This window comes from Melanotaenia boesemani, chromosome 10 (genome assembly GCF_017639745.1).
Source record: "Melanotaenia boesemani isolate fMelBoe1 chromosome 10, fMelBoe1.pri, whole genome shotgun sequence".
In the NCBI taxonomy this organism is placed as follows: domain Eukaryota; kingdom Metazoa; phylum Chordata; class Actinopteri; order Atheriniformes; family Melanotaeniidae; genus Melanotaenia; species Melanotaenia boesemani.
The window spans coordinates 25,717,179-25,841,903 of NC_055691.1; the positions used below are offsets into that span (position 1 = coordinate 25,717,179).

Here is a 124,725-nt window from a genome sequence, read left to right on the forward strand (position 1 = left end):
TAATGGAAAATATAAAAGTAAATGTTAGTTAAGCTGTGAAATGACTGGAAATGCAAATTTCCTTCTGAAATGTAGTGCAATGGAAATACAAAACAGTATATTCTAAAAAATGTACTTGATGATGTTCCACCACTTAGAGTGGGTATGCAAAGAACAGTTTTACACAACCCTAACTCACTGTACAACACGGAATGAGTTTTCATGTGTAAGATAGCTGAGTTTAAACTCATGAAAAGGTCATTTCGTCTTTAGAAAATGGCTTCAAACATAATTTATTCCACTTCCACAATCCTGTGGGTCTCAATATGTTATTTTCGCCACTGCTGTCTGCATTCAGATGTTGATCTCTAAAACAAAACTGTACGTACACTGGAAGTAAGCAAACATTATTTCTGCCAACCATAATTCAAAAAGAAACACTTTAGAGTTGAATACTGCCACCTATGGGTGAAAAGATTGACAACATGCGCTCATCATTGTTTAATCTGATAGAAGAAACATTTTTTAAATTTACTAAAAAGGTTTTGCTTTGAGGTCACTTTCATTTGTTAAACTGTTTTTTTAAATGTGAACATTTTCATTAAACCGCTGTAATAATAAAACCAGCTTTTTTATTCCGTTCATGGCAGATCCGTTCAGAGGCATGTTGTGGGCATGTTGACCTGGAAGTTCAAAATATGAAACATCTATCCTCTTTTTTTCTTCTTCTTCTTCTTTAATTTGGTTAGTATAAATTACATAGTGCAGTCACGTGTCTCTTTTTCTAGACTTAAAGAGCAGATTGGGTCGATTACCCACACTGCATTGTTTCAGTAATGCTGCCCCAGATCCAATCTCCCTGCGCAAGACTAATGGTCTGAACTCACGTGCACAGACGACCTGACAACACCCGTGTCTAGCCACAGCTGGCATGGATCGCCTGGAAAAAACGGAAGTTGTTATGAATGATAGGAAGAGCTGCATCAACAAAAAGGGTATTTTTTTCATAAACTAAACTACAGTGTGCAGTAATAAGTTTGCCAATAGACAACATATGATATGCTGGAAAACTGCAAAAAATAAAACAAAAAACAATGCATGGGAGGACAGAAATGAGCGACCTCATAAATTATGATTAGGTTCTTTTCATTTGATTGCATCGAATTAAGCAGCACCAGATTTAACAGGTTACATTATCAACCTGAACAAGAATCTCATTGCTTTCTGTTTTAATGTGTGAAAATTGATTGATGTCTGAGGTTTTTTTTGTTTTTGTTTTTTTTTTTTTTTTTTTTTTTGTCCAGGCCACAGTATGTGGGCAAAACTACAAAGACTAATCATTACTGGACAAGCACAGATGAGAGCCTTTTGTTAAAAGCACTCAAAGGCGAGTTGGAGAGAAAAAAGGGAGCAAAGATCCAAGTTCCAGGTGCAAACGGGCAGAGGGAATAATAAATAGGGCCTCATTTTCTCTAGCTACTCTCTCACTATTAAATTGGCCTTCGTTTGAGTGTGAAATGATAAGAGGGTTAGCTGGAATCATAGCTAATAGGATGGTGCTTTATCCTGCTGTAGTTATTTTTATGTAATGTACAACAGAATAAGGCAGATGTGTGTGTGTCACTTCCCAACAGCTAACGACCCATTAAATACATAGGTCAGAGGTATATTGTGCAGCACTCTAGCTATAAAAAGGTCTAATTGGTACATATAGTGAATAAAGGGCAGAAATTGCAGTAGTTTGACTGCACAGCCTTTAAACATCTTCCTCAACCTGTAAAGTGTCAGTTAAACTTTCTCTACTGAAATTTTCACATGCAGTTTCTCACCATGGGACTTATTTTTAATGCTGTAATTAAAAGAAAAACATTCATAGCCATGCAGTCTTCACAAATATTATATATTTACTCACTGCAACCAAACAAATTTGCCAGAAGCAGATTACAACCCACTCAAATGAGATTAGTTACTCTGTTATTAAACCCAAAGACTGAACTGGGTCCACATGCTTAAAACAACTAAATCCAACAGAAAAATCTGGTCTTCTCTATAATTTGCAGGATGTTAGAATAACAAGATTCTGAGAAAGATCAGTGTGCTCAGAACATTCTGCAACTTTCCATGAGACTTTCACACACTTTAATCTCATTTCTACAAAGCAAGGAATGGACTCATTATGTTATTTTGAGCTGCAAGCCATTCATTCACCCTCTACAGAGATAATAGTCTCATCTGTCAGAGAACAGAGCACCTTTAATTAAGAGACCTGCGAACTGAAAATATCACCCACTCAATTATTAGAGGAGCAGGTTATACAAATGATGAAGTTGCCGTGGCAATCCATAAGTGCTTCTCACTGGGAAAGTATTCTGTTTTCCAAACAACACTTGGATTGAAACACAGACAATAACTGTCAGTCTTTGTCTTTATTATTACCAAATGACTGCATTGCTTCAAAAAGAGTCTGCTGAAATGTCTTGATATTGCAGTGATAATATTCTAGTCTCTAAGGGAACACTAAGTACACTCACCACCGATTCAGGAAGGAGCACTCTCTGCAGTTCAATATAGTGCAATTGATTTTGCTTTCTCCAATAGGTTATCCACAGCCCTTTTAGGAGAAAGACCAATGTTCAAAGAGCACCACCACCTTTCTGTGTGGGTTTTACTCTTTATAAAACCAGGTTCCTTCTCTTTCACAGAGCTAATACCATGTGGTCAGTTGTAGGTCCACAGGAAACTGACATGTATGGCATGTGAAAAATGTCATAGTAGAAAATCTGGTTCATATCCAAGTTGATGCTAAGCAGGCCATTTTAGGATAAATGCTTTTCAGTGCCTACTCATTGCAGAAATTATGATGGTCATAAAAGAGCTAACTGGTCTGAGATGTAATTGATGCATTAATGTTATCTGTTCCACAACAGAGTTTTAAAGTAAATGATTAAATTCAGAGATATTCTACTTGTCATTTTACTCTTTACCAACGTGGCTGAGTCTCAGTGAGCCAACTTCACAACTCCGTTCCTGGCACAAGTTCTGTTTCTTTATGGGTGTGTACCATCGGTTACATAGACACTACTTATGTGAGCAAAGCATTATCAAGGCCAGAACCACCCCCATGGTGCAAGTTATAATTATCGCCACTTAAACTTGTTGCAGAGAAGCATAACTAGTCCTTTTGAGACTTTTGATCTTTTTGATCCTTATGATCTTTCCATCAGATGCAAATGTAAAAACACATAAAAAGGACAAACAAGAAGTATTTTAGTTACATGCCTCTGGTGATTTGGGGATTCTGGGAGAATCGTTTTCTTTTTCTCTGGAGAATCTCTTTGATTCTGGACCATCTTCCAAAACATGTATACCAAGATAATTATAACTGTGGGAGTATTTAGATATTTAGTGTACCGCAACACCTTAAACAATCGCTTCACCCATTCTTTATCTATAGAAGTTTGAAATTGCCTCTTATGATGAGCAGCATGTGCAAAAGGAATGTGTTCATATCCATCAATAAAGACCTATATGCAAAAAAAATGAATAAATAAAAAAATCCATCTTTTGTTGTTCTTTTGCTGCAAAAACACAATTGTGATGAAAAGGTAAATCTGTCAAATGACACTAGTCATCCTCAATACCCTAATGAGCAGCACCTGTCAGCTTCCTCAGGTCTAATTTTGCAGCTATCAGTGATGCACAGAAGATGAAGAACAGAGGGGAGTGAGACCACTGACATAGAAACGTCACTCAGCAACATCTCAACAGCACAAAGCACCAACCTCCTCCCCCAACCGCCCACCTCCATTAAGACTTATTTCCAAGAATAGGGGTCAGACTGTGCTCTTGTACGTATGAATAATGGAAGCAGCCTCCAGGAGCTCATTTCCAGAGAGTGATCATCACAGTAAAGTAAGCCCTAATGATCACACAGATAAAGTGAGATGCTGGCATGCATGATTAATGTTCTTAAGTCTACCTCCAGAGCTACACAGCCTCTGCTGTCAGCTCTTCTGACCACTCTGAATGCAAAGCAACAGCTGAATCAAGAAAAATATGATGCAGCATGAATCATTCAGCAGATGCTAAAGTTTGTCATCGCTTACTAAGTTGTAAATTTAGACATATGATAAAACTAAACTGGCTTTAAACTAAATTCATAGGACTAATGAAGCTGTTTGTTATAAAAAATAATAAGCACTGCATTATGAATGTAAAGTCTTATAATATTTACAAGCTACAAACATAAATCATGAATTCTTTGGATGCTTTGTGAATCATCTACAGTATTTGCAGGGTGGATTGTTTTACTGTTGCTGCATTAACATGTTAAATTGTAATATATTTGCATTTTTAACATGAGTTTCGATCCTTTTATGTTTCTGTTTAGTTTATTTGTTTAATTATTTTTGTTACAAGGAATAACTTAATGTTGTCAGTTTGTTTGTAATGATGGTCACTAGGTGGCACTATTGTAAAAGGAACAAAGTACCCTATCACTAGCAAGATGCTTTATGACCATTTTAAAATTCTCTCTTTGGTGGTGGTCCTCCTCACATCACCAAATGAGCTGTGACCTGTCATGACATGGAAAAACAACATCTGAGAGTGTATCCATACTGGGTGCTGTTGCCATGTGGGGTATGTGACTGGTCAGTAAAAATATGTGTTTTTGGAAAGTAACATCCATGTGAGTGACATAATACAGGTTTTCCCAGCAGAACATTGCATTGCAAAAGATGATAAGTCACTTAATCTGTCTGTGGTTTTAATGTATCGGCAGAGTGGTGTAGCCTCTATTGCAATTAATAATACATGCATGCAATTATCTCAACATCTCGAAGAGATGAGTGTAATAATCCACTGCTGCAGATCTAGCACCACCTGTTCAAGAACAAAAAGAAAACGATCACAGGTTATAAGAAGAGTGTGCTAATATCTGCCTTCTTTTTAGAGTTGTATATTATTAATTCAATCATCACCAGCAAGTTATTTACAGTTGATCATACTTCCAAATACATCTTGTAGGATAGTTTGGAGTTACATAGAAGTAGCATAGAGACTCTGTCAGCACATTTTATTTGTCTGAGTGAACAAACCAACGCGTCCCATCATCCCAACATAAGTCTGCTGGAATCCAACGATCCCACAGAGCTGATCCCACCATACCAGCTGGGACTCCTGTTACATGAGATGCTTCGGCCCTAACTGTAACGTCTGACTGTAGGGCATGTTATCTCACTCTACCAATGACAAAGCTACAAAGGAATCAGCTCATATATCAGTGAGACATTGCTGAAATATTTACACTCACCAGTCTGATCCATCAGGCCAGACACAGACTAGTGATCCAAGCATGGACTAAATGTTTTTTCTTTTTTTTTTTGTCACTACATAGCACTGAGAGCAGAAATAATATGTGCTACATCATTACTGTCAGTACAGTGAAGACTCACTGTTGTCCAATATACACACTGATAGTGGGAAGTTCATGTCCTTCATTCCAGTTAAACTGGGAACCATTTAAAATGAGACTGTTTGATTATTATGAAAAGCCATCACCTGAATTTAAAGTTAGAGAGTGAGATTAAACTTGATCCAATCCCTACCCGGCTCTATTACAAATGCCCATTATTGGATAAATGCCTGTCTGACTCTGTTTTATTTATTTACTGAAAAGGTGAAGATTATATCATAAAATTCTGTGTTACATGTTTATCTGTGTTAAACTAAACCAATGGTTTATTTTATTTTTTTTTCTGTTGTTTGTATTTACAATTCATTATAATACTCTTGAAAATGCTCAACAGTGGGAAAAATCTAAGTAAACTGTAAATGACCAAATAATTACAGTAATGCAAAATGAATAGCAGTTTAAAAATATAAAGTTACATATATTACTACTATGATTACCTCATATAATATTACTATTACTTTTGCCAATTATAATCATAATAGATACATCTGTCAATGAACTGTAACCAGATGGTTTTAATTATTATAAACAATGTAATTTTTGTTGTTTATGTGCTAACTAAGGTTTTTGAAAAAGTGCGATCCCCCCTTTTGCCACAATGATGCGGTCCACTGTTAATCACTAAAGCCCACACACATTTGTCTCTTAAGCTGTCTTCAAACAAGCTGACATTTTCCAGACGCTAGCATGTGAAAACTTGAAATTTGCAGCATTTGTTCAGGACTTCTTGCTAAAGTTTTCCATCTAGCCACCTACAAAGTATCTCTATAAGGGAAGCTGAATCGTGCAGTAAGTTCTGCACGTGATTTACAGCAAATGTGTTTGCAGATAAGATTTTCTTTCTCACAGCCTTTTGAACATGCCGGTTTCCACTTGTTTATTGATATTGCAGATAAGTCCAAATACTTGTGATACTAAAATCAACACATAGAAAAGTGTCATTATCGACCTCTAGGGTGCCTCATCAGCCTTCCTCCTGTGTGCTGTATGAATGCCACTCAGTAGAATAAATAGGCTGCTAATTCAGACTGACCCACTTGTTGATTATGACACTTTTTACCATTTGTGTGAACTGGTCTACATCGTGCAACTGCCAGCATGTATTTGGTTCAGGGCAAATGATCCCTCCAATCTCTTTCAGCCCAACGAGCTCAAACAGTATTATTGTTGGTAGAAAAAAAAGGTAGCTGGGAGGAAAAAAAAGTCAGCACAGATGCACAACCACAGTTCATGATGTTCTGAGAGCCACAAGTATACATGCTTTAGGGACATTATCTTCCAGCATCAATTTGTTGAAGTGACGTATATTCTACCAGCTTATGAGAGGAAGCTGTTCACATTCTTGAGTGTGTGCAAACACACACAAAGAGTTCCCGTCAACAACAATGCGATAATAATTTCTCATGTCAGAAAGGCAGAGGTTTGAGTTGCATATTCATGATCATTTTTGGGGAGTTACTTTATTAATATTGACAGAGGAATCATATTTTAAATGACTGTAAAAGAAAGAAAGAAAATAATGGTAATGACTCCTAGAAATTCTATTACTTTGTGACAAAATCTTTTTTACATTAAGAGCAAACAACAGATTAGTCATGTTCATTAATTTATTAAACAAATTCTCAATTTACAGAAAAATATTTGTTTAAAACAGTGAATGCTCCAGTTTGAGCCATAATGAAAGTAAAAGAGAACCTAAAGACATTTTTATCTGAACTACAGCATGTCTATTTACACCTTAAATACATCACAGTTTGAGGAGCTTTAACCACTTCTTTAAAAGTTCAACTGAAAGTTTAGTTTCACAAGTGTATTTTTTAAGGTTTATACACCATCTCTATGTGCATATAAGATGAAAACTGATTATTGCATGAAAGTAATTTATAGTTATTAAAAATCTTATATTGCCTACAATAAACAGGCAGGCTTCCGGCAATAAGGAATAGGATTATTGTAAATACTGTGTTTGCAAAAAAAAAAAAATTGCTCTTTGTTAAGTAGAACAACACGTAAACACAAGATCACCTTGCATCTTGCCAATTTGCATTCATATACTCTTTAAACTGTCAGTATTTATTCCTTTGGACAATAAAAACTGTGTAAAGCCGGCAAAATAAGAAAGTCTGACTGCGTCAGCACTTGAATACCAAACGGCAGCTGAGGGTCTTTTAAGACTGTAATTATGAGAGGAAGCTGTCTACTTTCTTCTGCATGAGTGAACACATACAGCAAATTCCTGTCCACAACAAACTAGTTATATCTTCTTGTGTCAGAAAACTGAGGCAGAGTTCAGCAGTGCCAGAACACTATCTAACATATAGCAGTTAACATCATGACTTCATGGCGGGGGAAACAAGACAGAACCAAAAAAAGAATAGAAAAAGAAAACGTAGCTGCTTGACCTAAAATGCCACCTTTACAGCTGTTGCTTAATTATATATAGTAGCTGATATTTAAAGTAAGCAGCTAACTGCAAAATGTGACTTTAAAAGCTGCAGCGTCACTGATTGCGCCCGGAACACAGTCAACCACCAGTTTAACATTTCTCTCAGGAAGTGCTGCTTCTCTTTCTGGTCCTAGGTCGCCTCTTCATAATTTCCTCCTCTTGGTCACTTTCACAGTCCCTCTGCAAAAGAAAAAGACAAAGAAAATATAAGCCTGCAGCTAGAAACAACTTACAAAATGAAAGGATTATTTTTTATAAGACATGCCCAAAAATGAATGTATGCACCAAGCAATTCCAGTTCATTGCAACAAACTTTGACATTTTTTACTGTATTTATGCCAGTCACAAATACTCCAGAGGTCAGCATCTGTCAAAACTGCCCCAGGCAATCATAATAAAATTATTTGACATATACAAATACTGTGCTATTAGAGAAAACGAGTATATGCATATATACTTAATTACTTTGTACAGTTAAATTATACAATAAATATATGGCCACAATCAGTAGCCATTCTTCTTGGGATAAATACTAAAAGCAGAATGAATCAGTAATGACTAGCTCAGTCTAAAGGTAATAAAATTCAACTTGCTGGTCCAATGACTCTCAGGGTGTTGAAAGGAGGTTAGATTACTTGAGACAACAGGACATTAAACCTTTCATGGACTGCAAAGCCAGAATATGTTCTTTTTTAACCCCTTTTTTTGTTGATTTAATTATTGCAATTTATAATTGCAGGTAGACTGATCAATAAATATTAGTACGAATAAATAAAATTGGTCACCTTTGAGTGGTGACAAACTGAGTCACTGTTGTCCGTCATTATGTAAAGCTAAATTCACTTGCTGTTAGCTGCATAGTTACCACACTGAAATTAAAGCAGCTTCTTAAATTTTAGAAGGAAAATCCAGATACTAATTACCAAAAGAGTTATCAATGCTGAACCACTGGCACTAGCTTCATAACAACGTGTTCCTACCCCATCTTGTTCAGGCAGCTTCTGGCCCTTTTTCATGATCCTCGTTAAGTGGTTGCATAGAGCCACAATTCTGAATGACAGCTGAAGAAGACACACAGACACATACACACCTGTTAGAAAACCATCAAAGTGGAACTTTTTCATATAAAAAGTTCCTGCTGTAAGGACATAATCTAAGCCAAATTCTGATCCTGTACTTTTTACCTTCCACCGGCGTCTGGCATACTGTCTCCTAAAGTTCTCCAAGTTGACCACTGATAGCCTCTTCACCATGGCCTGTCTGGGATTTAGAGGCTGTAGACACAAAATAAGAGATGACATGGTAGAGGAAATACTTTTCAGGTCAATGTCACATGTTCACTTGTGTGAAATACACTATTCAAATGTACTTGTCTAATTTTGACGGAGTTTATATGACAGATACAACAAAAAAAAGTACACCTAAATGACCAAAAACAGGTCTTTGAAAGTTAGACACATAATAAATTAATAACATTTTTTTTAAGTTGACAATAGGGAAGCGCACATGAAAGCTGTTGCAAAAACAAATGTACTGCAGTGCTGCAAACCAAAAAGTAATAAGGAAGTAAGATGTTTTTGTGCAAATAAGATCTTATCATAGGTGTGGTTTGTATCATCAGCTCTTTTAATATCCACAGTAAAGAGTTTAAACAAATAAATAAATTCAACCTTTTAAAACACATACACAGAAATCTATTAAATAAAAAAAAGTTTTTAAGAACATGTCCACCATTCAAATGGCTAACCAACATTAAACAAAAAAGAGCAATTACAAAATGTCCAGAAAACAGGGGGAAAAGGAAATTGCCTAAACATACCATTAAAATGAATTTAACAAAATTAGTGAAGTGAAAAAATAAATAATTAAATAAAGTCACAGAATATTCACTTTTTTATGCTTTCAAATAACAAAAGAAAGGAGAACTAAAACGAAAAGTGCTTAATTTTGTGTCTTCTGGTAAAAAACAGTAGTAAAATCCTTCATTATTGAGATTTGTCCTCAATGTAGAAATGTCCTTAATGTAGAAATAAAAAGCTAACTTCTCCAAGTCAAAAAGAGGAAAATATAAATAAATCAAGTTTAACCATCTTCATGATAAGAAAAATTCCTAACATTATGTCCCAGTTAAAATAATTTGATAAGAAGTTTGAGCCATAGCCTAAAGAAATTAGCTTAGCTTAGCTTAGCTTAGCTTAGCTTAGCTTAGCTTAGCTTAGCTTAACTTTGCTTAGATTAGTTAGCTTGGCTACAGAATGTGAGCAAGAACAAACAACTACCTTGATGATGCTACAATTTCCATTCAGTTGCTACAATAATTTTGAGGACCATGAGAAGATATGAAGAAGGATAATTTAATATAATAGTAGAGGAGACAGTTGGTGGACCATCAATATTATGATTACTATTATTATTATTTACCTTTTGATAGAGCAAAGGTAGCTTCTTTTGTCCTTGTTTCCAATCTTTTTGCTATGCTAACTTTCTTGCCTAGTTCTTGATGTTACCTCCGTTAACTCAAAAAAAGTAAATAAGCATTTTTCATTAAATTCCCGAGTGTATTCAGATTGTTTAGCTAAAAAGCATTTTCCACATTATTATTTAGACTATTTTGTTTACACAGAAAATAAGACAACACAGTCACACATTTAAAGTTTGTGTTGCAACAAAGAAATTACCATGTTAAATTCAAATAAAAGCTATCCTTTTAAATGAAAGACACAGACAGTTTTTAATTGAAAGTGTGCCTTCACTTTTCTATATTATCCAGATTCTGTGAGAGGCTGTTTGACCTCAAGGCACAGTTCAACTCTGCAGGGCTAATGCATCACCTCCTTCAGAACTTGCTTAATGTCTTTACTTAGACTGCTGCTTTGGATGCTGCTGTTAGCTCCTTCAGAATGCAGAGTGCTTATCATTTCCTGCAGCCACTGCAGCTCGGAGATTAGCTCCTGCCTCAGAGCATCCAGCTGACTCTGCCTGTGGTTGTACTTCCCTTTGATGCTCTCCAGGCTGGCATCTATAGCTTTAGTGTCCTCCTGCAGCAGCTTCCTTGTGGCCTCTATTTTACGAAACTCATAGTAGGCCTGAGAGAGCTGCTTCCTTGCAGTCTCGCTCTCGTCCTTATACTGGGCCTCCTTGTCATTGTAGATAGAAAGTAATGCTTTTATGTCACATTGCAGGGTGTGGTGTGCTCCTGCCACCTCTGACAACTCTGCCTCCATCAAGCTGATGTCTTCCACTATATGGGCAAAACGCTCAAAGTTAGCATATGTGTTGTTCTGGGGCATGGTAGAGTGCAACTGGATAGTGTACTCCTTCAAACGTTTTGTCTTCATCTGCTCCGTTTTCTTCTCAGCCTCAGACGTAACAGCATCATCTTCCATGTGGCCACAGGACTTCAGACAGAAGGGTGGAGGGGACACTGAGTGAGAGGCTGTCTCATTGTTGCATCTTGAAAACACATACAGCTGTGAAAATCCCAGCAGATGAGCCACTGTAGGGATTAGTGTATGACCCTATAGCAGAAGCCGTAGCTGGTAAAGGCGCCAAAAACACAAACATCCTTGATGAGTGTGTAATGTTTCCTGGCTTCATGCTTGGATCCAAACAGGATGAAGACTCCACAGCAAAACACCTTTCACATGCATTTCAGCAGCCACTGTGAGAGTAGACTTCCTCAACATCACACACTGTTACATTTCCATGCCATTAAGAAGGTTATTAGTGAGGTCTTGCTTTAGTACATTCACATTTAGACAAAGACTTTTTCAGAAGGTCTGAGGGTGTGTAAGATGGATTGGTTCTATAGGGTGGAACAAATATTCCCTGAGGGAGTGCTGACCAGAAACATATAAAGCTAATGGGTGTGAACTGTGGGATTTCAAAACTATGGTCGAATTTCTTTGCACATTTGAAGATGGATTTCAATCTCTTATAAGAAATAAATAATGTTGTCATTTATATGATACTATTAACATTTTTTTCTTTTGTTTTTAACAGGACATGAAGAGGATAATACAAAGCATGCTCTAGTACAGCATACATTAAATGCATACCTTAATCCATGGGTGATTCAGGGCATCTTCTATAGTCATTCGTTTTCTAAAACAATGAAAGAATGCAGCTGAGTAAATAAACCCCAAAACTCTGTCAGGCACAGAGCATGATGATCTGTCACACATAAGAATGTGAATCTCTAAGGAATTCATTCACATCTAACATTCACAGGAATATTAAGTTTCCTGGTGGTGCATTTAAATGGAAACACATGTTGGGAAACAAGAGGTCACATGGTACAAATAAAGAAAAGGATTACTTTGTCCCTAATAATTAGTTTATGGTATGAAGTCTGTTTATTTAGCTTATTTTGTTTAGTGAATAACCAATGATAATATCCAAATGTTTGATCTAGATTCACAGCTCAGACTTACTTGTTTGACAGCACAGATTAATTTTATTAGAACAAATTCTGGGTTACGGATCAAATCATTAGGCCAGACCTTCTTCTTTTACTGTTTTCATTCTTTTACCTTGTGTCCTTTTCCAGCAGCTGCCTGATGAAACTCTTGGCTAATTCGCTGGTATTGCTGAAAAACTCTTCATCAAACTCGTAGTTCACCGCTGAGATATTTCCCAGCGTTTCCTGCTTTGTGTCACCAAGGAAAGGAGACGCGCCACTCAAACTAAAACAACAGTACAAACATTTACATGTTGACCAAGAAACTAAGAAACTCTCCCAATTATCTTCTTTGATACATGAAAATGTCTTCTCATAATCATGAATCATACCAACTTACAGTATATAAGTGATGACTCCAATGCTCCTGTGAAAAACAGCCACAAGGTTAATTCAAACTTATTCACTGCTGCCTGTTGTGTAGAAATCACCAGTGAGAGGTAATTAAAGGCTCTTACCACATGTCTGCCTCCAATCCTAGAGGTTCATAGTTGACTATCTCTGGGGCTGGAAAGAGTCAGTACACACTTAACAACACCACCAAACATGCAACTAAAAATTCTGATTACATACAGAACAGAACAAAATTAAAAGAAAAACAAAAACGCTTACCAACAAATTCAGGCGTTCCAAAAATATTTTTGAAATCCGCCCCAGCTTCTATTTTGTGGGCCAGTCCAAAGTCTATGAGTTTAATGCGGGGTAGAGGAACATTCCTGTCCAGCAGCATTATATTTTCAGGCTGCAGAGCAAAAAGAACGGAGCACAGCATTTGTCAGCTAGTTTCTAGTACTAAGATTAGATAATACATGAACAACTAGTTAAATCAAGTTACCTGAAAAATGCTGCCTTTTGTGTATGCATTAAAGAAAAACAGGCATGCTTGTTAGCTTATAATAAAAAATAAGAAATGCAGACACAATTGCTTTAAAAAAAACCTTGTCTGTAGACCTGTATGCTATGTAGAGCACTTCTGATAGCTTACCACAGGTGAGCACAATGCCTGGAAATAGTGGGGCACAACTTGGTAATAATGTAGTGTTGTACTTATAAAAAGAATGCTGGAAGTCAAAATAATATTCTGAATTTCCACCTTGATTAACAAACACCTGAGCATGTTTTACTTGTCTCTCATTAAAATTGTTCTCTTTGTTGAAGTCATGAAGTCCAGTGATATTTTCTGATAAATCAAGTGTTGAGCTGACAAAGAAGGTAGACACAAAGTCAAATTGACATATGTAGTAGTTAACTATACTTTTAGATGGACAGAAGTTCAGGATTGACAGTGCTGCTCTACATTCCTATAAATAATTTGAATGGTCACATGCTACATAACAACCGTCATCAATGGATTTAAAGTTGCACCATTTGTCCACTGACCTCCTGATTTCAGAGAAAATATTAATCGCTTATTAGATCTGTCCTTGTGAACTGAATTTCAATGCGGGTCTAAAATTAACCCTTTTCTCTGTGTTTTTTTCTTTTTTTTTTTCATTAATTACTAAATAAAAATTGTTCATCAAGAGTGAAGAGGACGGCCACTTTCAGAAAACAGCATGGGGGACACTTCTCTCTGAGACAGAAGAGATAACCTTGTGGTGTCGGTATTCGAGTCTGGATGTTTGCCACAAAAAAAAAAAAAAAAAAAACAGGAAGGATGTGTGAATCAGAATAGTGAAAGCCTACCCCCACAAATGTCAGACATCTGCTGAATATGTTTCATATAAATTTTTTTTTACTTATTTTTTTAACCTCACATGCACCTGCTAGCTCCAGTAGAAGTAACAGATTTAATCTAAAGATAGATATAGTTTCACATGCATAGACAGAGCATACCTTCAGATCAAAATGTGTAATCCTCTTGGAGTGAAGGTGCTGGACCCCATCTAGGATCTGTTTGATAAACTGAGTGGCCTCTTCCTCACTGAGAGACTCTTTCTGAGCCAAGAAGTCAAATAACTCACCTCCGGAGACCCTGCAAACTCACACAAACACACACACACACACACACACAGTCAGTGACTGCGGCCCCAGATAATCTGGAGCAAAGCCCCTCGATGCCTTTATCTAAAGTGTATTCTCAGGAGCTGGATGCACAAACCCTAAATACCTTAGATATGTTTGTTTTGGAGACAACTTGGGTCTGTTTTGAATCAGGATAGACTCGTGAAAAAGTAGCATAAAGCCCATTAAACTAGCAGCACAGGTACAATGTCATTTTGCACAAGCAGAAAGAATTGTTGGTGATGAGTCATCTCACAGTTAAGACAGTTTAGCCTGTCAGTCAGTTCACCACTGCGTTAATTAGACTGAGTTTTCATCAGTCCTAATTAGAGCCTTCAGTTTTCCCAAGCCCTGACAGAGGAGGCCCTCTGAGGCACAAGAATTATTTGCTTTGTGAGAAACTTTTAGTTGCATCTGACACACAGGGTCCATCCCAACAGAGAGTTTTAGCAAACACAGCTTCAACAAAAAGTTCATGTACACAGAAACAAGGTCATAGATATGAGCACCAACGTTCAAGGTCTGTGGGTTTTGCATTTCATCAAGACAGATTTTGACTTTAGATCAAAGAAACAAAAACACCACATTGTGACTGCATGAAGGCTCTAATGACTTTTCCTCTATATGAAATAGAGAAATACTTTGGTATGCTTGTGTAACTTAGCGAACATGTTCAAAATTTTGATTTTTGGAGTTTTGTGATGAATTGAAAAAAATCTCTTTGTGACTCACAATTCGAGGATAAGCACCACATCTGTGCGGTTCTCATAGACGTCGTGCAGCGCAACAATATTGGGATGCTGGAGCTCCTGCAGGATGTTTACCTCCCTCTCAATCTCCTCTCTTCTCACACCCCGTCTGCTGGCCCGACTCTGCCTCTTTTTGATAAACTTGGCTGCATATTCAGTGCCCGTGCTCTTCTCTTTACACCGCTTGACAACTGCAAACTGCCCACTGCAGACACAAATAATAAAAAAACACTGACATGAATTATTAATGACACTAATAATCAGATTTTAAAGCAATCAATACTTTAAATCTTTCTCATTTTGTTGTCTCTGTCATGTCAAGGGTATTGCGGGGACTTTTTTGTAATAACAGGATATTGTCAGACAGAAAGAGATCAGAGAGGAAGCCATGTGTCAAGAATGGCTGAAATATTGTGGTAAAGTCCATCACTTCCTGTTTCCCGGCGAGACACAGAACAATCAGACAGGCCGGTGGTGTGGACAGAGCCTCTGTCCTCCCACTCCATTTAACTTCCTGCCAATTTTCTAGCCATCCTCAAGTGTTCAGTCCACTGAAAGAATCCCAAAAACTCTGAATATTTCACAAGAGAGGTGCAGCTCTCAGACCAGCTATAACTGGGTCTTTGTCTTCTTGTTTTGTTTATGGATGCTTGCTGATGACATCTAATGGAAGCTGGAATATTGACTGTTCTGTTGGTCTCAGTTAAATATCTTTCTTTTCTTGTCTTTGTCACTTGAAATACTAGAGTCATTATGTTTTAACTGACGGAATGAAGCACAAAAACATTTCCTGGCATCAACACCCAGCTGACGATAATATAGGTATTTTGTAATTGGAGTATCGCTTGTATTCTCAGATTTAACTAAGCCTGCTGCCACTCCTGCTGCTGTGGCCTGACCTCGCAGCTCCATACATCCAGACTGGAAAAACAACCCTCTGTGAAACTCAATCTACATTATCAGGCCAAGCAGGAAAATGAGAGGGTTGTAAATATACTGCATTAAGAGTGTTGACAAAGTGTTTATGTCCCTCAAAGTTTCTCAGACTTATCACAAAGTAAATTTGCTTAATTTTGAATTGAATGATGCTGCCTTACTTGTTCTTTTTCTTATTATTATTCTATACATGCATCAGAAAAACACTCTCACGCTTCTGAAAAAATAAGGGAAAATTTCAAAACATTTCAAAACATTTAAAAAAAAAGCTGACATCCAGAAAAATTAGACAATAACTGGGAGGAATTTATTCCATTTTGGATATAATTGTCCACACAGAGATTCCAGTGTGGTTAACCAGCCTGTTTCTGGCAGGCTAAGAATAACCACACTCACTGGCTGTCTCCACACGCCACCTCTCTGCTGGTGTAGGAGAGAGGGAAAGGTCTTACTGGGAGAGAGGAGTGGAGAGGAGTTGGGCTACGAGTAACTGCTGCTGCCAGACTTACACCTGTACTTTCAAAGAGGGCTTAACTCAAAGATCATACCAGTGCATCACAATACAAATCATTTCAAAGCGATCACCATTCTGGTTTAATGCTACCGCTGACTGTTAAAGCCTTCTTTAATCACATTAGTGTATGAGGGTTAAGCCAGTTTGTTGTTTTAAGAACACACCCTGTCCTGACTGCTTACTCAGTTCTGCAAAGGTATCAACGCATCCTAACGGAAGCTCCTGAATCCAGCCCTGTGAAAAAGGAAGAAGACTTCTTTCACTTCTGATCTTTTACATCTCAGGACATAATTAAAAAAAATAATCTGGTATCAGTTCCTAAAAAAAGTTAAATACAATTACAGGTACGCAACAATGTGTGGAGTAGTAGACCGCATTATTGTTAATTTAATAGGGAAAAATGCAGAAGCAGTGTGTGAGAAACTGCTCACTGTTGGTGTCATATATAGAATAAAAAGTGAGCAGCACACACATTTTATCTGTTTGCTGTCTGGAGCATTCAGATGTGTGTGTGCTAACATAGTGTCTAAGAGGAACTATACTAGCAATGATCTTAGAGAATCAATTGTTTCTGTCCTTTAATGTGGAGGACACTATAAAGCCATCATTTTACAGTGAGAGGGATTATTCACAAGTGGAAAGCATTTAAGACAGTTGCCAGGTTTTCCCAGGAGTGGATCTTCCAGCAAGCTCAGGCCAAGGTCAGAAACCAGAAAAAAAATCCAAAAGTTACATCTCAGAGTCTACAGGCCCCATTTAGCATGTTGAAGAATGGCTTCTCTCTACGAACAAATGAGCCCAAAGTGTTGATGTTTGGTCACATCAGGTGACAACCAAACAGAACATATCAACACAAACACTTCTCTCCACAAAAGATTTATATTACTGATAACATCATACAGCTAAAGGTGGTTTTAGAAACTACTGAATCACAGGGTTACTTAGTTGTTTCACACATCCATATGACATGTGTTACCCTTCATCTGAGGTTGTATTTACTTCATTTTTACACCTGATAAGAACTAAGGATTCTTCTTTTTAATGTCCTGATATGTTAAATCTTAGAATTGAAAGAAAATGTACTTTTTTTTAGTTCAAAACATTGTAATTAGCAATAAATTGTTCATTAAAATCTCTTTAACATACAAGCACAAATGAGGTGGGGGGGGGGGGTGCCACAACATAGCTTCAGGAAAGGTGTCTACTCAACTTTAAATTAATATAATGTAATCCATGTGTGACCATGTCCCAGAAGAGAGTCCAGGAAGAACAGAAAAAGTGTGAAGCACATTGTAATTATGTCTCATAAAGAGTCACATCCACATACTGCAAATAAAGGCTGAGTGGGTGGGGTGATAAAGCCGTATGAAATCTAAAATGCAGCCTCTGTGACCCCCTGAGGCCTGCCTGAAACACTGACCATGTTAGAGATGACTACGATAATGTCTGAACTGTGGAGGAGGGTATGCTACTTGGTGATTTACACTTACAAAAACAGGCATCACATACCTCCAAGGGGATAAACAGTCACATGGCAGGAGCAGCAATAGTGCCCTTGATTCCCCTGTTCAGCAATATGTAACAGAATAACAACCTGGGAGGATGGCTGTAGCCCAAATACAAGCGTTGAAGGCCAGTGTCCGTGTACAGGCTTTAGTTTAGTGTTAAAACATCATGTAGAGTAACAGAGGAGAGAGTGATGCTGGGTGTGGTATTCCACAACGGGCCAGGCGTGCCGTCTGTCTTAGCTCTTAAGCCGGCCAGGGAGGCTGAAAGTACCATCTCTCTGTAGAGTTTCCATTTCCAACAGCTGAAGGTCATTATCCACAGCCAAGGTTGGAGCAATGCTCGGACAAGTGGCGCCAACCCAGTATTTTAAACACATTTCTCAACTGAGCAATCTCTGGGGCAGCATGATAGAGACAGCCAGATTCATAATTGACCAAACATCTCCATACTATGCACATACACTGTGACGGGTGGGGAAGACAGCACAGACATCTAAGATATGACTCATTGTAGAAGATACAATATCTGTTGTACTTGAAGTCATAAAAAACGCAGCTTGTCCACCACTTTATCTGATGCAACATTGTGTACTGACAGTAATAGGACAACCTCTGTCAAATAGGAACTTTAGGAATGCCCAAAAGGTCAACATGGATATCCCTTCCCTTCCAGCAGGAACGTATGTTTCCCAGAGCTGACTCCACACATTCTTCTCCTGTTTCTTATAGGTACATACTTACTGTCTGAGCTAAAGATACACTGGGAACAGTAAATCCCTTTGAAGAAATTCTAAGACTTTACTACAGTGTTCATCAGCAACACCTGTCTGCCTGCAGATTGTCAGTTTTTTCCACTTCAATGCATCTACTACTAGAATACTGTTAGAATACTGCAGCCTAAAACGTGTGACATCTCTCTGTGCATCTTTTCTCACTTCTGCAAACTCAAAACATTTCTCTAACTGGTTTCCTTCTGCGTGACTTTGAATTAAAGCACAGAAAAATCTGTTGGAGAAACACTCTGCATATCACCTCAAATGAAATGTGACCTTAACCCATGTTGCTGCATTCTGCTGAAAGTAGACCTTAAAGTATTTCAATTAAACATGTTTGATCTTGCTGATATGTAGCCAAAACCATAAGTGTCCCTAAATAAAGTTATGCAGAGCTGTTGCCACCATTTTTTTAGGTGTTCTTATCCAGGCTGACAATGTGCTTATCTGTGAACAAGGCCAGGCAAGGCACATTTCATTTACAAGACAATTAAAAGTGCTTTATACAAAACATTAAAAGCATTACAGTGTGGTGCAGGAGTAGCATTACAAAGTACTTGAAATAATATAAAGAGAGAAAATATATTAAGACTTAATAAAAAAAGATGTGCAAAAATCCTATTAAAATCATCTTAAAATCATCTAAAATAGCTAAATTAAATTAAAATCATTAAAGGCAAACAATACTCTAAATATTTAAAAGTTACCGTGCAGATCTTTTTTATGCAAAGGTACAAGAGAAAGAAATGTTTTTAACCTACATTTAAAATGGTCAACATTTGGTGAAAGTTTAATCTCCACTGCTTCTCCGTGTTTTGTCTGGAACAGTAAGCCATGAGGGGTCACTGAAAGGCTTAATGAAGTAGGAAATTATATTATTTATTTGCCAGTGCTCTCACAGTCACCAGATCTCAACCCAGTTAAACAGCTTTTGGAGATTTTTGGGGCTGATGTATTGATTTTGCTTTTCACTGCCATGACAAAAGAAGACCAAGTGTTTCAACCCTGAAGCTACCTTCCAGAGAGTTAAAATTTTTGTCCAGCTGTGTTCTGACACCAGGTGGTGGGTCGAAACTTTACCACATTTGGCTTTATGATCCCCTAATGTTGTCTGAAGTCCTAATTTCAGCCTGGATCAAGTGTGTAACCTTCAATAAAAGAGACTTACTTGCAATGCTCACAGCATATACAAACTCATTTAACCAATGTGAAAGGGAGTTGTCATAGTACGATTATTACATCCACACTGACATAAATTCAGATTTCAAAACTCGAGTCTTTAATTTATATTCAGGCACGCAAAGTGCGACACTTCCCTTTGCATGCCCATGGCTTGTGAAGTTTATGTTATTTCATCACACCGTTACAGAGGCATAGTCATGTTGTGTTTTAAACAAACGTGGACAAAAAATGTCTGCACACAAGTCTTGTTTCCCATTCTTGCCTTGATGTTGATGTGTATAACAACACACCAATCTCACACGAAGGCTAGTGGCAGCTGTGGGCTCAAACCGCCACACTTCCTTCTGTATGTCACAGTGTCGTCACTCACATGGCAGAAGAGGTACAGTTGTCAGTAAATGTCTCAAATCTCAAGCTAAGGGTAACTTTACAGATAGATTTACCCCTAACTATGCGTAATTAGTGGAAAGAATCGTTGTGTACACCATCATGGGACATTGTGACATTAAAATCTGTCAACAAGAGGGCAGAATGATAAATCAACTTCCCTCTAAGAAATGGCTCAACAGTTCCACAGAGCACAGAACATCTAAAACACTCACACATTCATTTTAGCCTCTCTTGATCAAATTTCCCCACCCTCTTGAGAGGACTGTTGAGTAACAGTTCCAGTGTGTGTAGTGGAAGGGACTGAACCAATAGCTGTGGGCGGAGTGAGGAGCATCTTCTGAGGTTCATCAGAGAACTGTCAAAGCAAGATTGCGCAACTTCAAGCAAAACCTACCGCTTTGGATTTTAGCAACATCTTCCGTTGCTAAAATCTTTCTTAATATGTGACTTGTCATGTCATTTATTTTTCTAATATACCATCTACTAAAGATGATATTTATATCATTACTCAACTGTCAGTATACGCTTATTTTTATACTTTTTCTTCATAGATGCAATGTTATATTTTCTGGCTCAAATATGCAGAATCTCAGTATAAAATTAATGATTTTGTTAGAAAAACTCTCTTTCAGGAGCACAGGGTAGTTCAGCTGTTTAAGTAGAAGCCACATGTACATTTACAGAGTCAAGCTCGTCATCTTGCAATGCACAATGCAACTGGAGCAGACAAATAAACAACCACTGGAACTGTGTATAGTGAGATTAACAGTGAAAGGGTTAGAGGTTGGATGCTTTTGTTTTTCACCTTCTCTATCTGCTGCTGAAAAATGGATTTGCAGCTTCCTCCATCCATATTGTTCTTTGCAAACTTCCTTATATATATTTCCCCAGGAGACATGGTGTCCTTAATGTTTGTGTGAGCTTCATGAACTTTACTGAACCTGGATACACAGACCTGCTACCAAAAAATAAGCAAGTAGGGAATGAAATTACTGGTCATTTTTATCCTAACCACATCCTAATTGTTTGGAGTGTCTTTACATTTTGAAAGGTTATCTCTTCCTGTAAACCCCTAACGACTTTAATGCAGCAACACTCCCCGGTTCAAGCTTTAACAAGCCAGCTGTTTGCATACCTCATTACCCAACAGGACAGCTGCATCAAGCAGCTTTCAGAAAGCTGAATCACACACTGACTCACAAGCCTACTAAATATTTTCCTCTGAACACACGTCATTAAAATAGCTATGATGGCTTCTCACCTTCCAAGCTCTACTCCAAATTCATAGAAATCGTCCACATTCTGTTGCTTGAATACCGCCATGCTTGGTGTCCTCATTGATGTAGCTGTCTCTTTGACATGCACTACTGAAGCCTGCTGGTCCGTCTCTCCAGGGGTTGTCTTTTAATCTCCACAGGTCCAGCCCTGTTGATACAAAAAAAAATGTTCCTGTTGGTGTCTGACGGAAGGTATGAAAATTTTTACCACATGTCCCAGCTTGTTGGATAGCATATCCATCACTGAACTGCACCTACTTTCACCTGATTGAGAAACCTCAGCATTTCACTTCTTACCAATGATCAACTCATTTAACTCAGTGGAACAGAGTTCTTGTGATTATAGCGGGATTAGAGATAAAAAGAAAAGAGCATTTCTGGGTATGTAGGGCAGTGTTCTGTTGTGAAACTTTTTTCTCCTCATAAAGACCCTCAGTCTGGTCACAACACAGGCACTATGAATATTAGAACATGACCTTTATTGCCACTATGAATTAGAATTCAAAGACACAGGGGAAAATAGCTGTGCAGTAAGGGTTTGAGCATGTCTGTGCATGTAAATACAGACGCAAAAAGAATGGGGGGGAAGCCTGTCCACAAACTGAAATACCACAAACTTCCTTTCTTACTCTTTTTCAGAGTTTCACATGATAGGCCACATAAGCTTACCTTCTGTCAGATGATGGAGATCAGATGATAAACTTGCATTAGTTCCCACGTCTCCTACAGCTGGTTTGGTCTCCTCATACCTGCTGCAGTTGAGGAAAGCAATCTGCTCCTTTAGCGTCACTGTTGTTTTCTGTCACCAACCCGGAGGAACCATCAGGCTTTTGTGTTTGCAGAAGTCCCTCCCCCTGATGGCTCTGTTATGAAAGTGCACTGTGCAGCACTGAGGCATAGATTAGCAACGATTACAGATGTGTGTGCTGTGTAGTGTAAGTGAGAGTTTGAGGAACAGTGAAGTTACTAAAGCATGGAGTTTTTTTTTTATTTTTTAATTTTATAAAACTGCTTCTTACCTACAAATGAGGCACAGCAGATACAGTCATTCATTTTTTATTGAAGTTTAACTGGTTTTACAAAAACAGAGTGGTGTATACTTTAAGATACAAGCCTTTAATCTTTAATTACTAAATGAAGCTGATACACAAAAAAACATAAGACAGATTAACATACAAAAAAGTGAAGTGCCCTATAATATTCTAGATTCATGTTGCCTCATTTGTGCAATACACTGCTGGGAAAAGCATGAGGAAAAAGAAAAAAGATCATTTTCAACATAGCTTATTCATTGAGACAAGCAAACCGATTATAAAAAATTTAAATTCATACAAACAAATCTTAGATTGAAAAGCTGTGCATTGAGTAAACCTTGTAATCTACAGCTTGTGCCATTTGGCATCCAGGGTGGACATGAGGAAATGTTTAGAGAACCATGAGAGACCTGCTCTCATGAATAAAGTTAGCAAATTTCTACCTGTACACATCTGTTTCATTTTAAATTCACAGGTTCAGACAATAAAAGAATAAGGTGGAAAAGAGAAAAAAGGGGGGTTGATTTAGTAATCTCTGTAAACAGCCCAACACGAATGGAAAAAAGAAAGCTGTAAACAATACTTCAGTACATAAAAGGAGGGTCTTAGTGAGAAAAACTTGCTCGACAATCTCATGTACAACCTCATTAATCCAAGTTTTCACAGGACGCTAACTAAAACCTCAGCACACTCATTTCTAAACTGCTGTGTTGGGTTATCAACTTACCCATACTGGTTAGGAATTAAAATAAGGTTCTGTAAGTATCTGAGTGTGCACCAAAAGGTCCGATTTAACTGAGTGTGGTTCATTTTTGTGAAACACTTCCCACATCATAATAAAATTTTGTTGAATGACTATATAGCCATTTCTGATCAGCTACCGTCACACTATGTGCAGGGTACCTCTAAATGCCTCACCACTGCTATACTGCCACCATGAGGACAAAAGATGCAAATACATCAGCAGTTTTCGTTTGGACGATCCCAGCTTTTAACAATCCATGTGAGCATTCAGAAATCCCAATAAAGTAACACAATTAAAACCGCTGCTCCAATACAGGGCAGTTCAAGCCCAATGCAAAGACATCATAAGATCATAGAAGATTCACGCTTAATCAATCAATTTATAGGAAGGCGTTCACTGATATGCTGGTTTCAAGTTTAAGGTGGTACATGATCTGAGTCTGAATATAAATGCAAAACAGCAAGAATCTTTGGAAAAATCTAAATGATTAAATGGTTCTTCAAATTATTTGTATCAATCACAAAACCAATAAGGCAACACTGGCTCACAGAATTAGCCTGATTATTAAATCTTGGTTTGATAATGAGAATTAAATACTGAGAATTTCAAATAAAAAAATTCATGTAAAAATGCAGATTTTTCTTGCTGTTCATCCAATTCAGAACACATGGTAAGATGTAGTTTTTGATCCATCCTCTATAATTAGTAATATTCATGTTTGAAGGCAGGGAGTTGAAGAAATATTTCAATTTCAGCATCAACGATTCAAGTGCATCTGATGTTGACTGGACATTTGAAAAAGATAAGAAATGAAGTAAGAAAAGAATAAAAAAATGTAGGATGTATTTTAAAAAAACTGAAATCTGGAAACAAATAAACAAAACATTTCCTTCATCAGGTACTAAAATCACAAACTATGAAAAGGTCACAGCCACATGTTTGAAAATACTGATTGGGGCAGCAAGTGTGAAGCTTTGCATTGAAGAGAAGTGACATAAACATAAGACATACAGCAAAAATAACAAACAAACAAAAAAAAAAAACAAAAGTAGAAAAAATGGCAGGAATGCTGATGCAATGTTTTGGTCCTTTGCTTTGATTTGACTCAGTTTATTGTTCCAAGAAGCAGAGACCAACTTCAGCATCTGAATGAGGACCTGAAAATATCCCTTGCTCCAGGTTAGTTGTCCTCCTCATCATCACTGAGGAAGCTCCGTCTATCCTGAGTCGTCTCCCTCTCCCTGAGGAAGGTCTGTCTGATGGCCTCCAGCTCTGTCAGCTCCAGACGGACTTTCTCCAGGTGAAAGGAGCGCCGGTTCTGGATCTGTCTCATGGGGAATGGGTTCATGTCCACAAAAGCGATGTTCATCAACTTCCTGGAAAGCAAAAAAAACAAACAAAAAACATACAAGAAGATCTATTATATTCTTGTTTCTGTACAAACTCAGTTAACTGGATTTAGTTTCTTATTAATATATTGGTCTGAAGGTAAGGGTTTGGGCTGAGCCATGAGTAGGATGTTATGAAATGTATCAACAGTTAAAGGACTTCCACCCACCTGTTCAACAACATTTTACAGGCTGGTGTTTTTCACATCATACAGTACCCTGACGAAGAATCCTCTTAGAGAAAATTAATGATCTATTTGAATGTTTAACTATTACTGCATCACCATCGGATGAAAAGGTAAATGCTCGCTATTCTTGATGTTGAGATGAGATACTGTAATACATTCTTGAATAGTGACTGATAAAGTACTTGCAAAACTACTGATAGACACATCAGTTTACTATTCGCCTTTAGTTTTTCTTAAAATACAACACATTTTAGGGTAAAGGTGTAGCTGTACTTAAAATCAGTCTAAAACAAGGTGCTGCATTTTGTGTAATTATTGAAAATGGTGGCTGAGTTAAGTTGTCCTTGAACTCATCGTTATATTTCATAACACTCCAGATGGCTTGTTATCTTTTTTTTTTTTTATTCGTTGGCCACACAAAGAGGAGATCTTTTTGGGTATTTCAGGATTATCGATTCTTCCCTAGTGATTCGGACACACTGTTTTTGGAACATTAATTTAAACGTGGCTGCAAAGACCAACACAGTACATGCAGTGTGTACCTTGAATCCAGGATGGTCCGTGTGAAGTATCTAAGATATTTGAAGATGGCTGTGGAGTCCTGCAACTTCAAAAACTCGTCTTCTTTGTACTTGAAGAGGGCGAGAGCAAACCGAAATATGATCTGTGGAAAAGAAATAATCAGAGCTGTAAAATCCACCTTATGATGCTCCCCGTCTGACAGAAACCGTGATATTCTTCTGAGCTTATTTAGTTTATAAGCATGTTTTGCAAAGTCTGGTCCCCATTTACTTGTGTTGAGGCAAAAACTGTTTACTGAGCTTATTTAAAAAAAGGTCCCTCACAGTGTAGAAGCCACACAGAACTATCATATCTATTTATATCCTACAGAGGTTCAGTCTTCTAAGTCACTTTTTTAATTCTCTGGCCCCTAAAGTTACTGTTGTGGGGATTGCCAGTAGTCATTTCCTGTTGTTCTCATAACAACACAGCTAAACATCAGTTACTGCAACTTTAATGTTGTTTACCCTTTGGCTAATGCTGAACCAGTTATTCCTCATTTGCACTGTGTTGTATTGGGAGAAAATCTCAGAGAATGTAGAGGCTTATAAAGTGAACGAGTGCAAATGGGATTCTTACTGCTGCTGAAACAGGGTCTATAATAATGGCTGAGCAAGATCTTCAGGCTCAAGTTTAAGTAAAACTACAGAACAAATTGGAAAAAGCCCCTCATATCACCTTAAAACCCGGAATTAACTAAAATCATTTAGGTCTTTAGCTGGTTCACACACTGACCACACACAGAAACACAAATTTAAATCTAATCTCAATACACGACTTGATTGTTTCAATGGCTTAAGCTATGTTTGACAAGTAATCCATGACTTTAAAATAGAAATTTGTGAGTCTGCAGCCCATAAATTCACATTTATGAGGAAAAAAAAAAAAATCGCTTAGCAGTGGGACACTAAAAGTAAGTGACTAAAGTTTTTTTAGTAGGAATAACTACTTAAAATTCACTGTTAATAACACAATTTTCTATAAAGGGGGAATAAGTGGAAATTCATCATTTCTAGGAAGGAATTAAAAAAATGGCTGAAGAGCTAGAGGTGTAATTTCATCTGGAGTATAGCAAGTGGATAACACTGCGAGTATCTTTTAACTCAACTTGCTTTTAATCATTTCAATTTAATCTATGATTTATTGTTATTTTTGCTTTTTGTTGCTGCCTTTTACTGCATTTTAATGCCTTCTTTGCACCATCAGTAATGCTCTTAATGTTTTATGTAAAGCACTTCGAACTTCTACATGAAATGAGCTATACAAATAAATCTGCCTCTTCTCCTGGACAGTAAGTAACAACAGAATAGTTATAAGTTACTTTGACATGTTCCACAAATTGATATTGTTTTGCTCATTGTGTTTTGCAGTTTGCAAATTCCTCGTCAGACGAGGCAGGTTGGAGGACGGGGAAAGAGGTAGAAGAAGGTGTGGAGCATGACGCACTGGTTTGGTCTACAGGCAGTGCACAACAGCAAACCTTGCGGTGAAACGATTTAGCTTTTTTCCTCTTTAATTCAGGAGTTTTAATTTGTGCGTTCCAGCCTCGCTTCAGAGTTGTAATGTTCACGAATATTTTCAGTGTTACTAGGTGTAGAAATCAAGCTTTGTGGCCCTGTAAAATTTATTGGTATAAAAATCTGAAGTTTGCTTTGGTGTAAAAAAATTTAAATTTTGTGGAAGAAACTGAAGTAACACAAAGATAAAAAGCAGAAGTGTCACTGTCAACATCTGTCACAGTTATCACACCGAGTGTTACACCACGAACCTGGTTTAAAAGTGGCAACCTAATAAGTCACACTGTCCAATCAGGAAGCAGATGGCTCTGTCGTCTGCATCTCCAGTGATAAAGATTTTTTAAGTCTTTGTGGAAATTAACAATCCATTTATTTCCTTTGCAAATTCAATAAACAAGACTAAAAGTCTACGTGGCTCAAATCTGAATCCATAAAATTATCTTTATGCCATTTCTCCAAAGCTTTCTGGATCTATCCAAGCTAACTACAGCTTTAAATTCTGAGTTTCTTACCTTTGGTCCCTCAAACAGGAAGGCATCCCAAATCTTAAAGAGGATGTCGCTCACCACACTGTCCACAAACACCACCAAGAACCAGTTAAATGTGATGAGAGAGAAATCGACCTTGTGCTGCTCAAAGTGGGCATGAAGGCGTGGCAGCTTCTCGCTCATCAGGTCCCTGAAAACACGCTGGTCAACCTGCAGAGCAAGCAATAAAATATTGACATTTTTATGGGAACTGAGTCTGCTATTCTAACAGCAGGTCAAATCCAGAAGTGATAAAGAGAGAAAACAGTGCAGATCATTGGGTTGCATTCCTGTGGCTGTAGGTCATGAGCTGCAGCCTTTGTCATATGAATGTGACATCACTGACAGCAGAGAGCAGGCAGCTTTCCCCTTTGTCTCTTTATGTTATTTACCTGAGAGCCAAGCAGAGTCTTGGTATAATAGTCTCTTGGCATGAAGACCTCCACTATGGCTGTTAGTGCCCAAAAGGCATCCTCTTGTTCTAAATAGAGCAAGGCGATCGCTGCTAGTCTGAAAAATTGACATACAATAAATAGTCATAGTTACAAGGCACAAAAGAGAGAATATGGGAAACTACAACTCCTCCAGTACCTGTTTAGTCCCTGGCAGTAGCCAATATCTGGATTCCTCCAGGAAAAAGCCAGTAGGACGTTCCTGAGTTTCTGCACACCTCCAGCACCGGGGGAGGCGTAGTGCTTGTTGTTGGGTAAAGTACGCAGCAGGTCCAGCTCAATCTGCTTCGAAGCCGGGTTGGGCTTTTCCAGAGCCACATTAAGTAAGGTCTCATAATAATCTGGTGCCAAGTGGTCCCGAAACTTTTTAACATGGAAGGAAATGCATGAGTGCCACACCTTGGAGCGGTGCTCGTGGGGAACACCACAGCGAATCAGAGCCTTGAGCTCAGGGCAACGAACCAGGTCTCTGTTCATAGTGCTGGCCAGAAAGTTCTCCCACTTGACCCCGATGGACACCTCCTGGTCTGTCATGGAAAGGGACTTTAGCTCCAACGCTCTCACCTTTGCAATCAGCCTCTCCTCCTCTTCTTCCTCCTCAGGCACCGTCTTGAAGCCATAGATATCATACTCGCTAAGAAAAAAACATCAGGAGAAATCCTTTTCAATCAGCAACAGTAACTTGATCCAAGGATGTGCTGAAAGCTGGTGACGTATTTTTATTCTTTCAAAGTTACTTTGAACTTTACCAAATATCTAATAATATATCTGAGCTGAGACGAGTCTGAACTTGCTCAACAGTTAAAGCAAATAGTGACAGAAAGACCAAGTAGCAGACCAAGTTTTTCCAGTCAAAAGCAACCGCAAGCAGTTATTAACGTAGAACAGGTCTTGTAATGTCATTGTATTTGAATCTGTCACGACTATTACTGCAACAAAGTCTCTTATCACGAACTGAATCTTCCTTCTTTTTTTATTGAATATCTTTAAATAAGCAGTGAATAAAATGTTTTGTGTTCTAAACTTTTCGGGGTTTTTTTATTATTCTGTTCCATCATCACGGCTTATTTTTTACACACCTGACGATATTTGGTTTGAAGATTTGGTGTTCGTGCTGGTCGGGGCTCTCTGCCTGTAGTGCATCCTCCAGTAGTCTGGAAATGACGTCGTGGGCAGGATTCTGGTCTGAAGAAGAACACACAGGGGTCTTCACCTCCTGAAGAAGCACTAAATACTTACTCTCCACCTGGCACAGCTTGGCCTCTAGAGCCGTACACTGAAACAAGGAAGACAGGGCGAAAGCATAGGCTGGTTTTCAGTTTTCATACTTTTAGGTTTGTGAAGCATCAGTTAAGATTAATACTAGACTTCCTCAAAAACAGACTTCCTGTTTCTATTATTAGTTTAAAAAAACTGGTAACAACTAAAGACAAAGTCATACCTTTGCTTCTAAAGCCTTTTCTCTACTCTCTGCATTTCTGCGCAACAGTGTCAGCTCCAGGATCTCTTTGTTCAGAAACATGTTTTGGGACTTGTAACCCTGAAGACTGTCCTGTAAATGACAAAAAATATTCACATCATTAATATGCTGCTTTGTCATCTTTTAAAGCTACAGACTTGCCTGAAGTGTTCGTTTTAGTACCTTGAGGATGTCCAGCTCGTGCTGCTCTTTGTGGGGTGGTGGTGAACCGGCCTCAGTCTGAGTCCCGCTCTGTTCTAAGCTCTCCTGCGACAGCTTCATGATAACTTCATCCTTAGCCTGGATGGTCTCCATCAGCATTCCCAGCTGGTCGTTCATTTCCCCCACTTTGATTTTCAGTCCCTTCAGCTCTTGCTGCAGGCTCTCCTTCTCCAGGGAGAGACGCTCCATGTGGCCACTCAAGGACTGAATCTGTTCATCCCTTTCCTGAAGCAGTGCCTCCAGCTGACTGACTTCTTCCCGGGTTAGGACTGACGTTTGAGTCAGCTCTGAAGATGCAGAGGAATCTGGAGCTGGATGGTGCACTGTGGGTCTGTCACACTGGGAGGTTCTTAGAGTCTGCTGGAGTAGTCGCACCAGCTCCTGAAGGATAAAGAACATTTTTCATCAGCACACTATTGTGCAGGGTGAAATTCATGGCTTTAAAAGTATTTGCACAGTTCCCAGGATTTCATTAACATCTCTTGGATTACAAGTATGACACTCACTCATCACTCAACCTTAATAAAGAATAGTTTTGCACCTTAATACACAGAGTTCTGTAAAAGTTTGCACCTTGCATACTTATCATAAGCAATTAAATGAGCAAGAGACATCAAAACTGACCTTTTATCAGATTACAAACAGGCTTATTTCTGCTGTGAAGCTCAACATTTGAACAGTGTATATAAAATGGTTATATTTACATGGAAAGCAAAACTCTGATATTAACCACATTTAAGACAATATTCTGAATAAAACAACAGTCAAGTAAACTGCCACGTTCTTATTGCCTAAACCCCAACAAGGAGGAAGCTACAACAGGATTAGGCCATGCGGAGAATTTGCAGCTTTTTTTTTTATAGTTGCTGCCTGCTTGACAACATATTAATCATACTATGTGCTATAACATGAATTACTGAAACATTATCCATGTACATGACTCGTTTTTTTGGATAAAGTCCTTTGTAGCCATTTAATGAAGCGCTCTGGCAATTTCCAGCATATGTAACCTTACAAGAGGGTAGTCACATTTCTTCAGTTGCAATATATGTTGATTTATATATTTATGTTAAAAAAAAGGTAAATATTACATTAGATAAAACATTAATTTGCAGCCGTTGATCACATGCAGCAGCATAGTAAATATGTGGAATTTTGTTGAAAAGACTGATGAGTCAGAAACAAAGACAGTCGCTGGGACAGACTTTGTTTAATGCATTTGGGGAACTGATAAATTACCCATTTATTGAAGCTTCACGTTGGGCATCATTAATAATATATTATAGCAGAAACATGTGGTCAGTGTACAAACAGATGGTTCATGCATTTGTATTGATGTACATGTGACTAACTTTTTGGCTAACATGTTTATAAGTTCTTGGTCATACCATCTGAAGAAAAAAAAGTTTAGTACAACCCCCCCAAAAGAAGTTGGAACACTGTTTAAAATGCCGATCTTTAGATATAAGTAGCTCTGCCCCTCTGTAATACTGATAGTAACCTCTCGCCATTTACTTTAATTAGTTGTTAAATGCTGCTCCAGTTGTTTTTTTATTTGTGCCAATTACTTTTCCAGCCTTCTGTTTCTCAGATTTCAACAAAATGAGCTAATACTGTATTTTCCATGAAATGGTAAAATGTCTCACTTTCAGCATCTGACATTTTGATGACCTATTGGAAAAATCTGGTTTAATGAAATTTGCAAATCATTGCATTCTGTTGTTAATTACAAACAGTTGTTTCTGAAAAGTTCAAAGCAAAACCTTTTATCTCTTACCCTTTAGTGAATCAAAAAAACATGAAATTAAAACCCATTTGTGAGGTTCAACTTTTAGCTTTTGTTGCATATTATTATGTTTATCAATTTATCTTGTAAAAGAAAATAACTTATTTGCTCGAAAATGACAATTCAACCCCCACAATGCTCAAAAGGTAAAACTACCCAGTGCTCTAGATCTGAGAGAGAAACACACACATGTTTCATCAGGTGGGACCAAGTCAAACTGAATGACTGCAACTCTATTAGCTGCTGTGCCCAATCAGTTTGTCTAAAAAAGGCAAAAACAGAGAACAGAGTATTATAGGAAGAACAACCACAGCTGTGACTGTTCTCAGCAGTGCTGTTCCCTCATTTCTGGCTTAGGCAAGAATAATCATTGGCTGCCTTCCTGTGTAAGTGAGCGCATCACAAAAGACTCTGTCAGTCACTCCAAGATCACAACCTGATGCTTGAGTTTAATTTGCTAAAACGAAAATACCCAGTTTTAGGAGCATTTGGTTAGATTTTCATAACAAAACATGATCCCTTCTGCAGACCACTCTTTCCCAGAGTATCATGCTTTCATGTGTTCCATAACATGAGCCACTACACCTTAAATAAAACCAAAAAAATAAAAAAAATAAGATGCAGAACTGTACCTTCTGACTGGTCAGCTCTTCTCTGAGTTGGACTTGTTCCTGTCGCATCTGGCTCAGCTCTTCCTGCTGGCTCTGAAGGCGGAGCTGCATGTCCAGAGATTTGCTGCCGTTACATTCCACCGACGGATTCTCAGAGCTGCGTGTCTCTGCGTTGCGTCCAAACCTCCCTGATCCCATCATGCCTCGGGGCACAGGTCTCCTAGGCCGCGAGGCATTGCGCCCAAAATCAAAGGTGAATGCTGACCCAAAGGAATCTGTAAGAGAAGAAAAGCTCACATGTGATCCTCAGGAGGAATGCAAGTGGTCTATTAAACTCTGACCAGAGAGGCAACGCAGAGAGGACTTACGTCTGTGTGTATATGGATGATTTTTCTGTTCAGGGAAGTCCTTGGTAGGAGCATCAACCATCTCCCAGTCCTCCGAGTTGCTGTTGTTGTTGTGGGTGTAAAACACACTGCGTCTGTTCTCACCTCCTCTGCCCTGCCGCAGATAAGACATGGAGTTCCTGAAAAGGACATGAAATCCACTCAAAACCACAAATATGACAACACTAACCCTCTGCAATTCAATAAACCATGATTGATACTGCACCTGAAGGAAAATAAAAACAATTGTAGCACAACAATCCATGAATTAATGATCCCATTTCCAAATATACATAAAAACACAGCAAATCATTTAATATTAGAAACTATATCAGGCTACTAGAGCGTCAAACAACTTACAAGATCATGAGAGAACCATGTATTATATCAGGGTTTTCATCACTGTGACTCAATAAAGTAACAACAGTAATGTGATAACTTTCTTTGAGTGATTTTCTGATGAACAGGAAGGGAGGAGCATGTTCTTTTAAGTCCTGTTAACAAAGCACAAAACCAAGAACCAGGGATGGTGAAATAATCTAAGCGGCGTCACCTCATCATCTCATCATGTGTGTCTGACAATCTACACCTGTGTAAGAGGATGGTGGTATATACAATGCTTAATACAGAAAGTCTGAAGACATCTCAGTGAAGTTTTGACTCTCCTGAATCCTGATTATTAGCTGGTCTGCAGTTTCTCAGTTTCTTCACTGAAGTGTTGGGATTTCTTTTGGAAAGATAAATTTGACAAATCAGAAAAGATTGTATGTGACACTGATTCAGCTGTGTGCTTTCCTTCTTCGCTGCCACCACATTTCTCTTATAATGATTTCCTATGTAAAACGGCACATCACCATGAGTCATCTCATTGAGACCAGACGCACAGGGGGAACTTCTAGACGGCTGCGTAGTGGACCAACTTCTGATCTATGAATGTATCCACTTCCTCTCACTGCAGTCAGTTTTCAGGAAGAACCAAAGGTATTTTCTTCCCTCAATGCAGCTCAATAATGGCACCAAGCAGACAAACTACTTGTACTTGTTTGGCAGGTTCAAACCAGCTTCAGAAAGCTTTCAATGTGGCTGTGGTCTTACCTGAGCTCTGTACCAAAGTTTTTAAGGGAGAAGTTCAGGGGGCTCGTGGACCCAGCAGAATGCCCCTTGGCAGACTGGATCCCCACCAGTCCTTCAACACCTGTGTGTTTTTCCACGGCTAAGTCGCTGCGGACCTTCTCCATGCTTTCACTTGGCTTCTCAAACAGGAAGGTATCTGAGAGACAACAAAGAGTGCATTAAAATCAGTAACTATAATAAAAACAAATAACAAAACTTCTTCGACAACAACTGTTTGGCAAAAAGAGCTCGCCTCTATTTGGTATTTGAAAGGAAATAGTCATTGCGACTGAATGAATTCCTGTGTAAAGTGAAGCAATTGTTGGGGTGACTAAGAATGCCAGCAACAGCAGAGTGGATCTCTCTGCTTCACAAAACAGCTTTCTAAATGCCTTATGGCATTTCTGAAACTAAATTATTATTTTCCAGCCTAATATAGATAGCTCAGAGAGTGAAACATTTCATAAAAAGGCCAACCTGATCTAAATTCAGGCTGCCATGTCAGATGAGAAGCCAGATGATCAGACCTTTAAACTAAAAGAAAAGCTAAATTGTTTTACTGAGCTACATTTAACTCATGTAGCACACTTTTTAAAGGCAGAATAAATCTTAATTACCTAACAGTTGCATTTCTTTTTAGGGTTTTCCCAGTCTAATGTCAGATAAGCCTTAACTACAAGGAAAGCTTACACATGCTAATCTTTGACTAAAAAGGAGAAACATAAAAACAGAGCCACAGGAAGAATTCAAGTAAAGCAGACAGCACTGAAAGTCTGGCTGATTTCACAGCTCTCACACATTTCACCACCGCTTACGAAGGTCAAGGTTTTGTAAAGAGTGAGAAAACACAGGAAACTACCAAAACAAGCGCACAGTGAACAAATAAAACCTCTTCTGTTTCCACTCTGTAGGTGGTTAAAGGTGCACGGCTAAGCAGCGAGATAAATGCATATCTAATGACAGTTTCAGAAGATTGTTGGTAAAGCTTTAAACTGGGAAATAATAGTGAAATTAGTAAAGAAAAAGATTATATAGAGACGTTTGTGTTACTAAAAAATGTGTTAGAATGAGGCACTTTTTATGCTTATATGGTGACAGCTGGAGGAACATGACAACATCAGATAAGCTGCAACTGTTGCTGTTTCATGTAGAAATTACTACAAAGTACTTTTGGTACTGTCTTCACCTTTCAGCTGCTCACACAAAAAGAGCTCAACATAACACCAAGAGCTATTTTCTCAATCTTTAAATACACTGAAGTGTGAAGCTAAAGAAAGGTGAAGAAGACAGGAAGACCTTGCATACGCATAAACACCTTATGAGTTATTTAAATTGGTAAACTTTCATGTAAAACTCATTAAGGTCTTTTGTTATAAACAGTTCCACAAGATAAAATGATCCAGCAGAGAGAAATTACTGTTATCCCATGTGCTTTCTATACTGCTTATAAGTGGGATAAAGTCAGCATCTTTTTTTTTTTCTACGTGATTATTTTAAAAGCCTCATAATGTTCTGGGTCTGGTTGGTGGCTCAGCTGAAGACAACTGGCGGCAGAGCAGCTATGTTTCATAAGATCAGCCATTCAAAAAGGTCGTTCTTGCATTAGGCTCACTATTCAAGAGTTAGACTAAACACCCCTATACCACCGCTGAGCAGCAGTGATAAGACAGGTATTTTTTGTCTTTTGAAGACAGATGTGCACAAAGAACATTTTAGACAAGAACACTATGTCAGCCGTTAGTGTGTGTGTGTGTGTATGTGTCAGGAATGGGAAGCAGGATTCACAGTTCATGTCTCTGAGCTGCAGAACAAAACAAGCAGAAGTGTCACATATGAAAAAAAAAACTAAACAAAACAACAAATAACCGTCAGCCTGAGTCTCAGCCTCTCACCAGCTGTTTGACAAAAAAAAAACAATACAAAAACCTGCATTTGAATTTAAGTTAGATTTAATCTATGTGGAACATTTTTTATACTATACTATATACATTGTTTACTTGAACTCTGAAAGTCTAACGTAAGAGAGCTTACTACAAAACAGGAATCCACATAAAAACCTGTGAAGTTTGTACTGCAGTGTGACAACACACACAGACCTAAAATGACCTTTACTCAGCAATGATAACACCCAGAATGGGAATGGTTTACAAATGCATGATATTTAAAACCAGACAATGTAGAGCCTCTTTGCATCCAGGAGAAAAGGGGAAATCCAAGGATTAGTGTGCAGATGCTGTTTGGATCTTGATAACACATAAGTCGCTCTGCTTTACAATCAATCAACCGAGGTGCTTCTACGGTGAATTATGCCTTAACAGTTTACATTCAGAATAAAGTCCAAGATTTCTGGTGTTGATAGATTCCTTCTGGCTGGGACGATTGGGAACACATGACAGATGAGAAGGCATTGTGCATGACATTAGCATCAGTTTGTTCCCTTTCTCAGTAACCAATGACAGTCATTATGTACCATCAAATGAAAGTAAATCTAATCAAAATATTTAACTGAAAGCAAGATTGTTGCATGTCTCCGCTGAGATTTTGCTAAAATCTCCTAGTCTTTGAGTTCCCCGTACTCACTGTGGTCTTTAGTTCCCTTTACAGATTCTCACAGAGATGGGGCCTGCCTGCACCGCTCTGATGTGCTGATACTGTTTTCCTCTATAACCATAGTACTTTTTTCAAAAGATACAGTTAACTTGGAAAGGTTTTCTGGCCCACTCCCTGACAAGCACCTCAAAATGATGAAAGGAAGCAAAAAATCTAAACAATCTCATTTTTGTTTAATCTGATGAGACAGAATCGTGCATGGCAGAGACCAGCTTGTAGACCAGGAGAGCTTGGATTTTATCATAGTAGCCTTTTAAATCTTCTCTGCTTCTCCAGGTACCATTCATACCAGCACAAGGGTCACGCTGGGCTTCCAACAATGCTCTCTGAGGTATTTCAAAATGCTTCTACAGATAAAAAATAATCAATGTTTACATTTCTTGTGAGCAGCCATTCACAATACTGGGTTATTTTTTTTATTTACAACCAGAAGAAACTTACTAGTCATATATAAAATCCCAATAACCTTGGAGTGCTTATGAGCCTTGAAAACATACCTAGATTTGGCCTCTGAATGTTTTAAAGCAAAAGAAAGCCCTGCACTCTCCTCTTTCTTTCTCCTTGTGTTGATTCCCTGTTTATCAGACACCATGACTCCTACATACTTTTTCCAGAGGATCATGGGAAATCTGCAACAAATTGAGTCTGACTCATTTGTTTGTAGCACTTGTGTAATGAGTTTACATTGAGTTGGTGCATGGGAATGATGAGACAGAGCAATGAAGATGAGAGTCCAACATGAATATTAGATGAGTGTGTATGTTTGAGTGTATCTGCCTACCAGTATCTTTGCCAACGAGGCCGGTGGGAGGATACAGCACCATCGGGGAGCTCCAGCTATCTCGCTGCCCGGTACCTCGTGTGTTACTGTAATCCCACCGTTTCTGCTGCAACTGCTGCAGCCAGTAATGCATCACTTGCTTACTAGGGGCCTAAAACACACAAATGCACACACAAAGTTATGCACCTGGATGGAACAAAATAAGAACGTCGTCTTTCAAAAGGTTCAGTTCTTAGGAATTTATCCAACAGCTCTATAAAAAGCAGGTTACTATTCAGATCAGTCATGTGAAGAAGCACAGACGCTTGGTTTCAGTCTCAGTTTCAGCCTCTGGCCATACAAGCTGTTTGGCTTTAACCAGTCACACCATCTGCTGAAAAGCATGTAGACTTCAGTAAAAGCCAAGCCACCTGTTTCAGTTAGTCATGTGACAGCAGAGAAGAGCAGGAGAGCATCACATGAGATGCTGTGACCCACGGACATAAACAATGGACTGACAGCAGCCTTAGTTGCAATCAGCTGGATAACACACTGATTAGGCTAATGTTTAACAAACACACCATACTGATTTTTTATTTTAATTTAATTTAAATAAACAACCAAATTCCTGTCTTCAGAAATGGCTGGGTGGCTGCACAAAAGCAAAAGTGAAGGAGAAAAAAGGGTGTGTCTGCTGCCTTTACAGAATAAGAAAGGAAGTAGCAATTGACAGCAAAAAATATAGGATCGGCTGGGTTTCAGTGCTGTCATACACATGCTGAAAAGTTTCTACCTTTAAGAGGAACTCCTTCCCGGTTGTGCGGATCTCAAAGTGCCCCTCTTCCCCCTCCACGTCGTAGCTGAAACACGCATCGCCTATTTCAATGTATCCGAGTGGCAATGCATCTTGAGGAGTCTTAAAATAATACAAGTAACATTTCCTGGGATCGTACACGAACCACCTCAGCTTGTAGCCCCTGAGAGGCCCCTTGCCGGAGAGTTTGTTTAAGTATCCGCACAGCTTGGAGGCCTGCTCCTTCGCTTCCTCGACCTCAGCCACGTCCACAGACTTGAAGGCCACAAGCCGCGGGGCTGTGCATGAGTTTGCTTCGCTGCCATCCTCCTCTTCGTGCATCTTTCTTCGAACTTTCTTCTTCCTACAGCGCAACGGATGCCAACTCCTGTTTCCATCCGCATGACTGCCTACCTCCTGGACAGAGGCATGATGGGAGATGTAGTCAGATGTGACGTGTTTTTTTTTTTTTTGTTTTTTTTTTATCGAGGTGTGACCAAGTTGTGCCGCTGGGTGGCGGTGTTAGAAAAGATGAGGAACATAAGCTAGATTATCAAGAGGGACGAGAAGTAATAGTCTTGCAACAATTGTTTGCTTTGTTTTAAGCACCAAACTATGCTGGAGAAAAATAAATACAGATGAAAGACAGTTTAAGCAGAACGGATAATATCTTACACCTAAAATTTGGCTGGGTAAATCCATTTGAGGGCCCATGGGGCTCCTGACTGTCACCCACACTAACAATGACCATCAAAATGTTGCCCCTGTTATTTCACCACGAGTTTGTTGATGACCATTTGGAAACCTTGACCTTTGCCATTTTTGTTTTAGAAGAGCTGTTTCAGGATCTCAATTCAAAACCATTTCTTTTTCTAAACTTATTTTAAAGTTTGTTTGTTTTTTTTTTTTTTTTGTTTTTTTTTGCATTTTGTTGATCGTTTCTCTCCTTTCATAATAAAAACTGGTAATGTGTCATTGGAAAGCCAGATTAGTCACATTTACAACAACATATAACTTGTAAAATTGTGCTTCTGTGTAATGAGCAGCACAGCTAAAGATGTGGTTAGTGCCCCAATAACCCTGCAAAAACCCCCTGCAAGATTCTCTTTTTGTTATTCACTCTTGTTTTGAGATTTAAGTGCTGGCAGGTACAGTCATAGCTGTATGACTAGCACGTGACTGCCACCTAATTGATAAATAAATTGGAATGACATTCAGGAGCCAGCGGCGATCCCAAAAATCCAGAATCTGGGACCTAACTTGCTATTGCATTTTAGCTAACATTGTCTCTTCAAAATCTACACATTGCTCAAATAAATACACAGCACACACAGTTCACTATGTGTATGACAAGCAGAAGCTAAAAGAAATAAAGTATAGTGTAAATTTGTATAACAAGCATTGAGCATATCTGCTAACTGTAGCAAACTAATGGTTACCAACTGTCATACTGATCAGCAAAATAATAATCTCCCTTGAAAAAACAAAGTTGAGAAAAAAAGTTAATGAACTGTGCTAAAATTACTTTTAAAGCACATTAACAGTGAAATCATTAATAGAATTTACATTAGAAAGGAAAAAAGAAGATTCAACATTAGAATACTTTGAAGACCAGTTTTAAAAAAAGAAGCCATGATCAATATTAACTATACACTATTTAAATGTTTTAAACAAATCAAAGCAAAACTATTTAAATATTCACAAATGAAAGAGGTGGTTTGAGGTTGAACTTGATCAAATTTTCCTTACTGAGTAAAATGAGCCTGAAGTAAGTGCATGATTACAGCTGCCTAAATCCTGTTTAGTATTTTACTTTGGTAACTCTGTCATTGTGATTGTAAGTCTTTCTTTTGTCAGGATAGTAGATCTGTTATTGCAAATGATTGTTAAGGTGACTTTGTTAGAAATAGACTCTTTGAGACCATTCCACCCTCTTGTTTAAGCTACAGTCTAGTCTATAAACACAGTTATGAACACAACTCAAAGTCATTCATGAAAATGCCTTCTTATCTGTTTCCTCCAAACAGCTGGTCACTCCCACATGAAATTAAAGAAATGGAAAATTAACTGGAAAATACTAAATTGTTCTCAATAAGAATATCCAAGGGTAAATTGTAGTGTGTAAATTATAGCCTGGTATTTAACTCAGTCTTCTTCTAAACATATTTCTGTTGTAGGCTTAATTTCCACTTAAGTTTTTTGTTTTTCTTTTTTTTTTTTGGGTGGTGTCAAAATAAAGTTTCAGAAATTAATTTGATTAACTACATTACCATGATCATTATGTGAGAAATTCATGGTTTGTCAATAGTCTAATGGAATTTGTTGAACTTGTGCATGGGCTTGACTTTTCAGAATCGGTGACAACATCCCTCTTTAATTCAGTGTATGGTTGTATTTCTATCTATTTGTTTATTTATTTATTTGTTTATTATTTGTTTTCATTAAATCCAAAAACAGACTTTAGGTGTTTGTTTAAGTATATTAAAAAATGGAAGAGAGAAAACTATACTTTAAGCATCAAAAGTTGGGAGAAGAATGAATCATTTCCAGATCACGTCATTGTCATACTGATCAATGCATTCACATTTATTATTAACTTCAGATGGATTATAAGAGCTTGAATCTAACTTTTTTAAATTCATATATATATATATATATATATATATATATATATATATATTATGATTTATATATATAAAATGTGCTCACGTTATGTGCATATTTGGTTGTATTAAGTGCTAGTAGTTATATCTGTAACTGCATTTTTGAAAATTGTTTAGAAATATACATAAAGTGAGGCCAGTGTTAACTTACAACAAGGGTCATTATGACATTTTCATTTTAGTCAAAACTGCTCATTATGGCTTCTCGAAGCCCAAAAACTCAGGACAACCATCTGCTTTGCTTAAGTTGTAACCAAACTGTCACACCCTCACCTGGTCCAGCCAGGCACCACAGCCTCCACATCCCCTGAACATCCACACCTGTTCCTCATCATCTCAGCCTGCCACATTCACTTCAGTCCTGCCCTTTAGCCAATCACTCCTCAGATCCCTAACCAGTCACACTTGTTTCCCATTTGCTCACCAGCCCTTATATACCCCAGCACCACATTCACTCCCTGTCAGACCTTGATGTTTATCCCTGCATGGACCAAGCTCCTCTCCTTTTGTTGCCCTGTGGCTCTTCAGCCAGCCTTCCTGCTGCCTGCGTTCGTAAGATGACCCTCATTCTCCTTGTAAATAAAGTTCTGTTAACTTACCTTTGTCTCCGAGGGATCTATCCGTTTCTTCAGGATATTCTTCAGGATAGAAAAATCTCTAAAATTCACCAGTGCTAAAATGGCTAGTGTTCATTTTAAACATAAGCCTTTATTATTTTGTATTTAAGGTAACAGTACTGGTATGTAGGGTTATGCTTACTGGAAAGCTGGAAAACCAAAAATGCTGTTGAAAGGAATGCCATTTCCTATAATGAATGGTGCAAGGAAATGATTATTACTGAACAGATCACCTTTAAGATGTTCAATTAAACAAGAGTCCTTTTGGAAAAATATTTTATATTGGAAAATAATGTTGGGGTTTCTTTAGTAAATATGTTGCTATGAACTTTGAGATAAATTTTTTAAAACTTTCCTTTTTTTCTGTGGGAAAACACCTGTGAAACAGAACTAAGATTGTAAACATAATACAGTTACTAATGTATTTGACATGTGTTCCTGTTACTTTTTTTTTTTTTTTTTTCCCTTCTTTGGATTTTTTTATTTTTGTATATTTCTCACTGGGTGTTTACTGAAAATGTATTAAAAGATTCTTTTAAAAAAAAAAACTGAAAGTATGAGTAGATGTTCTGATATAATGGTTTAGATGTTTGCATAAAACCACAACATGCACGCTTTAAATCTGCTTGGGTACATTTTCTGTATGTCATACTCACCTACTATATGTCCCACACTTCTACGAGGCACCTGCACTGTCATCCTACCCACTAGGAAAGGAAGAATGGAAGAAGGAAGGAAATGCTAAATACAAGTATTACACCTAAGAAATGATTTACAATATGTATTATATGTATATAAAGTTTGTCAAACTTGTGATACACTGTCCAATAAAGCATCTTTAAACCGGAATAATCATATTCTGCATGGGTTTCGTGCTTTTGGTTCATAGTGTGACTCATTCAGTAAAACTGAGACAGGAGAACAAAAGTCACCAGAGTTTACCTGATAAAAATGTTCCTACTGAGCTTGAATCTCCCTCTGGAGGATTAATGGTTGCAGATCTGCTGTGTGTGGGCTCCATACAGTGAATAAACAGTATATGACTAGTTAAATGCCGGGAAGCACTCCTCCAGATTATTTTCCCTGTTGAAACTAGAGCCACAGTCATAGTTACAGTATTTCTAAGTCATGTGAACTAAAACCACCCAGGACTGAAGCAGCACACATTCCCACAAACCCAAAAAATAAGTTATTTTGTAGAGAAGTAGTGTTACTGACATTTAATTTTTGAAAATGATAAATTGTCCAGTCATTGTTTGCCAAATTTTGTTTTTCTTTTTCTTTTAATTTTTCTTTTATGTGAAACTTCTCAGTTTTGCTATTATTTAATGATGTTATTACCCCCAACCGGCTTATTTTGAATATGGCACACTCTAATACTGGATCCACACAATTCACATCAATCTCATTAGTAGAACAATATTGCAAGAATGTTGTTCTTACGGTTATTTGTATTTTTCCTCTCGTTATTATAATACATTATATACTGTATGTGGAATGTTGGTACTGAATTTATCATCTCAATATCTACATTTATATGTCTCAGTAGTAATTCTTCTCTTTTTCCTTCCCCTGGAGAGGAAGGGTCAACCCCTGATTCAATAACAAACACAATTGTCAACATCATAATCATACATTAGTGGAACATTAGTTTGTTTGGGAGGATGTTTTTTTTTTTTACCCAGAGGTTATGAAAGTGTGCATAGAGGCGGTGTGTGTCTGTTGTAATGACATTTTACAGGCGTTAACTGACTTGTGACCTTTTAAAGATTCACACTCTCTGTGGTGCGTCGAAGAGGACAGAAAAACATATCGGCTAAAAGAATCTTTAGTCTGGGAACTTTCTGTACTGATTTACCTCTAAAATATATTTCAGCTGTTCATGTATTATTCGCTGTATATGCAAATGACAACTTTTGCTTCTGATTTAAAATTGAAACGTTTCTTGATGAACTATAACAGTTGAAAAACCTCATTACTCCCACAGAGGAGCACATAATGACTCACAAAGACCTATAGATCAGATAAGGAACACTGTTAAGAGTGTGTTGAAATGTTAGGTTGCGCTACAGTAGCAATACTTAATCATATATGGAACATAACACTGCAGTTATCAGCCTGATGCTTACTCATAACCCCCTACACCTCTGATTTCTATTAGATAAGATTAATAAGATCAATAATTCCAAGCTGATGTTCACATTTTGGGAGATCAGTTTCTTTCAAACTGTAGCTATGTGGTGTGAATGCAATATTGGAACAATGTTAACACTGGATAGGGTTGAAATCTGGTCCCATCCTGTCCAGCATGACCTATTCTTTCTAGTTAGTGTCTCTCTCCTACAGGCAGTAACTGTTCCCCACAGAGCTAAAACTAATGGAGGTGATTCATGACAACAGTGATGGGGGGAAAGAGTTAGCCATTTTTTGTAAGAACCTCAAAAACAAACATTGGAAATGTCCTCTCAGAGCTTTGTTCAAGTCCTTGTAAAAACATAATTCCTATATATTTCCACTCTTCCACCCATTTGGTCCTGTCTTACCCACTCTGAAGTGAATTTATTACCCACCCATGTCAGAAAACACAAAATATCAATTGCTGACGCAACTTGTCTCCCATTGCTTTGGTAATCAGACACGCTGTGGGTAACAGCATCTCCTCCAGCTAACCAGTGCACACGTACACACACAAACCACGCTTTCTTGTACAGTTTTCTTTCCGTTTCTCTTCAGGAAGTTCTCGCTTAGTTCAACTGCCTTCAGCTGTCTTTGTTATGCAAATAAGCTGTATGAAGTCTGCCATGTCGTTGCTAAGTACGTCTGCTTTCCAGACCAGTGGAAAAATGTGTGTAATTGTAAATGTCATCTGTCTATATCTCCCATGCAGCGTCTCACACATAGAACATTTTCAGTTGGAGATTACAGACAGCTAACAAGCTGAGAGAAGGATTTTAATGTTTGCTGAAATGACACCAGGTTCAAACCACACACTGGTAATCTCAAGGATAGGTACGTACTCTCTCTCTCTCTCTGTTAAAAAATACAGTAAACAATATCAGTTTTAAAATTAATGTTCATTATTTTATTTTTTTTCAGGGACTGGAAGGAACTGCTGCATACTGTACAGACAACAAGTCAGATCTGACAATATCTGCTACTTCTCAAAGTCAAAAACAAAGGAAGAAAACTCTACTAAAGCACCCTGCTTTAGAACCCGGCTGAAGTTTTGCTTCATGGTGAGAATGAAATCCACATCTCACTAGCACCACTGATTGCTTAAATGACTTACCTATTAACCACATACCTTTATGCAAAGTTTATTTTACATTAGTATAACATGACAGCAGCAAAGATCAAGAAAGCTTATTTAAGTGACATGAAATGTTCAGCATTTTGAATTCTTCTGGGTTATTGTGGATCTTTAAAGCTATCATGAAACAGGGCACAAATTATGTACAATAAGCTATGATTTTACTGTACATCATTTGTAATATGTACAGTAAAATAAAAATAAAATAAGCTGGAATTTTTCCTGCAGTACCAGCTTTTTACAATGCAAACACTGAGCTCCTTTCAGGCTCTGGTCAACGCCTCCTGGAAAATAAGCAAATGAGACAGTAAAGCACTGCCTCACTGCACGCGTTGGGATTCTAATGCTGGTTGTCCTCACTGGATGCTTGTGTTGTTTTAATCAGAAACGGGAAAAGATGGAGCAAAGGGAACCAACAAGTGATCCTGCTGCTGAAGGGACTGAGGGGAGACTCAGGGATTTGGCATCGAAGTGGTTCATAGACACACAAGTGCCATTTATTGTCAACAACGGCCTCTTCCCCACATGGTTCCTGGGCTTTATCACCAGAAAGTAAGTTTACCTTCAAAACACAACTTGAAATGTTAAACAGCTCAACAGGTTTTGTGTTTAGTACAAATATTACTTTTGATGTATTTTGAGTCATTTGCAAAACCTACTATGGTCACAAATTACCTACTTTTTTCCCACAGGTAAGCTTTTTTTTTTTTGTCAAAACATAAAAGAAAAAAGCATAATATTATGACAAAAAATATTTAGTTAGTTAGTTAGTTAGTTATAAAGGAAAATCTGTTGTGCCCAAGCAGCAACCTCCACCTGTAAAATGTGAAGCCTATGCAGAAGTGCAAAAATTGCAGTTTACCACTAATCCACTAGGGTCTGGCTCCAGAGCAAACAGAGCAAATCCCCATAGACTGCCATGTTAAAAAGACCAACTTCACAGCATTAATAAACATGTTTAAAGCCTAGTACAAAAATCTATTTTAAGATTAATGGGTCAAGTTTACCTTCATTACAACTGTTAAGGGAAGTGAATTTTTTCTAACTCATCCATTTGGATGTTATTTAATCTTGAAATTCAGCATAATTAGGGGTGTTTTTTTTATTGACATGTATCAAATATCCGCAGAAAGAAGGAAAGAGTGCAGCACAAACGCGGCTTTTAGCCGGCTAACAGCGTGCCTTAGCTTTAGCCCGCCTACTCCTTTAGCTGGTTAGCTACCGTTGCTTGGGGTTAGCTCGGTTATCGCTTAGCTACAGCCAGCTGGGAGTTTGATGGTTGTCAATCATCCACCCCTCAGCTCGACCTCTTTGCCCATTTTTGGATTTTTCGAGACTAACGACACGCGTGACGCTACCAAGATGGCAATGGTGGAAACACCCAACAAGCTTCACTTTTGCTCTTCAGAAGCCTACGGGTGACGTCACGGAGACTCCGTCCATCTTTTACAGTCTATGGTTGTGCCCCTGGCACACCGTTTTGTCCGATGGAAATCATACACTCTGCAGCAAACCCACTCACACCTATACTGTCCTCCTCTGGCAGATCAAAACGCCTACATGAAGAGAGGGAGAGAGTTCAGTGACAGGTTCATGGAAAGGGCTTGTAACAAAATGGTTTTCCTAAACTATGCCTCATATTTCCCAAAATTTGTGCCTGTTCATCAAATAGGCTTACGACAGTTTTCTTTTTTTTTTTAATTAAGTTTGGATATTAAATTTTCACTTCATCTGTCTGCAGGGATGCTGAGGAAATACTCAGAGAAAAGGAGCTGGGCTGTTTCTTGGTCCGTCTCAGTGATAAGGCCATTGGATACATACTGTCCTATAAGTGAGTACTGATTTTCTAAAAACTAGCTATTGTTGCCCAAAATTTATATAACACACACACACACACACATATATATAAATATATACATGTATGCCGTAAAGATTGGTAAAAAGGAACGCCTTTCTAGTGCTTTAAAGTGTTTTTGTCCTATTGCAGAGGCAGGGATCGGTGTCGACACTTTGTGATAAGCCAAAGTGAGACGGGGCAGTTTGTGGTGTATGGAGACACAGAGGGACACAACACACTCCATGAACTCATAGAGTATTACAAGACAAGGCCCATAGAGCCATTTAGAGAGTATCTGACTTCATCATGTTTTGAGGTGAGAAAGAACTTCCTTTATTTATTTTTTTTAAATAAAACCAGTTGGTAATGATGATTAACCAGTGTTTTTATTTTGGCAGGCCCTCGATGGAGAGCTGTATGACATGATCCAGGTCAGTCCCAAGGAAACACCTATCGCTGCTCTAAGACCTGCAAAGAAGAACATACGAAGACAGCAAGTTAACACGACCACACAGCAGCAACCAACACGGGCACCCAAGAACAGAACTCAAGAGGTGAGTGTGTCCATTAGTTGCACTGATACTAATCTAACTAAGATCTTCTCAAATTTACTTAGTTTATATTTCCTTTCTGACTTTAAGTAATCGCATTGTTTTTTTTTTTAAACAGGAAGTACCACCTTTGCCTCAGAGGAGCAGGCACCTGGACAGCAGTACTTTAAACGACCAGGATAAGATCTTTTATGCTCAACTCAGGAAGCAAACACCCAGGGAGGGTCCAAGAATCCAACATTTCTCACAGGACTACTTACCTGGAGCTAAACCAGGAAAAGCAGAGAGGTTGACTCCCAAAGATCAGAATAACGGCAGATATAGTCCTCCATCAGAACCAGAATCTGTTTACTCTGAGCTCAGCCTGCTTGAGAGCAAGAGCAGGTCTCTGCCGCTGCTGGACAGCAGCTCTGATACGGAGCAGTCTTACAGATTGAGTGCACCTCCTAACACTCCACCAAGACTTTCTCCAAAGCCAGTCCGACAAGCTGCCAGGTGTACTCCACAGTCAAAAGAGACAGACTTATGGAGTAGAGCAAACAACAGCAACAGCCTGGACTGCATAAGTGACACCGCAATTTATCACCTGGCTAGCAGGTCTGGCAGACAAAGCCCAACACCCTATGACAACAGAACACTAAGCGCAGAGCAGCACAGTGATTCTGTGTATGCTGAAGTTGCCAGTGAAGCCCTTACTTTCGCCCATGACAGTACGTATGAGATACTTCCTGATCACATGGAGACGGCAAAGTCAAAACCCAACAGCAGCACTTATGAACCTGTGGAGGACATCAGACGCAACCCTATCTGCTCATCCGGGTGCTTAAAGGTTTGTAAAATACTCTTATTACTATTACTAATATTATTATTATTATTATTATTATAGTTATTAAATCATTCACTCTTTGTTGTGTCTAACCTTCTGCCATTTATTTAAATAATTTTATCTACTTTCCACAGAATAACAAATGGAAATGGCTCTTCCCCGAAACCAAGAGGAAATGATGACGAGGCTGCCTCACCAGCTCACAAAGAAAATGTTTAGTTAATATCATCTTACACTACTGTTACTCACTAACACACACACTGACAATTTTTCAGCATCAAAAGAAAACGTTTGTATATTTGTTTCTTAATGTATTTATTGAAAATTGATGAAGCAAATTACATTAATACTTTCTCTGTAAGCTTTGTACTACTGAAATACTGTTTCATTAAACACTTTACAGTAAAGAAAGTATTATTTTCTGGGCAATAATTACAGTGGGGGTAGAAATTTATTTTAATGAGGGCAAGTTTCATATGCAGCAAAGAAAATGGAGGAAAAATGTGTTCAGTCTGTAGCATGTGATTCATAGTGAATCATGGTTTATATTTGTAAAAGTCAAATTTATGTGTATTATTATGCTTTGCTGTGAGAATGTCTATTGCATTTTATCAGAAAAAGTTATTACAGTTTCTCTGATTAATTTACGTAACTTTACTGATAAAAAAAAAAAAAAAAGAAGAAAAATGTAGAGCTTTGAAAGCAGCATTTCCATGGGAGGATTGAATGTTTGCCGTCAAAATTCCTGCTGTGTGAAGCATGTTTTGGTAGTATGGTGCTCGCTCACTGTGATTTTCTCTCAAAAACCTGAAGAATGTTTGTTTTAAACGTAAAATTAAATAGACAAAATGCAGCAAATTGGAATATGCTCACAGCAAATTCATTAAAAACTTTGCCCTTAGAAATGTTTCTCCACCCATCAGAGCTGCACTTTATTCACAGGAAACTTAATTTGCATATAGATTTCTAAAGGCAGCAATGGGGAAGTCTATCGAAGGTGCTGAAATGCCATTTATTATCTTTTATCAACTGCAGCTCTTTAACATTTCTGATTATAGCTTCAGTTTGGCAGTAAAGTATTACAGCTCATTGCCCTGTGTCTACTTAATACATTCATAGATTTTCCTTCATGCAGTTAAATAAAAATACAGCTATTGCACTGTTTTGTGATGGGCTTGAGTGACAGAAATGAGGAAGTAAGGTGTTTCCCCTGCCGGTCACATAGGACAAACCAGGATATGATAAACTACTAAAATGTCAGCTGCTGCTGTGAAAGCACAAACTACTTTGTAACCGACTCTTTCACAGCCAAATGTTAAAGGGTTACTGGAAAACTGACAACAATGTGTGTAACAGCAACAACTGAGCAAGAGCGGAGGCATCTGAGTAAAGATCGAATATTGAAAATCTTTATGAAATATATAGAATATGCACAGAACATGTTGTCATGCAAACATCTCAATGAAATCTAAAACTACACACCTCTGTCCTCTTGCCTCTTCTCTTATTTACCAGAGCCCTTATTTAGCATATAAGCAGTATATAAACACAAGTTCATGTTTATAATGAAGTGAAAATGGTTTTAAAAGTGCCACATGTAACAAAAACAAAGATCAATAACAGAAAAATGTAATATATCATTAAAAACTGTGCTTACATCGTTATCGATTCACTTAACAAAAACAACTGTTGTGCTTTCACTCTCAGACTGAGCCATTTAACAGTCTAACGTAACAGTGTAAGGTAACACTGTAATGGGGACTATGTGGTATTTTTGAACAGATGTGCCAATTTGTTAAAAAAGTACAGCAGCATTAGAGGTGATACAGTCACACTGGACCTAAGGGGGAGGTAATGGTGCCACAGAAATGACAGCCAGGGGGTAAAAACAGTTTTTAAGTCTATTGATTCTGGTAGACATATGACTGGCTTTCTTTTGAAGTTGGCTAGTGTAAATGTCTGGTAATGGTGAGCCAAATATGAGCTGGAAACTCCGGCTCAACTAATGAAAAAGAAGATGAGCTGTTTTCCTTCTAATTTTATTCAAGTACCATCTTAAATCAGATAAAATTAAAACAGACATCATCTCGTGGACTGAAACCAGTGTTAGTTCCACACGTTTTTTTTTTTTTTAACCCTCTCTCAACCTTAGAAACAATAAATCGTGATGGCTGCTTTACAGCCTCAGTATCACATTGCACCAGAAGCTTCTCTGCAGGAATCTCAATTAACAGATGTTCCCAGTGAGACCAGTAATTAATGAGGCTACACAATCAGCAGTCTATTGGCCTGAATATTTGATACTGCCCTCATAAAAACAATGTGAGCTAATGGAGAGCAGTATTTACTGGCTGCTCTAATGACTGCACACTGCTTAACTCACTTACCCGAACCTTCCTTCTTCAGTTGGAACAATCCACTGCTCTGCATTTACTAATTTAATTCTATTTTATCCAACAATATCTTTATTTAACTCTTGCATGTATGGCTTTAGATTTGTAGAGGTGCACCTAATGTCTACAAGTTCTGTATGACACATTGAAAGAGTCTAAAATCAATATGAATCATTAAAAAAAATGTATATCATGCATATTTGCAGTCTAAAGATCACCTTTTAATCATCAGCCAACGTGGCCAAGACTATTTCCTGCAGCTTTTGATAAGATTAGCTGTGTGTGCAGGATGTAATCATATTTATAAGCGTATAAGCAGCTCGCCTCAAATGGTTACATCCTTTTTTTTTTTTTTTACATGTGGCATATATGATGGATTATACAGAGACAGTCATTTCCTCATCTTGACTGTACATAGTCTTTGATCATACCAAGTGGGTGGGTTAGGTTATAACATTAAAGCAGCAGGTCAGGTCACTTCAAACGACATATTCCCAATTAACAAAACTTTTGTTCTTTTTTTTTTTTTTACTTACAGCAACAAAACTCACGAAAGAAGACACACAAAGCAATTTGATCAGAGAACACAGAAACAAAATTTATCAAAACAAATTTCTGATTTCACATGAAATATAAAATACAAATCCAAAAGATGGCTGTAACTAACATCTCATGACACTGACTGAGGCAGACGATGAAAGCTACTTAAATTAATTCAGATGACAGAGCCCTTTATATAATATTCAATAACAGATATGATTGTCATCATCTTCTAGTTTTAAAAGCAAGTCACAAACTAAGTAGTAAATATAAAAATGTTGCATAGTTCATAAAGAATAAACAGTATGCATGCCCTTGAAGCCAAAGCTCTGATTTCATATACCTCAAGCTTTGTCCGTAGTCTTATAAAAACTGCAAACCCAGTGTGTCAGTGTAGCTTGCAGGAAGCACTGCAGATAGATGAGTGTTGTTTTTCATTTGCACAACAGGCACAAATCTAACCTTAAAATATAAAAAAGACTATCTTTTTTTCTAATTTAATTCAAGCCCTTTTTTATTTGGTAAAAGAAGAAACACATGTCTCTAAAGTAATATAATGTGTGGTTCTGAGGTAAGGACACCTTGAGTCAAGTCTGGAAAGGATTGCTGTGCATCTTTTTCTGGGTAAGATGCTGACACTGTGTTGGAGCCAGAACATGGTTCCGGTTGAGTCTTGGGGTTCAGCACCCTGCTGACCACAGAAACTATCCATCCAACACTCTCAGATGCGGATATGAAATGTACTGTAGGAGCAAAAGAAACAACATAAGGGCCCAGCAGTGATGCAGTATAGGAAGTTGTGACTTGTTTAGGTGAATCAGCATAATAGTGCCTTAAGAATAAAATGACATCAGTGCAATGCTGAAAACAATTATTACAAAGAAAGTTTTTGTTACCTTAAAAAATCTGGAGCCCGGGAAATCATATTTTCAAAGTCAGCATAAGAGAGTTTGTTGTCTCCATCCAAATCTGCCTCCTCTATGGTTTTCTCACACACCAGCTCCACCTCCTCAGGAGTCAGCTCCTCTTTTGTCAGCTTATTTAGAGTCTTCTCAAGGTCCTCTTTGCACAGGTAATTATCCACGTTGAAATCTAAGAGCAACACGAATCATAGTAAATAATAACCGAATTTGAATCAGCTTTGGGAAATGTAACATTTATGTACTTGTGAGTACATCTGAGTGTTATTACCATATATCTTGAAGGCATATATCGCCTTCAGTTCTCTAGGAGCCGTTTCACTGAGGACTGAAAACATGTCCACAAATTCATTGAAGCTGAGGTTCCCCATCCCATCCTCCGAGAAGGACTCCACAATCCTGTTGCGGAATGGGTTTTCCTGCACAAAAAAAAAAAACTGTATTGTTCCTGTATCCTAAAAGAGTCATGATAGTTTCACAGATATGTGGCTTCATATGCTTGACTTTGTGCAGACGGCTAAACCATCAAGCAGATTCTGCTGATCACAGAGTTCAACTGAAAAAGCTGACTCAGCCATGCAAATATGTTAAAGCCAATCATTTCTTCTCCACTGATCAAGCTTAACCCATAACTAAGGTTTTAAATTCCTGATAATTAGCTGGTTTGTCACAAGTTATGATTAATTATGTCAGGAAGAAGTCAACGTTACACACAAATTCATAGAGAAGCTTTAATGCCAACAAAGACTTAAAGAGAAATTCTCCATGCCCTAGTTGCCTGCTTTGACCACTAAGAGCTATAAATGCTGAAAGGCATTAATTTAATTCCTTTTCATACAATTTACTATCAATCTTAAATACCTCAAATCAAGAAAGGCTAAGAAATAAGACGATACAAATGACTTTAGCTTCTGTATGCAGTTCTTCTGCTCTCCTGTGTCCCCATGACGATGGACACATACATAAAGAGCTTCTTGAATTTATTAGTTAGACTTCAGCAGAACCTGAGCCAGTCACATCATCTTCCCCAGCTAATTATTCTCAGTGAGAAAGCCATATTTATGATTATTATGTTGTAAAGGGCTCTAGGTGACTGTGCATTGTCCATGCCTCATATATCCTGCTTCCAGTGGTCTTCATCTTTCTCATACTGCCAATGGAAACCTGCAATCGTGTGACAGCTTTATAGGTAAAAGCTCACTTGCGCCAAGAAATGGTTCACATTTTGAGTCCTTTTTCTATTTTTTATTTTTAAACCTTTTGTGAATAAGGACTCCATATTTATGTGTTTTGTGTAGGACGAAAGTGATGAGAAGTGGTTGTTCTTTTCACATTGCAGATGCTTGGAAACTGAAGGAGAATGAATTAGGACAGAAGTGAAGCATTTCTTGGAACATTAACTTTGATAAACGCACAGTAAGGACATCCAATCAGATCAGCTATGATGATGCTTAAGTCAATTATGTCCTCTGCTGGAGAGTTTATGGATTTTATGTTGATTTACTTTGGGAGTGATAACATTTGTGTCCTTGTTGCACAATTATCCAAAAAAAATGCAACATGGTGCGAACCTAATGAATTACTGTTGGAAGATTTTTTTTTACCTTTAACTCTGGCATGTTGACAATTAATGCTAAGGGCAGTTTACAGTCAGGTTCATTGGTGTAGTCCATTGGTACAAGATGTGGAGCCAACTCGTGATATCTGCCATGTAACCTACAACAGAACATTAAAACAGATGTTAAAAAAATTGGGTCCAATTTTGTGCTGCACTTTAGCTCTGAAGACCAGAAGGCCTGCTGCATACTTCCTAACCACTACACCTGACTGGAAATGTTGCTGTATATAAATAACTGACTATTACCTTTACAGTAAAAGGATGACGCCATAGAAAGAAAAAATGTCCGTGTGGAGGCTGTTTGAGTGTTCATCATGGGATGTATGGAAAGTCAGTATCTATTTACAGCATTCAATTCATCCTGTTCTTTGATTTGTCAGTGCAGATGAGTCGAGCCATTTGTCAGCAGGAACATTGTTGCAGGAAATGGAATAATTTAATTAGATAAAATCAACAAGTTTCATTGGTGCACTGTTGCAAATGAACACTTTCAAGGTTTTAATGTACCATCACATTTGAAAGTGTTTGAACCCTCAAATGACTTATGGATTGGATTCAATAGTTATGTTAAAGAGTTACTTTATATTTTCAAAACTGCAGTTTATTTGAATACACACGATATCTTTCTTTGCTTTATGTAACTTGTAGTGGTGGATGGGAACCAGTGTCCTACAAATGTAACAAAGTACAGGATCCTTTAATAATCTCTGTTTCTGCAACATTACCAAATTACCATTTAATTTCTTTAAGTAGCTTTTTGTTTCCAATTTGTAGAACAAATGACAACAGATCCTGAAACATGAGGATCGCTGGTTAATCTCATTAAAAACATGTTAGCCATTTCTGCATCTCAGCAAGCAGATGAGTGACAGGCAGAGAGGGGTCATGCTGCCCACTGAATTATTATTATATATTTATGGACAGAATAATATTTATTTTTAGAGCATGTCGAAAGACTTGGAAATGTGACACTTTGGGGTTGGGTGCCACAGAAAACACACCTTGACTTTTAAAGGTTTAGGTGACTCAATGAGACGCTGAAACCCAATAGAAATGTCAAGATCTTCATCTGTACTTGCCAGCAAACGTTTGTCTGTGACCATATTGACATAATAAACTGTAGGTTCATTCACAGGTTCATAGCTGCAGCTCACTACAGAAATTATAATTATATAAGGGCAACATTTCAGCATTTTTAGTTTTTTATTTTATATTTGCATATATGACATGGATGTCATTTCATTTAAAATAACTGATGGAAACTCTTCTAAGTTTAAACAAATAATTTGATATTACTATGGATTTAAGTAAAAAAAAATCTGGCATATCAATGACATTGTGCCAATTGACCATAATTCAGTTCAACCCCATTTTATATTTCTTGCTGTGCAACCGTTTCTAATGGAATTGTAACAATTTACTCCAGTTATGCTAAAGTAACATTGATAATCAAATTTAAAAGCATTTACAACCCTTATTTTAGCTGCAAATGAAATTAGCCTAAGGCGAAAAGATTTTACTGATTCAGCTCAGTATAGGAACAAAATGCAGCCTGAAGAGGTGATTTTTTCTGCAAACTAGTGCAGTGCAAGAATAGCTTGTGATTTAATATGTAGTACTACTAGTCATGTCCACAGCTACCTAAAGCATACCTTAGCTACGCATGGAAATACATGGCATACTCTATGTAGAACATGAAGCTTACTATTATTTTCTTGGGGTCAAAGGAGGAAATTAAATGCTTGTTTTTTACATGACCAAAAGCACATTTGCCTGCAATAAGAACCCCAAGATGTACCTTAGTGAAACTCTTACCGCAGAATTTCCTTGCGAGTGAAAAATGTACAGTCCTGCAATGAGAATTAAAAAAATTCAAAACACAAATATGAGAAATACTTAGCTTTGATAAAGTCTGCATTAAACACTCTCAGTGACAGCTCCTCTGGATAACAATAAAAAGCTTTTCCAGGTGTCTGGATTCTTTTAAAACGAGGATGTGTGTGAGTACAGGCAGCAACATGAGCCATTGTTGTCTAACATGCATGTGTTGGCACGCACATTATCCAACAGCCCAACGGGAGGCACCTCAGTTTACATTTGCCTTTTGTATCCAGCTGCCTAGGCTCTGCTCCTGGGTGTAAGAACCAGGGTGCAGTCATCTGTACAGCTCTAGAAGCAAATAACAAAAAGGGCTGCTTTTGACAAACATGTTTATTTAAGACTTATCATTAAGAACATTGAGTTTGAGTATTTTAAGCTAAATCTGAGCAGCCATCAAAACCTATAAGTTTCCTTCCAAACAACTTGGACATTATTCTAAGAGGAGCTTTTTAAGAGCTGCTGCAGTAACCAGAGAGGCTCTTGAGAACCAAACTGAGTCCTGAGAGTAGAGTTTCACAGCATATCACTGGCTTAGCATCAATTATTAAGTCCACATCTAATCACATTATAAACCTGTGCACACGGAGATGTATATTTTCATGGGAAAACCTGGATTGTCTGAGCAACAAAAGGGAAGATCTTCTCAGGCAATAACTCAATGCAGACAGTCCAGTTTATGATGTAATGAAATCTAAACCCTCTACTATCGTCACCAAACAAGTATTTAAACAATGGAGTTATAACTTGTAATACATTAGGATAAAAAACCTTAGCCATCATCCATCATTAACTGAAGTGATTAGAAATCAGAAATAGCACTGAAAGTAAAAATACTCATTAAGAGGGAGCATCGGACTTTACTTTTATTCATGTTTATACTACATTTAATTTCTAACCACAGAGCATAAATAATAATAGTGAATAAAAGTAAGTTATTTTATATTTATTTTTATCATTCAAGCAACTAAACACAGATATGCCAGCTTACCTGATAGGCATCAAGCTGCTCATCAGTGAAGATTGTTTGCTTATTTCCCATCTTTATCAAGTAATCTGTTGCTTGTACACATTCACAAAAATGAATGTCCAAAGCCTTTTTTCAATGAAAGGCATTTATGAGCTCTGCGGAGTCAACGTCTCCACACAGGTTGAGTTGAGATTGTTGCAAACACTTAAAAAAGGTTGTTGATCTCTGTCCAAGAGATGTCTGCCATAGCTGCAAAAAGTAGATGAAAATAAAAAAGAGAAAAACAAAAGAGAAGGAGGTAATAGAATCCAGTTATGATGGAGCCAGAGCTGCGGATGTGTACTGTGCAGCCTGAGGAGAGCAAACTGATCTGCCTCACCTTAAGAACCTAGATAGTGTGTCTGCTGGAGTCCAGGCAAACCAATGACACATCAGGCAAATAAATAAATAAATATGGACCAGACAATGCTGGTAATGAGGGTTATTTAACTGCAATGTGGGGCACTCAGATAAAAACTTTGTCTCCTTTGATCAATAATGTTAAGTTATAATCACAAAAAATATCATACAATATATGTCATTTGAATACTCTGCAGCTACTTTATAGTCATTTAAATATGGGCTTTTTTACAGTAAATATTGTTTATATACACTGACCCACCTCTAGCATTATGCATAAATGCAAATTTTAAACCACATGTTGAAAATGTGAGATTGAAAGTTTTATTGCTCCATTCGTGTCTTTAAAAAGTGTTCATTTATATATTCCCTTTTGTGTTTGTTTTTGGCAACAATGAGGAATATTTTTAATAATTGAATTCAAAGTTATGTTTTCCCAGATTAGCTTTTTCTTATTTGGATACTAATTAAAAAAAAAAAAAAAAAAGTAATAACTATTCAGTAAGTGATCACTTTTCAAAGATGATAAAATTGAGACTGAAGCATCCAGATCCTTAACTTTAGTAAAATTATGCTGCTCGTTATTTAACTTATGCTGGCTAGTATATAAGATTTAATGTTGCTGCAGGATCTTTATGAATAACATAATAATAATAATAATAATAATAATAATAATAATAATAATAATAATAATAATGATGATGATGATGAATCAGAAGAAAAAGAATCTATTTATTCCTCTTCTTAGCTGTTGAAGAACATTTCAAAACTGTATATAAATACAAAAAATAAAAAAATAAATTCTTTGTGCTTGTGTGCAAAACTTTACATTTAAACTAATAACCTGTTGCACCTAGAGCAACATCTCACAGACTGGTGGTTTTTACAGACGCATCCTCATTTGATGTTACTCCAACTTTGCTTTTTCTCTGCTGTGCTGCAGAGACTGATGTCCGTCTGTAATCCACCTGCCTGCTTTCACAGTTCAGCAGTACAGTAAGCGTGTCCTTACTGCACCTCAGGACAGATGACAATTTCACGCATCACGCAAATAACCACGGTTTTGCTTTTCTTCAGCTGAACAGTTACTCTTTGTTGCGTTTGGGAGCTTTGTAATAGACAAAGTTGCCCAGGATGGACTCCAAGCGAGAAAAAGACCAAGGTAAGTTGTGATGGAGAGCTTGTTGCTACGTTGCTATGCTACTAGCCTTTAGCGGCTTATGCTACTGTAGCTAGCTGTGCCCAAAAATGAGATGAGGCAAACAATCTATTGTATGTTGCACCACGTCTTACGTGTGTCATCACAAAAGAAAAAAGGAAACTGCTACCCTTTTGATATAATAACCCACCCACTTTCATCCGGCTGAATCATCCCTCATGAATTCACGCAGCCGTCCCACAGGAACGACGCTCATAGCTAACAAAGAGGTAGCTAACTGTACTGAACGCTGCTGGTAGCTTAACGCTAAATTTAATGTTGCCGCCTGTATTTTTGCAAGTGCAATACAAAACTGACGTTTGGTGCCCCGTCTTTTCCCACCTAGTAACACATTCATATTTTGTGCTGATGCTGCGCCATACCACTTTATTTTATTTTTTTTTATTGAAGTTAACTAAATAAAACCAATGTTTATATAATGTTCACAATTTAAAATTATGATACAGAGAATAGCAGGCGGCCGCATTATTATCTCTGGTTAAGAGAAATGATGCTCACAGAGGAGAATTCATGTCTAGCACTGCCACTGCCTCAAGGAAACTGAAGCCAATGTCACTCCCTCAGCTGTTACTCATGCATGCTACAGGCAATATATTACACAACAGTGCACACATCTGCCCGCTTGTGACCCTTTCCTCTGGAGATGGCAGGGATGCTCTATGTGCTCTCAGGTATAAAATTCCTACACGCTTGAACTCATATTTTCTCTTAAAAGAAGACGACATGGGCTGTCTGCTTTTCCCACTGTTAACAGAACAAACAACGCTTCCAGCAATTTCTGTTGCCTTGCTGACTCAGATATTAGGAATCTGTGGTTATACTGCATTTCTAAAGAGAAAAAGGGTCCAGTTTTTTCCTCATTCACAGTCTTGCCTCTGATTCTTTCAGATGCAGACTGTGAGAAGGTAACTGCTGTTCTTCTCAAGGCTCGCACAGGAGAATTTGACTTGGAGTCAATACTGTTCCTCAAACTGAGGGGTCTAGGTAAGATTTAATGAATGCATTAGTGTTTAAAGCTGCTAAAATCCATTATTGTTTAAATGTATATTTTTTTCACTTGTATGTCTTTAGGTATACATGATCTTGGATGTATTGGGGAGTGTATGAACTTGGAGAGACTAGACCTATCTGGAAATAACATCACTAATTTGGCTCCTTTAGCATCTCTTCGACTTCTTGCTGTGTTAAATCTGTCAGCTAACCGGATCTCCAACTTGGGTATGATCACAGACATTAAACAATTTTTATTTTTATGGTGTATACATTTACTTAACAAAGAATATAATATCATGTTAATTCAGGTATTTTACTTTTTCCGTTTTTTCCAGACCCCCTGCACAGCTGTGAAAGTTTACAGAACTTAAATTTGGCTGGTAATATTATATCCAGGTAATATAATTTACAAATATATAACTAGCACAAGTGGAATAAAAATCTGAATGTATTAAAGTTTTTTTTTAATGGGATAGTGAACAAATTAGGCCAATTTCAGTTTTCACTGGCAAAATTCTCTGTAATGTTAACATTTCAACTCACTGCATAAATTAAAATGTTCTGACTACTGTATGAAAAATTTTGTTACTAGTTATTGCATTTTTAAAAGCAGTATTCAGAATTTCTCTTCTAAAATTGCCTCAAATCTTTCCTGTTTTTCTGACAGTGTTGAAAACCTACATTGCCTTGTTTCTCTGAGAAAACTTGAAAACATACGTCTAAAAGATAATACGTACAATTACACTAATCCAGGTGAGTTTTTGTGATTATTATTATTTTTATATCAGTATAACAGCCTTATTATCTTGACAAGTTATTTTCAGTTCTGTTCAATGTAGACTCACTGATATATGAATGTTAGGATAGATGGACAAGTTGATAAAGGGATTTGGCAAACATGATTCTATTTCACTGAAAAAAAATAAAAGATTAATATAACAATGACTTATTTATGTCAGTTTGCAGGAATACATCCTATAGATCTGTAGTGCTTGAGATGTTCCCAAACATCAAGGTTCTGGATGGTAAGATATTGCTTTTTCCAGTTTCTCTTTAACAAAACACTTAAATGTCAGTGTTTAAATTTTAATTGTGTATACAGATATTAATTTGTGTGTTATTTCACATTTTAAACCGCAGGTGAAAGAGTTGTCGGACGAGGGAGTGACTTGTACCAGTTATGCAAAGACATTGATGACACCATTAAAGGTATTTCTTTTTATTTTATTTAGGTGTATGCTTTTGTGCCATGACTAGTAACGTATCAGAATCTGTTCTCTTTGTTATATTTATCTGAAAAACAACATCTCATTGTATCACTGACATCTGAGACGCAGCTGTGGTTACCCCTTGATTAAATAAAACATTTTTATTTAAATATTATGAATGTTTTTGTCTTCCTCTAAAATTAGCTGGCTCATACAAAAATGGACAGCTTCTTGAACAACCAGACTGCAAGCCATGGGTGGAAGATAGCTACTGGGAAATAAAGAGATCCAACAATGCCATAATTGACGAAGCCTACAAACAGTTTAACGGTAAAAGGTTTTCTGTGGTTTTCCTCACTGAAAGTGTTTGCTCCGTTGATCTTACCAGCAGTCAACTGTGCTAAATTTGCAGCATGCTATCTGTCCCATGACATCCTTGTCTTTTATTTTTCCACAGATGTTCTACATGAATGCAGACTCCTCAACAACAGAGCCACTCATGTTATTTCACAAACCGAAAGATCCATGAGTTTAAAGAAACAACCAAAGCAATACGCCATCTGAGTTGGGCTATTTTCTACACATTTGTGTGTCGAAAATATTTAGCAACTTTTTTGTTGTGTGAATTACCATGGCTAATGTACTGTAGCTTTTTCAAATAACCGTGCTATATCCAAATGCTTGATACTTGCTTAAAACACATGCTCTGTGTTGCAATGTGTGGCATTTGCTGTAACTGTATGCATCCTATGCATAGGTTATCAGAAGAAACATATTGGTGGTTAAAAAACCTTTACCCATGCTGATGCCCCTCAGTCTGGTTCAAAGATGTCTTAACTTGCACAATGTGCATTTTGTACCATGCTTTAGCCTGTATTTGTGCTGAGAGCTTATAAAATTTTCTATAGTTCATTAGTTATTTAAAGCTTTTTACCTTTTTTTCCCTTTAGCATTGCTGGTTTGGGGAGTTAATGTGTCCCATGTTGTATCCATTCTTTGTTAGTTGCATTTTTGCAAAAAGTTATTGTTTCAGCTGTTTCTACTTGTTTTATACCATAAAGTTTATTATGCTTACAAACAATGTGTGCAAAATACAGCAGTGTTTATAAACCTATGAAGGTGCACTTCTTTCATTATTCTTTTGATTTGTCTAATTTAAGATAACTGGCACATCAATGTGTTGCACAGTTGCTACATCCAAAGCCAAAAAATGTTAATAACTAATTAAAATTGGGTAAAAATCCTGTTCAAATCAGTTATTGAGGAATTGGTGGAAGCAGTCCACTGGCGCCACCTGCTGGCGAGAGTTGTCCTATGAATTTATAAGCGATTTTTTTCTCGGTATCAAAACTGTTCTTACATATGCATATACCTATAAGTGATCGCATTCTTGTTTATCAAAATATACCAAATTGTCAGAAAAACCCAGTTTCATTAGTTTTACGTCTTGTCAGGGTGGATTAAACGTAAACTGGGGTTTCCATCCCCTATAACCTCCAGATACTCCTGAAGAGGAGAAGCTAAAAGATTGCATTTATTTTTATAAACGTACTTTTTTTTTTTTTTTTTTAGATTAGCTCTTGTTTTATTAAGACGCTTATGTGGTAAAATACATTTATGTGAAGAAGTATTGAATTCTCAGCTACAAGTGTTTTAAAGATAATATTTTGAAGGACGGAAGTTCCGTTAGTATTGTCATTAACTTGACAAGTGCAACTACTGCTGCATCGACCTTGGCTAGCTCAGGATGGCAGGGAAGGCGTGGAGGTCAGCGGTAAGTATATAAAATACTCATACGTCTGTCTTAAGTAAGGCATAAAATGCTTGGATATTGGTGTTAACTTATCCGACGTTAGATTGTAATAGTCATTCACAGAGATAAAGAATATAGGCACAAAGACAGGCAGTGTTACAGTACTTAGCTAGCTGTTAGCATTTAGGCTATGTGCTAATAGTTACTATAGCAACCTCACTCTTGAACGCTATATAATTAGCCAGGGTTCGTGGCATAAAACATCATAGGAACAGACTGTAGCTATCTGCTCAAGTTGAATATGATCTTTTAAAGCTGAGCTATGGCAACAAATGTCTATCGTCTACAGATTGTTAATCTACTAAGAAAGTTGGGTTTATCCATCAATGGCAAGGACAAAATCAAACCAGAGGAAGTAAGTTAAGCATACGTAATATTTTAAACATTGACTGTCGTTGCTGCGTTAGAAATTAGAAAGTAAAGTAAACAAAATATTTGGTGGGGATCTTTTTTTGTAGTTATCACAACATCCACTCTGCCATCTTTGCCTTTGTCGGAGGCCTAAGGGTTCTGAACAGCTCAGGCTAATTTCCTGATCATAGCAAATAAACAAGCCACATAAACGCCATGTCAGCATAATTGATATGCTGTTGACAATAGATTTCTCTGAAGGACCATTTTTGAAAAAACTTTTTTTTTTCGTTAGAAATATTCGTTAAGACAAACTAAAGGATAAATCATCATTAAAATGTCTTAGCAGAGTGTATTTAAAGTTTCTAGCACAATGCCACCCACTTATAAAAGGTGCATATAGAGGAGGACTTTTGAAGCTACAGTGGTTGGTGTTATAACAAATGTGTTTTGTCTTGCTGCCCTTGCCAAGGTCACAATTAAATATTCAACAATCAAGATATTAACTAAGTATGAAACTGAGGAATTGCTAACAAACTAGGTATTCAGAGACAAATTAATTAATTTGGTACTGGAAGAGGTGGCTTGGGCATAAAAATGTGGCCTGAAGAAAGCTGTCCCAAAACTGGCATCACTCTTTATTGGAGTATTGAGCTCTTTTGGGTCACCAGAGCACCTCCAAGAAAATGTCATGTTTTCTGCAAGACTGTGAAAGTCTTCCAGTGGAATTAAACACTATTCTTCCAAATAAATATTCCATCATTTGGTGTATTGATGATACTGGTAAAGGGTCTTTCTGTGTGATGAAGGCCATGATGCATATTATTTTCATGTAAATGGTAGTTTTCATCCAGAAAGTGACCATGGGATTGAAGTGTTTCAATAAGGGGACTACTCCGAAAAACCTTTGATTTGCAGTGACCTTTCCTCCTACATAGATAAATATAGTCAAAACTCCCCATTAAATAATTTCCCAATGGGCCATAGGTTTTATTTCTTAAAAATGTCCACTATGGTGTGTCTATCGCTTTTGGATATTCACAAATAAATACTGTGTTTCTTGTGATTGCACACACTGATATCTTCAGACTGGTTTATTAAAAGGACCAGGAGCATAGTTCCTCACATTTCTGATAAAAACAAATAATATAAATTAGAAATCAGTATAGTACAAAGCTCTGGGTTGTTTTAATGTGTTCACTGCAACATATACTGAAATTCACTTTCCAGTATAGCTCCGTTATTAAGACCATTGCCATTTGCCATAAATATATACTAGAACAGTATTTATGTCAGTATTTGTAATTCCCAAGTGAGATAGCTTGTACTGATCAAACAGTTGTGATATCTGGTGTGTTTTGGACTTTTCTAATTGGCAGGTGTCACAGGTAGTTGGTGCTTTGAGGAATGGATCTCCACAGTCCAGGAACTACACCCATGGGGTATATATCTGTTCTTCCAACACTATTGTTGTTTTAATGATTTTTTTTAGAATAACTTTCTGTTTAAGGGTATAACTATTCTTTTGTTCTTGAATATTCTGTGTTTTTCATTTGCTTTACAGATGAAAACTGTAACTCTAATCCCTGGTGATGGAATTGGTCCAGAGATCTCCACTGCTGTCATGAAGATATTTGAAGCAGCTAAAGTTAGTACTAGATGAGCAAAAGAGAGTGAGAGGAAAAAGATCATAACGAGAGACATACATTTTTTTTTAATGAGTTATTAAATGCAGGCACGAATCACAATTCAAATTTCTAGCTAAAGTTAATGAATTATGTCTTTTATAATAATAATTAATTCATATGTATTTAATTTAGGCACCGATTCAGTGGGAAGAGAGAAATGTTACTGCCATTCAGGGACCCGGTGGCAAGTGGATGATTCCTCCAGATGCCAAAGAATCAATGGACAGGAACAAAATTGGTTTGAAAGGTAATCTGAGTTGTATTTATTGGATTTTATATAAATGGGTGTAAGAAATTTTTTACAGTGACAATAAATATATATGCCCATATATTTATTTTCCCTCTAAAAAATGGATGCTGCACCCTGTTTTCTAAATAAAATAATTTTTACAATACTCCTGGAAAGTGGTTTTTTTTTCCTTTTTTTATTAATACATACATGACAGTTCATTGAGTTGATAAATATTCTTTTCATAGTTTTATTCTAAAACGGTGTATTTAGGCAGTTCTAAATTATTGAACCTACAGGTCCTTTAAAGACACCAATAGCAGCTGGCCATCCCTCCATGAACCTGCTGCTGAGGAAAACCTTTGACCTCTATGCTAATGTGCGTCCCTGTGTGTCCATCGAGGGCTACAAAACCCCATACACTGATGTTGACCTGGTTACCATCAGGGAGAATACTGAGGGAGAATATAGCGGGATTGAACATGTGGTAAGACCCCTGAATCATTCCATTTATTTAGTATTAAATCATTGCAGGTTTCTATTGTATTAATTTCCCTTTGTTTACTATTAAAACATAAGTTTTAGTCAGACTGTTCCATACTTGTCATTTCAGATTGTGGATGGAGTTGTGCAGAGTATTAAGCTCATTACAGAACAAGCCAGTCAACGCATTGCAGAGTATGCTTTTGAATATGCAAGAAACAATCAGAGGGCCAGTGTTACTGCTGTTCATAAGGCAAATATAATGTATGTTGTATTCAGTACAAACCACTTTAAGTAATTTGCCATTCTAAAGCCTTTTACTGATATTAGGTGGTTGTTCACTGTTGACAATCTTTTGCAGGCGGATGTCAGATGGACTTTTTCTACGAAAATGCAGAGAGGCTGCCGAAAAGCACAAAGATGTGAAATTCACTGAGATGTACTTGGATACTGTGTGCCTTAATGTAAGCCCCAAAAGCTTGTCTTAGAAATTAGATTAATGTGGGTTCAAGTTTTAAATGAACCAAATTCAGTGTTTTGGTGCATTCTTACAACTGTAAGTAACAACATAATCTATTCATGCTTACAGATGGTGCAGGATCCAACACAGTTTGATGTTCTGGTAATGCCAAATCTGTATGGAGACATCTTGAGGTAAGTAATCCTCATCAGGAAATAGTTTACATTGTTCATCTTAAAAATATCACAATCTTAAGACCAAGAAACCAGGGTGACGTCCGTGGATTATGGTAGAAATATTTTGCTAAGCAAGAACACAAGCTTAATGTTAGCCATAGTCATTTATGCTCATCTGAACTGTAAAAATTTGACAGGACAAAGAAATTAAAAGGTATATGAAATTACTCAGCAAGGTACACCACAAATAAATGTAGAAGTAACTTGATGTGTTTACTGTTACAGTGATCTCTGTGCCGGATTAATTGGAGGTCTGGGAGTGACTCCTAGTGGAAACATTGGCGCAAATGGTGTTGCCATATTTGAGTCGGTACGTTGCTTTAGTCTCAATTGTCAAATTCCTTTTTCATCACAGATTTCAAGTAATAACAATCAAAATACAAGTTGCTCAGAAGAAATGATGGATGGTGATTCTTTTTGTCCTGCCAGGTTCATGGAACCGCACCGGATATAGCAGGAAAAGACATGGCCAACCCCACCGCCTTGCTGCTCAGTGCTGTAATGATGCTGCGGCACATGGGCCTGCATGCCTATGCTAAGAACATCGAAACTGCTTGTTTTGATGCTATCCGAGGCAAAAAGGTAAAGTATTTTTTTAAAAAATACAGTCTTTGATAAAATTACATTGTAATAAATTAACATTTTATTCTTGTTTTTCAAGGTTCTTACCAAAGACCTGGGAGGAAACTCCAAGTGCTCAGAATTTACAGAAGCAATATGTCAAAGAGTGCGAGACATGGAGTGAAAAGAGTTAGTGAGGCCAGAAGGTACTTGATGGGGTTTGAGTTGGTCAAAATTGTACTGCGTCGTCACATTTTTACCAAAACATGTATTCAGAACTCAGGACTTTAAGATCCTGAATGTTTTCATTCATTTTCTGCACATTCCAAGCTGTCTTAAAACATTTAACTTTCTTCATATGTGATGTACACACAGTTTTTGACTTCCTTAAAATCTTTGGCCTATGGGGAAATTTGTCTGTTTGATCTAATGTGTTTGGCACTGTTATATTTGGACACAGTCCAGATGATTGCTTGGGAAATAGTCATTTGATATCATGGCAAAAGTCTTCATTTGTGTCACTGAATATGCTTTACGTTTATGAGCTTAAAGAATATTGCTTTAAACATGATCAGGCTTCCATAACACAAGACCTGATATTTTGCCCTTAAGTCTTCTTTTTTTGCAAATATCATGAATGTGGAAAAGAATGCCATCAGAAATGCCAGAATTTGAATTGTTTTTATTTACATCATTATGCAAGACATTTGTTAGTATGCCAGAGTGTCTCAGCTGCTGTTATTTACTGCTGGTGAAATTTAAATCCATAGTTAAATGTGTTTTATCCTAAATTATTTTGAACACATACTGAGTGTCACCAATTGTGTACACAAAATATCAAATAATATATCAGCAATTTCTTTTAAAATTCAAGAATCTAGTTCGGGCAACAGACAACTATGTGTTAAATACAATGACTTCAGAATTTGGAAAAAAATACACTGGAATGGTCAGAGTCCCTGCTATCCAAAACAGAACAAAATATTACGTATTAAAATATTAAATAAAACGCTTTGAAAAAATAAATATGTTCTGTTATATTATGCACTGCAAAAGGATGAGCATGTAATTAAATTCACATTGAAGAGTGATGTGATGTGTGATTTCAAACAGTTACAGAATAATTTCCTCAGGAACATGATGCTTCTTTGTAAAGGCTCTCTATAATCTCGTGGTACATCTTCAAGACAACAGGACGGCGAAGCTTCATTGTGGGACCTGAAAAATTGCATTAGACAAGTCAAGTTTATTTTATGTAACCATCTTATATTCTGTAAATGCTATAATTAAGCCATTAAGTCGTGCTTTACTTGCCCAGTTCCCCTCCTGAAACTGAAAAGTCCTTCCCCAAAATAGCCCACTTTTGTATACGTTGGGCATTAGAGATGGCTACAGAGTTGACTCTGTCTATTCCCTCTTGAATTGCGTCGTACACCTCTTTGTCTCTTCTTCCAGTTATGTCAGACACTTTGCATGCTTGGCTGCCTTGCTGTCTGCAAAACTCCACGGCCTCCATGCTCAGCTCCTCTGTTGGCTCCATGGTTTCTGCATTGCTACAACACTGAAATGCAGAATTTCATCCCCAACATCACATCATTCCACAGAAAATCACAACTGCAGGAGAATTAAAACGTATGTTTCTCTCAAATACTTTATACTTAGCAATTTGGAACACGACGAAAGTTTAAACAAAATAGCACTCCACTGAAATCAGTACACCTGTGACAAACTAATGACAGTTTACCTTTAAAGTTAATAGCATGGACAAGAACTTCCTCTTATCACCAATCAGCATGGCATTGCTGATGATAGGAAGCTCCTTTTTTATAGCTTCCTCTATTGGAACAGGAGCAACGTTCTCCCCTCCAGCTGTGATGATCAACTCTAAGTGGAAAGAGAGGGCCTGCTGACATTTCAACTGTTTATGAAACAAAACAAGGACAGAGGAAGGAATATCTTGTTCCCTGAACATGAACTCAGATATGGAAAAGGACTTTACACAACGTGAACTCACACAGTTTGCTGCAAGTGACCGTTTGTACTCAGATTGTGTTACCTTTTATCCTTCCTGTTATGTATAAGAAGCCCTCTTCATCGATTTTCCCCAAGTCACCAGAATGCAGCCATCCATCTTCATCCAAAGCTTCCCTTGTTTTGTCCTCCATGTTGAGGAAACCCATGAAAATGTTGCGTCCCCAAAAGCAAATTTCACCAATCCCTTCAGAGTCCACATTGGCAAGTTTGTATTGACAGCCAGGCACCACTTTACCACAGCTATGCGAAAAAGAATGTTGTCTCTTATTTGGCACTCAAAACATTAAAATTCAAAATATAAGCATACAAACATGGCAGATTTTACAATCCCTGTGGTTTTACCTTGGTAGTTTGTAAGCGTTAGGGCCTGACATGAAGTGGGGTCCTGTGCACTCGCTCATGCCGTAGGCTTCATACAAGCGAATGTTTAGGCTGAGGAAAAACTGCACAGTTTCACTTCCGATTGGTGCTGCTCCGGAGAAAAACTTTTCACAATAAGACAGGCCCAGCTCTGCACGAAGCTTCTGCAGCACCAGAATGTCAGCCAGGAAGAAGAGGAAGGGTTTTTCATCATCCCTTTGAAAAATAAGAGAATTTAAAAAACTAATCAAACTATTTGTTGGCATACATTTTGGACCCATAAAAAACATAAATACCATGGCTGTTATTGCCCTCAAATTATATAAAAGTTGCAACACATTTCAGATGAATTCAGAAAATTCAAACCTATTTTGCACCTACTTCAGCATACACCTTTGACTGGCTTCCAGGCTGACTGACATTGCCCACGACACCAGTTTTCTTTTAACATATCCACACTGACTAATTCCCAACTTTATCTTCTCCATCATTTTCTCCCATACCCGTGGAACACCCATGTGGGATGTGGGACAAACTTCTCGTAAAGTAGTTACCAGGCTTCCCTGTTTTAAAGAGAATGATTTAAAAAAAAATCACTAAAAACAATTTAGCAGCGTTTAAATGCATAAAATTATGATCTGTATTGTTCAGATTTTTTCTTCACAGAACTAATGTTTTTAATTAAATATGTGTATTTTTTTAACAATTTAACACACTTACTAAAGGCTCGCACCCAAGCCTGTTAAAGTTTAAGCTGAGTATGAGCTCAGTTGAAGTATTTTTATTTCTACCTTTAAGGCATCTGGCTGTGCAAAGTACACCAGCTCCCCCCACTGGATGCCTGTCCACAGATCATAGATCTGAGCAGCAATGTGGCTTAGAGGCAGATAGCTCACAAGTGACTCCTGTTTAGTATCTGCTGGATGCATGTCTCCAACCCTACTGGCACATTTGGCAGTCCAAGTGATCTGTATAGTTATCACAAACCAACATGGAACATTATTTCTTTAACATATAATATATTTACATATAACAATATCTTACTGAGTTTAGATGATTATGAATAAGTATGACACTTACATTATCATGACTAAGCATGACCCCTTTTGGCATGCCTGTAGTGCCAGATGTGTAGATGAGGACGCAACACTGGTTTGCTTTCTGACTGCTGATGATATCATCCAGGTGTTTGTCAGAAATATCCTGACCCAGCTCCAGGAACTCCTCCCACTATCCAAAAACAACAGTATGACAATTTAAACACAACACGGACTGCCACTTTGGTGTGAACTGTTTTGTCTGGCATTAGAAATACTTACAGAGTGGAGATTTGAGATCTGTTGTAGCTGTCCACTGTACTGCACTATGGCTTTCAAATGGGGTAGTCTATCCCTTACCTATAATAGCAAGATGGGGGTCATTTTTAAATGAATGGATACTTGTCTATAGTTGGCCTATATTTAAATCAATTTAGTCTTACCTGCAATATCTTATCCAGTTGCTTTTGGTTCTCTACCACAATAATGTTAGCTTTGGAATCACTGGCAACATAGTGACAAGCTTCTGGTGAGTTTGTTGCATAAATTCCTGTCATTATTCCTCTGTAATGAAGAACAAATGGTAATAATAATCATGGGATAAAAAAAAGAAATCTGTGAATGTGTGATGAATAAGATTAGAGAGTGCTAACAGCTAAACAATGTACAGTGTGAACAGTTATTAAAATACTCAGATTAGTGATTGATCTGTTGTTGGTATGTGTAATTCTCACCCTGCCAAGATGGCACCAACTGCAGAGAAGAACCATTCAGCCGAATTGAATCCCAGTATTGCCACTCCGTGGAATCGCTCTAAACCAAGCTGCACAAGCAACACATTTTTTTCTTTGCTTTTGGAAAACTGGCCATTGACAGTGTCACTTAGCATTCACTGAAAAGGTGAAGTCTTTTTTTTTTTGGCGGGGCGGGGGGGTTACCTTTATAAAACTCTTGGCTGCTTTCCTGCAGAATTGATAATACTCCGAGAAAGTTATCTTTTCCCATTTGTTGTTCTTCTTGCTGGCAAGTGCATGCAGGTTTCCATATTTTTCAGCCGATGCTTTGAACATCTGGTGGACTGTGACAGGTTCCTCTGGACATCCCTCGTCAATCCTCAGCTTCACAGATTTTCTAGCATCAGTGGTCCAAAGAGACTGAGCAGGAGCAAGACAAGTGCTGGCAAACTCTTCAGTAGCCTTCTCTCCTACAAAGATAGAAATCTTAAATCTGTGAATCAAACATGGTCTTTCAGCTGTGGAAGACAATCAGTTTTGTTTTCTGTTTAGATCTCTCTTTCAGTAGCCTAATCTGATCTCATAACTCACCAACAGCGGTAAGTACTTCACTGCTTGTCAGCAACTGTGCCATAGACTCCTGAGATGAGGACACCACACTGAAACAAACAGCAAAAACAGCTCGTGTAAACTCTGGCTCAAATTCTGGCAAAGGATTGGCTTGCTGTTTTCATTTTATCACATGGTTCTAATTTTCAGCTGCATTGTTTAGACAGCACAATGTCAGGCTTTTGGTGCAGCTAAACCCCCTTTGCTTTGTCCATAGGAGTATTTTCAATGACAGCAAAATGACAGTTCACTCCAACTCATTACAAAATACAATAAACTCGTTGAATTGCACTGACTTTTAAGCATCCATTCCTTGTCTATATTCACAATGAGGTAGTAAAGAGCTACTTAACAGCAGATGGGCAAGTATGTTTATTCAACACTTTGGCAAAACTGGTGATAGACTGCAGAATACAGAGAAGTTACGGTCAACAACAAGTTAATTTTAGATAGCTTACCTGTCCTCAAGTATGTCGATGAGCTTCTTTTTTTCTGGAAAGGTTCTAATGACAGAAGAAGATCACCTGTTACAAGTTCAATGTGCCTCATGAAGTGTTCAGTGACTGTGAAGCCTGGAAGACTGTGGGTACCACTGCAATGAACTGGTCTGCTCACACTGGGCTGTCATGAATTTAAATTAGCTCAGTCTTTTCATGTGTAAAGCAGTCTTATATTATTCTCCAAATCACACACTGAGTTGCAAATAAATACATTCATAAATCTATGTGGCTTTCAATTTTTATCAAGCCATGCTGTTTTCTATAAATATGTGGAATACAGGAGTACATCAGGAAGATGACCCTTAACTGTTTAATGAGAAAAGGAAGAACTGTCATGGAAAAAAGTTTTACTCTGAACAGCTGATACTGAGAAGTGGTGCTAGTGGCTACAAAAGGTTGGTCTGAAATGCAGTCCTGAGGCACAAATAAGTTTCATAAGAACCCCAAGTACAGGCTTTGCAAAGAGGTCTTCAAAACAATTTATCATCATAGTAGTGGGGTGTAAGTAAAAAATACAGTGTATATAGAACGTCACAACCAAGTGGCAGAAATAGTGTACAGGTATATCTATATCAAATATGGGTTGAAATCCCAAAGAGAATAAGGAAGATCTCATTGGCAAGCGTTAATTTTTCACCTACAAGAAACAATTAAAAAATGTACTGAATAGGGCTTACAGTTGAAACTTTAAAGTATTTTTGCCATTGTGGAGATGCAAGGAGCCCTTGTATCCGTTATTAACTCTTGCACATAATGTAAGCTTTAATAAACCGTAACGGTGGAAGTCTAAAACGTACATCTACATTCTCCTCAGTCGCAGCGTCTCTTAATTTAGCAGGTACAAACTTTCCCCACCGTCTTACTACATTTGCTCGTTATGTAATATTATAAACGCTCCCTTCACCCACTGTTCTTTTTTAATCAAAGTAATACAACTTCTAGAAATTAGGTCAAGATATTCAGGAAGATGATACTGCAGCAGCACCCCCTCCCTCCTGCCCGTTTTTGCACCAGTCCTTTCTAGACTCCGCTGCGCTCCCAGTCAACGACACATCCGGTCTCTCCTCAGAGCGCTCGAGAAAGTTCTGCGCAGCGGCGCGGCTATAAGACTGAGCCGCCTTCCCCCTGACAACTAGATTCAGAGTTAAGTGGCACCCTAGCAGTCCTAGAATCTCAAGCACTTGGCAAGTAAGTTTCCCTTACGACTGTTTTAAAGATTATTTAACTGGAGAGCTTCAACATGCTAGCGGAGCCATTCAGTCTTTATGTTAGCGGACTACTTTTCTGTTATCAAATGCACGTGCTGTCGGTTTCTTAACGTTATCGATTCAAAACGTGTTGTAACTGACTGAATTTAAAATATCTCTACCGATATTACCAAATGTCTTTAAGCTGATCCAGATGAAACGTTAAGGGTAATGTGAAAATTATTAGAGTAATGCTTGCTAACATCAATGCTTTGTCATGTTTTTTTTTAACTTCTACATCGATAACAAATCATATTAAACAATTAGATAAATTAAGGCTTTCCTCCCTCTTTTTATTTATTTATTTTTTTTATTTCTATTACTATTTTTGAAGGCAGTTCACCATGGTTCACGAAACCGGTTACTACGATCTCTTGGGTGTCAGCCCCAAAGCCTCACCAGAGGAAATCAAGAAAGCCTACAGAAAACTTGCACTGAAATATCACCCTGACAAGAACCCAAGTGAAGGAGAGAGGGTGAGTGAAGCAGAATGGGCTTTTACGGTGTCATTACACTCGCCAGAGGACCGCTGGAAATGGCCTGTCTAATTTTAAAACCTCATGCCTCGATCAGAGGACACCGGGAACTTTCTGGAACCATCCAGACCGCAGCCTCACTGTTGACGTTGGGAAAGACTAGCCTTCACACTGAACTGAAATGCCTGTTCAGTGTATAGGCAATTTAATTCGTATTCAGTTGAACATACATGTTTAGAAATAATCTTTTAGTACATTTAGAGACTTCTGCTTTTAAAAATAAAATAATGATCATCTTAGTGCTAGTCACCATCCACTACATGAGAGAATGGTAGACTTTTCTAACCTCAGCTTTGTTTTAAAAGTGACTCAGTGGTTTTTCTTTTATTTTAACAGTTCAAGCTCATCTCTCAAGCATATGAGGTGCTGTCTGATCCAAAAAAGAGAGACCTGTATGACCAGGGAGGGGAACAAGCCATCAAAGAAGGAGGCATGAGTGGAGGAACGTCTCCAATGGACATGTTCAATATGTTCTTTGGAGGAGGTGGACGGATGCAGAGAGAGAGAAAAGGTCAGATATGTTTTTAAAGTTAGAACTTTTGCTTGATGCTGTTAGTAATAATTGCAATCTTGTGGTATTAAGCATTTATTTTCCCCTGTAGGAAAGAATGTTGTCCACCAGCTCAGTGTTTCTCTGGAGGAGATGTACAATGGGTCTACAAGAAAGCTTGGCCTTCAGAAGAATGTCATTTGTGAGAAATGTGATGGTCAGTGCTGAAGAAATTTTTAAAAAGAAAATTTATGCTGTTATTTTGGGGTCTAGAATGTATATGACAGTATAGAAAATTAGCTTATACTAGTTTTTGTTTTTAATCACAGGCTATGGTGGTAAAAAGGGCACATTGGAGAAGTGCTCCAGCTGCAAAGGAAGAGGAGTTCATGTTAAGGTGCAGCAGGTTGGGCCTGGCATGATTCAGCAGATCCAAAGCATGTGTCCAGACTGCCAGGGGCAAGGCGAGAAGTTTAACTCGAAGGACCGCTGCAAGAACTGCAATGGACACAAAGTAGAACGCAAGAAGAAAATACTTGAAGTTCACATTGACAAAGGTAAGCCAGCTTCAACATAAAAGAGGTATATTTTTTTCCCAAAATCCTGAGTAGTGAGTGGCCCAAACTGAAAATAAATGTGTTTATTAGGTATGAAAGACGGTCAGAAAATCACATTCCACGGAGAGGGTGACCAAGAACCTGGGTCGGAGCCTGGAGATGTTATCATTGTCCTGGATCAGAAGGAGCACCCAGTTTTCAAGAGAGAAGATGATAACTTAATAATGAAGATGAACATCAAACTTGTAGAGGCTCTGTGTGGTTTCAAGAAGACCATTGAAACATTAGACAACAGAACACTCATCATTAGTTCCCAGCCAGGTACAGTAATTGCAACAGCTGATCAGAAAAGGTTGAACATGTTTTTTTTTCTTTTTGCTTTGTTTTGTTTTTTCCTCTGAGTATTTGCTTATGTTCTAACTTGTGCAATTTTGTCAACAGGTGAAGTAATCAAGCACAATGAAATCAAATGTGTTCAGAATGAGGGCATGCCAATATACAGGGATCCTTATGAAAAAGGACAGCTTATCATTCGGTTTGAGGTAAGACAGTAAAAACAGATCCAGTCACATGACTATATAGGTAAATCTTTCAGAGACATCTGAAACAAACAGCTAAAAAAAAATTTATCTTGTAGGTGGAGTTCCCAGAAAATCACTGGCTCCCAGAGCATCTCATGTACCAGCTAGAAAGACTCCTCCCTGCCAAACAAGATGTGATGATTACTGAAGACATGGAGGAGGTGGACCTCTGTGAGGTGGATCTGCAATCACAACAGAAAAACTACAGTGGGGAAGCATATGAGGAGGACAATGAGGGTCCCAGAGGCGGAGTGCAATGTCAGACACAGTGATTGTAGTCTACAGGGCCAGTTCTTTGTAAAGCATGTGGGATTTTTATTCATGTTTTGGATTATTTTATTTGTTTTGTAAAGGTTCGGCCCATGCCTTTAAGTTCATACTTCATAACTGTAATGTAAAAATTGTGGCATTACGCTTAGAGGGGTTGCCAATGTTTTTTTTTTTTTTTTTCTTCTTTCTTTTGTGTGTGGTGGTACTACACAAACATGCACATGGAGAATTGTCCTAAGGTCATCAAAACCATATTTTTGTTTCTCTCTTGTATTCTCTGTTTAAGATCCATGTCATTTCTTTGTCTTTCTCAAATTAATGTGACAACTTTTCTTTTTTTTTTTTATTCAGAAGCTGAAAAGACTTTGTATGCTTTCTGTGAAGGTAATGTCAAGAAAAACACATTGGGTCATTTGTCAATAAAGTCACTGTGCCAAGCAATTTTCTTTGCTGGCTTGGTTGCACTTTAAAATTTATGATTAATTTTATACAAGCTGTACAATTAAAAGAAGCAGTTGAATACCTCAAACGCCTTAGTTCATGAGGAGTATGGTAAAACTATAAGTAAGTGGTATATTTCCCATTAAACATTTCTTCTGGAAGGAGCAACCTCTGAAGATTATGGTGTTTTTGCTCATGGTCAGGTCAGGTTACCCATCAGATTTAGTCATCTAATTACATAAAGACTAGTTTGACAGTTGTTATAGATCCACAAAGCTATTTATACCTTTGGTATAAATTGTGGCTCATTGAATGAAAATGGACCGTCAAAAATTGTTGATCAAATTTAGACATGTGAAGATATGTCACACTGTTGCATGCTGGGAAAGGATTATCATCTTGTAAGGAATACTCATCACTGTTGACATAGTGGAGAAGTAAGGAAAAAAATGGAGAAAGAATGACCTCATTGGGAGTTAAAAATGTGAATCACCTGCAAAATCTGACCCTCATTTATAAGACTTTATAAGACTTTATTAAATGAATTGCAATGTTTTCAAATACATTCAGCTGTTTTGTGGAATCAGATGCAGTGAAGTTTTTGAGTTACTATATTGATGTTATTTAATGCTGAATGCTTTTTTGTTTAATGCAGTGGACAATTCATTTTAACATTTAGTTATGAGGGAAAAAACATTTAGTTTTGAGAATTAGAAATGGACTGAGATTTGATTTTAGAGATTAATTCTACAGTTTGTGCGCTACAGTTTTTGCATACAAAAGACAGCCTAACTTCACCTTCACATGTGCAGCTAAATGTGCAGAATAACTTTTTGGCAAACAGCTGTTAAACATTGTAAACAAATTCTTTGGGCCAGAAATTCAGATACTTGCACTGTTAACAGCAACTGGGACCCAGAATCTGATGGGTCACAGAATTTGATGTCACACCAGCACCAGGTTCAGTGAAAGAAGGGATATTGCGTTTTTCCAAATTATTCAGGCAACATAGGAAGCTAACGTGCTTTTTCTGACTTAAATGAACGAGCCTATTTAGCTGCAACTGGCGTTATGGGAACACTATACACCTTAAGTAAATACATAATTTATTCTTTTTTAAGTAGAGGCAAATAATAACAAAGACTGGACCTCAAAGAATAAGGTAAGTACTTTTTCTCGCATGGCATGAAATTAAGTAGACGCCACCTTGTTTGACAGTCAGGCACCTAACTGCTTTATTTTTAACATATTCAGACAAAATAGATAAAATAAGTAACAAAAACAAAAAGAAAGGTAACATCACTCATGTGCTGCTGCTACAGGTCGAACAACACCATTTTTAGGAGAGTTTTGTGCATTTATTAAATTCATGCCGGTTTAAAAGTCGTCCTTTGCCTTTTAACTACACATCCCATGATGCAAAGCAACATAATACGTCACCCATATCCGGCACCGGGTCTGCTCTACTGCCTGTCTGTTCGAGGCGGCAACCGACAGCCGAGGACTTGTAGACCAGAGATCCCAGGCAGTTTGTGATATTGAAACGTTTGTGGTCACATTTAGTTTAAATGGCGAAAACGTACGATTACCTATTTAAACTGTTGCTTATAGGAGACAGCGGAGTCGGCAAGACATGTCTGCTATTCAGATTCAGCGAGGACTCCTTCAATACCACCTTCATATCCACAATAGGTGAGTACCCTGCGGACGCCCCAAGGAAAAATACATAAAAATATGATTCAGCGGTTTACTTAACTGTATAGGTTTACGTCCTTTATCAGTAGAGTCTTTGATATTGTCATTTATTATCATTATGATTGTTATTTTGAAATGTGTGTCATGCACACCCTTATGTCTAAAAAAGGTTGTAACTGCATGAGAGCAAGACAATGGGATAAAATAAAAAACAAAAATGTTTTTTTTCTTGAGGCTCACGTCCACTAGTGAGGTGAAATACTTATAAAGAAAATAAAAAAGTAGGCTTTTGACCGTAAACAGCGTTAACCTACTGCTCCATATTGTTCATATCAATACTGCTAGTGCTAATTTTATTTTCCAAACCCCCTGATGTACCCTGAACTACTTTTTGCCAAGGCAGTTTTGTTGTTATCTTAAATGATGTCCTGCTAAATGTTGGCTCTGTAGTTTCTTTAAGGAGAAATATGTGGTTTCCTGTGTGGCTGTTTCATTTCGGATGATGTCATGTAAACTGATCAATGCAGTAAGCATGAGCTTACGCCACTCTGTCTGGACTTATTTCAAATGCAGGGATAGACTTCAAGATCAGAACAATAGAGCTGGACGGAAAGAGAGTCAAACTCCAGATTTGGTAAGTGTATTTTGAGTGAGTTTTCTCTTTTAAAAAGGAGACTTGCTATTTGAAAGAGAAGCTTCCTTCCAGACCTTATCTATTTGATTGATGTACTTAGGGACACTGCAGGGCAGGAGAGGTTTCGCACCATCACCACAGCTTACTACAGAGGAGCCATGGTAAGTCCCTCCATTTCCAACTTGCCCCTATACATTTTACTTTCCCTTTCTTTTCAGGGCTCCATAATTTTTTTTTTCTTTTCCTTTCATTTTTACAGGGCATTATGTTGGTCTATGACATCTGCAACGAGAAATCCTTTGACAACATCAAAAACTGGATTAGAAATATTGAAGAGGTGAGCTCTGAATTTATATTACCAACACTAAAAGCGTCTTTCTTTAGGATGAAAGTGTAATCATCAGAATTGCTGTTCGACTTTGTCATTGGACAAGTTTAATATTTTTAACAACCTTTTCTAATGAGCCTTTTCAATTCACTCAGCATGCCTCGTCAGATGTGGAGAAGATGATCCTTGGTAACAAATGTGACATGACTGACAGAAGACAGGTGTCTAAAGACAGAGGTGAAAAGGTGAGTCTCTGCAGCCAGTCATTGCTAAAAACATTTCCAAGGTTAATATAAATGCAATTTTCTTATGCAGTATAAAACACTAACATTGTATTTTTTCTCCTTTAGCTGGCTATTGATTATGGAGTTAAGTTCTTGGAGACAAGTGCAAAGTCTAGTTTAAATGTAGAAGAGGTAAGCTGAACGCTAGCGCCCTGAAAGTATCGTACATAAGTGCTTCTATAGTTGATATGTATAAAACCATTGCTTTTTCTGTCTCTCCAGGCTTTTTATACTATGGGAAGAGGCATATTACACAATCTGAGCTCGAAGACTGTAAGTTGTGAAGAACTTCTTAAAACAGATCTTACAATTTAATTGACTTAAGGCTGAATTTATGACACTTTCTCACTGTTGTATCTTTTCCTTGGTAGACTGACAACAATGGAGGATCAGGGAACCCAGTCAAGATCACTGATAAGAAGTCAAAGAGAATCAAATTCTTCAAGTGTTCGCTCCTTTAGGCTGCTGGGTTCCAGAGTTCATGTTTCCAGCATTGCACTGCTGTTTTGGAGGGTTCCTGCCTCTCGGGCTTTCTCACAAGTAGCAGCACTGCTCATTACTGCCAGCTAAGGTCACTGGTTCATGGGTGCTTGAGACACTGCCCTGATCTGCTAACCAGAAGAAGATCAATGAGGAATGAGGCCTAATACTTTATATATGCTCATGCAAAAGACTTGTGTGCAATCATCAGCAGTGGTTTGTAGCTTGCCTTGCAGTGCCTTCTTACGGTGGGGAATAATTCTGCTGGCATTTGGAAGACATCTGTTGGATATCATGAAAATATCTTAGACGCACATTATTGTCTTATAAGGGTGAAGAAAAAAAAAGAGAGAGGTTCTTTCATATATTGTAGCATAATTTTATACACAACTCCTGTTGTCATATTTCCTATGATGATGGTGTGAGATAGGCATAATACGTCTTAGCATTGATTGTAATTGTGTGAATTAACGTATATTATTAAGCTTTTGGCCTTCAGTTGCACTGGTATCCTTTCTGCCTCAGACGTGCTGCATTGATGTGACAGAAAAGACAAAAATATGCATGATAGCTAACTTTAGCATTTTTTAAATGTATTTAATCATTTCTCACATTGAACCTATACAGGTTTTTATTTAAAATGAAACTGGAAGGAGTGTTTATTTCTTGGAAGATGAATGCAGATTTAATACAGTTGTCAGTATTTGCATGAGAGCTATTGAAATACCCCCTGATGGGTTATTGCTAAGCACAAGGTATCAGAAGAAAACGTTTACAGACAGTATTTAAATATGGATATATAGAATGTTAATATTCTCGCAGTTCATGTTGTGTATGCATGTGTTTCTTATTTTCTCCTGAAGCAGTAGAAATTCATGAGTTTCCCTGTTACATGTCCACCATGAAAACACAGAAACTTGAGAAAGCTGTGACGTGATTGTCTCTGTAAGCTCTTGTATGTTACACCAATGGAAAGTAGCAAAAGTAAAGAAAGTGGATCTTTTTAAGTTTGAGCTGGTTTTCACTAAACATGTATTAACAGCTAACATTGAAAATGTTGATGTGTGTGTGTAATTGACCCATCACTATCGGTTTGTTGTTAGTTTTGTGAGGACAGTCTCAAACTAACATGAAAAGATTAGCTTGCTTTTCAGTCTTGCTGTCATCATTCTGTTCTTTTTCTTTCACTTCTTCATGCTCTTGTTTTGTTCCTACTTCTGTTCCTGAGCACCGTCTTTCTTCCCTGCCTCCATCATCTTCTCCTTCTCATCCGGTCCAGCGGCTGACGCCCTGCTGGCTTCAGCCACGTCTTTCTCACTGCTGGCTCTCTGCTCCTTCAAGGCTACAATGGGCTTTGCTTTCTTGTCGCTGGCATTACAACTCTGTGACCTGTGAGATCGCAGATTCCTTGCATCAGCTACAGTCAGATACTCGGTGGTGTCTGAGAGGTATCTTTTGGCCTTCGTCTTTTTCTCAGCTCCCTCTGGTTCTGTTTCTAATAGAGTTCCTTTCCTTGCTGAAGGGGTTAAATCAGTCTGGCTTGGGATCTTATGCCCTGCAGGTGCTGTAGCAGTTTGAAACTGCTGGGTAAGGGCTCTGACTGCTGATACTTTAGGCATATGACCCAAAGCGGTGGTATGGATTTGATATTCCACATTTTCCGGCCACTGGTTTGAAGTTTTAGTTGGCACGTCATCACCTGCCTCTTCTGGTTTGTAGATGATGCTGCTCATAGTCCTCTTCTTTGTGATAGGAGATGTCTGACTTTGACCTTCAGCAGGAAGATATCTCAGAGATTTTGCCCTCCTTGGAGAAGATGAAGTTCCTGTTAGTTTGATGCTCACAGTGGGCTCAGCAAGTTGCTCTGGTTCATCAGGAGGGTTGACAGTGATGGTGCTCATGGCCCTTCTTTTCGTCAGAGGAGATGTGGGTTGATCTTCAGCTGGATAGAGTTTCAAAGATTTAGTCCTTTTTGGAGGGGACAAAGGTTTTAGCCAGTTTTTATCTATTAATCTATCTAACATCATTGTGCTGCCTTGTTTTGTATCGGTCATGGTCTCCTGACTTGATGCTTCAGAGATGGGCTTTTGTTCACATGGAGATATAAGTATGTCCACACATGAACCAGGTCGTGATCTCACCAAACCACCAACCTCTAAGGTCTGACCGCTTTCCTTGGTGTTGAGAGCGCAAGTACTGGATGCTTGGTGCAAACTCCGTTCTCTCTCTAGGCCCCCCTTGTCATCTGCTTCCTTCTGCTTGGATGCAAACTCCTCCATGTCCATGTGGAAACGGTAAAGGCTGTAACCATCAGCACTGTTGATACTGCCCTGGCGAAGGAGAGAGGAGGGATCACACACCGATGAGTTTCGTGAAAAGGTTCTGGTCAGCTCCAGTCTGTCCACCCCAGCAAGCTTTTCCAGAGCGACAGCCATACGTCCGTGGATTTCTTCTAGCTGGGCCAGACGCAGGTCCACTGTCTGCAGGGACGCCTTCATGGTGTTCTCTCTCTCATTTACCTCCTCCAGACGCATTGACATGTTCTCAACTCTGCAGAGACCATAAAAAATTGCAGTTTATGAAAACGAAAAATTCTTTGAACTATTTAAATTAAGTCTGAGTTAGCCATTTACCTCTCTGAAGTAACCTTGATACGTTCATCACTTGAAGACTGTTGCTCATCCTCTTTTTCACGGAAATATTCCTCCACACATTGCTCTTCAAACTCGTACAGATTTTTTAGCTCCTCTGGATTCAGCCTGAGCTCTGAGGAAAACAATATATGATGTTACATCCCTTTAAGTTAGTCAAGTCCCTGTTTAAAACACAATTAACCATATATTACAGTGTATTCAAGTATTTAAACATGACATTAAAGCTGCTTCACAATTCTAAGATGTTTGGATAAATAAAAAAAAACTAACTGAGGCCCCGGTCCTTCTCATCCAGTTCACCCTCCTGTTTCTTCTTCGCACAGCGCCGAAACAGCCTGTTGAAGAGGATATAGAGGTGGCTGAAGATGATGAGCGGAGGAGGCAGAATTGGACGATCATGAAAAGTCATGATCAGCTGATATCTTTGAAACTTCCACACTTGGTTGGAGATGGACTTGACTTCAAAGAAGGTGTTGCTGTGGAAGACAATATGAAAACCAATGATTACAGACTGAGTTGGCAGATTTTCTTGCACAGTAATGGATCATTAGGTCGACATTGAGACATTTGTTTACTTGAATACTGCAATGAGCAAGTTGACCAGAAGAATGTTTGCTACGAGAAGGTAGCAGGCCATAATAGCAGGTGTGAGCCAGGCGCCAGGGATACATGGAGGAAGTTTCTTCCCATCCTCGTCATATAAATGTTCACCACATGGAGCTGTGGGGAAAGGAAGTTATAACTACAGGTTTCTTTTAAAAAAAGACAGCGGAAATTTAATTAGACTGTCATCCTTGGCTTAGAGACTACTTACGGTTGATTTCCATTGCATAGACTTGTAAATTCCCAGAAAAGTGCAGGTCCAAAGAAACACAGCGAAAGTGTTAATTATAATAAAAGTAAAGTTTTTTTTTGTTTGTTTTGTTTTTTTTTTTTGTTTGTTTGTTTTTAGGTATTTCTGTCAAGGTGAAGCTTTTTTTTTTTCTTTTTATAAAAGAATAGACCGGTGGTCCTCAATCTCATTAAACTTAAGTGGGTACTGATTTGTGGAAGAGACTGGGAAGTCAAACATTCAGTTTTCAGTAAAAGATAAATCCTACTTCGGAAAGAATTTTAAACCTCATTAACAAAAAAGGACAGGCAGCTTTATAAAATACAAATGGAAGTACTGATAAGCAAATCATATAAGCCATATATTACATTCAAATAACTCACAACATTTTTTATTAAGTTTTTTTCAGTAGTTGTTCATTTGGATGCCAGATGTGTTTTTCCAAGAGGTTTTACAGGGGCAGTTATATTTTTTGTGTATAATAGCATTTTAACTTGCATTTATAGATGCATCAAAGAACTGTTTTCACAATAGTTGTATTATATTTACATAAATGCAGTTCTGTCTGAAGCCCAAAAGCATTTCTGTCATGGCATTCAGGCTTATTAGAGATGTTACCCGCATCCCAACATACTAAAAATATTTGGCTGGTGTGAAATTCAGAACTAACACATATTTTAAACCTTATTTTAACAATATTTTGTCTATGTGTTGTACAAGCTCCAATTAAATATGTAGTTTAAATGATTTGCAAATCATTGAATGCTGGTTTGATGTAGATTTTAGCTGCCATTTAAACTTTAATAACATTGGAATTTTAGATTTTTTAAATGCCATAGTTTACCCTGACAGAAGAAACCCATTGAGAAAAAGAAAACTTAAAGGCAGATGATCATAAATTAAGAGATATATGCTCTACTTCTACTCATTTGCACATTATTATGATGTACAGCATAAAGAGTTATTACAAATGTACCAGCAGAGGGAGACAAGGCATTGATGGGTGACAGAGTAATATGCTGCAAGTAAAAATCACAGAATTAAAGACGTAGCACTTAATTAAAACACCGATCATCTGCCCAGGATAAGGAAACAAAATCTTACTATGAATTCTAGTCTTACGGTCTATCGAATCTGCAAAAACCTCTCCATAGATCATCCAGTAGGGCATGTAGAAGATGTTTCTGGCCAGGCGCCACGTGGGCTCCTCATCAGGGTGAAGGATAGCTTGCCGAGCCACCCCAAAACTCATCAGCACCACCAGCATGATCACCACAAAGTACATCATATCAATCATCTGAAAGGAAAACAAACATGATATCTGAGCTCAGTGTCCACTTTTAATGTCCATAGTGAAACGTTCTGATGATTCAGCTGCCATTACCATCTTCCCAATCATCATGACGTAAGGTCCAAGGTATTTATTTACACCAAAGATGTCCAATACGCGAATGTACCAGAAGATAATGTCTATACAGTAGATGACTCTGCCATAGCCCATGTATGGTTCAGGTTGCAGTCGCAGCATTAGCCCCAGAAGGAAGGTGGATATGGCAAACAGATCTGTGATGTTCCAGTACTCCTCCATCCACACACTTATCTTCTGTTTCAGCTTCCCTGGCTCTGACATCAGAATCTAGAAACCAGGGTTTCAGGGTCATTTGCAAGTCTTAATATTTGATGATCTGACTCTCAATGAGACCATACATTATTATTTATTTTTTTTACCTGTCTGACTTTTTCAGAGCCGAGAGTGAGGATGTATGCTATGACAGTCCACTCTTGTATAGATGGCCACCGCTCCATTTTTACCAGGATAATGTAATTATACAACATCAGATAGCTTAGATAAGAGATCTGTTAGAAGAACAAAGTCATAACACAATTTTAGTCAGTGATCAAGAAACAAAGTCTATATAATATAAACTTTTTTTTCCCAGATTCTTTAGTACTTGAAGGGAACTTACAGTGTTGAACCAGAACTTGGTGAAGGGTGCATCATAAAACTCAAAAAACCTTTTGCCGATGGGGATTTTACGGATGTTGGAGCTGCCATCCTCCTCATCACCTTTTCTGGAAGTTGCATCAGTGTTAGGATCCTGAAATAACACAGCAACGTTTCAGCTTGTGACTTTTTATTCTGACATTTACAGCATGTGAGAGGAAGTAAATCTGCAGCTCTGAAGGAGACCAATGAACCAGGACCTTGCTGGATTTTGTGTCATCATCCTTGTCTTTTCTTTCTTCTTTCTTTCCCGGTGCTTGGTAGGAAGTATCATCTCCAATACGGAAGTCCAACAGTAGAATCAGAGGAGGAAAGATGATTCCCAGAATAACCTAGACAAGATATCATACATAAAATATGACATTGAGATTTTATTTTCCAGTCAGGAACTATTTGTTTCTGTGATATAATTAAAAACATTATTTTAATGTGTACCTTGAGGCCTGGGTTTTTTCCAATCCTTAAGCAGCCCATCCACATGTCTGTGAGCAACATCTGGCTGCAGGTGTGAGCAATAAAGTCACGTTGCTTTGCAGCTACAGCCAGCTTCAGACAGGTGGAGTTACTCCAGTTAACCAGCTCATATGTTAAAAGTTTCATGGCCACCTGTTCGTCATGCTTATAGGACTGGTCCAACAGCTCATAGGCCAGCTGACCAAATTCCCTATGAAAGGGACACAACAATAAAAACTATTTCTATAAACAAGAAAATTAAGTATATGTATCAAAACTGTAAAGTAATACACACAAACACATGTAATGGGACTAAAATTTGAGTTATGTTTTAGATGACTGTGTTAGGCTGTGGCACTGACTTGGAGTTGTTCTCCAGGTCTTGGGAGATGTCATCCACCAGCTCACTCTCTGAGCATTCATGGGCCATGGCCTTATACAGTTTACAAGCAACTAACGCCTTTGCCATAGCCTCCTCTCCTCTCTGCCAAAGGAACAGCGCCATCTTCTGGCGCTTCAGCAGCACTGCCCACAGCATCAGCTCATGGAAGGGATACTTGAACCGACAAACCTCAGGGTCATCCACATCAATTTCCACCTCTTCCTCTTTCTTCTTTTTTGCCTTTTTCTTGCCTTTTGGCCTTGGTTCATCATCCTGATGAAAAGAAAAGGGTTTTTATGGGGATTCTGTTGCTGTGGCTTGATTGATGCCGTTTATTAACAGTATTGTCTTGTAAAGAGTAACCTTACTTCCATTCCCAGGAGTTTCAAAGCTTTTGGCTGCAAGAAGGGAACAGAACATTGTCCTTCATAATATGCCTTCCTTAAAATAATTAACAAATAATGTTTGAATTTTCTTTCATACATTCATACCCTTTTTAATCCATACAAATTATTGTACAGATTGCGGAATGCTTTCCTTGTGTAATTGCTCCTGTAAGCTCCACCCATAAGGTATTCCAGCACAAGACCAATGTCAATCAAAGTGATTTGATAATCTGGAGGAAGGTTCCCCTGCAGAATGACCACACTCATTTTATAGTTTGTGTAAATTTATGTGATATATAACATATGCTACATGTGTGAAAGTTTGGAAAAGATTTTTACCTTTTTGACATCTCTAACCACAACATGCAGTGTATTCGCAGGACCAAGTTTCTGAGAAAAGAGAAATTAGTAATACGGGTCAGCTTTTTACCACATTTTTCATTTTTGTCCTCTTATGATAGAGCTGTCCATCAGAATGCTCTGTTTGTCTCTTTAAGTTGTTTCTAGGACCCACCGTGTTGTATAGCTCCTCCAACCTTGGAATGGTGAGGAAGTGGTGAATGTTGACTCCATTTTCAAGCAGCAGTTTGACAAAGTCCACCCTGTCCAGCACTAGAGCATCCATCATGGCCTGCTCTAGCGAGTTCACCTGAGGAAATTGCACATACGAGGCACATTTACTGTGTGTGTGTCCTTATTTAATTATTACAAGTGCTTTTTTGTCAACTCTCTTCTCACCCAACGAATCAGCTCCAGCTTTCTTGGATCTGTTTCCTCTGGAGGTTCAGGTTTGGCCTTTCCCTTTCCCTTCCCCTTTTTGCCACGGGCCTTGTTGCGAGGAGCACTGGCAGGACTCCTTTGTCTTTCCTGAGCTGGAGCTGAAACTGTTGTAGTATTGGCAATGGCTCCGGCAGGCTGACCAGGTAGGAATCAAAGAAGAAGAAATGAGCGGTAACTCCTCTGAAGTGAAACATAACCATGTTACCCTTTTATTTCTTTACTACTACTATGTTTGAAAAAAGCAGCTCAGTTTATGTTGTTCTGTCATTGCACTGTATAATGTCAGTATGTTTGCTTTTATTAAAATTTATATCTAAAATAGTTTTTCCAAAGAAAACTGCGATCACAGTTTCTTTTAACTGCTCTTTAGCTGAAATGTCCACCCAGTGTGTGTGCAATGAGGGCTTTTAGTTTAAGCATTACATTTGTGTAAATTCCTTGTTTCAACAGGGGAATTTGTCAACAGCTCTTATGTCATGTTAGACAGATGCGTCATTCTGCACAGATATAGTCACACATTCCAAGTGAATCTAATTATGAGAAAAACACATTTTTGAATTAAGATGGAGCTTTCATTAGCCCTGCTTGAAACTGTTTTCCCAAATCATTTTCCTTTCTTTTACTCCTAAAAACAGACATCATGTGCAGTTTAGCAGTTGTGTGACATTGGTATGGATTGTTTATTTTGTGAGGACCACTCACTGGTAAATTGTGCCCATAAACAAAGATGTGATTGCGAGCAATATCCACTCTGTTCCAGGCCAGAGCCAAGCTGAGCTGGTCTGGTGCTGAAGCATTCGTGCCTGAAAAGACAGAGGGGGAGTCAGATCAGGAGATATATGCAGCAGTGAATCTGTAGTTGAGGCAAAAACATTCTCAGTATTTTTATGGCCACGGAAGCTTCTTTCGCCTCATTGCTGGTTGTTTCCTCCCCTTCTTCATAGCCACACACTCAAAGTCTCTCAGCTTAACAAAGTCATTTGTCCAAACAGCAGTTTTCCTCCAAAGGTTTTAAACCAAACTTCAGTCAAGACGCATTGCTGCTCAGTTTTAAACAGTTCATGTATTTTCTTTTCAATCATTCTTTTGTGATTTTAGATTTGTGCTCTCATCAGGTCATTGTCCTTATCTTACCAACAAGACTTTTGCCTCAAATCTAGTTTTCTGACACTGCGTCACACATTTAGCTTAAAATAGTTCCAGTAATCTTGTGATTTAATCATCCAGTGTTTGCAGTACTAAACTATTAGACCATGTTTTATTGTTGGAAGGCTTGTATAGAACAAAGAAACTTATGTACAGTATTTCCAGAAGGCTAAATGTTTTCCATCCATAGTGCATTATTTAAACAAACTTTTTTCCTTTGTTTTAGCTTTTCTTTCAGTGGTTGTGTCTTGTCTGGTCTTTGTTCATAGAGCCTGATTTGGTTTGTAGTACAGAACACAGTCAAAGTTGTAACCACCCCCCATAATGCTCCAGATCAGCCTGAATCTCTTTGAAACTTCTTTTATAGACTGTATGGTGTCCCATCTTGTTTGAATTTTTGCTTGTGTTGTTCTTACTCTCAAATGTAAGTCGCTTCGGATAAAAGCGTCTGCTAAATGACTGTAGAATAGTAGAATAGAATAGACTTTTCTGACAAGGTTGTCACAATATTTGACTTTATTGTAAACTTTGGATTTTTCTCTCTTTTTTTTTGGTCGTAATTTTTCATCTTTTTTGATGCATCTGATGAAGACAAACAACTCTCTTGTGTTTGCAATTCTGGAAACGAAACCGTATTTACCCCATTTCTACAAACAAAACCCTTCATTCTTTGCTTAATTCAGATCATGTGAACACTGAAGGTTAATCTTTTTATTTTATTTTTTTTTAGGAACTTATTTAATGCTACCAAATTGCCTTCACTAATCAGTAATTGTGCTTTGCTTGTGCTCTGAGTTTATATGTTTTCAAAAGCTTTGGCTGTTTTCTTATAATATTCTGCTCTCAAAGAACTGGGTTATTTGCGTTCATTACTAAGGAATTCTAATGAATGCCAAGAAGTCCTACCAGGTCAGTCAAAGTGTTCAAACTTTAAGCTTGTTTTCAGTTCAAGATGGGATTTGGGAGCTGTTTGAAAATACCTTTTAACAAGGCAGTAAGGATGGCCATTTCAATGTCTTGTTGCCCCTCAGAGCCCATTCGAAACACTGTGATCTACATGCAAGAAGAATAGAAAAATATGAGTGGGTAAGTTAGGTGGTCACACACCGTAAGTGCTTAAGTGATTACCAACAGACTACATAAATAAATGAAGGAATGGATGGGTGGATGAATATATATTTTTTGAGGAAGGAATGTATCTCCTCAACATCAACAGGTTTTTTACCAGAACCATCTCACTTCAGCACTCTGTGGCTGACCTTGCGAGCACAAAAGGCCATTTACTCATTGGATAGAGTGATAGAATTTGCCTTGTTATAGACTCAACCGTATCAAATGAAATTATGCTGACGAGTCTGTCACATGTGCAGGCATGGTGGATGGGATTAGATGGGTGTGAATATGTGGCCCAGTACCAAAGACTACAGGGCTGACCTCAGGATGCGTTAATAATGAGCATCCCACATCAGTTTAAAAGCTAACAACTGTGTGTTTGGTTATTTTGAAAATAAAGACTTAAAAAAACTATCCCATGGTTAAAACATCTTCAACCTTATAAATCAGGGTTTTCATGGGTGTAAGCCAGCTGTTCATATGAAATGCACTTAGGATGAAAGGATTATGTGGGGACTAGACAGTGTCACTGATTCACCTGTAGGCTAGTCATGACACATTGATGTAAGAGCAGGCAAAAACATGGCCTACTAACTGTGTGTTAAGAGCTCAAACATCTTGGTGGTTCTTTCACATTGCTGGGTATCAGTGAAAGCCTAATGGTATGAATAAGGCATGATCTTTATAAAAGCTGTATAAGTTGCTTATCTGGGTCTGTGGAAGCATTATGTAGCCTAAAACACCAGGGATAGATGCAGAGCACAGTCACTAATGAACTGATAGTACTCTGCAGACTGAAAGCCAGGGGAGTGGAAAGAGGGATGTGTCTGAGGATTAGGAAGATAGACTATCTCCTCCATCTGCGTACTGCATGCTTTCTGTGAATACATGAAGTAAGAGCCTCTGGTAAGCAGGCTGTAGTGTGCGATGATCTTTTCCATCCAGAAATGTGGAGTCCTGAGATTATAAGAGCTGGTATTATGAAGTACTTATCACATAACTTATGGAGGAATTTGCTCCTGATTAAAATCTTTAGCAAACAGTTTACATGACCCTCTGAGCCCTGGATTAATCTGTGCAGACTCTTAGCAGACTCAGTGCTGACCTGCATTGTTTACATGAAAGTAAAGACTTTAAAAAAAGACTGCAGAGTCATTTTACAGCTGTGTGCTTACATGCATACAAAAGGGTTATGGATGGCCTACAGACATGATCACAAAAGGAGATGTGACAAGCAAATTGATGGGATTATGTTTATTCAACACATTAAAGGAGATACACACCGATGAGTGGAACAGATGAATGACAGTGGAGACCAGATGCTTTAAACTTAAGATTATTTTATTCATTAATGGACATATTAATCACAGATGGAAGATGGGTTTAAATATGAGGAGCATGATGATATTAACACTCTCCTTACTCACCAGTTCCCTTTTCTTCATGCATTCCATTACCATCAGCAGGATCTGCTGGGATTGGCTTTTGCTATAATTGAATGTCTTCTGAATAGTAACTAAAAGTTGGTCCCTGACGTCATCATTAACCAGACTGGAGGAAAAGATTTAAGAAATTAAATAAGAGGAAAAAAAAAGCTAAAAATATAGCAGTGGGTAAGTCATTTAGGAGCTCACCCTCCGTCCTCTGAAAACTTGTGGGCAAATGATATGATGTCAGAAGCGCGGCCACTGCCGTCACACACCACAACTGGGATGGGTGGCTCATCCCTCAAGCTCTCCAGGGCAATAGAAATAACGTTGGGTCCCCCCTCCACTATCAGGCACACCAGAGGAACTCCCTGACCCAAACCTGAAACATACAGGAAGACAAGTGTCATCTTATAGGTGCAAATGTTTAAGAGCAATGAGAAGATTCAGAGTTCAAAGTTTGATGCACCAGAGAGAGGAAGGAGTGAAGTCATTGGTGACAGCTGAGCATCCCTTTGCTGTCCCTGCCTTATTCAAGCTCCAGGCATAGGATGACAAAGGGAAGCCCACAGGCCACAGAGGAGCTCTCCATCCACTTGTCCAAAAAGATTCTGGCTCATGCTCACACACTACACAGGATGGAGTGTGATGTATGGCATCTGCAGAGTAAAGTCTAACTTACGAGTGTTGATCTTCTGCAAGGAGATGTGCTTCTCCAGCAGTCGACGGAGTTTGACCTCGGAACCGTATTTCCCACAGGTTCCGTTGTCGGTGAGGATGAAGTGGGAGTGGCTGCTGTTGAGTACTGCCAGCTTGCTAAGTGGGTTTGCCATGGACTGATATGGTCTAGTTACCTGTGAAAGCAAAAAAAAAAGACCAGAGTGATTTTTTCCCAAAGTATATATATATATATATGTATATATGTATATAATAAAAACAAAAAAGAAATTCAGTTCTTACATCTTTTCCGATGATATCTTCTTTGTTTTCCAAGATCCCCCATGGAGCAATTCCTATTGCACACACCTTTCCTCGTGACTTGGACGAATGGTCCTTTAAGGCATCTCCAACGTGACGGATCACTCCTAAAATTTGATAAGAAAATTTGTGCAATATGAATAAAAACTCTTTCAGAGTAATAGCAGGGCTGCATTGTGGGGCATACTGTGGCAACAACACACAATAGCCACACAGATTGCCATTAGAGCTGCTTTTCCCAGCAAAAGCTTTAATTATAGAGCTTAAACCTGTGACAATGGCTTGGTCAAATCTCCCTCAGGATATTGCAGAAAATGTATTATGCAATGAAAATTTAGATTAGAGGCAATCTTCTAATGTCACAAGCTGATATTTGCTAAGTGAACATTAAAAGCATTATCCTGTACAGTAAGCATCCTACCTGTATTAACTCCACCAGTGAAGATCCAAGCTCCTGTCGTGACAGCTGCTTTGATCAGGCCTTTGCCAAACACTTGCTTGAGTTTGGGCTGAAGGTCAAAATTCTGGAGACCTCCGTGCACAGAGATGAGCAAGGTGGGTAGCTCCAGCTGCCAGTCTTTCACCATTAAATGCAGGAGGTTGTCAGGCTTGGTGTCGTATGAAACCCGAATGTACTGTAAAATAAAAGTTTCTAATCAACATTTTGTAATTTGTTCTACAGTCAGTTCTGCAGATCAGATTTGGAAAAACTCATGTCTCTTCTATTCACTAATGCTGTTGTATTTCTGTACAGGCTACACAGACATAGTTTCAGTGGCTGAGCCTCACCATGGCCTTGTTGATGAACCCTCCTCCCTGGAACTCAATGATTCCATAGGAGTCTGTTGGATAGGTCCTGGTGTGCTTTATCACACTCCATTTGTCATTTGGGGTGTCAATCTGCACCAGCGGGGCTGCTTCCTCTAATGAGCTGGCACCAGGAGGGATGGCCACATGCTGCGTTACCAGCTGACCACAGGCACATCTACAGTAGACAGATCATACAGGTTATAAATATCCTCTCAAAATGAATCACAGGTATTCCACATCTTTTTTTTTCTTTTTTTTACATATGAGCATGCTCATTTCTGCAAACAATGAGCATTGGGACATCCTGTGTAGTTAATGTGTCTGACAAGACTAAAACTATTCTGCGTTACATCTGATAAAGGCTCATATATTTATTAAATAGATAGATAATTAAGGAGAAATGGTTTCTGATTAATATATTAATTTATATAATTAGCACTGTCATAAGGTACAAATTATCTCAACATGGGCCCAGTTTACAAGAATATAACCCTATTTTTAGTGTGACCACTATTGGAATCATTATCTGTGTAATTTAATTTTACTCCATGTTGATTTGTTCTGCTTTTGGTTTTGATTGTCATTCCAGCTCTTAATATATTATAAATATGCATGTAGGTACATCTAAACATATGGATGTTATGCTTAAACAAACATCAATAAGAATGTGAATCCAATTTACCAGAAAATTTTTTTTATCTCTCGTGCTAAAGAACTGTTCTCCTTTGATATTTAATCATTTCAAGTTAAATTTAAAGACCATAATTACCTGGTTGGGTCCTTGCTGGGAAATATGTGAACACATTCTCTTTTAAGAAATGTCCTCTCAATCCAAGCTCTCTGTGCCTGTTAAAACAAAATGCGACAAAACTGTTAGGACTAGTTGCTGTCATACCATCACTGGGAGATAAGTCTCACCAACATCTGAAAGTTTCACTATCAAAATCCTCTTTGTAGTAATCCTGGCTAAAAGATAAATACTTTATGCATCCAACAAAGAAAGCATAAATGACCGAGAGGAGAAATTAAGATTGAAGTGAAAGTGTTTTCCCAGAGACAAGAATGAGAGCAAATGCAGTATATATAGCATTCTAGAAATGCATGGTATGACACAAGAAAATATTTAACTGAAATCCAAGTATTTTCTGTTATTCCTGAGGTTTTTACAGTGAAGTGGGTGATAGCTGGCAGCTTAATATACTATGTTCAAATCTGATACGCAGCCAATGAAAAGCATCACACAAAAAGTACAGTGTCCCCACAGTGACAGCAGTCGAGTCCTGCTCTGACTGCTGTCTGATCTTCTTCCAGTGCCGAGCAAAAACACCCAGAGCACAAAGCTCTGAGGGCCTTTGTCAACGGTGGCAGCCCAATTAAAACCCAATCACTGGAAGCAACGCTTTCCAAGAAATCGGTGGGAAGCTAAATTTAAACTAATTCAAGTTTTTAAAAGTGTTAATATATTTAAACATCACTTTTTGAACATTACCTACGGCTGAACTCTTATCAGAGTAAATTAGAGACCATGTACAAACTCTATTGATGTCTTGTGACTGTCACAAGTGCTCCTTACACAGTGCAGTTACTGTTCTCTCCTGGCAGCTGACAGTGGAGCTGCTCCAGAACCACAAACTAACCAAAACTTGAGCAAACCTCTGCATTGCTTTCAGACTGTGGAGAATGTGGTCCACAAAACTATATAAAGAAAGTAGTAATGATGAAAACACAGATCATTAAGTATAAAAAATTTAGTTTAAATGCAAAAAGTTCTTTGTACATACATATCAACTTTGGTTTTATATATATATATATATATATATATATATATATATATATATATATATATATATATATAGGCATCTATATATATATATATATATGTATATATATATATATATATATATATATATATATATATATATATATATATTATTCTACTTCAACAACTCATTTTCATAGCAGACTTATTGAACATTTTTTCTATTTTATTTTGATCGAAAACATAATTTGCTTGAGTTTTTCTATAACACTTTAATTAGCTAATAGAGTTTTTTGCATTACCGTTTTTTACCTTCTTCTTTAACCTGTATGTTTATACAAAAACATTTCCATCCCATTGTATTTTGCTAAGTTTTCTTTTTTTCTCTCTTACTCTGTCTTGCTTTGGAAATTTTCCATCCCAGTGTGATCATGCATCATTAAGCAACCAGCTCCTGCTGTGCTGCCTGCTCACATTTACCTCATCCAAATTCACTTTCCAGGGTCAACAAGTAAAACCACATGTTTTTCCATTAGATGATACACAAGTGATTCATCAGTGAAAGAGTTTAAAAAGAGTTGCAGTTGCAGAATACACTTACGCAGAATCCTTTGGTGGAGCCTCAAAGTCCTATGTCTAGTGCCGCTGTAGATTGAGGCTTCGGAGCTGAAGGGAAGTCTACAGTCTGCTGCTCCGCTAGCTGAGCTTTCCCCTGGTGCTGCACTCCCAGTCAAGTGCTCTCATTGAATCCCACAGGACATGAAACTTCTTCACTTTATGAGGGCCAGTTAATATGATGAGCATGTGAGCAAGGTCTTTGTTCGCCCAAGTCTCATGACTCCAGTTCAAGGTAATCCTTTTGGGAGTCCCATGACCCTTTCTCCATGCCCACAGGGTATTTTCATCCTTCGCTTGAACAAGGCACAATAAATCTACTTTGATAACTGGCCCCTAATCTCCCAATTTGTTGAAACTCCTTTCTTTGTGTTCACTTCACAGTGTGGATGATCTTAGCTTGTATGAGCAGACGGAGCAGAGTCTCTAACCTAAAAGCACCACAGTCTCGTTCAGGGGCTCCCCAACTTTTCATTTGAAAATTTTCACCCCCTCCAACTACTTTGATTTCAACCTAATTTGCATAATTGAGAGAATTGGATGCCGGCATTCTTTTGTAAGGGGCCTTGTTAAGAGATGACTGGTGTCCAGTCGGGGGCAAGGTCAGTCAATGCTAATTGCAGTTAATCTCTATTTCCACCCACCATGTTTCTGTGGAGAAAAGGAAAACTCAGCAGACCAGTAACTCAATATTCTCCCAAACCTGCTTTCTAATGATGGTAATGTAAGATAATCACTTATTTTCTATAAGTAGATATATCTTACAGCCAGCAGCATTAAGTAAGACAGTTTTATAAGTTCAAAACAGATTTTTTCTATTAACTTGATTAACTCAAGGAAGGCATTAGGTGAGGCTGAGATGGAGTTAACAAGCACAAAGTAGCGCACATCTGCTTAAAACCTTCCTCATGTGAATGATTTCACGAGTGTGCCTTTTATGGTTGGAGTGAGCAGTTTTAGCCTGACTGTAACGCAGACTGGAATAGATAGGGCAGATGATGACACAGAGAGACAGTCTGACAGAAGCCTGACACCCTTTAACTTTCCCACTCTTTGTCCCACTATCATTTAAAAGAAAAATACACGTGTGTTAATATTCATAATAGCTGGACAAAACAAAACGCATTTCCAGAAGGGTTTGGCCACTATGACGCAGTTATTTCAGCTTACTTAAACTCATTAACCACAGCAATTAAAACTAAAATCCAGAGAACAAGCTGCTGGCTCGTTAAGAGCTGCCTGTGAGCACTTACCAACAAAGACCCTTAAGAATTAGACACTGCAGGATCAGACTGTGTCACACCAAGGAAATTAACTGGATTTAAGACAAGCCTCAGAACAAAAAAACAAACCTTCATTTCAACACACAACCTTTTCGGAGAAATAGATCGCTGGAAACAAAAGACAAGATGTGCAAGGTGGAAATTAATAACTGCTGGCTTGTTAAATAGAATCATAAACAGTATATTTTATTAGTTGGACTGATTTAATTATGTTCTTACTTAAAAATTTGATGTTGCATGACGCTTGCAGTTAACTGCTTTGGTTTAATGTGCACATGAACAACTTGTACCTCCACTATTTCATAATACAGTAGATATACTTTATGTATTAAACAAAACGTGTGCAGGTCACGTAAGCACTATGCCATACATTCATTTAATTTTGTACTGGAATCACATGGGTCTGGTCTCCTGACCCACAACTTAGCAACAACTAGATCACAACTAATTAGTTCCAGTAAAGTTACAATCACTATTCAGCCTGAAAAGTCACACGGAGAAGGTATAATGATTGTATTGCTGCATGTTTACACATGTTTACACAATTTCTAACTACATGTTGTTTTTATGATGTACTGCGATGATAAAAACACTTTATTAAGAATAAAGTAGCAAGAGTGGAATTTGTCCAACAAAAGCCTCATCAGCATATAAGTGAAATGGATCAGAAAGGATTTTAGGGTCCTACAAGGAATGTGATGTCACCTAGAGTTGGAGATAAAAGCAGCTAATTGCTTGGCTTTGCTATTGAATGGCTCTGTGGTCAGAGTTTGATTCATTGTGACAAGAAGGAAGCCCACGTAGTCTTCTTTTACTGTCTAAAAACAACATTTTAGACTTGTAGTCTATTTCACATGGAGCAAATATAAATGTGTCTTTTTACATGCTTTTTCTTGAGGGGAGAAGATATATAGACAAAGCAACACGTTGGACTTCCAGGCTCTGAATAGGCAAATTTGCATTAACTGTGAAGCTAACTATTTTCAGTCAGCCCTGTTTGTAAATGCACTCATTGTCCTACTGAGTTTGAAAATCCAGTTAGCTATCACGAGTCCAACATGTCACTGATTATCCCCAAGAGTTGAGGTAGTCATAAGACATGTTTTAAAGCTGCTGTTTTTCTGTTTTCCCCGAAGGAAAGTCTGACTGAAAAAAGAGGGTGAATTAAATTCAACATAAAATCTAAGTAAAGGTAGTGGAAGTTAAAAAGTTAACAATTTTTTTGTAAGCTAGTAATGTTTAATGATACATTTAAAAAATAAATGAAGTTATAGTATGATGGGAGGTTTGTTTTGCTAGTGGTTATATGTAACATAAATGGAAAGTGTGAACTTTAGGGCCATTCAGCACCTATCAAGGAAATATTTATTTTTCTATTTTGATGTAGAAATAAAATAGTAAAAACAGCTCCTCTAACAAAAAAATAAGCCTTTATTCAAAAGTCAGGGTGTTGTGAGGATGTTCCAACAAAAGGAAAACTTCAGCTCATGTTTTCTTTGTGGTGCATTTTGATGATTGCTTTACATCACTGTTCTGGTGTTCATTGAGTTCAGTATTTGTACCCGTAGCTTACTGTAGTGCAATCCGATCTCTATTTGTTCAGTATTTCCTGCATGCAACCCCAAGCACAGCATATCCATAATATGTGTAACAGCTGGCCACGTGCTCCTTTCTTTGTTGTCACTAATGGTGATTAAAATGCATCAATCAGCTAAAACTGTTACGTTGGACTTTTCCATCCATCAAAAACATTTTCTTGGTCTACTAGATCTTTTCATGCACAGTTGCAAGTGTAATTTTTTTTGTATACTTGCTTAATTCAAACTTGGATCATGGCTGGCTGGGACGTTTCCCTGCTACAATCAAGTAAAAGACAGTGTACACCCTGGACAGGTCCGTTGTCCATTACCAAGCCAACACAAAGACAAATGGGGAAAAACATCTTTTCACATTCACTCACTGAAATTAGTATCAACAAATTATACATATTTTTTACTTTGGACTTCGAGAGGAAGGTGGAGCACTGAAAAAAACCCACACATGCATGAAGAGAACATAGAAACTCCACACAGAAAGGCCCAGCTCACATTAATTAAAAATAATTTATATTAACCTTCTTTTTAATAACATTTCTAGTTGTTTTAAAACTGACAAAAAAAAAAAAAAAAAAAAAAAAAAAAAAAACTCATTGCAACAGTTTTGCAAGAGCAATTTTTATCCATTTTGTCTTTGATTCTCCCCTTTGTGATGCTCCATACATTTTCATTAACAGACAGATCTAGACTGCAGACACTAGTGTGTCTATGAAGCCACGCTGTTGGAAGTTATTAAAAATGAGGTCTGGCATGGTCCTGCTGGAATAACCACAGACATCCTGGAAATCACATTAACTTGAGGGAAGCTTGTTTTTCTAAAGTCCTAATACCACTTTAGAAATGGCTCAAATGGTACATTCACACACATGGAAGTCACAGAACGCTGGTTTTTGCACCTTTGATGACTTTGATGGTCTCCCTCATCTCCAGTTCATACAACCCAATGTTAATATTTTTCCAAAAGTAAACTGAAACATGTACTTACTGACCACAGAACACAAGTCCAATATCTCTCTGTTTATCTAAGAGGAGTTTGTGCTTTATAAAACTCATTAGTTGATATATGGTTTCCTCTTTATGTAATATTATATTTATTTGAAGTACTTTATTGTTGTGCTGTGCACCACTTTGTACGACTGTGACAACTGTTTTCCAAGGCACTTCTGATGCCATGTGACTATACTGATGTTGGGAGCATGATGATGCTGCCTTAGGCCTCAGAGGTCACATCCATTCAAAAAGAGTTTTCATCCTTGGTCTTAATGCATTAAGACCCAAGACTGCTTGAATCTTATTGTTTGTAAATGCCGACCAAAGACCAAAGTTCTTTGCAATTTTTCAGTTTTTATATGTCGGTAGCATCAAAATCAAGTTTTTATTTATTTATTTATTTTTTTAACTTGTCTAAACAAAATTAACTTTCTCTTTTAAACACTGAAAATAATTGTTTTTAATATTTTTGTTAAATGAATGTCCAAACTAAATGATAGATAAGAAATGTATGTGTGTTTTATTTTATTTTATTTTTTTTTTTTTGTATTTTAGAAAACTTACCATTTATCCTGGAAACTGAGTTTTTACTGGAAAAAAAAAAAAAAACTTCTCAACACAATGCTGTAACATTTAAAGATTTTTGAGTGTGTGTGTGTTTTCATCACACAAAGAAGTCTGCTGTGTCTCAGCCTTACACAGACTTGATTTAGGGCCCAGCTTTAGGACCTGAGCCCCAAAGCTTTTTAAGGATCCTTGGCCCTCACTTGACCTGAGCCTGACGCTTACATCACACACAATCATATGAGGCTGCAAATTCAGGGTGAATTTCACTGTTTGGTAATCAAATTTTTACGTTGTTGTGCATCTGCAGTTTTAATTAAAAAAGTTAATGATTTATTTCAACATAACTCCACTAAAAAATTTCACAGCCATCAGGCTGCAGAGGCTTTTAAACTATTTCTTTTCTTTTTTTTTCTTTTCTTTTCTTTTTCTCAGTAAAAAAGAGATGGAGATAAACACTTCATTCCATTAATTTCATTAAAAGCAACAGGGTAATGTCATCTGAACACATTTAACTGCATGTGCCCTCTGGGGCAGAGTCATAGTTAAAGCTTCCCACATGCATGATTTTTACCCTCATTATTTAAATTTATGGGTTTATCCCATTTCTAAATTACGTTAAAAGAAATTACTATGGATGAAAAAATAAATCCCTTTCTATACCATGAACTACAATAAAGGCAGTTTTATTAAAGGATCCTTATGAGTGTTATTTGAATGAAGAAGATTAAATCCATGACTGAACAATGTCTGAACAGGGTAAATGTACACTAACTGCAAAAAAGAGCTGCTATTGTTTTTCAGATGTGTTGTCCCAAGTTTATATATGGCAACATATTAGCTGTCTTTATGAGTAAAAAAAAAAACCTTTCAAGTTGCACTTTAGGGCAGTGCTTAAATGTTACTTTAAAGGGCAAAAGGCTACAGATTAAACAAAGAACATTAATCTCAGCAAATAATGTTATGCTATACATAAAATGCTGTGACTAGATTATTGCAAAGATGTAACATACACTGTTGAAAGATGCTTTAGGAGAGGCTGATTTAGCTTCAGCTCTTTAAAACATGGAGACATGTGGACTTCATACAGTTTGTTCCAAAATGCATGAAATTTTATATTCCACTTCCTGCTTTTTCCCCAACTTTATCAATTTTTTTAAATAATTGCAGAGATTTAATGATTCGCTTTTAGCTGTATAAATGTCTTCCTCAGAGTTTCATTAGTGTTTGTAGCCTCCATGAAAAAGATACAAACTGAGTTTGTTTGTTGAATGTGCATTCTCATCTCTCTATATGATTATATGTCATTCATAGACAGGAAGCAGGATAAATGCAAAAAAATGACATAATTTTTGCTTTCGAGAACATCTGAACAGGAATGTGTTTATCACATGAAAGCAGAGTTTAAGAAGATATGAGTCTCTAATCTGTCATGACTGCAGTCGCCCACAGTGGGGCCATTATGATGGATTAAAGTTCTGTAGAGGAAAAAGTGGAGGCTCAGCTTTAAATACCACTTAACTGTTACTTTGGGGTTGGGTTTGCACATTATGTACACACTGGTATATGACCAGCACTCCTGTCTGTATCTATGTGCTGGACAGAAACCCTCTAAAATAACTTAACACAGGTTTGGGCCTGCTCAGAGTAACAGTGTCACATGGTGCAACACAAGAAATATGAACATACATGCATTTTATGTCATTTGGTTTAGAAAGTTAAGAACAACATGTAAAATTATGCTTACTTTGAAAATAAATGCACGCATTCTTAAAGAAAAGTCTGTCAATTTGACATGAGAGTTGATTTGTTAAATTAAGATACTGTAGGATGAAGACAAAAAATATAATACAAAATCACTTGTTGAATGTGATATTTGTTTCCACAGGCTTCATCTTACCTTCTGTGAGCCAGATGCGCTGCGTTTGAGAGAGGACCTTTTAAAGGTGCCACTCGTGCCTCTGGTGTCCATATTGAAGACTTAAGTCAAGAAAGGGATCCTTAAATATTGTCGATGCCAGACAGAAACCCACAAGAGCTGTTGAGGCAAAGCATGACAACAAACTTTTTGGATTCACGTCACAAAATGATTAGGCCTATGATTCACCATCAGTATAGATTTCAGTGCTTCTCTCTCCTCTCTGTGGCTTACTCCCAACTGACAAGACAGAGATCCCAGCCAGGGATATAAATCACTCGATGACACACTTGACACATAGACCCTTTTGCTCTGCCGGGCATCCCGTAATCAGGCTTAATGCAACCAGCTCTTCAAGCCTCCGAGTCTAATGGATAGAGATTTAATAAATGGTTATTGAAGGTAAATCTACTTTGGCACACCACAACCCTAAAAAAAGGCTTAGAGAAACCATGCAAGCTGTGAAGCTAAAGTTAGCAGGCGGAAAGCCAAAGGCTGTCTCACCAGATGAGGTTCAATGTGTCTGATGGGGGAGACGGTAGTCCCAGCAGGCTGCAAACAGATACATAGACTGAGACTGATGCAGAGGCCAAAAACTAAATTTACACACAGTGAACACTACTTTCAATCCACCCACGACCGGTTCAGGTGTGAGTTTTTAAATCTACATTTTTGGTTTAAAAGTAATTAGTCTCCTAAAGTGTATGAACTCCAACATATAGCAATCTAAAAATATTGTACAGTAAGTCTCTCACAAGAGGTTGTATACAGCATAATAATGTAAATGTTCTCTTCAATATACTAAAACTGGGTGGATAAATTTGACATCCAGCATCTCCCTCTGCTGGATGTTAACTGGAATGGTCTTATAGGTGAAAAACAGGAATACAATATGTTGTGTTATTGGAAAAATGTCAGCCTTCATGTTTAAAGAGGATGAAAAGATAATCACATAGCACACTGTAGCACGTGAAACAAAAACTGTTTTAAACCATATGAACATGAAACAAGGAGGTGACTACACAGCTAATCAACCAAACTCCTTACAATACTCACATTTCTATGATCTAAGAGAAACAAATGTACCTGCTGTGATAACTGATGATCATGTGTGTGAAGTTTGATCATTTCCTCTGGTCATAATCCTAAACAAACACAGTTCATGAAGGCATGGCCCATTTTCGTCACGTCCATTCCAGCCATGTGTTGTCTGCTTCTCAGAATGGATAATGCGTAATATCTCCTAGTAAGCAGACACAAATGAGCTTTATTATCTGTAGGTGGCTTTGCATTGGTCAGTGAAGGAGATTATTTGTCTTGAGAAGAAGGTAGAGGACTGAATGGAGCACAAGAGAGGAGGGATACTTACAAAGTGTGGGCAAGATCAAAAAACTTGACCAGGGAATGGTGAATTACTTTCGCTGTAAAAATGCAAAGCAGACATATGACTAGTATACATGAAGTTCAAGCTGGTAAGGGTCAAGATTTTAATTTTACTGTTATAACCAAAAAATCTTGGAAACTTATTTATTTAGATTTTTTTTTTCTGTATTTACATTTAGTTTCTCAGAATTTTTGTAAGGACCCATTCTCCTTATTCCTCTAAGCTTTCACAGTGGAATAATACTCTAAATACTGTGTGTGATGAATTTATGTGATGGATGAAAAAATATATGTGGTAAGTATTCCAGCTTAGGGACATTTTAGAGCCCACAAAGCAATGTTACAATTGGATTTTTAGATTCCTCATGCAGCAGGTTATGAGCAAAGTAAGAATAAATGATCATAAATGCAACACTGAAAAAGACACCATCAAAATGTAATTTTAAATATACACATTCATCACTGTGTTTTTCTTAATTTTTTGAGGAAACAAGATAAATTTAAGGTAACTTAAATACAGACTGTGCCAGAATCATAATAACATGTATTACAAAGCTCTGACTATTTGATTAATTGTAAGAAAATGTTTCATTAGGCCGTTGAATTCCCGGTTTAAGCCACTAGAGGTCCTCCTTGTACGGTCTTAGACAAAGTCCAGGCTCAAACCAGGGACTCAGAGGGTGGTTGTACTGTCGGAAATGTTTTGTACTTGTTCTGTGCAGTTGTCTTAGAAGTTGTATCATTTCAAAGGTCAGAGCTGTGACAAAAAATCTGCATACTCAAGCAGGAAAAGGTATACTGTTGCCCTTCATCAGACATTTAGTGAAAGGCTCCTGCCCCCTGCCTTACATCAAGCTCAATTTACCTTCACTTGTTTTACTTGATAATTTGTAAATGCTTGTGTGACTAATCTTATTACTTAAACCAGATGGCTTAAAGCCAACAGCTGGAGTGCAGATTTGGGGAAAAATACTTCCACATGTGATTCTCTGGAAGGAAATCGCATTCAAGGAAGAGTACATGTTTCATGTCTATTCTTCCTGTGAAGAGTTTACAGGAAACCCAAACATTTGAATGTGCGGAACAGTAGTACTGCACAAATACGTGTGTGAAAAATACCAAACAAAAGAAACTATGTCTTCTTTTGTTTGTGTTTGTGTCATTTTTTTTTTATATCTGATCTGCAGTGACCTGCAGACACAAAAAGCAAAACTTGTGTTTCTGACCTGGTGAACAGTCACTGTTATGTCATGGTTGCTAAGGCAACAGACAACACCCTCACCTGAGACCTTGGTGGCTCAGGTGTGTTCAGTCCCTGAGTACTGAAGAGGAGGACAAATACGCTCAATAATACTCATACAGTTGGACAAGTAGATAAAAGAACTGTACAATATATGTTTAGAAGGAGATAACTTATCAATAGGATGATGTTCTCTAAGTGTGCTGACACTTCATCTGCTTTAACAGACCAAGGACTTCATGGCAGGAAATTATGTTTTAAGGGTTTTTTAGAGGTGGGTCATGTACAGACATGTTCCCTCCAAACAATCTTTGTAGTATCTCATGCTTTCCACATAATAACCACTTATATTTCATAACAAAGTATAAACCTCTATGCCCTGAGCCCAACAAAAGGACACATCAAAGAGGTGGTGAAGAACTTTCTGTGATTTTCCCCTTTCTTCAGTGCACTCTTCGTGCATGATGGAAATCTACAAAGTTTAAAAGTCCACACAAAGGTATTCATTCCTTCCCACAAAAGACAGGGATCCTAAACACCTCATTCATAGCACAGGCTTTACTTCTGTTACTTGTCTTCATCACAGTGCAACATATTTGTTTGTCTTTCCAGCTGCTAGTTTGGCATAACCTCAAAATATAAGGTTGTCAAATAAGCTGCGGAAAGCACAGTTTTTTGTTGCCACAGTGGCTAAATGACGCTATCTATCTATCTAACTCTATCTATATACTATCTATCCAGTTATTTGGATATTCAACTATCCAGTCACTTTACAAAAATAACTGTTATGTTTTTATTCTCTAAGATTGAACCAGTTATATCTACTTATCATGGGTCCACATGTTTGCTATAAGTACAAGGAATAAGTAACACCTTAATAGGTACACAAGAAGACAGTACACATGTACACAGTTTCAAACTAGTTACCTGTAGTGCATTCACTACTGCATCTGGAGCCACTGGATCCACTCACAGATGAAAACCATGTTTACGTATGAATATACATGTTTATGTACATATTTATATGCTGTGCATACTCACCCTGTCAGACCATATACTGTACTTATTGTTATTTATTATTTATGTGTGTGTTTTCTTTTATCTCACCAGCATGCTTCTGCTTACCGCACCTGTATTGTTGCAACAAAGCAATTTTCCCACTGAGGAACTAATAAAGGTTTCTTCTTATTATTAAAACATGTGTATGTCTGGAAGAATTTTGACCATTGACAGCCACCATCCATTCACAATTATGCTTGGCATTTAAAGTAATTTCTATGCCCATCTTTTCCACCAGATGTTAGTAATTCTTACACACTGTACCTTTAAAACCAAGTTGTCATTTAACTAAAACATTTAGTGGCTTAGACACACAAAAAGACAACTACAGTTCTTGCTTGTGCCTCCTAATTTAATTGAGTTACTGCTCTTGGCATTACTCACAACTCTTCCACCCAAACGGTGTGCTGCAGTTGGCTCAGTGTGCAACAGGAAGTTTTAATGTCATTTTGAGCAGAAATGTGCAGCGTCTGATGTTTATGTCTGTTACGTTTTTAAGTCTTGTGCCAAAATCTGGGAAGTCAGCACCACTGTAGAAGAATTAGCTACTGCCACACATCCACAGGGCTTTAAAATACACAACAACTATTCAGAAAGAATGTGACAAGAAGGTCTCTATCAATGTTTTTTATGTATATAAACCATGTAAATCTTTGTTTCCCAACAAACGTTTCTTTTTTTTTCACTTGAAAATTGAGTATAAAATGAACTCTTTAAAGCTCCATAGTCCTGAACTAAAATCAGTCTAACTTGGAATTATGAACTTCTTATATTGCTACCATTTCAAAAGAAAAAATAGTCTTACAAACAATAAACTGAACTCTTGAACAGAGAAACATTGATGAACTCTTTGCCTGTGTGGTATCATAAGCTAACTCTAGGCGGATATTGCTTTATGACTCTTGTTTATGCTACTGTTACACCGTGTTTATCACATGAGGGTATCCTATACCCACTACATTGGTTACTGATCAGCTACAGTGGCGACAGCTTGCTTTAACCTGCTGTTGTAAAGAAATAGAAACTGAATCTGGGCAGATTCTAAGTATATTTTATTCTACTGGTCTGTGCAGTAACACTGAAGTTTAATCTTATCATCCAATCCTGTGGTAGTGGTCACACTGAACCCTGCCGTCAGCATAAAATGGATTTTAGGGAAGTAGACAGAAGGAGGTGTGGCAGACTGTAGATCTGCTTGTGGCTGACAGTTTCACATGTGAACATCAAGGCTGACTTGTGCACCCTCATCTGTCTGCTCTGCTTACAGACTGGCTCATTACACATACCATGATAGCAAAGCTGTTCCTGGAAACCCTTTTCCCAGGAGAAATGCATTTCCATGAATCCCATGCTTTAGCATATAGCCAGCGTACTTATCTCTATTCTGCTTCTCATAGAGAACATGCTGGCATAAGGAATTTTCAACATCGACCTGGGGCCCACACAGAGGTTAACAGGGAATCCATGTGCTGTAGTGGGGCTGTAAAACAGCAGCTCTAAGTGCAGGAAGTTCCTCCAACCTGTGACTTCATTTCACAGTTTTTCACATTGACAGAACAGTGGCTCCTCCCTTTGATCAGAGGAGTTTTATAAAACTCCATATTTGTGAGTGTTGCATCTGTACTTTCCCAGGGAGCAGTGAAGCTGAAGAGGGGGTGTTGAGTTCCACACTCAGCTGCATAAACTTCCAAAATCAGCTTATCTGCCAACATCCAAACAACCAGATGTGGGATTCACTCTGAAAAACTTTTCCATTTCCACCATTCTTTCCCTGACCTTCTGAAGGAATGAAATGGCTGGAATGAAAGAAAGATTTGAGCTGCCCTGCAATAACACTCTGGAGATACAAGATGGGAACAGACAGCAAGACAGACAAAAATCACAGAACTGCTGATCAACACTTTCACACCAGGAACCGAAGCCACATGCTACAACTGTCTTTGCGTCAGACCATAACCACAGTCTAATACTTGTAAATGAATGTCAGAACCAAATGCAAACAAGCAAAATCAATAAAAATTACTGTGCTGGTTTGATTTCCTTGTCAGCTAAAAAGCTGCTGTGAGTGGGATTACTAAACATTATGAGCCAAAAAGGGTCAATATTTTCAATGCTTCATCTGGACCACAGGCTGCTAATGTTGTGGTAGCTCTCCATAATCCACAGAAATGTTTCTGTTCTGATCATTCATAAACATTTCTGTGTGGCATGAAAGAGCCGTGAGATCTTTGTTCCAGTCTCACATAACAGCTAAATGTCAGGATCTAATAAAGTGCTGATGTGACACATGTTAAATATTTAACATTGAGCAGAAGATGATGATGAATAAGAGTAAAAGTATACCATAATAAAATGTTAACTCTACTTTATTTAGATTATTATCTGTCCAAATGGCTGGATAAACTCAAACCAAATATTGATACCGATCCCATAAATGGTCACAGCAGACTCTCAACAGATGTTGGGATGCTCAGTAGAATATAGATACAAACTGGAAGCAATATTTGATTTAGATGCACAAAGACAACATAACTCAATATTTTATTAATATAAGCTCATTTTGAGTTGACATCAGCCAAATGATTAAATGATTTATTAAAGTTGGGGCAGTGAATGTTTCCCATTATGTTGCATCACCTCTTCTTTTATCAACAGCACATTGCACCAATACTGCCTGATGTGTTATTTCAGCTGCTCCCTTTCTCACATTTTTCATGTCATAATGTACCACATGTTTTCATTTGATGACAGGTCTGGCAGTATGCCCTCCTTCAGCCTTCATGATGCTGTGCCCATGGTTTTCTAAAGGTATTTCTGTTTATAGTTAATCAAAATTGGCTTTTTTTTAATCAGCTACAATAACTGTGAGTTTGTCTCTGCTCTATTTTATATTAAATAAAAGATTCATTGGATTTGCAAAGTGTGGAATTGTGTTTTAAACTATTATAACAAAGTCCAACCTTTTTTTAAACTGGATTTCTATCTATTTTTATGGGTATAGCACAGAACAATAAATAAAAGTATAAACTAATGTAGATGGTACTACATTAGTTTATACTTTTATTTATTGTTCTGTGCTATAGCCGTCATTATCACAGTCCATAAGGCCAGAGTGTTGGCTAACATGATTATCTTATAAATATATAATATTTAAAGATTATTTAAAGATTCATTCCAGTGTAAAGAAATGTCATTTGGTGATTTTACTTCTTTTGAATATCTTAGTTTTATTTTAAGGGGCATTCCTAAAATCCTATTTCTAATCATCTACAGACGTCCAGGACACTGTGTAAATTTTATTGATGAATTTTCTGAATTATTGTCGGTTATCTCTACTGATTTTAACCATTTCATCTTAACTGGGGATTTTAACATTCACATAGATAACATGACGGATGGTAATGTCAAGGAATTTTGTTCCATATTGGACATGTTTGGTTTGTGGCAACATGTTAAACAACCGACCCACATTCGAGGTCACATTCTGGACCTGGTTATTTCAAAGGGTGTTGATATTTCTTCTGTTGCGGTCACTGACTTGGCCTTGTCTGACCATTTTTGTATTTTGTTTGATTTACTGATCACTCAGAATGTTCAACCAACCTGCTTCTCCGTTAGGAAGAGGTACATTAATGAAAGAACAAGTGCTAAGTTTGTGGAGGCCATAGCTATGTTACCAACAACCAGTGCAGAGTCAGTTGATAGACTCCTGGATCATTTCAATCTGAAAATCTTGAATGTAATGGATGCTGTTGCACCGATAAGAATCAAGAGCAACTTGAGCAAACAGAAAACACCATGGAGAAACACCACTGTGGTTACCAGCCTAAAAAGAGAATGCAGAAAAACTGAGCGGAAATGGCGGAAAAATAAACTTCAAATTTACTATGAGCTGTACAAACAAAGCCTGCGTAACTATAACAATGAGTTGTGCAAGGCCAGAGAGCTGCATTTATCTGAAATGATTAACAGGAATGTCAACAATTCTCGCACTCTGTTTGCTATGATTGAAAAACTTACAAATCCTCCTAAACAGATAAGCCCAGAGCTCCTTTCCACTGAGAAATGCAACCAATTTGCAAACTTTTTTAGCCAAAAAATTAAAACAATTAGGCAAAATATTAATTCCACACAGTCAAACAAGAAAATTAGTCTGTGTCTAAAACCCGGAAATAATTCTGATGTCATGTCACAATTTAAAATGGTGAATTTAAAAGTCCTACAAGAAACAGTTTGGCATTTGAAATCAACAACATGCACTCTGGACATGATACCATCCGACTTTTTAAAAACAGTTTTTACCTCAGTAGAAAGTGATCTCCTACTGATAGTTAACAGCTCGCTGGCATCAGGCATTTTTCCCAAGTCACTAAAGATAGCTGCTATTAAGCCACTCCTAAAGAAAAGGACTCTAGACGCCTCTATAATGAACAACTATAGACCTGTCTCTAACCTCTCTTTTATTTCCAAGATTATTGAAAAAGTTGTATTTCACCAGCTTCATGACTTTTTAAATGAAAGTGGAAATCTTGATAAATTTCAGTCCGGCTTCCGACCTCATCACAGCACTGAAACAGCTCTGGTCAAAGTGTTAAATGACATTAGGTTGAATACCGATTCTGGTCAAGTATCAGTCCTGGTTCTGTTGGATCTCAGTGCTGCGTTTGATACTGTAGATCACAGAATCCTGTTGCACAGGCTGGAAAACTGGGTTGGACTTTCTGGAGCGGTCCTTAACTGGTTCAGGTCCTATTTAGAAGGCCGGAGTTATTTTGTTACGATCGGCAGCTATGAATCCGAGCGAGTGGCCATGACTTGTGGAGTCCCCCAAGGGTCAGTCCTTGGACCTCTTCTGTTCAACTTGTATATGCTCCCTTTGGGTAAAATATTACAAAACTACAGCATTAGTTATCAAAGTTATGCAGATGATACACAACTTTATGTGTCTCTGTCACCAGATGACTGCAGTCCAATAGACTTATTGTGTCAGTGTCTGGAGCAAATAAACACCTGGATGAGGGAGAATTTCCTACAATTAAATGAAGACAAAACTGAGATTATTCTGTTTGGTAGCAAAGAGAAGAGGGTCAGCATTGGCAAACACCTGGAGACTCGGGCTCTTAAAATTACCAACCAAGTTCGTAACCTGGGAGTGTTGATAGACTCAGATCTGACTTTCAGCAGCCATATCAAAGCTGTCACTAAGACAGCTTTTTACCAGCTCAGAAACATCAACAGAATTAAAAGTTTAGTCTCCCAGAAAGACCAAGAGAAACTCATCCATGCATTCATCTCCAGTAGACTGGATTACTGTAATGGTCTTTTAACAGGACTTCCTAAAAAGAGCATTAAACATCTGCAGCTCATCCAGAACGCTGCTGCTAGAGTTTTAACCAGGACTAAGAGATCTGAACACATCACACCAGTTTTAAAATCTTTACACTGGCTTCCAGTCAGTCACAGAATAGATTTTAAAACCCTTCTGATCATTTACAAATCCCAGAATGGTTTAGGCCCAGAATACATCTGTGATATGTTCAGAGAATATAAACCTAGCAGAGCTCTTAGATCCAAAGACTCTGGTCAACTAGTCCAGGCCAGAGTCCAGACTAAACATGGAGAAGCAGCATTTAGCTGTTATGCTGCAAACAAATGGAACAAACTGCCAGTGGAGATTAAACTTTCCCCAAATGTAGACATTTTTAAATCCAGGTTAAAAACATTTCTTTTCTCATGCTCCTATTCATGAAATCTGCACGGTAACTTTTTTTTTTAACTTATCTTGCTTTTAATCATTTTAATGTAATTTATTATTTTATTGTGATTATGTGTTGATTATGTGTTGATGCCTTTTACTATTCTAAATATCTGTAATGTCTTTGTTTTATGTAAAGCACTTTGAATTGTCCTGTACATGAAATGTGCTATACAAATAAACTGCCTTGCCTTGCCTTGCCTTGCCTATAAGTATTTTAGTTCTCCTTGGGGTCTTAATTTTTATTTAGATCCCAGCAAAGATTTCCAGTGGACCCAGTTTGTGTACCAAAGAGAATAAATAAAAAAGGTGACTGTGCCACTAGAGTAGAAGTCAGGGATCAAATGATAAAACATTATAACACTTTTTTATTTTTATTTAGGTCAGAGAATTTTATCAAATCTCTAACCTTTTGAGCTAGCTTGTTTTTAACAAACAAGGAAACTTTTACCTTGGTTATTTAGACTCCAGCCTTAAATCGACCATCATCCCTCATATCAGGTGGATCTGCTCAAACAGATAGAACGGGTCATGTTTCAAGTTTACTTTATACCAAAGTGTTCCTCTGAAAGCTCTCTAAATCAAATTATTTGGATTATTAGATTGTTTCTTACATGTGAGCCTTTATAGGTTAATTAAAGGCAAATTGTCTTTTATGAAGCACGATGAACAGTAAGTGCAACCCACAAATTCACATGGAACTAGAAAGGTAAAATTCTAAACTGCACCTTTTAATTAAGCTGTTGTTTTAGCTTTTTAAGTGTGAAGCAAAAATTCAGTTTTATAGCCAGATGCTATATTTGAGAGGGCAAGTACCAAGTGTGTAAATACATCACAGGCTATGTATTATTTAAATTAATACATTAATCAGTGTTGGTGTATCACATGAGCTGACTGTGCATCTTCTAATATAAGAAAACAAATGTCTGACTGTAAAAGAAATTTGCATTGTTTGTGTATCTGAGCTGAAGACAAAGAGTAAAAAATTGGGTTTCATCTCATCAATTATCTAAGTTTTATAGCCCATAAAAGCCCTAAGTCAAAGCAAGTTGACAAGCACCTGTCTAATCCTGCTGATCATAGCAGCATTGTCATTATGTATGGACTCTTGCCAATAACTGTAATTAGACCTGTCTTGGATGATATGAAACACAGATGGTGTTGGTGAGACTAAGCAAAGGCGGTGTGAGCAGGCAAATCTTTAAAGACCCAAGCTGAGGCTAAAGACTCACTACATGGAGTCAGAACAAAGCTGTCTGCTGCCATTTATTGTTTTAGAGACAAACTACCAAATAAATAAATAACTTAAGACAATGTTACAGCTGTGTACAGTCTGATGGATCTAAAATGAAATTCAGGGATGTAAAAGGCAGTTAATGAAATAAAACTACTAACAACTGAATCACATGCAGTTATGTCCTCATTAAAATTTTCAACCTCACCACACACATTATGTGTGTTTAAAGTCATTTAACTGTTGGTAGTGAATGCAAAATCCAGTTTTGCTCACTCATTCAATTTTCTTATCCATGCAAATCCTTTCTTTAAAATTTGCTCTTTTTTTTATTTTTTATTTTTAATCAGGCTTACAGGAACTACATTTTGTCAGATTCAAATCTGGCCTAATTGATCTTTTAGTCTTTATTAAGCAACTAAAACTCTGTAAAACCATATAATTTTCCATTTAAAACAACAATTTTGCTCCAGCCATCATCATCAACACAGATGAGAGATTGCTTAAAATAAATGGAGGTTTAATTAAAACTTCTTTCAGCAGCAAGTGAACATTCAAAAGTACCTCCATGTTGTTCCCAGTCACAGCATGCACAGTCCTGCCCTGAATGACTTGAGATGTTTTAACTATTGCAGCTACAGCTTTTTGCATCCACTGGTTTAAAGTGTGTCTTCTGAGGGTTTGTATTTGGCATTACCCTGGTGTGAAAGCGTTAGCTGTTGCACTTGAAGATGCAGATTAGCAGCTGCTTTGCAGTCATGTAGTCACTGTGGAAAAGATGATATAAGTAAAGGTCAGAACCAATTACATGACTGGGTGAGGCACAATGTCAATCTGCCAGTTTGTTTGTCTTCATGTTGTTTACAGTATTGCACAAGCTGTAAGCTTTTGCCTTCTTTATTTTACTGTTGTTGACCTAAATACAACTTGCCATGTCAGCCCTCAAAGTCAGCCTATGCATAGATCCTCCAGACAGAAGACTCCCAGCCAACATAGCAACAGAAACTCTCCTCCCACCTCTCCCTCCCTCCTTGTGGCTGGAGCGATGCGGGACAGTCTCTGCGCGTAACTCCCGTCTCACTTGGCTTCAGGGTTGGGGGAAGGGACTGGGTTAACATATGGCTCACTGTGCATTATGGCTTTCAGCTCTTCAATGCTGGCTAAGTCTTTATGTTAGTCTAAAAACCTGCCCGGAAGACTTTTGTGCATGGTGCGTCTTCAGATTCCATTTCTCTTCCAAGAGATCTCCTGCGCCCGTTGTTATCAATAAACATATCATTTCCCCTTGAAACGGTTTCTTATTAAACTTTAAGCGCTCTCTCACTAGTTGAGCTGTTGTCATCGAGACTCCGGCCTCATCACCATAATAACAATGTGTGTAACACATTAAAGTGGTAATCAGATTGACTGCAACACCCGCTGACAGCTGGTGAAAAGTGATGACTACCTGTTTTATAACATGTTTGCTTTAGAGGAAAATGTGTTGCTGGCACAATTTGTGGCTCCGTTGCGTGCCTAGCAGAACGGTCCGCCACAGTTTGGTGACGCATGGGAACTATTAATATCCCAGGAACGGGATGTTCTCGTTTCACCATCGGGGTCATTCGAGGATAAACAGCATGCGTCCCCTCTAAATGGTGTCACTGTAACGCATAAGTTTTGAGGGCTTCTCCTTTTCCATTCAAAACCCCCCACGCACAAGACGCATCACGTTCAGGCTGGATTGTGCACTGAGCTGCTGGGGTTGTGCATAGAGCCTCGCCCACTTGTGAACCCATTGACATTAGAGGACACTCTGGTCAAAGCGGTGAAAACAGCCGTGTGATGTAACAGTAGCCCTACCTCTGTGGAAATCGTATGTTTTGAAATTCAGCCCGGCTGTTTTTTGTATGAACTCTCTCGACACCACACTGAGAGGGGCAGTGCACGAGTTGCACTTTTTCATATTACAAGCCTGAAGTGCATCACAACTGTTCACAACTGCAAGTTGTAACATGTAAGTATGATAGGCTGCTGGAACCATAGCGCCAATTAATGACCATGATATAGTCATCTGTATAATCCAGCTGAAATCATAATTGTGTCTATAGGAAACAACTGATTATATTGAATTTTCTTCCTTTCAAAATATTGCTGAAACCACTGCATATGTTTTCATGTTGAAACGGAGATGCACACTGTTACGTTATATGGTTGGTTTATTGTCACCACCCTCCTCCTTGCAAATGGTGGTGGTGCTCCCCAAGCTTGACGTCATAATAGGTGGCCCACTGGGAGATTTGCGTTATTTTGTACACTTCCTGATTTCTGTAATCTGCCGTTCAGTGCACGAGTGGTACATTTTAATAACAGGAAGAGATTCAGCTTATGTGTGATGGCAATTATCATTTTTGTTATTGTTAAAGAAAGTATAAAAAGCTTTAATGAGAAACTGTGTTGATACTGTATGTCTGTGCTTATTGTATTTCTTGTAAGACCCCATCTAAAGCTGTTCCTGTGATGTCATGAAGCCATTTTCTCAGCAGCAGCTCCCACTGTTTAATAAGAAAATGAGCTCAGAATGCCTGAAGCCCTGGTATAAATAGTTATGGCACTGTATGGATGTCAAAGTTTGCTCATGACCATTGCAGCAAGCATGATGGCAGCTTCAGGAAACCCTGCACATCCAAGTATGATGCTTTTATTTTTACCTTGTGCATTTAAAATCAAAGCTGCAAGCTCCTGCTGAGTTGGGACCGAGAGTTTGGTGAAGAATGTTTAAACTGTAGAGACACAATGGAATTTAATCAGTGCATAGATTAACACTATTATTATTGTTTCTGCTGTATGCACCACTCCCAGTTTGGCTAATGTCATGTTTTTCTGCATGTTTTCAACTTATATTCAGCTTTTGGGTTTTGAACAGTTGTATAAGTCACACATTAAACATCCAAGCTGAGCAAATGTAAATGAGCAACCTCTAATGCAGCAATATATATAAGTTAAAATAAACAGGAAAACATCATGTAAATGCATAAAATAAATAAATAAAAATAATGTTTGGATGATTAAACTCAGGATAAGCCAGACAACCATTTCTAAAATCCAGTGAGAGAAAATGCATTTTAAGCCCAGTTTTAAAATGCTTGAGGGCTTGTACCTGTCTGATGTGAAAAGGTATGCTGTTCCAGAGATCCGGAAACATCTAAACTGTCACTTGTATCGTTTAGCTTGGATTAAGGAACTTCCAAGTGTAACTGATTCATAGATTTGAGTGTTCTGAATGGAGTATGAGTTTGTAAATGTTCAGACATGTAAGGGAGTGTTGTGCTTCTGAGACTCTTTTGGCACATTCACACCAGGACAATCTGGGGGAACTTAGTTTGACTGGGCAGGGATACCAAAGAAATTAGCACCTTGGTTTGGTTTGCCTTGCTTTCACTGTTTTTTACTCAAACGGACCAAACCACCTGGATGTCACACTGTAACAACAACCACTGGCAGTCAACAAGAAAGAAGAAGAAATTCCAGCTCATTGATTGGTCAGGACCAAAGTTGGCTCATTCACTGCAAGTAAACAATGGAACAACACCAAGTTTATGTGGTGTCTGTTTTAACTTTGGTGTTCAAACCTTTTTCAGTTTTCACCAGAATCTGTCCAGTATGAGTAGCAGGACAGGCAGCAAGTTATCGAACATGTTGCAGTATGATGCGTTCTGTCACTTGCTCTCCCTTATTGGATGATATGTTTGCTTTCACAGTGTCAGCAAACCACACCAGGGTTCAGTTGCAAGTGAACTGACACCCCCAGTTTTCAAGAGGATCAGAGTTCACTTCTTTGGTCAGCACCAGAGTCAGTGTGAATCCAGTGTCTGATCTAAATATACCTGAAATATACCTGAAAGAAATATACCTGAAAATTTAGCAGTGATAGAAATAGTAATTAGTTTCTGGTGTACTGTTTTATTTAAACAGATAGATGTCCTGATACTAAGTTATTTGTTTTAATGACCTTCTCTGTCTTACATGGAGTCAGTCAAGGTCATGTTTACTCCCTATAGATTACATTTCTTTTACACTAAGTGCCTCTGTTGATCTGCCTGAGAAAAGAGAGCATCATCTCTATAGCATCAGCACAGTGAGTTAATGCAGTTCCTGCAGACTCACCACCCAGCTGAATGGTGGATTCCAGAGTCAGGTCCCCTCACCGGTGCCTGCGAGGCACATCCCTTTCCATCCACTACACTGATCAATGCAGTTTGAATAGAAACTCTACTGACCAGCAAATAAGTGCAAAAACAAAACTGTGTCCGCTTCACTTTGCTCTTTTGAGCCGTATTGTATAAAGGAGACAAAGCCACCATGCTGCTATGTGGATTCACAATGATGGTGGTACAAAGTCATCATGGCTCAGTATCAGCCTAGGGTCAAGTGAGTGACGTAGATGTTAGCTTATGATTATGAACTCAGCCGAAATACATAAATGGCAGTCGTCTCTTGCGTCATATCATAGAGTAACTGTCTTTTTCTTTCAAATTATGCAACTGAATATTGAACATGATGATGTGCAGAGCTCTGTTCTTTGTGGTAGTGTGGCAAAAAGACAGAGCCATGGCGGGGGAGGCAGGCAGGATTAACATAGTGGTGAAGAAGACTGCCTCTGTTGTGTGGCTGAATATTGTAAGCCTGGAGGCAGGAGGAAGAGGGAGGATGACAACTGAATTCAGCTCTATCCAAAACAACACTTCCCTCAGCGTCTCCTTTTTAAGCTTCATTCCCCTTCCTGCAAGGTGCCTCTCACGGCACCTTTGAATGCTCTTTTATGCAACAAGACGTTGCAGTGTTTTATCATCACCCTTCCCCCAAGCTTCAACAGTTGTTTCTAATGCAAACTATTCTGGACTGATTTTATGAGCTAGACCGCCCATAGCATTTTCTGCACATTTTAGTGCCTCAGTGCAAAAGTCTTGCATGATCCCTCACATGATTAGTAAGCCTGCTCTGACTAATCATGGTGTATCAACAACATGCCAAGTTATGTTGTGTGTCATTACTACACATTTTGTGTTTTTTGCATGCCATTGCACACCATAATGTGAGATCACACTCTGCCCTCAACTTTTACTTTAATCTCAACCATTTGATGAGTATTTTTGACAATGAAAAATCTTAAATGAAAACCATTCAGTACATATAAATAACACAAAAAGACTAGAATCGTCATGCTTTTTACACACAGTGTCATTCATATATTGGATGAGCTGATCAGAGGCTGGATGTGTTGCTTTCAGTAAGATGCCTTTCAAGGACATTGGTAAAACTACACTCATAATCTTTTATACTATAACTCACAACAAAGGAAGATTAAATTACAGCCACTTAAATAAGTTTAACACTCAAGCATGAGGCCTCGTTGAAACCACTGCATGTGTTCAGTATTAAGCCAATGCAATAGCCAGTTTGCATAAAGTGTATCTCTATTTGACAGCAATCCAATTCGTCTATAGGAACATAATAAAAAAAACTAAAGAAACATGTTTTTTTTTCTTTTTGAAATAATACTAAACATGAAATATAAATCCATGTGGACTACTCTAAATGGGCTATATATTTTTTTCTACCTGCAAGAGCCACTGATTCTATTCAATTCAATTGTTTATTTTAGTCATTTCAAATTTCCTCCAAAACAACAACAAAACCAAGTAAAAAACAAGTCTTATTAATCCAGAATTCATTTAAATTTGACTAAACAAATCATTGCCCCAAAAAGAGATGTAGGCTGGAGCCATACTTTATTACACCCTCACATCACTGCTTTACATACAAATATTCCAAATGGCAACACTTCACTGACTAATGTCCATGGAGAAATTCCACACTGGTAAAGCATGGAAAAAGAGAGTGTCGGAAAGCCGAGCGCAGATGGAGAAAAACAAATCTACAGGTTCATTATGACATGTATAAAGAGAAACTTCACTCTTATAATCTACAGCTGAAGAATGCAAGAAAGTCCTATTTCTCTGACATTATTAGCAAAAACAATCATAATGCTCGGGTCTTATTCGCTATTGTTGACAGGTTAACAAATCCTCCTGTATCAATAGCACCTGAACTTTATTCCACTAAGGCCTGCAATGAGTTTGCCAAGTTTTTCATGGAAAAAATCCAAAATATCAGATAAGTAGTTGGTTTATCAACAGCAGGTTCAACAGACATACTGTGTCAATTGAAAACCAGTTTAAGCACCATGACATAGTTAAATCCCATTAACAGCAAAAATCTGGGTGACATCTTATGTCAGCTGAACTTCTGCTCTTGCTGCTTGGACATCCTGCCCACAGGTTTCTTCAAAAAGGTCTCAAAGACTCTGGAGCCAGATCTGTTACAGATTGTGAACTTGTCCTTAATTTCTGGCCTCTTCCCAGAACTTTTAAAAACAGCTGTAATCAAATCCCTGCTAAAAAGGGACAACCTAGACAAGACACAAATGAGCAACTACAGGCCGATCTCAACTCTTCCTTTTCTAAGTAAGATAACTGAAAAAGCCGTTTTTCATCAGCTAAATGATTTTTAACACAAAACAACTGCTACGATGTCTTCTAGTCAGGTTTTAGACAGCACCACAGCACTGAGACTGCTCTGACCAAAGTCATTAATGACATATGTTTGAATACAGATGATGGAAAAATGTCAGACCTCAGTGCTGCATTTTATACAGTTGACCACAATATATTGCTTAAACGACTGGAGAACTGGGTGCGCCTCTCTGGCACTGCGCTACACTGGTTTAAATCTTATTTAGAGAATAAAAAGTACTTTGTGTCAATAGGTAACTTTACATCTGAGCAGACAAAAATTACATGTGGAGTTCCCCAAGGTTCCATCCTGGGGCCTCTTCTGTTTAACATACATGCTCCCACTGGCACAGGTCATGAGGATAAACAAAATTAGTTGCCATAGCTATGCAAATGACACACAGATGTTTTGAATTGTGAGAATCTCTCTTTTTGATATATGCCTTCGGTTCTGATTTTGTTTGCTGATGTTTTGATGTGATGTCTGTCCTATGTGTGTGTTTTTGGAAATCAATTTCCCTTTGGGGACAATAAAGAAATTGTAAAAAAAAAAGATATATATTACAATGTCACCAGGAGACTGAGGCCCCGTGCAGGCATTGGTAAATGCATTGAGGAGATTAATGACTGGATGTGTCTGAACTTTCTTCAGTTAAACAAAAACAAAACTGAGGTGATTGTCTTGCGAAAGAGAAACGATTAAAGGTCACCACAAAGCTTCAGTATATACACCTATAAACCACCAACCAGGCTAGAAATCTGGGTACTGATGGACTCAGACCTTAACTTTGAAAAACACATTAAGGGAATTACAAAATCAGCCTACTATCGCCTTAAGAATATATCAAGGGTAAAAGATCTGATGTCTCAGCAAGACCTGGAAAAACTAGTCCATGCTTTCATCTTTAGTCGGCTTGATTATTGTAACAGTATTTTACAGGTCTACCTCAATTAGACACCTGCAGCTGATTCAGAACTCTGCTGCTCGAGTCCTCACTAAGACCAAGAAAGTGGACCACATCAGTCCAGCTCTGAGGTCTTTACACTGGCTGCCTGTTCGTCAGAGAATAGATTTTGCTGGTCTATAAAGCTCTGAATGGTTTAGGACCAAAATACATCAGTGACCTCTTGACCCATTATGAACCTGCCAGAACCCCCAGGTCATCTGGTTCCAGTTTCTTATCAGTTCCCAGAGTCAGAACCAGACATGGAGAAGCTGCATTCAGTTTCTATGCTCCACATGTCTGGAACAAACTCCCAGAAAGCCTCAGATCATCTGAAACACTCAGTTTATTTAAATCAAGGTTAAATTTCCCTGAGGAATTCCAAAGGGATTAATAAAGTATTTCTGATTCTGAAAGACCCACCTGTTCTCTGCTGCATTTCAATATTTTTTATTTAGAAGTCAAAATCTACATCTGGTTCTTTTAAGCTGGAATCATGTTTTAATATTGTCTTTAACTTTATTTCTTGAATTTTATCTATTTTATTTTAGCATATTCCTTCTGCTTTTATTTCATTAATTGCATTTCTTTTAATCTTTTAATCTTTATTTATTTATTTTTTATTATTATTTTTTAATGCACTTGTCTGCACCCTGCTGTAATGATTTATGTAAAGCACTTTGAATAGTCTTGTACATTAAATGTGCTATACAAATAAATTTGCCTTTGCCTTTGCCTTTGCCTAATGTCAACATAACAAAAATAAAAAGGAATACAATTCTAGAAGCACTCAGAGAGCACAGACCTCCACCAAGCCATAGGGTCACTCACCTGAGAAAAACTCCAAAAGGCCCAACAGCCCACCCGGTACCCCCTATATTTTCAACCAGTTCCAGAATATCAACACGATTCAGGTCAAAGATTGTTGGATTATAATACCTACCTTGATGTTATCTTGTTTTTTTTTTTTTGCCAGTGATTCTGGACATTATTTGATGAGTTAGAGGCTGTAATGGCAAAATTATCCCTAAAGTAAAGAATTCTTAAAAAAAAAAAAAGAAAAATCCTGAATCCAGATGATGATCTGGATCACCCCCAAAAGGTAATCACTTGTTCCTTTATTCCACTCCTGACCATCTGTTCATTACTTTTTGAGTTAGGTTGCTACCCTCTGCCTTGGTGGAGATAATAAGGACAAAAGTCTTTTCTGAGACAAAATTTGTATTTCATAAACAATACAATAACAATCATACCTCACTTTTGTCTTGATATACCACCAGATTTTTCAACACTCTTTTTAATTTACATAATGAATAACACAATCTCAATTCCTCATCACATCTACTTCAAAAGTGAACCCTTCTAACTGATATCCAATTCAATCCACTTCATTTATAAAGCACATTTTAAAACAAAGACAAGTCTCCAAAGTGCTGTATATCAACAATCACCAATAATCAACAATATGAATAAAAAAAAAATACCTAGAAAGACATAGATCTTTATTGGTCAGAGGGGTTAGGAAATTATTTAGTGCTTTCTACATTATCAATGCCATACTGAGCTTACTTAAATCATAAAATTTCAAAGCATGGAGTTTGATTAAATATTTTGTTGGTTGGTTCATAATAGCCTGATCCACTGACAAAGTTTTCTTCTACAGCAGTGGCTCCCAACCTATCTTCCTCCGGGACCCTCTTCATGCATATACTAAAAAGCCATGGACCCCCCTGCCCCACCCCATGGTAAAACAATGCTTGTTTTTATGCTTTCAAAGTGAGATTCTCACTATAAATAATGTAATCTGTCTGAGACCCGCATAAAGTAAAAATAGGGCCAATTTGTGGACATTAATCACAATAATTCTTAATGTTCAAAGCCTCAAGGACCCCTTGTGCTCTTTGGGGGGAACCACTGTTCTACAGCATGTAAATGGATTAGTATGAGTTTTACATGTGATTCCCAAAACTCAACACAGTAGGTTATGTATAGAACTATTGGGAAGCAGTAGGCTATAACATGGGTAAGGAATTTTTATGTGAGATTTCCAAAACCACTTGAAGTCAGTTATTACACCCAAGAATCTGGTTTCATACACACAGTTTTTCTGTTTCTACATCATTCATCATGATTCTGACCTTATTTCTTTTCATTTTTCTATTACTAAATGTAATGATTTTTGTTTTGCCCTAATTTAGTGTTAATCTATTTTTGTCAACACATTTTTAAGGCTTTCTTCTCCCCTTCCAATGTGTTGTTCCATCAGAGCTTTATAGAGTTGGCAAATAAAGTAAGCTTTAATATCTTAGACACATTGCATCAATCATTTATGTAAAAAAATTGAAGGGTCCAACACTGAACCTTGAGGCACTCCCACAAGCAACCTTTAGGAATTTAGAATCTATATTATTGATTATTTGAGCATAATGATACTGTATATGTGATCATGATAGCTTTTATCCAAGATTGTGCTATTCCTCTGATGCAATATCTCTCCAACTTTGTCAATAAACACTCCTAGTTTATATTCCTTGTTGTCTCTTTGCTCCATGTTCTACTAGCCGTGTGACAGCCACTGAAATGGACCTATTTGCTCTCAACCCACACTGGTAATCAGTCAATAAACTGTGTTTTTCAATGAAGTTAGGTTAGGACATTGAGTGCTGAATCTTAATTATGAAAGGTGGTACAGTTTAAAAAGAAAGAAAGAAAGAAAGAAAGAAAGAAAGAAAGAAAGAAAGAAAGAAAGAAAGAAAGAAAGAAAGAAAGAAAGAAAGAAAGAAAGAAAGAAAGAAAAAAAGAAAGAAAGAAAGAAAGAAAGAAAGAAAGAAAGATTTTTGTTTTTAAAACAGATTTTCCTACAAAAACTCAGACAATCTTCTTTGTTTAAAAATGGAAGGAAAGGGAATGTGATCTAATTAATACAATAGCCATGTAATGATATAGCTTCATTCAATCTCATGCTTCCACTTTTTGTCTTTAATGGTGATCTTATGACTGTACGGTCTTGATAAGGACCCAGTAAGAGTGTAACCAGTATATCGTGCTAGGCAGCAGCCAGGCTGAACTTTGTCACAATGACATGTAGTTTAGACTTGTTTACTTATTTCGTTTGACTGACTCATTGGACCTTATACCTTAACCGTGTTCATACATGCTGTACATGACCTGGTGTTTCTGTTACTTCTCAGTCAAAGGAACAATATTTTACTTGAGATCTATTGAAACAGACATGTGGTTCATTGTTGCATGGAGCCAAGAAGGGTGTGTTTACGCCCCGTTTCTTATGTGTTAAATTTCAGTGTTTACTTTTTAACACCTGTGTGTCGTCAGTGTGAGTAATCCTCTTATTTTCTATACAGGCAAAAATGAAACCTGTTTTGTTGTCATTAGTCATGTTGCCCAAATGTGTTATTAGGGATGAGTAAGCTTTCAGAAGAACCACTAAAGACACAGTCTGATACGCTGTCCTCACTGCCAAGCATGGTGCTTAAAGGAAATACAGACAAAAAAGTCTTAGTTAATAAATCATTGGGGTTATCAGAAGTTATATTCTAATAAAAAAACAGGCATGGCTATTTTAGCTATAGGTTGGAGGTGGTGTATTAACTTAAGAGCATCAGTGGGTCAAAGTTTGTAGGAAACTTCAGTTTATAATACCTATGAAACAAAGATAATCTCACCTGTATTTGTGTTCTCATTATCACATGTTCACAAGCAATCATGCAGAGCAATGATGATGAACATGGTAAATGTTACACATGCCTTGTTGTTGTGAGCATGTTAGCACTTGTTCAAATGACTGCTGTGTTTAGGGTACAGCTCCATCAAGCTTCAATTGAGGCAACTATTTGAATAAAAAAAAGAAAAGATAACATTTGTCACATTTTATGAAATTGTCACTGAGACAGCAACACAGAGATCCCCAATCCTGGTCTCTTAGGACTACTGTTCTGAAGGTTCCCTGTCAAAACACCTCTGATTCAAATTAAATAAATCTCCAACAGCTTGATCTCTTTGAGTCAGGTGTGTGGAAGCAGGGAAACATCTAAAACTTGTGGAACACTGGCCCTCCAGGACTAGGAAGGGGGATCCCTGCAGTACCACATAAGACAGATGACAAAAATCAAATTCCTTAGCTCCTAGTGCAATTTGCAAGAACCTATGAATGCTTCTGACAGAAAATAACAAATCACAGCTGAGAGGAGTCTCAGTGTCGACCACTGCCTACATGCCTGGTGGTACTAAACAGGTGAAGGCAGGGCCTTTAGAGGATTATTCCAAGAGAGTTTTGTCTGAGAGTTTTGTTGGGTTTTATATGTTATATTTGAAGAAGATACGTCTGAGTTTCTCAGACACGTCTGTCACATAGGGAATCACTATATTCTTGCATTTGTTCTTCTTGTCTTATCTGTGTGTGTGTGTGTGTGTGTGTGTGTGTGCGTGTGCGTGCGTGTTTTTCCAGATTTCCTAGTGAATTTGATCCACAGGTCTGAAGTGTTTGCTTGATGCATAGGAACACAAAAACATTATTAGCAGCAACTTTTCCCACCACTCTCTGGAGACTCTCTCTATTTTTTTTATTTGTTTTGGTTACAGTTGAGAAATGATTTTTTAGATTTTCAACTCTTTTTTTTCTGTATGAGTTAGACTGGTGAACACACCAGCCAGCTCAAATTTAGTTTTGGACTATGCACCAGCATGGAGCCTGACCAGTGTGAAAGGCTGTCTGTCAGGTCCTATGACCCAATGAAAGTGTGGTGGTGTAGGCTTTGTCCACATGTTCTTTGGTATTTTAATAAACGCAGATGTTTTATGCATTTGCAGCTTTTGTCCATATTCAAACAAAGTTTTGGAGCACCGAAAACAAACTTTTAGGAAAACACCTTCCAATAAAGATGACATCTGTGTGGACAGGATAACTGGCATTTATGACAGTGTCAGATTGCGCACCACCATCTGTGTGGCATGTCTCACAGAGATGTATCATTAACTCCTTTTTTTACATGGTAATAGCAGACATAGCCTGCTGGTACTGATCTTGTTAACAAGACTTTTTACATAAAAATGTGTAAAAACTCCTGTTAACAGCTTTATAAATATACAATCAGTCACCAACTATACTGAAGAGTGAATGCAGTAAAACACATTGAGCTGGATTTGACAGAAGCTTTTATTTTGTCTAAATGACCAACATGGCTTCAGATGTGGGGCTTTTTGTTTTGGCATCTTCTTTCAATCATGTCTGTCCTTTTATATGTAGCCATGTGGGTGTGATTTCTTTGGGGGCACGTAGGAGGAAAAAACTTTTCCGCAAAATACTCATGTTTGTGTGGAAAAACAGAAATACGCCTGCACTGCATGTAATTCCCTCTTTTTTCTCATGGTTTTCTTCTTTTTATGTATGTATATGTTATGGAATCACCATGGCACACATTTAGGCTTTATTAGTAAAACCCTCATTTGCAAAGAGTAACTACACAGTATCCCTTTCAGGTTAGGAAAGAAAACTATTCGGTTTGGTTGAGGAAAAAAGTGCTTTTTCAGTTCGTTTGGCACAAGCTTTTGGATCAAAAGTCCCTTCACTAGAAAGAAAACTCTGACAACAACCTAAACTTGTGTGTTTTATGCTTTATAATCCTTAAAGTTGGGATGGTTGTGATAGTGTGGGTGATCATTTTGTTTTGCCACAAGGGTCTTGACATGATTACTCTGTCAGCCAGATATTGACAGTGGTCGTACTGCCCTCTGCCTACAGAGGACCTCTCCTATTGCAAACAGAAGTGAAGAGGCCAATCAAATCGCTGTTCCTGCCTGAGAACATTATGTCAGTGTCAGACACTGTGTTGTTTGGACACTGTGCACTGGGGGTTGGTGCTGGGGTTTGGGAACGTACAAAAGGTCTCTTGAATCATCACATTGCTTCAGCTTCAGGGAGAGATATTTCTCTGTTTGCCTCTGAGGGAGATTTTTAAAGACTACTTTTACATCTACTTGTTACCTTTGGAGAACTTCCGTTGTATAATCTGTAGCTGGTTTCCCCATTGTCTTATTTGGCTTTCTTGCACTTGACACCAAAAGGGAGTTGATAAACATTTGGAGTTTCTACACAGCCCTGGGAAATAACCCTGCGAAAGAGGAACTATACCCTGTTGCTGTGCTCTCATTAGAAAAGATCGCCAGAGCACCACATGAAACACAAGAACACCATGTTTTTGTGGTGAAAGAATATGTAAAATAATACAGCCAGATGGCCCTCTGAATGCCACATTGCCTTGCTCACACTGAACACAGGGAACTTTAGTAGTGTGGGCTTTTGTGCACAATGCTGAAAGTGTGCATTCATCCTCACACGAGAGCTGCTGCAGGAACGCAGGTCTGATCCTTAACTGGTGAAGCACAACTTTATGATTTTTCTGAATAAATGTCTTTCAATTTGAC

General features: G+C 37.8%; 10 protein-coding genes and 1 long non-coding RNA gene across 18 annotated transcripts; 5 read left to right on the plus strand and 6 right to left on the minus strand.

The window, feature by feature from the left end:
- Nucleotides 1–7,048: 7,048 nt before the first annotated feature.
- Nucleotides 7,049–22,508, minus strand: dapk2b (death-associated protein kinase 2b). Its single transcript, XM_041997393.1, has 12 exons — nt 22,363–22,508; nt 21,678–21,841; nt 15,097–15,318; nt 14,197–14,335; nt 12,973–13,102; nt 12,819–12,867; nt 12,701–12,727; nt 12,434–12,586; nt 11,960–12,005; nt 9,086–9,175; nt 8,882–8,962; nt 7,049–8,081 (listed from the first exon to the last, which is right to left on the minus strand). Exons 2-12 carry the CDS (start codon nt 21,752–21,754, stop codon nt 8,004–8,006), a joined length of 1,092 nt encoding a protein of 363 aa, XP_041853327.1. The 5' UTR covers nt 21,755–21,841; nt 22,363–22,508; the 3' UTR covers nt 7,049–8,003.
- A 229-nt stretch (nt 22,509–22,737) lies between these two features.
- tbc1d2b (TBC1 domain family, member 2B) lies at nt 22,738–38,241 on the minus strand. Of its 3 annotated transcripts, XR_006011892.1 has the most exons (15): nt 37,846–38,241; nt 37,074–37,224; nt 33,665–33,839; nt 32,552–32,709; nt 32,205–32,458; nt 29,748–30,167; nt 29,547–29,657; nt 29,185–29,381; nt 28,245–28,739; nt 28,046–28,163; nt 27,639–27,824; nt 25,591–25,712; nt 23,609–24,848; nt 23,403–23,408; nt 22,738–23,349 (listed from the first exon to the last, which is right to left on the minus strand). XR_006011892.1 is itself a non-coding variant. In XM_041997515.1 (13 exons), exons 1-13 carry the CDS (start codon nt 38,185–38,187, stop codon nt 24,653–24,655), a joined length of 2,925 nt encoding a protein of 974 aa, XP_041853449.1. In that variant the 5' UTR covers nt 38,188–38,241; the 3' UTR covers nt 22,738–24,652. The 3 variants fall into 3 exon arrangements, 2 of the variants coding, with proteins under 2 accessions (XP_041853449.1, XP_041853450.1); XM_041997515.1 differs by having other exon boundaries at nt 22,738–24,848; XM_041997516.1 differs by lacking the exon at nt 37,846–38,241 and adding an exon at nt 37,345–37,434 and having other exon boundaries at nt 22,738–24,848.
- Nucleotides 38,242–43,895: 5,654 nt separating this feature from the next.
- On the plus strand, nt 43,896–48,436 carry LOC121647740 (SH2 domain-containing protein 7-like). Of its 2 annotated transcripts, XM_041997408.1 has the most exons (8): nt 43,896–44,134; nt 44,222–44,361; nt 44,821–44,987; nt 46,177–46,266; nt 46,423–46,588; nt 46,671–46,826; nt 46,942–47,652; nt 47,784–48,436. In XM_041997408.1, the coding sequence occupies exons 1-8, from the start codon at nt 44,080–44,082 to the stop codon at nt 47,826–47,828; spliced, it is 1,530 nt and encodes a 509-aa protein (XP_041853342.1). In that variant the 5' UTR covers nt 43,896–44,079; the 3' UTR covers nt 47,829–48,436. The 2 variants fall into 2 exon arrangements, with proteins under 2 accessions (XP_041853342.1, XP_041853343.1); XM_041997409.1 differs by lacking the exons at nt 43,896–44,134; nt 44,222–44,361; nt 44,821–44,987 and adding an exon at nt 45,910–46,024.
- Nucleotides 48,437–50,341: 1,905 nt separating this feature from the next.
- On the minus strand, nt 50,342–58,381 carry cib2 (calcium and integrin binding family member 2). Its single transcript, XM_041996294.1, has 7 exons — nt 58,085–58,381; nt 55,990–56,217; nt 54,936–54,970; nt 53,107–53,218; nt 51,774–51,921; nt 51,479–51,674; nt 50,342–51,325 (listed from the first exon to the last, which is right to left on the minus strand). The coding sequence occupies exons 2-7, from the start codon at nt 56,038–56,040 to the stop codon at nt 51,304–51,306; spliced, it is 564 nt and encodes a 187-aa protein (XP_041852228.1). The 5' UTR covers nt 56,041–56,217; nt 58,085–58,381; the 3' UTR covers nt 50,342–51,303.
- On the plus strand, nt 57,257–60,901 carry lrrc61 (leucine rich repeat containing 61). 3 transcript variants are annotated; one of them, XM_041996291.1, is made up of 10 exons: nt 57,269–57,363; nt 57,445–57,529; nt 58,475–58,570; nt 58,658–58,804; nt 58,915–58,975; nt 59,247–59,332; nt 59,539–59,604; nt 59,720–59,788; nt 59,992–60,117; nt 60,245–60,901. In XM_041996291.1, exons 2-10 carry the CDS (start codon nt 57,502–57,504, stop codon nt 60,349–60,351), a joined length of 786 nt encoding a protein of 261 aa, XP_041852225.1. In that variant the 5' UTR covers nt 57,269–57,363; nt 57,445–57,501; the 3' UTR covers nt 60,352–60,901. The 3 variants fall into 3 exon arrangements, with proteins under 3 accessions (XP_041852226.1, XP_041852224.1, XP_041852225.1); XM_041996292.1 differs by having other exon boundaries at nt 57,257–57,529; nt 58,748–58,804; XM_041996290.1 differs by having other exon boundaries at nt 57,259–57,529.
- A 578-nt stretch (nt 60,902–61,479) lies between these two features.
- Nucleotides 61,480–66,699, plus strand: idh3a (isocitrate dehydrogenase (NAD(+)) 3 catalytic subunit alpha). 2 transcript variants are annotated; one of them, XM_041996288.1, is made up of 12 exons: nt 61,498–61,561; nt 61,890–61,955; nt 63,331–63,393; nt 63,516–63,599; nt 63,772–63,886; nt 64,168–64,355; nt 64,482–64,615; nt 64,713–64,815; nt 64,941–65,005; nt 65,273–65,357; nt 65,477–65,629; nt 65,709–66,699. In XM_041996288.1, exons 1-12 carry the CDS (start codon nt 61,535–61,537, stop codon nt 65,790–65,792), a joined length of 1,167 nt encoding a protein of 388 aa, XP_041852222.1. In that variant the 5' UTR covers nt 61,498–61,534; the 3' UTR covers nt 65,793–66,699. The 2 variants fall into 2 exon arrangements, with proteins under 2 accessions (XP_041852223.1, XP_041852222.1); XM_041996289.1 differs by lacking the exon at nt 61,890–61,955 and having other exon boundaries at nt 61,480–61,561.
- Nucleotides 66,700–66,706: 7 nt separating this feature from the next.
- On the minus strand, nt 66,707–71,827 carry acsbg1 (acyl-CoA synthetase bubblegum family member 1). Of its 2 annotated transcripts, none has more exons than XM_041996285.1 (15): nt 71,560–71,827; nt 70,841–70,885; nt 70,365–70,432; nt 69,978–70,243; nt 69,774–69,862; nt 69,483–69,603; nt 69,322–69,399; nt 69,083–69,232; nt 68,794–68,970; nt 68,384–68,565; nt 67,985–68,218; nt 67,665–67,882; nt 67,353–67,492; nt 66,923–67,169; nt 66,707–66,826 (listed from the first exon to the last, which is right to left on the minus strand). In XM_041996285.1, exons 1-15 carry the CDS (start codon nt 71,679–71,681, stop codon nt 66,738–66,740), a joined length of 2,226 nt encoding a protein of 741 aa, XP_041852219.1. In that variant the 5' UTR covers nt 71,682–71,827; the 3' UTR covers nt 66,707–66,737. The 2 variants fall into 2 exon arrangements, with proteins under 2 accessions (XP_041852219.1, XP_041852220.1); XM_041996286.1 differs by having other exon boundaries at nt 70,841–70,945; nt 71,560–71,600.
- A 97-nt stretch (nt 71,828–71,924) lies between these two features.
- On the plus strand, nt 71,925–75,004 carry dnaja (DnaJ heat shock protein family (Hsp40) member A). Its single transcript, XM_041996287.1, has 8 exons — nt 71,925–72,070; nt 72,464–72,605; nt 73,002–73,176; nt 73,268–73,372; nt 73,485–73,712; nt 73,803–74,033; nt 74,154–74,254; nt 74,350–75,004. Exons 2-8 carry the CDS (start codon nt 72,474–72,476, stop codon nt 74,563–74,565), a joined length of 1,188 nt encoding a protein of 395 aa, XP_041852221.1. The 5' UTR covers nt 71,925–72,070; nt 72,464–72,473; the 3' UTR covers nt 74,566–75,004.
- Nucleotides 75,005–76,463: 1,459 nt separating this feature from the next.
- Nucleotides 76,464–79,189, plus strand: LOC121647123 (ras-related protein Rab-8B-like). The gene is made up of 8 exons (XM_041996293.1): nt 76,464–76,696; nt 77,273–77,333; nt 77,434–77,494; nt 77,593–77,670; nt 77,817–77,906; nt 78,012–78,077; nt 78,168–78,218; nt 78,317–79,189. Exons 1-8 carry the CDS (start codon nt 76,573–76,575, stop codon nt 78,404–78,406), a joined length of 621 nt encoding a protein of 206 aa, XP_041852227.1. The 5' UTR covers nt 76,464–76,572; the 3' UTR covers nt 78,407–79,189.
- A 146-nt stretch (nt 79,190–79,335) lies between these two features.
- LOC121647126 (transient receptor potential cation channel subfamily M member 1) lies at nt 79,336–91,473 on the minus strand. The gene is made up of 23 exons (XM_041996295.1): nt 91,371–91,473; nt 91,003–91,216; nt 90,564–90,688; nt 90,286–90,457; nt 89,811–89,985; nt 89,604–89,727; nt 88,044–88,116; nt 86,620–86,720; nt 85,652–85,786; nt 85,477–85,527; nt 85,243–85,383; nt 85,120–85,149; nt 84,732–85,024; nt 84,352–84,580; nt 84,117–84,248; nt 83,879–84,010; nt 83,640–83,768; nt 83,296–83,547; nt 83,034–83,208; nt 81,655–81,799; nt 81,350–81,555; nt 81,059–81,191; nt 79,336–80,975 (listed from the first exon to the last, which is right to left on the minus strand). Exons 1-23 carry the CDS (start codon nt 91,371–91,373, stop codon nt 79,637–79,639), a joined length of 4,509 nt encoding a protein of 1,502 aa, XP_041852229.1. The 5' UTR covers nt 91,374–91,473; the 3' UTR covers nt 79,336–79,636.
- An 81-nt stretch (nt 91,474–91,554) lies between these two features.
- Nucleotides 91,555–93,879, minus strand: LOC121647127. The gene is made up of 3 exons (XR_006011790.1): nt 93,752–93,879; nt 92,161–92,237; nt 91,555–91,566 (listed from the first exon to the last, which is right to left on the minus strand). It is a non-coding gene; the product is annotated as an uncharacterized LOC121647127 (long non-coding RNA).
- Between the last annotated feature and the right edge of the window lie 30,846 nt (nt 93,880–124,725).

Coding starts and splice junctions, on each gene's coding strand:
- dapk2b (XM_041997393.1), bottom strand. CDS start 21,754: ATGAGGACACCAAGCATGGCGGTATTCAAGCAACAGAATGTGGACGAT. Junction 15,319..21,677: donor TTTGGAGTAGAGCTTGGAAG/GTGAGAAGCCAT, acceptor TTGTGTCTGCAG/TGGGCAGTTTGCAGTTGTCA. Junction 12,868..12,972: donor TGGAACGCCTGAATTTGTTG/GTAAGCGTTTTT, acceptor GACTCTTTCCAG/CCCCAGAGATAGTCAACTAT.
- tbc1d2b (XM_041997515.1), bottom strand. CDS start 38,187: ATGCACGAAGAGGAGGATGGCAGCGAAGCAAACTCATGCACAGCCCCG. Junction 32,459..32,551: donor TCATCCATATACACACAGAC/GTAAGTCCTCTC, acceptor CTTCTCTTACAG/ATTCCTTTGGGTCAGCATTC. Junction 25,713..27,638: donor TCCTGTTTGAGGGACCAAAG/GTAAGAAACTCA, acceptor TCTTTTCCACAG/ATCATATTTCGGTTTGCTCT.
- LOC121647740 (XM_041997408.1), top strand. CDS start 44,080: ATGTTTGCTGAAATGACACCAGGTTCAAACCACACACTGGTAATCTCA. Junction 46,267..46,422: donor GGATACATACTGTCCTATAA/GTGAGTACTGAT, acceptor GTCCTATTGCAG/AGGCAGGGATCGGTGTCGAC. Junction 47,653..47,783: donor GCTCATCCGGGTGCTTAAAG/GTTTGTAAAATA, acceptor TACTTTCCACAG/AATAACAAATGGAAATGGCT.
- cib2 (XM_041996294.1), bottom strand. CDS start 56,040: ATGGGAAATAAGCAAACAATCTTCACTGATGAGCAGCTTGATGCCTAT. Junction 51,922..53,106: donor TCAACATGCCAGAGTTAAAG/GTAAAAAAAAAT, acceptor TTTTTTGTGCAG/GAAAACCCATTCCGCAACAG. Junction 51,675..51,773: donor ATATGCCTTCAAGATATATG/GTAATAACACTC, acceptor TGTTGCTCTTAG/ATTTCAACGTGGATAATTAC.
- lrrc61 (XM_041996290.1), top strand. CDS start 57,502: ATGGACTCCAAGCGAGAAAAAGACCAAG. Junction 58,976..59,246: donor GCTGGTAATATTATATCCAG/GTAATATAATTT, acceptor TTTTTCTGACAG/TGTTGAAAACCTACATTGCC. Junction 60,118..60,244: donor AGCCTACAAACAGTTTAACG/GTAAAAGGTTTT, acceptor ATTTTTCCACAG/ATGTTCTACATGAATGCAGA.
- idh3a (XM_041996288.1), top strand. CDS start 61,535: ATGGCAGGGAAGGCGTGGAGGTCAGCG. Junction 63,887..64,167: donor GAACAAAATTGGTTTGAAAG/GTAATCTGAGTT, acceptor TTGAACCTACAG/GTCCTTTAAAGACACCAATA. Junction 64,356..64,481: donor ATAGCGGGATTGAACATGTG/GTAAGACCCCTG, acceptor TTGTCATTTCAG/ATTGTGGATGGAGTTGTGCA.
- acsbg1 (XM_041996285.1), bottom strand. CDS start 71,681: ATGTACGTTTTAGACTTCCACCGTTACGGTTTATTAAAGCTTACATTA. Junction 70,886..71,559: donor AATACTTTAAAGTTTCAACT/GTAAGCCCTATT, acceptor TTCTGTCATTAG/AACCTTTCCAGAAAAAAAGA. Junction 67,170..67,352: donor CCATGCTATTAACTTTAAAG/GTAAACTGTCAT, acceptor TCTGCATTTCAG/TGTTGTAGCAATGCAGAAAC.
- dnaja (XM_041996287.1), top strand. CDS start 72,474: ATGGTTCACGAAACCGGTTACTACGATCTCTTGGGTGTCAGCCCCAAA. Junction 72,606..73,001: donor ACCCAAGTGAAGGAGAGAGG/GTGAGTGAAGCA, acceptor TTATTTTAACAG/TTCAAGCTCATCTCTCAAGC. Junction 73,373..73,484: donor CATTTGTGAGAAATGTGATG/GTCAGTGCTGAA, acceptor TTTTAATCACAG/GCTATGGTGGTAAAAAGGGC.
- LOC121647123 (XM_041996293.1), top strand. CDS start 76,573: ATGGCGAAAACGTACGATTACCTATTTAAACTGTTGCTTATAGGAGAC. Junction 76,697..77,272: donor CACCTTCATATCCACAATAG/GTGAGTACCCTG, acceptor TTTCAAATGCAG/GGATAGACTTCAAGATCAGA. Junction 78,219..78,316: donor ACAATCTGAGCTCGAAGACT/GTAAGTTGTGAA, acceptor TTTCCTTGGTAG/ACTGACAACAATGGAGGATC.
- LOC121647126 (XM_041996295.1), bottom strand. Junction 85,025..85,119: donor TGAAACTCCTGGGAATGGAA/GTAAGGTTACTC, acceptor TCTTTTCATCAG/GATGATGAACCAAGGCCAAA. Junction 83,548..83,639: donor GCTCTGAAAAAGTCAGACAG/GTAAAAAAAATA, acceptor CCTGGTTTCTAG/ATTCTGATGTCAGAGCCAGG.